Raw genomic sequence first — 144,179 nt, 5'->3', positions numbered from 1 at the left:
CCGTTTACCTTCCCGCTAGAAAGCGGTTCCTATTTATCTACTTGCACTCGGGGGTGCTTTCGAACTGCTAGGTTGGCAGGCGGAATCAGATTTAGTTTCCTGTAAATTTTAAGCACTGAAGTACTGGGTGTGTACATGAGAGAGAGAGATACCTCACTATGCCTAGCTCTCTTGCTGTTTGCTCCACCCAGTCCTCGCTGTGTGAAATGTGAGTGCATGAGATAGTTTATATTGCAGGCCTGAAGACCACACACAAGGGAGCTCAAAGCAACCTCCTAATCTTGCTGTACCTCTGTAACCTCTAACAGTGCCTCTCTGAGCCTGTTGGGAGCTGCCCAGTGTCACAAACAGCTGGGCAGACAAAGGGGAGAAGCCTCAAGAGGAGATGCTGCTGCTGCAGCAGAGCTGCAGTGCATGGCTGCGGTGATGAACTGATTACACTCCTCGCAAAGCAGGCCAACTCTGAAATGGAAATAAGCGAGAGGCGTCTTCCCTCATCCAGCAGCTAGGGTCAGCATCACTTCTAGACAAGGGAATGTGAGAGATGCATACTGACTGTTTTCTGCAAGTATTATACTGCTCTACTCTGAAGCCCATTTCATTGCTTCTGCGAAAAGGTGGTGGCTGTTAAGAGAACATTCAAGTATTTTGTCTATAAACTTTACATATCAGCATCCTTTCCCTTCCCCATCTCAGGTGCCCATCTGCAAAGGTGCTTTCATGCCTATGTTTTCAAATGTCAGTAGCTTATGCCCAAGTTCAGCAGTGAAATGCTTCACATCTCCACTTTCCTCACTGCCACTTCTACAGTAAACAAATCTGGTCTTCCTTGATTTGTCTCCCGGCAAAGAATGAAAGTGCTTGTTCACTGTTCCATATTCACTTGCTTAGATTAAAGCAGTGTGGCTGACACCATTTTCGATAAGGACACACTACCCAGCTACTTCTGACAAGGGGGCAGAAGTAGTGACATTCTACTTCCAAGCCATTCACAATGATTTTCCAGCCAGCCTAAGGGACATAGCAGTAAACAAGCTGCTGGATCTTACAGCAGAAAGTGAACTCTCAATTACCCCTGGTCAAGGGTAAACCTATAGCATTGAGAGCGCATTTAGTATTAGTTCAAACAATAATTCAGTACACACATCACACTTTTAAAGCACATTCAAAGCACGCATGCACATGACAGTTTCCTAGAAACTTGTTAAAGATGCTGGGAATTGTAGCTCTGTTAGAAGTAAACTACAGTTCCCAGGCTTCTTGGGGGAGAGGAGAAATGTGCTATGAATGTGCTTTAAAGGTATAGCATGTATGTAGGCAAAGGATCAGTGGCAAAGGGTCAGTATGAATGTACCCTTTATTTTCTGAATACAAACCCATCTTATGGATATTTCAGATGAAATGGGCCAGTGATGTTGTGTATTGTTTACAGAATTATTATTTAGACAAAATGAGATACACATTTCTATCCTTTTAGTTGGGTACCTTGTAATGCCATCAGCACTATTAAGTCACATATTACAGCATGCTTCATTTATCATCAGTCACTGAAAGCATAATTTATTATTAATGGTGCTTCACATTGGTTGATCATCCACAGAAATATAGACCTGCAAAACTATTGTAACTTAAAAAAACCAACCTTTAAGTAAACCCATATAAAAAGTAATCCCATATAAAAGGGAGTTCTCCAAACCAATGAATCAGCTCCTTACATGACTCAGGATCTCAATATATTAAGGACCGCTTCTCCCCATACAAACTGGCCCAGACCCTGCGCTTGCCCTCCTCCTCTATGTCCCCACTCCCCAAGAGGTTGGGAGGGTGACAACACAAGAACAGGCCTTTTCCGTGGTGGTTTCCTGCCTGTGGAATGCTCTTTCCAGAGAAGCTTGCCTGGCACTCTCGTTACATGTCTTTAGACACCAGGCAAAAACATTCATCTTTATCCAAGCCTTCAGCCATGTGGGTGGGACTGTTGTTATGATTATTTAATGTTCTTAATTATGTTCTTAATGTTGTACACAGCCCTGATAACTCTGGATGAAGGTTGGTATATAAATTGAATAAATAATAATACCAACATTTATTAATATAGTTATTATTATTATATTTAGAGCTGAACTTCCTCCCACTCAGACCATGACAGAGACATTTACTTGAGAGTAAGGAAGAATTTTTTGTTGACAGAATAATTACAGGCTCAGCAACAGCTAATGACTCACAAAAGCATCTCTATTGGGGCTAGGTGACAGGAAAGGCAAGGCTAGTCAGTTTGGGAGCTGCAGCCCAAGTTTAAAAAGTCCAAGATCAGTGCAAGAACTCCATGGAAGCAATGGAGATGTCCCAATAGGTTGTCATGCCCACTTACCAAGCTTTTTAAGTTAGAGGAAGGTGCGCTTATTCACAAGAGTCTTGTGCCTGGAGAGATTTCCAAACCTGCAGACGTGCACTGCATCAGGGAAGACTGTGTCTATTCCCACTGCCAGGAATTCTGCCAGGTCCTCGGTGAGCAGGCTGTCTCCTCCTCTTCTGACTGCAGTTCCTCCAACCCTAGTGGTGGGCTGAGGCCCTCCCTCAATTCCATGGCTGCACTCCTCTTCCCAAGAGGGAAGAAAGAAAAGAGGAGACATGCATCCTCAGCTGGGGCAGCCATCTCCTGGAAGGGGAAAGCCTCTGTTCTCCAGCCTCAGCCCCCTGCCATGTCATCCTCCTCCTGCTCCTCTTCCTCCATCTCAACCAGCCACTCTGCTGCTGAGCCCAGTGATGCTTGGGACTCATAACAATAGTCCCTTCATGATCACTAGTCAAAAATAAAGAATTATCAGTATATACTTGTAGACTGCCATGTTGAGTGGTATAAACATATGCAAAACAAAACAGCATCAAAAGTCAGAGAAACCTCCAAGGGAGGTGAACTTCAATGCCAGACATAGAGTAAACAAATGGAATTATTTACAGTATAACATTATCATGTGAAATGATATTTTATTCATTATTTAATCACACACTGAGCCTGCCCCATTGATTGTACTAGGAGGTGTAGCCATTTTGTTTTGCCTTTAATCTGCAGTGTACATATGCAAATACTTTGGGTTTATTTAAAATTATTTGTATAGAGCCAGAATGTTAGCTGTCTCCACAGGACATTTTACCCAACACACCTTTACACTTTACAGAAGGGCAAGGATTTATAGGTTGCAAATATCATTTTGTAATGAAATGATCTAGCAGGCATGGGTGCGTTCCATCTGAATGTCCTCTTAATAGCAGGCAGGACTCCCTCCCACTTCCTTAGCTATACTGTACACAAATAAATCCATTTAAATAAGCTCAGTCCGTTCAGTGGCACGGCATACATTAATTCCTGCACAAACATTTACTGACCAGATCCGAGCTCAATGAGAAATGGAACAAAAAGCAAATAGCAAATTCACCAGCAAGGGTACTATAAAAACTTGCCACAAAAATAACCACAAAGAACCATTTAAATATCCAACCACTTGTACAACCATTCTGCTTATGTTGCAAGTTTTGTAAACAATAGCAAGATAGGCCGCGAGAAGGAAGACTTTGGCCAGCAGGAAACATTTTTGCATGTGGAAGAACTCATATTGCCATGCCAAAAAAATGCATGGATAGAGCATGCATGTCAGAAAGGCGTTGCAGATAAATGTTCTGATCCTGACAACTTCACACATCAGCTTGCCAGCAAGTGTGTCTTCCTTTCTGTATCCTTATTTTTGTACAGGAGGTGTTGACAGAAAACAATAATAAAGTAAGAACTTCCATCAGTGCCAGACCTATTGTTGTTGCATTAAGGGAGGCATCCAAAGCCCTGACTAGGAACAGTGGGATGGAGTGGAGTCACAACACTGCACCTGAAGCCCTACTGCATGTGCCAGCCAGGAAGGAAGAGTTGGTGGTCATTTGATTCCCTTTCTGGCTGCATCAGCTGCATGCTGATATAGTAGACGGCCTCAAATTAGGTCCAGCACCAGTAAATAGACCAATCTTGGATCCGTATGGTCCAATGGCAGCCTTCCTCCACCCTCATCCTTCCCCTGTAATGCCCCGTTTACAGTCCTGATGATGGCTATTGCCTGTGGGAGCACCATCAGTGGTAGTGTACACTTTCAGCAACTACAGCAAGGGCCGTCACCAGGGTTTAGTCCCACTGCAGAGGAGCCCAGAGGGACTCAGAGGAGGAACATCTCTGCTTCATCCTATCCTCCCCACAACAGTACAGATAAGGGTTTAGGATTGCTCTGCACCAGTGAATGGTAAGTGGGTATGGGTAGTCCATACTGAAGTCTTTGCTCAGTCATGATGCCAATTTAGGCTAATTGGATTGCTTTGGAATATGCTGTTTGTTTATAGGCTAATCGTGCAGGCATAATTCAGGAAAAGCTACTCATGGCTGTGTCCCATTGAAATCAACGGAATGCTAAATCAAACATGACTGCAAGCTCATCAGGACTCCAGTATTTTATGTGTGATGGACTAGTCTGACTGAGCTGCACCTCTTGACTTGGGAGTTTTGACAGGACTTGCTTTCATGTGGTTTCTTGTCACTCAAACTGAATGGCACTGATAAGACTCAAACCCTAAGACAAATATGGTCTGTGAAATGTCATTGGAGGTCTATCACAAATCTGGAATGCTAAGTCAGGCTTTGCCACCTGGTAATTCCAAACCTACTGTTACTCTGTTCCCATGTTAAGAGAGTAGGATTGTCACAAACATTTACCTTTCTTGGAAGTGGCAAAGATGAAGGGTGTTTCAGCCTAATTAATTAAGGTGGGGGGGTGGGGGGGAGAGTCCTAAAGAAACTGTAATGCATTGAAATCCTGGGAAGTTAAGGACTAGTGAGACCTTGCAGAACTTCATAACAGGTGCTCAGAAAACATGCAGGATTTCTCTCTAAGTCCTAGGCTAGTTGACCACACAGTCATTTTCTCCAACTGGTGGTGAGGCCTTTGGGGTAAAGGAACACTTCTAAGGAAATATATGGGGTGTGGTGTTTCCTGTGCTATTCTTCGGCACATTTCCATCTGTAGAAAGGCATGCAGAAAGGTGAAGCAGTTTTGTTGCTGATTCCTATCTCTATTTCTGCTGATGGCATATTTTGCTGTAACATCCCCACTGGAACAATTACATGCATGATCTCCTTCCCACTCTACTCTATTGCCCTCCTCTAATAAAAATGTTTGTAAATATTCATTGTCTCAGAATGAACAAAGATTTTCAGTTGGCACTTGTGAGGAGTAAGCTTTGTCCGTCCCCCCCCCCCCCGTTTTTGTTTTCCATTGGATGAGCAGATCATCTTTAATACCTCTAAGTAACAGTCTACAAGTTATATTCAAAAAGCCATATTTTTGCACATTATGGGAAAGTAAATCCTCAGCAGATAATATTCTAACCCTCTTTGATCCCATGTCACCATCTTTGCCTGTAGGAAAATGAAAACAATATTAGCTTCATTTACTGTAGATGCTTCTTCCCGTGACCATTTAGATTTGCCTAATTACTTGCTCCTCCCTTCCTTCTTCCTGGGCAGGTGGAGCAACATCTGTGAACATAAGATGGATGCTGTCAGTAACAAATGACTCCTTGTGATCAGTTCACATTTTCCTTAGTGCTCCTTGCACAGATCAGAACTGAATACAAAGTAAGAGAAACATTAATTAGTGCCCATCCAACAGCAACTTGACAGGGCTATGATTTAGCTATAAATACGTCTGTTGAATTGCAATTCAATATTTGAGTTCCTTACTTTTCTTTCATTGTACCAAATTGATTGGGGAGAATAATAAAGTCTCGTCGAAGGATGCGGAGAGCAGGGGGAATAATGAAGCCTCTTTTCCTGTCACTCCTACATTTTAAAAAAAGAAAAGAAATCTCTTGACTGTGACTGTCATGACATCATCTACTGACATACAAATTGCTTAGTGATTTGAAAAGAAAGACATATTTGTAAACAAGCCACCTACTTGATACTTCGATTCATAAAGATAAGACATAGGCTATTCATTTTCCTTGAAAAAAATCTAAATAAACCTTTTCCCTATGTCAGCTCTCCTGTAATGTTAGAATATTAGAACAATCCTTATACAGTATATATGCATGAATGTGGGTAGATACTACCATGAAGACACATGGCACTTTGCACAGGTTTAAAAGCAAAAAAAAAAAAAAAAAAAAACCCAAAACCCAACAACAATAAAAATGAACAATTTCCTACTCAAGGAACTGGGGGAACTTGTCTGCTGTTGAAAACCCTATAGCTTGGCTAAGCCTTTAGCAACAGATTCACCCTAGTTTCTAGTAAACAACAAATAAGTGTTGTGCAAAGAAGAGAGGGAGAGTGGTTTCTGTCTTCCATACCAGGGCTGACCAGTTGATGAGATGAGGTAAGGCAGTTGCCATAGGTGGCAGACCCAGCCTCCTCCATGCCTGCCCATGGCCTCCTCATCTATGCTTGCCTGACACCTTACCCTCCTCCAAACTGCCCATTACCACCATGTCTCTAGTGTTGGGGGAGGCTGTGGGGGCAGAGGCAGGGTTGGGCTGTGGAACAACAGGAGTTGACAGCCAGTGGTGGAGGAAGCTGCTTGAGTACCTGGGGTGGCACGCCCAGACACAGGGCGAGCTGCCCAGAGGGGTGGGGTGCACTGCAGGGCTTCCAGAGTCTGCCTGCCTGCCTGCCTCCCACTCAGTCACCCTACGGCTAGGGGAGAGGCAGTGGGCGGAACGTTTGGGCAGCGCAGAGCCTGCGTGCACCCAAGCCACCATGTCTCTCCCAGGAGAGATGCGTGGCTCGGGTGCGCTGCAGGCCCTGCCGTGAGTGCCACCCGGCATTTTGTCACCCCCCTCAATGGTGACACCCAGGGCGGACCACACCCACCACACACCCCTTCCTTCGCCCCTGTCAACACCATAGGGGGCAACATTTTCTGTTTTGCGTGAAGTGGCTAAACATCCTGGGCTGGCCCTATTCTGCACTATTGAAAGCAAGGAGACAAACAAACGTAACATTTAAGTGTAGTAGAAGTGCTTTCGAACATACATCCACAAGATGCTAATGCATTCATTTTCAGAGCAGAGAATGTCACTTCGTGTTTTAAAATGTATAGACCGTTTTTCAAACAAAATGCTTTCCAAAGCATTTTACAGAAATAGACACCAAGGAATAAAGCATAATAAACTTTTAAAACCAATAGAAGCCTCCTGATGCTGCTGGCATGGAGCAGACACTGTCACCATCTTTAAGTCTCTTTTACTTAAGGGCCAGAATGAGGGACAACCTTGATTCAAAACATTCCTTAGCATGGCTACATCTTTATGAAATATACATTAAATTAAGCTCCTACTGTTCATTCAAGCACATAAGTTCATCTCTGACTTCACTGCTGATTATGCCCGCTGCTTAAGTGTCATGCTGAATGTTTTCTGCCCGCTTTGAAGCCACATAGAACCCCATTTTGCACCACTTTGGGCTTCCAGGCTGCAAGTAGGCAACTAGAGTGAGAACACTTGTGCAGCAGCAAAGCTCATTAAGGTTTTGTCAGTTTTGTCACTTGAGAAAAAGTGTTTTAGACCTTTGGTTTGCTTGAAACCTCATAGATCTCAGATTACTTTCTTCTGCTTAGAAGAGATTATGGGGCTGCACAAGATAGCTTCCTATTCTAACTGCAGTAAAGGAATTTCCCTCTGTTTGACAGGCAAGATGTTGTTTTACACTTGGAAAGAAACACAACACAGTAACATGAGAAGCTCTGTATTTCCCCTGTTTCTTGTGCACATGCAACCTTATCTGTAAGTTAAAACTTTGTTAACTCTCTTGGCTAACAACACATGATGCTAATTGTGTCACTTGCTATGTTTTGTTTTCTATTCAGTTACAGCCATGACCACAACAATGTTCACTGGAAACACAGTGTATCAGAAGGGGAGGTTACACACAAACACACACAGAAGTTGAGATCAAAACTCTTATTTGACACACTGTATTTAGGCCTAGGGGAGAAAACAGTCCTATAAGGGGCAATATACATTGTGATCATAATGAAAGGAAAGGTTAAACCTTATTTTCCTAATGAACATTGCCCCTTATGCCTGTAATTAAGGTGGAGGAGCACAATACCACATTTGCAAGTGATACCATTAATATAATGTGTAGCTAGACCTATGGAATAAAACATGTTGAAATGGCATTTGTAAATGCATTCAATTAGAATGAATTATGGATAATGGGCTTGATGTGAAGAATAATGGGCACATCTCATCCTGAGTGGAACAGGACATTTTAGATGTTGCTGCATGCAGATTTTACACTGTTGCACCTTAAAATGATTTTCCAGTACCTCACACTCTGTATGGTGAATACTGTCAAGCTGAAAGAAAGTTCACCAGGATAAACATGTGTTCACAACAGATAATGTTTTATTAGAAACAACCAAAAAGCAACTCAGGGAGTTGTCCTTGTGTCTAGCTGTTTCCAGGCATACGATGTAAATTCTTAAACTGCCTTTTGGAATCTGCCACCTTTAAACTTCAAACACGTTTATTAATATTTTAAAGTCCAATGAAGCTTAACTTTGAAATTCTGTGAGATCAAAATGGCTGGTGATGAAGGAGTACTTTGCCCTATATTTATATATCTTTTCTTTTATCTTTTGGAGTTTATGGTAGCTACTGATTTTCCCTGCATCTTTTATATAAATTAAAAATGGTTTGACAAAGATAATCATTCACTTTTTCAGTCAAAGCTTGCCTGAATATATGCAAAATACCTGGGATTGGATAATAAATGTTTGTCCAATTCTAACAATGGCCCATTGCATAATCAAAAGACACTACTAGAATCTCTATGTTGGATATTCTTATCTAGCGTCCATGCTTTCAATGCAACAATCTTTGTCTATAGAGATGGTAACAGATATCTCCATCTGGGGGTCCCAATACATTTTCAGGAGAGTTACACTTTAGAAGGCAAAATGAACCTGGTGTCTCATTTTTAGGGTCGCTAGCTTTGTTTTTCAGTTATATGACAATGAGAAAAGATAACAATAGCAGAATATCTTCATTGTGATGCTCTTCACAGTGCCATTTAGAATTCTTAGAGTGGATGGGAGTGATCCAACAGACATTGTGTGATTGGACTGGATAAAGCACAAAAAGCAGAAAGTAGAAATAAATCAACAGTTCTCAAGGTTGAGGCATGTAAGAAGTGGGATCTATACAAGGACTGGGGCTTTTAAACTTGTTCATAAATAATCTAGAGTTAGAGATAAACAGTGAGATGATCAAGTTTGCTGAAGACCCCTCAAATTGTTCAGCATGGTAAAAACCAAGAAGAATCACAAGGAGCTCCAAAAGGTTATTTCCAAAGTGAGGGAATGGCAATTATTCTTTGAAAATTATTTAGTGACTGCAGTTAGTGCAGAACACAGTTTCAAGAATAATGTAAACCAGATAATGGGACCATAGACCACCTATTCTGGCCCAGGGGCACTGGCTGCTCATATAGTTACAGGCCCAATTCAAAAATTTGGTCTTAACTTATAAAGCCTTACACTGAGCCTCTTGGGCTTGCTGATCAGGAGGTCGGCAGTTCGAATCTGCATGATGGGGTGAGCTCCCGTTGCTCTGTCCCAGCTTCTGCCAACCTAGCAGTTCAAAAACACACCAGTGCAAGTAAATAAACAGGTACCATTGTGGTGGGAAGGTAAACGGCATTTCCGTGTGCTCTGGTTCCGTCACTGTGTTCTGCTGAAATAGAAGAAGTTTAGTCACATAACCGAGAAAGCTGACTGTGAATGAATGGCAGCTCCCTCAGCCTGAAGTGAGATGAGCGCCTCACCCCATAGCCACCTGTGACTGGACTTAACCATCCAGGCATCATTTACCTTTTACCTTTACCTACCTGACAGAACGTCTCTCCCACCTTCAACCTCCTCAATGGTGTTTCAATTTTTTGTGTACTTTATATTTTCTGTAAGTCGCCCCGGGCCTTTATTGAAAAAGGCGACTAAGAAATTTAATAAGGAATGATAAATGTTCACACACAAAACCTGCTGACTCCTACTGGAAGCATTAAAAGGAAACACACACAGTGTCTGAAACTTTCAGTGAAAATTCATTTCTTCGTGCCAAGCAAGCAGCAACGAGAATTCTCTTGGGGGAGCTAAACCAATCCGACTGCAAGCACTTTGTTTCTGGCTCCATCATGCCTAATGTCCATAAAAGATCAAGGTTTGCCTTCAGAAGAAAAGCACGTTCAGATTCTGTCCTTGTTACTATGGCAGCTTCACAAAACCAGTTGCACATGGAACATTGTGCTGAATTGTTCTCTTTACTCAAATCGTATTTGGAATAAGGTTAAGAATCAACAGTTATAGGGGCAATTAAGCTGTCAATTAGTGGAGTTTCTTTTCTTTTGCAGAGCATTAAAAGGGGGGGAGAGAGAAGAGAACTGTTTAAGTTTCCTCCGAGTCTCAACTGTGTGAACACTAAATTATGTGCAGTCTATAAAGACCTTTTAGAACAAAGACTCGAAGCGGCCCTTATAAATAATTTAAATGATTTAGATAATTAGATTAGAATGCAATATACTTGTTATCTTTTTTCAATAATTTCAGACATGACTGCATGCTGTAATGCTGCAGTTAATGTCATTTCTTTTTTAAAGCTGGAATGGAGCTGTAGTCTAAGCATTGCTAGCAGTGAGGTGATGAAACGCCTGTAGTAACAAAGTTATCTGAATTTCTCAGTTGTCCAAATATAGCATTCAGATCTCCTTGCCCAGCCTTCCCACTGTGAGCCACCATGGCAACAGAATGGGGTAGGGGTTTCGAACACCACCACCCAGACACAAACATTGAAGGAATGTGTGAGGGATGTCTTAGGGGTATTCAGGCTAACCTTATTTCCTCCATATCCAGCAGCCATACCCCACTTCACTGCATCAACACATTCAGCATACAAAGTAAGAGGCTCTATTGTACTCCCAAAGTATGCATGCAGCGTTCATAAGAAGACCCCTGCCAGATAACACCAAATGCCTATTTTTTTCAGCATCCCATTTCCCCCAGTTACCAACCAGGTGGCTATGAGAATCCCACAACCAGAAAATGTGAGGGCAATCCCTCTCTTCTGTTTTTCCCCAGCAGCAAGTATTATTCAGGGGCATACTGAGGACTAGATGAGGTATATTGGGAAGGTTCTGCTTTGGGGTGATTAAGTTGTTTTCCCGTACCTGTTGCTATGCAATTCTCCTAGCTTCACATAGGGTCAACTGCCTTCCATCTCCTAGTCTATCATCAATTCCTTTCAACACCAAGACTTCCAACCATGACAGCGTGCTAAGATGTGTGGCTCTTTTGTACTGCTAGCATCCATCCACGAATTACCCAGATCATTTTATTTGTGACCCTAAGCCAGAGTGAAGCTTACATTTCCAGAGATGAAGGATGATAGAGGCAATCTGCTGCACCACATAGTCACTCTCTGAGGGAGAAAAATGCACAAAAACCATTTGGAAAGTCACCACATGCAAAGTGATTTAGACACATTCCTGAGTCAGAACAGGAATCCTTTGTGCGCAATAGCTGGCTGGGTGCTCCCTTCTGGAAAACCTCCAGAGAAGCTTGCAGTAATGCAGCTGGGATGTTGCAAATACATGGATAAGCCATCCAACATCCATTTGCGAGAGGTGCTAATGCAGCGTTACACTGTTCTGAGGTAATCAAATGTCAGCCTGGCAAAAGCTCTGATGTGATCATTAAAAGATGGGCAATGTTCCACAAGTACTCCCAGGATCTCTATCCCTTGGAACTGGGAATAAGTGCATATCGGTTGGAAAGAAAAGAGCAAATAAACTTGCATTTTTAAATCTCTCTGGTCCCCATGGTCTTGAGGAAGGAAGAGTTGGATTCAGCCTTGTTTACACACACCTCATAACGGTTTTGATCAGAAGGTTTGTACATTCAAGGTCACTTCGCAAATGAGTTCCTAGGCATTGTTTTAAATTGCTTATGCTGTTTCAGTGGTTTACTTAGATGGTTGGGCTGGTGTAGGAAGCATTAAGAAGCATTTCAGCTCTAAAAACATTAGATATTGGCTTTATTTTGGTGTGTCTGTGATAATGATTGTAAGCGGCCTCGAGAAAACTTATGTTTTGAAAGGTGACATTTAGAAATAAATAAAATGCTGTTACAAGAAACACAAAAGATAATGTCAACCATAAATGGCCTGCTTCTGATCCCTACAAATTCTGTATTGATACTTTTTTGTAATTGATTCATGAGCTGGATAATGTCATGATTTTAATTGGTGGGTTTACGCTGTATTTTAATGTGTTTTTATATACCACCCTGAGAACTTTTGTTGAAGGACAGTCTGAAAATATTAATGATGAAGATAATAACAATAATTAAACAAGTTATCATAAATTGTTGCACACATAGGCAAAATAAGCACTTGCCCAGACATAACCTTGAATATATTAGTCTAGGGAAAATATACATGTGAATCATTTCTGATAATATTGGTTGCATAGAGGCAAAACAGATAAATGAAGAAACATTAGTGTAGTAACTTAAGTAATAACTACCTAAAATGGAACCATCAGTTTCAATGGAACCATCCATGGGCTCATTCATTTCAGCAGAGGGATAACCAGGAGCTGCCCTCTACTTATGTGGTATAGATTTACTGGTAACATTTTCAGTTGCTTATGTTTTTTTCTTGGTTTAAAAAGTACAGGCATTGTCTCTTTTCTCAGGTTGAAAAGTCTTTTCTATATATCAGTTACATAAGATGTAAGACATTAGTGTTGTATACAGAAGGAGGTCGGGGAAGGAGAAGAGGGAAGGCAAGAAGGGGGAGAAGTGGTAAACATATTCTTAGTGTGTATGTGGGGGTTTTATATCAGCATCATTTGGGTAGGTTCTCTTTCTGTTTGTCTATTATATTCCCGTGGTAGTGAGAGAGGTTGAGTGGGGGACCCCCAGAGTGGGTTGGTTGTTTTTATTTGGTTGCCGTGAGATTGAGTGGGGGGGTTTTTTTTTGGGGGGGGGGGGAGTTCCAGTTCCTTATGTGACAAGGAAACAGTTGATTATTTGTCCAAAGATGGAAATGACTAATGGAGCTCTTTATTCCATCAGCATCTTCCACGAGGCAAAATGACTTTTACTCTGATATATCCAGAATAAGAGACACACACTATCATGAGCTATTTCTCATAGCTTACGTTAATGCTTTCATATAGCTCAGCATTTGCACTTAATCAGATGTGTAGCAGGACTAGATACTAAGAGCTCCCTTATACTAAGCACATAGGTGCAAATTGATTTCCCCTTAGTCACTGCCACCCGTGGAAAATTGTTACCATTTTTTGTTCATAATCAACACATACCACATAGGAGAAATCCCTTCTCCTTTTGAAAAATTTGAAGAACAATGACAATTCCCTGCCAATTAGCTCAAGGTAAGAAGAAAGACCTCAGGAAAGCAAGAGACAGGTGCTATTATGGTAGATACACTTCCAGTTAATATTTGTCAGGTATTGGACAATCTGTTCTGCAACTCCACTTTACCAGCGAGCATCGCTCAGCTACAGTAGCTCAAATGGGAATGGTAATAAGTGCTAAATGAAACCTGACACCACATCATCAGACAATAGCACTTCCCTTAGCATGTTTCCATTACGTTTCAAACCCTGATGACCTATTCTGCAAGAAGGTCAGAGCCTAGACAAAAGATGGCAAGGCAGAGCCTCAGGAACTATTATTTTCCAGTAAGGCTTCTTTGAAAATTATTGAGAGTTGCTGATGGAGTGACAGAAGGTGCTGGCTGGACCAAAGGTGGCCACATAGCCAGCAAATCTCACTTGAGCAATAGCATCAACAAGGGCACAGGAGCACGAAAAGTGAAAATTAGAGAGAAAGCAAGAAAGAGAGCATCTAAATCAACAATGCCTTGCAAAAGAGAGTTCAACAATAAATAGATTGAGGCGAAGAGAAGACACCTAACACAGCAACAGACATTTCCCCCTTCCCTCATAAATCCAGGTGCTAAAATCTAAAAGAGCCCATGGTATGAGCCACTTCTTGGTGACTCAGGAAGGAAAAGCTGATATATAGAAGCTTTGCAGCTCCCAAGAAGATGGTAGAAGATACAGGTAGACCTTTTGAAAAATGGTGAAATGGATGGTTTTATGGCTGATGTAAGTTCCAAATTGCAAGTGTCAAGGAACAGTGACACCCAGTACAGTGACACCCAGTAACCTGTCATCAATTTTCAGGAGTCGTATTTCTAAATTTCTGCAAGGTGCTCTTCTCTTGCTCAGACTGACTTAAGCAAGGCCTGCAGCTGCTGGGATCTGTTATGCCCTGCTGTAAACAAAGAGAAAAGGAATTAGCAGTTCGCTGCAGCATCCAACAATCTGTTCCAAGGAAAGATCTGTTGAAACTCAACTAATGCCTCCCACTGCTCCACTGAGATGACCCACCATAGCAGTTAAAGGCTTAAATCCACATCTAAAAACTGTGTGAATAAGGGAAGACTGCATACTGCAGAGTTTTCCACAGCTTCCAGCCTATAATCTTGCCTTCAGAAATATTATCCATAGAGCAACAGAAGACTCAGAAATACAACACATTGAAGCAGGTCTATAAACCCCCCAGATGGCAAGCAATAGTTAACAGCCACAAGAAAGAAAAAACTTACCTTAGGGAAAAGGTAAAGCTTACGTAGCCATAGTTAAACCCACAAAATGAAATAGAAGTGACTAGCTAGCCATACATATGAAACTGGAACAATATGGAGCAAATCCCAGGTTGGTATTTTGGCATGTACCGTATTTTTCCGTGTATAAGACTAGGTGTTTTTTTACCAAAAAATTAGGTTTGAAATTGGGGCTCGCCTTATACACGGGTAGTGCTAAGGGATGTTTTCTTAATTTGGAGTCCCCAAAAATAGGGGGCGTCTTATACATGGGGGTGTCTTATAGATGGAAAAATATGGTGCATTAACAGAAATAAGGTGTGTGTTTTTCTACAATGAAAGCAACAACATTATCTACACCCAAGTAGTCACAACCATCCTTGAGCATGCAGTCATATAGACTTAATAGTTTATACTTGTATGTTTAGCATTCACGAATAAACATCTCTGTGCCAGATTTTCAGCAATAAGCATCTTTATGTCTCATTTACAGGATCTTTTCCCAATCACAGACCAGGGATCCTGTAATGTACCAGAAAAAGACACAAACACACAAACTGCACACTTAAGAACTTGGTTAATTATATATTTAAATTGTTCCGTTTCATCATTATCACCAATGGCCAGGTTTGCTCATTTGTAGAGCAAGGCATCTTTTCAGACTTTTTAGAGAATTGATTCAATTCAAAATTGGTCATTTATTCTCTGTCTTCTGGGTTGATACTTTTATGATGTTTCAGTGATTCCATTGTACACCACCATTATGTATATATTTGATGATCTGGAGGACCATAAATAATAAACATCTTGTGTGGTATATCCAAAGTACAAACAAGTAGCATGGCTTCCTTTCAAAAGGAAAAACTAGATTCAGAATTATTAGATGCTTTGGGAGACAGGCTTTCAGGCGTTAATGTGTGTGTGCCTATGTGCTAATTCATGCTGCGTAGTCCAGCTACAAACAAGACACACACACACAAACAAATTGTTCAATTAAGGTCAAAAAGGAAAGAGCCTGAAATGGCTCCATGGCAAAGCGCCCAAAAAATCTGGCACACACATCATTTTGTAGGATGCCTTTTTTATTATCACACATTTTGGTGCCTGAAGTAGAAAATCCAAATCGCAGTCCCATGGTGCTAAATGTGATAGATAGCTGCATTCCTTAACACTCTGGCACAAGTAGGAATGCCTCATAACTGAAAACAGTTGCTTATTTTATTGGTTTCAAGTTGTAATGCAAATAAAACAACACTTACAGCCACAGACCCGCTTCTGTCATGTGCCAGAAGGCACATGTGGCCCTCAGGCCATGCACCCATAGTTTGTACCCTCCCTCTAGCTGCTCATAAGAATATTCCCTCTCCCTTCCCATAATCTTCCACACACCCCACTCTGTTTTAGAGGATGGGGAGCAGGGATTGTGGGAAATTGTCCCCTTTCATTCCACCTTCAGATCTTTTCCATCAGCAGAGCAACACCAACTGGATTCCACCCTATACTATGTATTCTTTTTCACCTTCCTCACGACTGAGGAATTACCTCTTCTCTTTCTACTGTATTTCCTTCATCTGGTTTTGTAAACAGCTGAATTCCTTAACACTCTGTAATGAGTAGGAATATCTCATAGCTGAACACAGTAATTTATTTTATTGATTTCATGTGGTAATGCAGTGTTTGTAAAATTGTTCTTTGCTTATACACAGCACTACAGGCTATTTTTGAGGGAACAAAGGCAGAGCCCTTCCAGTGAGTCAGAGTGTCTTGATTAAATTATAAGGAGTTTCCTCTCAGGTTCCAGTAATAGAAGAACTAACTTCTCACAAGAGGGCACTCCTGCTAAAAAGAATTGTTCTTCTTCTGCTTCACTGGGCAAATTGAAGTGGCTACCTGAGGCAGCAATAAGATGTTGGAGGACAGAGCCACGGGGCTTGGCCTGCATCTCATAAGGTCACATCTACACAATACATTTAAAACAGTTTTATGCCACTTTAACAATAATGGCTCCCCCCCAAAATAATAATAATAATAATAATCGTGGATCTGTAATTTGTTAAGGGTGGTAGGAGAGCTACAAAGTGGTATAAGCCTGCTTTAACTGTATAGTGTGGATGTGAGCTGCTCATAGGTTTGGTATAAGGCACTAGGTTGTATCCCAAGTAGTACTAAGTGACTCATTCCACCAACAAAAGGATTTCTGCTTGTGCAATGGAACTTTCCTCCCTCTCCACCTCTGTGTCTCCTCTAAATCTATTCTTAGGGGTTCCCCCAACTCTCTGTAGCAGACTTCATGAGGATGCAGGGTAAACAGGGGAGGAGAAAGGATGGGAAGTACCATTGTGCAAGTGTAAATTCATGAATTAATGGAATAAATGCATGGGGTACATTCCATTGTCCCCTCACCACCACTGAAGCAGCATTCCAGTCTGGCCAGCACCTTTACATGGAATGGGAGAGGCTGTCATTTTTTCTAACACTTCAGGCAGCAATCTGTCTTGAGCTGGCTTTATATAGCAGAGCCACTCTGTGCTCCTTCCCCCATACAGCAAGATAACAAGCTATTATTTGAAGGTGGAGAAATATGCAGTCATGGGAGTGATGCAAAAGCTATTCTATAAATATTTGAAATTTTTTATTCTCCACAACTGTTACTTTTTGCCATCCCTGAATTTTTTTTAAAGTAAGAAATGAACCTGCGTTGGCATTGTTCCAGTATAGTACATGTAGGAGGGAGTAAATAAATACAAGAAAAACATAAAACGGAGTGAGGCCTGAAACACACACTACTATTCTGAGTATTATAAACAGGGACATGTTTCTATGAATGTGGAGAACAGGAAGAAATCATATTTAATATCTATGTGGACTGCCTGCCATCCATCTGCTTTGGCAGGTGCATTATTTCTAGTTCCAGGGCTCATCGTGATGAATTCTGGTTCTTGTTTTCCTTTTGTTGTTGCTCCTGGGACACACACACACCCTGCAAAAGAAATTTGCTGTACCCAACCAACTAGCATTCCTAATGCAAAAAAGGCTCGAGTTGGAACACTCCATCCTGAATTCAAACCTTTTACTTTCCATTCAACTCAGTTGGAAAACACAACAACAAACAAAGTCTTCAAGGTATTTTAGAACAGATTTCTTAAACAATGTTGACTTCTCCAATCTGGTAAAGGAAATCCAATTTGTATTTGGATTGCTAAAAGCATGGCTCATATCTGAAAAAGTATTTAATGTCTGTAGCAGCCATATACCTGGGGTCCTCAACACCCATGGGCACCATAGCACCTCCAGAAAACCCTCTTGGCATCTGCAAAAACCTCCTGCCACTCCTAATTTCTTCTGGGAGACTGCCTTCTTTTGTTATTTCACCAGTTTCTTTTCTGAAGCAGGTCTATTGTGGTGCCCATGACAGCTTCTTGGATTTCCAGATCTACCCCAGCACCAAAACCATTGGGAACCCTACTGTAAACAATACCTTTCAGTGCAAATCTGTGGGGCTGCACATGTTTCTAATCACCACCAGCACTCCCAAAAAATGGGCTGTGTGTGCATTTATAGGGCTGTAAACTGGCTGAATAATTTCTAGATCTATAGCCCTGTTAGCTGCCTACCAAGTAGGTTCCCCCCCACACACAAAAACTAACTTTAGTGATTGGCCATGGAATAAATCATCACTTGAGCAGCAGCAACATAATTGGATTGGAATAAAAAGGATGTGCAAAAGGAACATATGGGTTGTAAACATCAATTTACTATTGATGTTGTAATCTTGAATAAAGCACAAGTGACAGAAGTCCCACTGAGTTCAATGGGACTTAGTCCCAGGTAAGTGTGCATAGGAGGATTGCAGTATAACTTCCTGCTGTGAAAGATATATTGTGCCTAATATGTGTTCCAAATGTTAATTCCTTGCCATGTTTTCGAGAGCTTGGTATATTAAAAGGATAGAATCTTGCTACATCCTATTCCTCAAAACAGATTACACTTCCATACACCCTTCCTGTTAAAATCATTGCAAATCAGTTTTTCAGCAAGTGATACAGTGCATCATTTTAGTGCCGGTGGGCTGACCCACATGTCCTATAACAGATCTGAAGTGGTTTTCAGGCACGGAATGATCTTTGATCATTCTTCCGCTTATCTTAAATTGGCTGCAAGACACCAATTTAACAAAGGAGAAATAATATAGCAGAAAACCGAGAGCAGCATGAAACGTCAACCGCAACCATCTGCTTTTCAACTTTCTTCAGAATGCTTTTAATTCTATTTGCTATTAGACGAGTATATGTGGCAGGGGGACAGGGAACCTGCAGCTCAATGGATGCTGCTGGGCTACATCTTCCATCATTCCTGACCACTAGCCATGCTGGCTGCAGCTGATGGAAATATTAGTCAGGTCATTGAATGCCACCCTTTCCCCATCATTCTAAAAATACAGCTCATTGCACACATATAAAATGCTAGAAATTAATTTTCAAAAGGTTATTCTGATGTACACTTTGGATACTTTCTTTGTTTAACTTAATTTTGAATCCTTACAAACCAATCAACAGAACAGTAAGCAGAATACAGTACACAACCAATCTGAGGTCCTAAGCAACTTCCTTGTGTTTATAGACATTGAATAATAAACAGCAAATACATAAACAAATTTTCCAATGTCTATTATACAGCGTTTTCTGGTGGTTTTCCTGAATGGGCAGCCCTTACAGTTTGGGAGGGGTTAAAACAAGATTCACTTCTTCTCCCCAACTGTTTTGTGGACAATTGCATGAAGACACAATACATGAGAAAGGTGTTTCTAGCCAAATTACAGATAAATAGCTCTGAAATCACTTCAAAGGTCCCTGTTTCAGTTTGGAGTGCTTCGCAGAGTCTGCTTGGCTTGGATATGCCTGGAGTCTGTCTGGAGCAGCCTGGAACAGGCTTCCATAAAATTTGCAGGACCGTTGCTTTCCAGAGAAAATGTATTCTGTTATGCATGCTGGGAGCTGGGGAAGTGCAGACAGAGACCTCTGTCATGACCTCAGAAGCTGGACATTCATACTCCCCAAAGCAACAAAATGAGGAGGAAACTTAGGTTGGTCCACTCATGGGGAGACTATACTCTGGACACCTCCTGCTAGGTTCTCCCAGCCTGAGAACAAAGCTGTCCGACCTTCCTCAGTGTGATGGCCTGGGATTCGGATTAGGATTCGGATTCAGATGCTGAACCTGAGGAATCCCAGCCTGCACAAGATCCCCCGCCTCCAGAACCAGCTGAGCCGGGGCTGGGGCATGAGCCTGAAGGGCCCTCATCTGTGCTGGATCCTCAGGTGCAGGCACCAGCTGAGTCTGCTCTGACTCCTGAGGCGATGGAGGATCCATTGCCTGCAGGTGCTCCACTCTCAGCCCCGTCTGAGGAAGCTGGGGTTGCCTCTGGGTCTGGTAACCCTCCAGCCTCTCCTGAGCTACAGAGGCTCAGGGCAGAGAGGCGGAGGGAACTAAGTTCCCGCAGGAGGAGTGCTCGCCTCCAGGCCAGGAGAAGTGAGTCACCTGAGGATTGGGGCCACCCTATGCCTTGGGGCAGATAAAAGCCAGCCAGCCCCAGTCCCAAGTGGCGGGGGCAACGTTGGTGGTTGTCATTTCCCGCCTGAACCCTGCCCTGCACCCAGCTTTGACTTTTACAGACTGCCTTCATATTGCTTTATCGACCATGGACTGGACTTGGACCTTGCCCCTTGTTTAACCCCCGGGACCAGCACACTCAGGCTCAGAGGACAAGTCCTGAAATAACTTCCCCATCCTTTTCCCAGCATAGAAGTTTACACTGGCAGAATCAAAGGGCCCTTTAAATAAACATGGCCATTTCTGCAAACAGGTGGGGCCAATTGCGGGATAGACCATGCAAACCCTACATAAGGCCTCAGGTGTTCCTAGCTCTCGGCAGTGACATTAAGAAGAATTTAATGTAGCTTTGTCAGCACACACTTGCCTGATAGAATAATATCTCCTAAAGCTCAGCCAGCAGGGACAGCTAGGAGCTGCCCAAGGTCTTGACCTGCTTAGAGAGACTGTACTTTGATTGGACTTGACCTGTTCCTTGATTCCACATTCCCTGCAAGTCCTGAGCCCCAGCAGAACAGCATAGCCTCTTTGAGCTCACCACAGAAAGATGGTGACCTCAAACATCCCATATCCTACAGCCATAACAACACCTTCGTTTCCCCATTCTGATTAAAATGTATGCTTAGACCAAGTTGTGGATTTCAACAGGCTCTCACATATATTAAGACTGCTAGTGAGCAAACAAGGTAGGACTTAACATGGTGAAGAAAATCCGAAGCTTAATCTGCTCTGTGTGGGTGTGTATAGTGTAATGGTGCCCACTAATGCTGCTGTCAGTTTATTTCTCTGCTCTAACTGCCCACACTTCTAAAGAAGCTAGATTTATTTATATTTTGGGATGCATCTTGGCCTGCCTCCAAAAGCACATTTTGCAGATGAAATCCCATCAAATCTGTTCACACTCCTGTTAGTCAGTGACAAAGATGAATGCTTATTTTGGGGCTGTGTTGGATGCTCTTTTCTTCACTTTTACACAGGAAATTTGTTTAGTCATCCACCATCGTGTCAGGGCTCCAGTCACTGTATATTAAAAATATACACAGATCAATTCAGCTTCCTTAAAAAAAGAAGAAGCATGTTTATTTTCTTTAGTACTAAAACCTTCTCATCACAGCTAAAAAAATATGGCCAACTTCCAATGGTGTCTGCTTGCTTGTGCAACAGGGCTTTCAATTTCTCTTCTTCCCCATCCAAGTCCCTCACCCCAAAATCCAAAGGGCCCCTCAACCCCCTGGATCAGATTTTGGGGGGTTAGCAGGGGGCTGTAAGAAGGGGGAGAAATAGATATCTTGTTACATAATCAGCTGCTTGTTCATGCTACATTGGATCTTATTCTATAAACTGTATAAAATGGGCAAAAAAGGAGAGGCTTAGTTCTCTGGAGGGGCTGCTATAGGTTTGTCTACAAGAGCCCATCTCCTCCTTCTGTAGGTTGGCGTTAGAATATGAGAAAGTTAACACTTGTGTATCTCAGCCTCATTTCATTCATTCATAGCCTGCTTTTCGACCACCAGGGTAAACCACCAGGTAATCAAAAACAAAAACCACCACCCACTCGTAAGGTGAAAATTGGCCTCCTAAAATTGGCCCTCTAGTATAAATCACCACTTGGAATCTGTAAAATGGAGTATGCAAACATTTCATGCATCAGATTGGTGGTCACATGAGGACAAAACCCTCCCAAGAGTAGACAAAGGCAATTTGGGGGCAATTTGGACACAGTTTCTATTACATGTTCTATTAATGTTACAAACATTAGTAAATTCGATTAGAAAGCATCAGTAAATCCCTCTGCAGCAGCATTCCACTGATGCAAAAATAAAAATAAAAATTACTCCTGAAAGAAGCAAAATGCTCATCAGAGCATGAGATAGCTATCTCTTCCAGCAGCTTCCTCCATTTCTATGTTTTCTATCAGAGGACAGACATCCTTCATGTGAAGTGACAGTATGGTCATCATAACTCAGCAACTGGAATTGCTCCAGCTTCTAGTCACTCTCCCACTTCCCACCCAATTGTCAATCAACAATGCAAACCACAGCGTGGGTAATCTGTGCTGTCAATCATGGCCAAGAGAATCCGGAAGCAAGAGGCAGTCCCTTCTGAGTTGAGACTGCTGCACAGTATATATCTTTAGCTGACACAGGGAGAACTAGATTTCTGCGATAGAAATATGCAGATTCCTGGGCAATCAAAAAAAATTTCAGGGCTGAATTTAAGTATTAGGAAAGTAAAGACTTTGACACATTAGATGTTTCATGGATAAAGTGTTGCAGAATATGTACTCTGTCCTTTTCAAAGACAGGGTGTTGATGGCAGTGGGTGGGGTGCGAAGATAGATTTCCCACAATAGTGGAGGCTGTTCATAAATGATCAAATGCATAATGCTTTAGTTACCTTATATTGGGTTTGTCGGGGGGAAACTGAGCTGTCATCTATGCCATTGCGAAATTAGTTTATTGGTATTATTAGAACTTATAACATGTTTATTTTTTACTTTTTTGCAGCACGCAAGCATTTAAATTATTTAGAAAAAAATAATCTTTTTTTGTCCTCTCCTTTCCTTAAAATTCACTTTTGATATACAGTTAGTATTTTGAATACATTTTGTATTGTGTGCTTTAAACAAGAAACAAATTCACAGTAACTCTTGCTCTGCAGAAATGCAAACAATCCTTTGACTGCAGTGATTTGAACTCAAAATGTTTTGGCAGAAATTCAGCTTTTCCATGAACTTGTAAAATAACCCACACTTGCTTTCACAAAAGAGTAGAAAAATTAAGCCAGCTTTAATGATGCTACTTATAAACCGTAACAGGGATATTGTGAGGCTTAACGTCTGTAAAGTACTTTGCCATCTTCATCCAGAAGGTACTATAAAGTCTGAAACTCTATGAATAATAATAGAACAATGGCATTTGAAACATGAAGCAACCAACCAAATATCATGAACGTCCTACAGAGAATGTAAAATTCATTGTGGCATCTATACTGAAACTGGGTGTGAAAAAGACAGCCATCGATCACAGTGACACCTGAAGGAGCTAAAGAAACTTTTTACTATGTCTCTATAATGAAATACCTTGATGGTTCAAGATCCTGTCTGAAGAAGTATAAAAACAGTCTTGGAAGAGGTACAGGCAGTGTCAAATAGCATTGAAAAGAAGCGGAATAAGTGACTAACAACCCTCTTGCTAAGATTTCTACATCCTCAACTCTCCTCTGTTATGGGGTAGGTATCCTAGATCCAAGAGCAGAGAACAGGAGTGGCTGCAAGCCCTGTCCTCTGGCAGAAGAGCAGGCAGGAGACACTGAATTTGGGGGGTGCAAAAAGTCAAAAGTGTAAAATCATGCACTTGGAAACCGAAGAAGTTTTTAAATGCTTGGTGTTCTGTTAAGTTTTTTGTATATTCTATTGAAAGCTGCCCAGAGTGGCTAGTCAGATGGGTGTGGTACAAAGAAAAGATCATGATGGTAATGGTGATGGTGATAGTGATGGTGATGAAGAAGAAGAAGAAGAAGAAGAAGAAGAAGAAGAAGAAGAAGAAGAAGAAGTCAACAAAGAAGAGCAGGAGATCTTGTGATCTTGGTCAATCACTTGGTGTCTATAACTTGGTGTCTATAACGTACACATTATCAAGTGCTCACCCCAGACTCCATTCCAATTTTTGGAACACCTGGTCACACCAGAGTCCCAGTCATGCATACGTCTATGTGTAAGTAGCTACGTACTAACATGTTGGCTTCTTCACTGTAGTGGCGTGGATGCCCAGAGGTGGTCTAGCAGCATGCCCGAAGTATGTCCCTACTTCTGAGCAATTGTGTAATGGGGGTAATTATAATTACACAATGATGAGGGCTAAGGCTGGGTCATTTTGCAGAATCAGGCTTTTTCTGCAAGTGTTAATATGCAACTGATTTAAAACGCTTTGTTATGCTAATTCATTCATGCAGACATGTTACATTGTTTCAGTATTCTATTTTATTGAGTTCCCTTAAAAAGAGAGAACATATCCTCAATTAACAGCATTTTTTTAAAATAAAAAGGTTTGTCTGATTCTGATTTTTCTTTTGTCCTTTGTTTCCTTAAACTTGCATTCCAGGCAGCAAATCTTATCAAGGCTCACATAGTGCTCAGATTAAAGAATCATTTATGACATAGATCATGTAGTGACCTAGATTTCAAGTCTGCACACCTGCAATGTGCTCGGGGAAATGTTACAGCTACTACACAGATTTCACATTGGGTGGGTGGAGATTATGTGATACTGCTGGACGTAGCATGAACATTGTAAGGGTGTTGTAAAATACTGCATGCAAAACAGCTTTCCAGGATTTAGTCTCTAGAAATAAGGTGCAAATGACTTCAGTTTATATCGCAGTAGGGAAGACAGAGAGCTGCCTTAAACTAACTCAGACAATGTTGCCCAGTGGTGTTTGCTCTTGGGGGCAGGGGGTGTTTCCTGAATCCCAGGAAGAGGGTGTTCCTTGTTCTCCTACCTGAGAAAGGGGCAATCAAAATGATCAATGGGTGGAAGAAGCATCTTTATGAAGGAAAGTTACAATATCAGTATGGGGGGGGGGGTTGGTTTTTCAAAAAGGCAAGAGATGGGAAACATGATAGAGGTGTATTAAATGATGGGTGGTTTAGAGACCTCTTGTATTCTGAGAGAGGGAGAAAAACTCCACCTAGCTCACCTTTGGTTGACACTGGATTAGTGCATCACTCTGTTGGTGCCAATTTTCCCCTTGCAGCCACTAAATTTGTGGGTGGGCAAAAATGCAGCACCCCAAAAATGTTGTGTTCCAAGGGTCAGAGGAGGCTGAACTGGCCAGGTGACAGCACTGGGCTTGATCCAGGCCCAGTTACTACACCACATAGCTGTCAAGTGTCCCTTATTTGAAGGGACAGTCCCTTATTCCAGCGCCATGTCCTGCTGCTGTCCCTTATTGATGGATGTCCCTTAAATGTCCCTTAAATTATGTCCCTTAAATTTCAAAGGAAGCAGCTCCTCTCCCTCCCTCCCTGCCAGCCACTGTGTTGCTTGGCTGTGTTGCTCACGCAATAAGAAGTCTAAGAACGACTGGGGGGTGGAGCTTGCATGCCTTGTGTGTGGCTAGTTAATGCAAGCTGAGGAGGTTTTTGAATGCTGGACGCCATTTTGTTGCACGTGCTGCTGCAAACTTTGCAGTGCAAAGCCAGGCCGGGGAGCCATCTTAAGTTGAGGCTGCATAGGCCTTGTGGTGCATGTGATTCAGATTCTATTCAGTTGAACCTCTGGTTACAAAGTTGGCTGGACAGTGTTCTCGAAGCTACCCAGCATGAGTTTGACCAGACTGCAGGAGGACAGAAAGACTGGAGTGCCTGGAACAGGTGAGGCTGCTGGTCCCTTATTTTCAAGGCTGCTGGTCCCTTATTTTCAAATCTGTAAGTTGACAGCTATGCTACACCAGCTCCAGGTTGCCCTTTTCTACATGCATATTCCATTCAGCCCTGCCAGACAGTGGCCAGAGGATTGCATTTTGTAGACAAGCAGCAATGCAGGTGTTTCCCCAGTTTCTCTTGGATTTTTAAAATGGTTGGATTTGGACCTTAGAAATACAGCTAAATGTGTTCCACACCAGAGGGAATTGTAAGCAAGCAAACACATTTTTATATATTGTACAAAATAAAAATGCACAGAAACAATATAGTAGCCTGGGAACTAATGGAAAAACAAAAAATTCCAATACCATAGTAAGAAGTTGTTTGGGGAGAAATCAGAATGACTTTATTGAAAAGGAGTAGTGTTTTCCCAAGATGTTTCTGATAAACCCAAATCTGAGCAATGTGTGTTGCCTATTATTATATGGGATTTGCAAGAACAAAAGATCTAGTCACTAAAAAAGGTTAGTTTCAGTGCAGATTGTCAGAGACAGAGATTTATGAGGGCAAGATGGGGAAAAGACTGAAAGGTTTAGTAGAAATATTTCATAAGAAAGAGGAGTTTTTGTTCTTATTCATTGACTCAATTATAGAAATGAATTCTCAGTGGAAACTTTGTCAAGCCTCAACCAGTGTGGCAGCACTATATTAAAATGTATTATTGACATTCCAGTTGAGAGGCAAGTGAAGCATACACACACACACACACACACACACACACACACACACACACGTATATACACACACAGAGAGAGAGAGAGAGAGAGAGAGAGAGAGAGAGAGAGAGTCATACCTTGGGTTACAGATGCTTCAGGTTGCGTTTTTTCAGGTTATGGACCGCAGAAACCTGGAAGTACCTAGATGGGTTACTTCCGGGTTTCGGCGGTCGTGCAATGCGCAGAAGCACTAAATCGCGCTTTGTGTATGCACAGAAGCACCGAATCACAACCCACGCATGCACGCTGTGGGTTGCAGACACTGCGGGTTGCGAACGTGCATCCCACACGGATACAGCGTCCACTGTATAGGCAAAAGAAGGGTTTAAAACTCACACATGACACACATACTCTACAGCTACTCTCAAAGCTACAGATAAGTTTGTAAACTCTTATTTTGAGTTGATACTTTGCTTTTTACCTTTAATTGCTTTTTTTAAAATCCAGATGATGTAAGGCCCTATTATATTCGTTTTCTTTTGGTCAATTATTATTATTTTACCCCCTTTAAATGGTTAGTTAATGCGGTAATGATATAATAAAAACAAGAAAATTTGATTTGACAAGAACATGATTTAAAACAGCAAGAAAATATATGCATCTTCTATAAAAGCAGCATCAAATACATAAATAACAACAGCTCAAAACAGGGGTGGCAAATTTCTTGCCCAAAATTCTTGTGGCACCTAAGACATTTTTAAGCCTGCTTTTAAGTATGGCTGAGATCCATTAGATCTGCCCCAGCCACTCTGTGTGGCTTCCAACAATATAACATGATAAAACATCAAACATAAAAAAAAAAGCTTGCCAATACAGGACTGCCTTCAGATGTCTTCTAAAAGTTTTGTAGTTCTTTATCCCCTTGACATCTGATGGGAGGCCATTCCATGAGGAGGGTTGCCCCTGCCAAAAAGTCTAGAGAACTTGTGTAGGTAGTTATACGAATTCATGCAAAGGAATCATTGTATTAGCTGATGTGAAAGAGAAATGCAAAAGGGCACCGTTTCTTCTTCAGCCCAGATTGTACCGTACATATGTAGCAAATGGCTCCTCAGAAGCATTGTGAGAACAATGACATGAAGACTGGAGAAGAACGCCCACCATGGCGAGGTGCCCACTTCATTCCTGAGGTGCACACAAGTACTGCACAACTGCATCACTTTGGCTCTCAAGGTAAATATGCACTGCGCATAGGCAAGGGCCTGCATCAGGATGAGTTCCATACTTGAGGTGCATAGGCTAGAGGGCTCTGAATTGTGCTCATAGATTACCTATTCACTACATGCGCAGTCAAATGCAGCCCAAGAGAGAAAGTGGAGTGCTTGGCTATGTCCTTCATCCAGAGAGAACACCATCTGTGCATGTACACAAACTCATTATATCAAGAAACCAGGTGATTTGTGATGAACTGTGCACATAATCTCCACCTTCTCCCTTGCCCATAAGTTTTTGAGCTATTTCATTTCAAGGTCATCTGATCTTATGCCTCAATTTGTAAAATAACTAAATAGGAGTGAATTCAAATGCTTTGAAAAAGCACTTGTTCTTTTCCATGTACTGAATAAAGTCCCAATTTAGCTCTTACCTGCAGGTGGTGTTTTTCTCCTCCAAAAGCATATCCCACCCCACCCTGAACCACTAGCCAGAGGAAGGAGGAGGACATAGGGGAAGGGACTTTGCCTCATCACTTTCCCTTCTCAGGTGGTGACAACGTCTAATATGAACAAGCCCTTGGAGAAATTCACAAATGTATTCTTTAGTGTTCAAGGTAATTGCTTGGTTTTGTTGCTGGAGAGCTGTTATACGTTAACGTGCTCTGCTGGCTGGGGTTCTCATCCCACAAATTAAAACACTCATTTACAACCAAGCAGCATTTGTAACGGAATAAGATTGGAATGTTCCTCAAGTGCAATGGAGTTAAGCAGTCTAAGGGATTCCTGAGACAGGATTTTGATTATGCAAGGAAGAAAGAAATTCGATGCTTTCTTGATTTCTTATTGCCCTTTCTAATTTCTCCCCGTAAAATGCATTGTCTGTTAAATGCTGTGGTAATGTCTGTATCTCTGGCATAAGAAAAGAGGGTTCCAAGGGAGCTGGTTTTACTGTGAGTAGTTTTGAATTGGGAGACTCCTTGCTATTTAATGATAATGAAAGGTAATTATTTCACACATGGCAGTGAAAGAAATTCTTCAGTTGCTTTATAAGACAGCGATGATGTATGGCCGTATTCACACTAACGCAACTAGGACACAACTTCATGTACACTTAGGCTGCATATACACCACACTTCCAATGCACACCGAAAGCACATTGTTTCCCCTCAAATAATCCTGAGAACTGTTGTTTACAAAGCTACAATTCCCAGCATCCTTATCAAACTACAGCTCCCAGAATGCTTTGGAGGAAAATAATGTGCTTTAAATGTATGGTGTGTACATCAGCTCTGTTGTCCTCAACCTTTTCTCGGACATACTTGTACAGCAAGATGGTATGGCACCCTGCCCATCTGCATCCAAAATTTGTGTTGCTGTACTACCTGCTCTGCATTAACCTATCCATATTTTGGTGCTCGCAAAAGGATGTAATATATTGATCCTCATTACTTGTACATATCATGGTCTTATTTCTGAGAACAGATGTATGGCATGTGTCAGTCAGTGGTGCTCAGGCAGTTTCTCCTTCCTGCCCTTGTGGAAACAGCTTAGAACTCCACACGTTGCACCAGCTAGCAAGTACAGAGGTGTTCCTTTGTAGATGCAGCTGCTGCTGTCACTACTTAGAGTATATCTCAGCTGCCTGGGTGCCCATGGCCTGCCAACCTCACCGACACCAGAAAAAGGCACTGATATCATAATGAGAGGGTACAGTAATTGGCACATCTACAGGAGGAAGAAGAGGAAGCAGGACAGGATTATACAACATCAGCTGCACCGTCCTCAGATCCAAGATGGCAGATGAAGAGGGGGAAAGAGCAGACAGTGTTGAACTTACCCTTATTTTGTACTACAGGCTGATCCAGCAATCATTATTGACATAGTGGAGAAATTCCCCGGAGCTTTCCAAGCTCAGTTCCTTCTACCAGGAACTGCACATGCTGAGATCAAAACAATGATGTACCAGTAACTGCATCACAGTGGTGAAGGCAACTTCAGAGATAGATGAGCTCTAATCAAGGGACAAATGGTACTAAAGACAAACCCCATAGGTCTACCCAAGAGAAACATATTGAGAGCTATTGTTCTAGCAGTTTTTAGGCAAGTACACCCAGCTCCACCTTTTCCTATTTTAGGCAACTACAGACAGATCCTCAATTTCCTGTTCATTAGGTAAGCTACCAGATACACTTAGTGCCACCTTTACATCCTGGCAAAGCCTCTACTTCCTAGTATAGTTATGATCCTGGAGCCTTTTTACGGTCAAGTAAGCACTCCACCACTCATTCTGTATCTCCCACCAGATCCAGCTTTGTCTTAGCTCCTGGGGCCAGAGGTGAAATTGACACGCCTATATTTATGGTACAATATATGAGCTTGTGCTGGGTGACTGGGTAAGTCAGCCTGCTTAATGAGTTCTTCAGGTGTGCTGGGGCTTTTTTTCAGGTTCCCAAGCCCTGTCCTCAAGTGAGATTCCTGCGGAGTCTAAATCAGACTTGTTCCTAACAAGAACATTCTGGAAATGTGTTGCATCCATAAGTCACTGTCATGGCTGTCAGGTAACTCGACCCATAACTGCAAAGATCTCCCTCCATAGGCAGAAGCTGCCCAGCTGTAGGCAGCCTCCTTGCCTGAGAAGGGACAGCAGAGAGCCACTGGATGTGGGGGCTGCCAGCAGACCCAGTCAGTGCCTTCAAAGTCCTGCATTCTCAAAGGTATCTGAGATCCACTGAAAGTGCAGATCATGTCAGCCAGCCAGATGCACACTTTTAAAGCCCCTCCTCCTCAGGTAGAAGACTGCCCAGAACAGAAAAACATTCCATTATCTATGATTTAACTTCCTTATTTTCCTCATTCAAATGAGCTTGCAGGCCAAGAGGTTGCTAGCTGAGAACTCTAGGGTCAGTTCCTTCTCATTGCATGCTTGGGCCCTAAACTTTTCACTCATTACTTTCCCCCCTACTCAGCATGGAATAGGTTGGTAGAAGGATAAACTTTCACAACAGAGTGAGGGGCTTGGGAATCAATATGTAACCTTCATGGTCACATTCTCTCCTCCATCCAATTGGCACATAGTCCTGCCTTGATTCCATATATTACATTCTCTCCTAGGATGGCCATGTGTCCTACTGCACATGAAAAAGTCCTCTATTGGAAGTTCTCTCTGGTCCAAGTCTGGTTCAAAGAAACACAAGAAGGGCGGGGAGGGGCCTTGAAGTTGACAGTCAATAGTTAGCACCTGGCAATCAAGCATACACAGGTCACCTGTTAAGATGTATTGTATTTCCATTTAAGTTAAGGCAATCTTTTCTACATTTATATCTATACTTATAAATCAACACAAGCAGATGGGATACAAATCTGTGCTCTCCTTTTTACTCTCTTTCGGCAACATCGCCCTGATCTTTCCCCTTCCCTAACACGATCCTTAACAGAGCACAGGAAACACAAGAAAGAAATGCTATCTTCTCTAGATCCAGAGCCATTTTGTCTGCACCAGGCATCAAAAATTATAACTCCCTGAGATGCATTTGTTAGGGCAGACATTGGAAGTGTCTTCGGCATACAAACACGGACAAGACTGGAATGTGGCTGGTGTGCAAAAATAGCAAAGGGTATAATTAGCAAGACTTGAGCTGAATTAGATTTTCGCTACACTTCTGCTTTCAGCTGATTGAATTAATGGAGATGATGTTTCGCAAAGTTTGCATAGAAAGAAGTGGCACTGTGGAGAAAATCAAGTGGGGGCTCTGGGGATGGGAAAAAGCACAGGAAATATCTAATAACCCCCCAGCCCACTCCCACTGCCAAGCAATATAAGGCCTTGCTAACATTTGGAAGCATGGATTTTAGAACATTAACTTTGAACATGACTTGTTGGTCGAAAGTCAGTTTTCCAGAATTTCTAGTTATCACATGTACACATACATCCCACACACCGTATGAAGTTTATGTAATTCTATGTTAGTAGTATCCAGCCATCTACCCTTTGCCAAGATGGCTTTAAATATCCATCCATGGCTAGACACTGCTATGGTCTAAGGACTAATGTAATAAAAGTTGTTCACACAGCTAGGCTGAAGTCAGTCATTCAGTGCAAGAGCATCGAAAAATACAATGTTAAGACTTCAGTAATCTAGTCAATGCTTTTTGAATTATGGTGCTGCAGGAGACTCATGGACTGCAAGAAGATCAAACCTATCCATTCTTAAGGAAATCAGCCCTGAGTGCTCACTGGAAGGACAGATGCTGAAGCTGAGGCTCCAATACTTTGGCCACCTCATGAGAAGAGAAGACTCCCTGGAAAAGAACCTGATGTTGGGAAAGATGGAGGGCACAAGGAGAAGGGGACGACAGAGGACGAGATGGTTGGATAGTGTTCTCGAAGCTACCAGCATGAGTTTGACCAAACTGTGGGAGGCAGTGGAAGACAGGAGTGCCTGACGTGCTCTGGTCCATGGGGTCACGAAGAGTTGGATACGACTAAACGACTAAACAACAACAACAACAAATCTAGTCAAGTCCTTAACCCACAGTATCAAACAGACACTTGATCCAAAGGGTATATATGTACTTGATCAATAGGTACCATATTAAGTTTTCTATTTGTCTCTCATTGTTTCACCAACTCCTACAATCGTTCTTCCTGCGTTGTATTTACAGAAGATTTTCTTGGCCCTGAGATTTTAGGGTAACAAATGTTGTGATGGTCCAGGAGAAACAGCTGGACAAATGCCAGGGTGAAAGGCAGGCCAGGATGTTTGTTTTGATGAACACCAAAATTAAAACAAGAGAGAGTCTTGTGGCATTTAGAAACTAAAACATTTCTCGTGGCATAAGCTTTTGGCTTCTTTTTCTTGCAATACACTAACATGGAAACCTCTCTGGAAATCAGGGCAGTTCAGTACTACGCAGTGCTCAACGGGGCTTGCTCCCATAGTTTCAGACTATGTTCAGTTATGCTCCCGAGGCATCTATAGGTCTCGTTACTGTGAGATATCTAAACACATACATACAAATGATCCAACAATATGCAACTCTTTCTTTTCTATTTACAGCTTGTGACTCATCAGGAGTAAGTCCAATTGTGTTCAACGAAGCTGATACTACTGGAGTATATCCAAGGGTGGCTTTTTAATATCCTGACTTTGCCATACCAAAAATCTCCTTTCTTTCCCTTAATGAACCCTGAAATGGCATTTCTGCATAGAACACAAAACAAGCCCCAGGGCAGACTATCACTCATGTTTTAAAGGCATCATTCAACCACGCATGACTACATAGGTATTTTGCTCAATATTAATTACCTGGAAGGGACTGGGGGGGGGGGGGGAGACCAAAACTGTACACAACCCCAAAGCTTTATGCAAGTCTATCAGATTTTGTCCAGTGCAGGCTCCTTAGAATGTAAAGAGCAGAATCCTTACAATTACAATTTCTCTCACAGCATCTTCCTCACCTCAGTTTATGTGACCAGCATCAAATGAAACCTTTGTGTTAAGTATTTAATTGAAGCAGAACTAGGACCAGTAAATCCAGCAGCTCACCTACCCATTAGACTTATACCCTTGCTTTCTTTTTTAAAAAAAAATGAAACAAAAAAGAAATTGAGATGCTGCAAACATCCTGCACTAGAAGAATCTCCTTTTGTGAGATGTCAGCAGGAGACAATATATTCCGCTTGATAATTATGTACTTCTGCACAATCACGTAGCATTATATACAAAATCATCACACTGCAGAGATGAAAACAGCCTGAAATGCTAATTAGTTCCAAAATTAACAGTGATTTGATTTAATGTTGAATAAAGGTTTGCAGCGTTAATTTAGCTCAAAATGGTCACATGCTGGCGTTTTAAATAACTCAGCATGTCTTGTTCTGGATGCACAGAACTGCCATCTATTTTAAAAAAGTAACAGAACATGCTCTGTTTGACTGAGCACCCAAACTCAATGGCTAAATCATCCAGCAACACACACCCAGTGCCCCTTTAGAAGTATGGCTGGGAAACGCTGCAACGCCCCAGTCACCCTTAGGAAATATAGGCCATACTGGCATTATGCAAAGTGGCAGAGGGAATAAACAATGAGGCAAGTCTGGTTATTAATTCAAGGCAGAGAAACTGCCAGTTTGCAGATGTGGCACTATGAAGAGCACATTTCCAAGCTTTAGCCATAGTGGGCCCAGCAGATACACAGCCCCAACTGGAACACTGGTTCAGTCCTACTTAAGTGCATTTGTGTGTTTATTTATACACACATCGTGGGACACGGGTGGCGCTGTGGGTAAAAGCCTCAGCGCCTAGGGCTTGCCGATCGAAAGGTCGGCAGTTCGAATCCCCGCGGCGGGGTGCGCTCCCGCTGCTCGGTCCCAGCGCCTGCCAACCTAGCAGTTCGAAAGCACCCCCAGGTGCAAGTAGATAAATAGGGACCGCTTACTAGCGGGAAGGTAAACGGCGTTCCGTGTGCTGCGCTGGCTCGCCAGATGCAGCTTGTCACACTGGCCACGTGACCCGGAAGTGTCTTCGGACAGCGCTGGCCCCCAGCCTATAGAGTGAGATGGGCGCACAACCCTAGAGTCTGTCAAGACTGGCCCATACGGGCAGGGGTACCTTTACCTTTACCTTTATATACACACATATACATATAAATACACACACACCTTTTAATATGCAATGTGATTCCACTAAAGAATAAAACGTTGGTTCCAGAATACAAGTTTCAATGAATCAGCTTCTGATTCTAAAAATAACAATTCATTTCAATTTATACATTTCTGATGCTAACAGTTCATAGACACTAATATATACATAAGCACTTAGGTGGCGATAGGCATATAGAATTTCCTGTTAGCCTTCAGGAAATTACTCGTTTCCTGTTCGTCTGAAACCTCAGCTAGAAACATGGCAGTCTCCCCCTAGGGATGCAGGGAAAAAAATGTTAAGTGAATCAAACCAATTCACATCTCCTGGATTAATACATGTATCAAAATGCAATTATCGTTAGGATTTTGCACTTCCTTGAATTTTACAACACAGTTCTCAGCTCAAAAAAGTGCCAAAATGTATAAAATGCATATATTAGGGGGGAAATGCATTTATAAATATGTATAATTTTTATATAATATGCAATTTCTATGCAGATTTCTGTAATGCAGCAACAGGATGAAAGGACTTATTAATGAACAGATGCAGAATTGTCATGGACCGGGCATTGACTGAACTGTACATCCCTTGTCTTACCCGGTGGAGAAGATGGGCTTGGGGAAGGCAACTATACTAGGGGGAAAGATATACTGATTTAAAAAACCATATTCAGCCCTATATAAACTACAGAGTCGGAGAAATATTTTTTCTCTGTGTCATTCTGGGATTTGGGCAGTAGAACTATATGAGTATCTCCCATGTATGGTGTTATACACAAAATATAATCTGTTCATACTCATGAATATGGCCTAATGAACAATTCCTGGAAATTCCAGCCAGATATTCCAGTTAAACAAATCCAATAACCATATTTTTATTGCTTTTAAACAGAATACTAAAAATGTGTTGCACTTGTTTTTACTCTTCTGTAGGACAGAGCTCTATTCTTAGTGCAGATTCTAACAGCACAATCCTATACATACCTACTCAAAAGTAAGTCCCATTGAGTTCAACGGGGCTTCCTCCCAGTCAAGCGAGTACAGTATATGATTGCAACCTTAGGTAAGTTCATTCAGACAGCTAACCAGTCCCTTGTTAAAAATATCATCTTGAACATTGGATTAATGGCACAGCTGCAGAAATTCAAAAACTGAAATATTGTAAATAATATTTCCAGACATTGGTATAAAAACAAAAACACCATGTCAAGATATAATGGTTAGTGTTTTAATGGCAATGTATCTTATTTATTTATTTATTTATTTATTTATTTATTTATTTATTTATTTAAAAACTAGCTACAAAAAATATGTCTTTTCCCCTCTATTTATGTTAATTTGACATTTATTAATGTGCACAGAAATAAACCTATATTTGGCTCAATGCAGCAAATGTTGAAATTATGACAACAGAATTTAATGATAAATTGATATTTGCTGAGGTGAAAAACGAAATGCAAAACCGGTCTGTCATTTCCACTAGTCATCGTTGAGATTAAACAATCCTGCAGTTTTCTGGTTCAGTGAGTGTGGAGAAGGTGATACACACACACACACACACACACACACACACACACACACGACAAGAAGCAGCCTGTGTCTGGCAAGCTCACACCACTCCATTTCCTGCAGCTTCAGCATTCCAAGAGCACTTGGACTGTGCTACACTTATTTTATTGTATAGTTCAGATGCACTTGGTCCAACCTCATCTGCATTTGCTTGGCTCGGTGAACCATTCAGTTCAATTATAGCATATTATGCATGAGGTAATTGTTTAACTTTATGAATTAACTTCCAGGAGGATATTAGGGGGAATGAGACACAGAGCAGAAAATTATCACTGGGGAAACTTCAGGTGACACTTTTGGGACCAGCCAGCAGCCAATTCAGGTCATCAAGTGCAGGAGTATTTGTAACCTGGCAGAAGAAAAAAGTTCTGAAACAGCTGGAACATGTCCACTTAACATCGCCTAACATCTCTAGAAAAACAGGAGGTGTGTGAGTGGGTAACATCTTCTTGTACCCTCAACCCCAGCAAGAGAGGCAACGTATTGGAACACAAGACCAAATTGCAGTCATCTCCTCTATTTCTCTTATGGACAAATGGGACAGACAAATAGCAAGCAAGTTCCCTACATTCACTGCATATGCGGGTAGGACTTGAAGCACCTGAATTACATCTAACACAATAAGAGTTTACTTAATTTTCTTAGACACCTGATCTCCTCAGGCCTATGCCTGTCTTTGGGACAGGCTTCTACTGCAGCAAGATATCTGTAGTATATAGTATATATCATTTCTGTCTCTTTAAGGCCAGCTGTACTGGATCAACAGGTGAGGGTTGGGTTGTCAGGGTTGGGCCAGATGGCAAGCAGATGCTTCCGCCAGCAGGATTAGACAAGCTATCTCATTTAGAAATATTGGTTGGCGCCCAAACAACAAGTTAGACTTGGCCACGGTTGGCAGCTGTAAGATCTTATTGGTTCTTTGTGTCACATGATCCCTGCTGGCCTTTGATTTGATTTCTGTCGTCTAAAAAAAACCAGGGTCTCAGGTAGCACCTGAGGTGAAAGTCCTCTACCTGAGACACTGGAAAGCTGTTAGAAGAGACAAGAAAAGACAACATGAAGCCCTCCAGATATCAATGGACTGTAACCTTCATAATCCTTGACCACTGCTCAAGCTGTCTGGGGGTGATGAGAATTTGGAGTCCAATAACATCTGGAGTATGCTGGATCGACTACCCCTGAGGCAGACAGTCTGATAAGGCAGCCTCCTGTGGTCCTATTCACCTCAAACAATTGATTAGAACTTTTGGTCCTCCAGATGTTGCTGAACTACAGCTCCCATCATCCCTGGTCACTGACCATGCTTGCTGGGTCTGATGGGACTTGTCGTTCAGCAACCACTGGCCAAAGGTTCTCCACACCTGATTAGATTATCACCTTGGTTCTACTCTGTAACCACCATGGCTTGCTTGCTTGTTTGCTTTATTTATTTATTTATTTATAATTTGTTTATTGAATTTATATACTGCCCTATACCTGAAGGTCTCAGGGTGGTTCACAAAACAAAAGCCATGGTTCCACCATGGTAGGATAGCTAAATAATAACTAATCTGTATCCAATGGTCTTGTACATGTGTCATCTCTTTGTTCCCTCTTGACAAACCCTGTTGTTTCCCTTTGCCTTTATCCTGTCTGTGTAATATGAATTTCAAGTCTCTTCTGAGACTGTAGCGCTTTGGGGTCCTGCACAGCAGCTGGCACACATCTGACACCCAACCTGCACAGGTAAGAAGCATAGATGACCCGTTATCACAAACAGGGATGCATTGTTGCAACCTACAATTTTCCGTAGGTTGGATGTGATTGTGTGCTGTACAGAATTATAGATGCCTCCCAACTAATAAGAATAAATCACTGCGTCTCTTCTCAGTAAATGCTCGGAAGAAATCACTCTTCCTCAGACATATGCCATGAGGTGCCAGTTATCATAGGCAGGCAAGTGAGGAGGAGAAGATCTGACATCTTAATGGGTTTGCCCTTCAGACCCTTGTAGGGAAGAAGGAGAGAGAAAAGTGGAAGGAAAGCCGTTTATCCTCCAGAGAAAGACCCCTGATTTGGATTTAGCTTGTGAGCCCGGGGTAAGTGGAATACATTAAGCAATTTTATTTGAATTATGGGTGGGTGGCAATCTGTGTTAGTGCACTCTGCTTAAGAGAAGCAACACTGAACAAGGAAGGAGCTTTCAATTCCCATGGAAGAGACCATACTCAGGTCCGATGAGGGGTTCAATTATGGGACGACGAACAAGAAAGAGATTGTCTTGACTGAGGCTGCCACCTTCCGAGAATACTAGAACTTTAAGTTTTGCTGGTTCCAGAAGTTAAAAAATGCTGGGTGACTAAACACACACACTCAGTTATGTCTACAGCAGGGGTGGCTAAGATGGTGCTCTTCAGATGTTGTAGGATGCCAGCTTCCATCAGCCCCAGAAAGGATGACTAATGGTCTGAGATTATGGGAGCTGTATCTGATAACATCTGGATGGCACATTGGCTACCCCTAGAAATGGGCCCTGACCAAAGCTCTGCTTGTACATAACAACTAGAAGACCCAAAAAGGGGTGCACACCCTTATTCACATCAAAATATGCATTCAGCAAGTATAGTGATGCCAACTTATGGTGGCAATGCATAGGTTTCAGCTGCAGCTGCTACATGAAGATATTCCTTGCCAGAGATTCTAACCACCTCATTCCAGATGGGATTTATTATATGCAACATAGTCTTTAGGGCGAAAGAGAAAGAATAAAATTCTTTTATTCAACTGTGAAATTAAATGTGGATTAGATCTGAACTGATCTGTCAGCGGATTCAAGGCGTCATGTGAATTGCTCTTATTGCTTAAGCTATCTGACGCTTGCATATACGAAATCTGTCCTAAGAGTAAAGAGAAGGGCACTTTTTAAAGCGGGTTAAAAAATCATAATGCCAGATTATTTCTGTGTCTCCCAGGTAGCTGTGGAATTCAGGGGGAAAACAACAAAACACGTATTGGCAGAGACAGTTATTTCCCTCCCCGCCCCCCGCCCCCCATGACTCACCGAGTATAATCCATTGCAGAGTTTAGGAGTACATTGGGGCCCCTTTAGAAAGGATGATTATGACAATGATTACCAAGAGGTCCCTGAGAAGTGTAAAAAAAATCATGCTGATTAGCTTCCAGCAGTGCCATCCAGCCTTTGCAAAAGAGCCTGAAGTGAAATGAGAGGGTTTGTCCATTGCTGTGTGTTAAGGGGAAGAATTCAAATTGAGCATCACGCTGGGCAAGCACATCGAAAACAAATACCTGTGACAAAGGCTCCCTGCAGAGTGGCTGCATACATCAGATGCAGTGCTTCCCTGTACACAAACTCTGTGATGGAGTTAAGGTCCATTTTGAAACTGGTTTTAATTGTGAGTATCAATGTGTTTGTTTTGCAACAATGGCAGCAGACTCCGCTGGTGGAGCAGCTGCAGAGAGCAAAATGCCAAAGGAAATAACAATTTAGCCTGTGATCCTTTAGGTTGGAGCTCTTGTGCCGAGACAGATGCAGGATTTTTTCTGTTTGAAGAGCAAGCAAAAACATACTGCTGTGGTCTTATTAATTAAACTCAGAAATATCAGCAAAGCCAGTTTGGTCACGTGACCTTCAGCTGTTCCCATAAGTTTCTGCTATTGAGGCAACTGAGAGAGACAACCCTCTTCTCAGTCAGTTGGAGGAGTTGATTTCTTCCCTCTGAATCCTGGCATTGCACCGAGGAGCTCAGGAAGGTGCTTTGTGCAAGACACAGAATTATTGCTCCTGTGCTCATTTGGACAGGAACAGGAAGTCATCCAGTCACCCCGGTTTCTTGTCTTCACATGGAGCATCACCATTTGTAATGGTGGAGCCTTCAAGCACACAGCTGTACGCATGAAGCCTCTATAGCGACAGTCATGCTGTTCACATGAAGACAAGAAGGTGGCACTGTTTGGTACATCCACACTCCCATGTTGATGAGCATAGGAGCACAAATGTATGGTTTGGGCTAGTGGCAGACCTGACTTTGCTACCAAGTGTACACTCAACATGGAGCTTCAGCCAGTTATAATCCCCTGAAAAGTGTTTACTTTACAAATGTGCCTTTGTGGCGTCTGTACTTTACAGCTTTAGTGTACTCTTCAAACATCCTTTGTAAGCAAGAATTGTCCTGAAAGGCAGTTAAAACTGAACAGATTGGTATGAAAAGAAGTAGTGGCATGTGAACTGCACCCATTCAGAATACAGAGAAGTGATATTTGAAATCACTGCAACTGAAATAGCAGAATATCAGGGACAGGGATGAAATACATGTGTTAATTGTCTACCGGCAGGGAACACAAGTTGTAGTAGTTTATACAATTGATTACAGCCCCGCTCCCAATTTGCCTTGAAATGACTGGGGTAGAATAGCATAATGACCATGTGATTTGCATAATTAATTACATAAATGAAACAAGTTTCATAATTTTACCACAGCAGACAGTGAGACAAATAATGTAGGTTTTGGTGGAAGACAAACTGCAGCAGAAGGTAAACAGTGCTGCGCGTGACCAATACAGGGCAGGGCAGAAAACAATGCCTTCGTACATCCCTAGTCCGAGCATACACTCAAAAATCTATACACCATTTCTGATCTTGACACTCTTTTCCAAAGGAATACCAGAAATGTACCAATACACCTAGTATTAAAACAAAAAAATTTCCTTCCAGTAGCACCTTAAAGACCAACTAAGTTAGTTCTTGGTATGAGCTTTCGTGTGCATGCACACTTCTTCAGATACACCCAACTAACTTAGTTGGTCTTTAAGGTGCTACTGGAAGGAATTTTTTTTGTTTTGACTATGGCAGACCAACACGGCTACCTATCTGTAACTGGAACCTAGTATTAAGTTTTCATAAACAGAAAAGTGTGTAAACAGGTAATCAGAAAAAGGAAAGACGAAAGACAAATGTACTATATGAAATTCTAAGAACAGTGATGACTGATAGCAGGCTCTACTCTGGGTACCACATTGCACTACATTTTGTTTCATTATACATTGGATAGCTCAATGAAAACATCAGTGTGGTGTGCAGGCAGCAGTAAGTCTATGTTAGGGATTATAAAGTAGAAGGCTAAAAATAAAAGTAGCCTGAAGGGTAAAATGCCTTTCTATAAATCTATGGTGCAGTTATATTTGGAATGCTATGTACAGTTCTGGTCACCCCATCTATAAAAGGGCATCTTAAGAGGCGGAAAAGACAGAAAAAGGCAACCAGATCATCAAGGGCTTGTGGCACATTCCTTAAGAGACAGGAATGGCTTACCCCCAGGATGTGGACCTTATTCCACACACACACACACACACACACACATTTCTGGTTTCCATAACCTACCAGTTTTGCTAGCAGCATCAGCAAAACTAAAAATATAGTATAACAGGCATGCATACCTCTCCACTCACCCCTGCCCCATGATACAGATGGGTTGTTCATTTGCTTAAGGGGGAGTGATAATCCTCTTCCTCATCTGATCATTCTGATCTGTAGGATGAGACTGTGTGCTTGTTTGGGGGGGGTATGTAAGAGTGTGCAATAGTTTCAGGTGGCCACACACGGAACTGGCATTGGTTGGCCAAGGGTGACTACAACTTTCGGGCAAAATAAGAAAAAAAAGATTAGCCACCCCTAGTGGGGTGTCTGTGTTTTAAACATGCTTTAAATGCATCGTTTGTACATAGTCTATGAGAGAAGCCAACCACATATTCTCAAATATGACAAAACGGGAGTGACTTAGCCTTGAAAACAAATGGGTACCACTCAGCCTTGAAAACAAATGCTGCCAAATCCAGAAAAATGTGCCTTGACACCCATTCAACCACACCTTAAAACAGCCTTCCACTTTCCGCCAGTGCCCTCCTGATGAGTTTTCCCTACAATTTCTATCAACCAACACATCCAGCAGCTAGAAAATTTGGGAGTTATAGTCCAAAATGTTGGGAAAGCACAAGGTTGGGGAAAGCTGCCTTAAAGGTCCTCACTCTAATTGCCTAAGGTTCTTCCAATAAAAGTAAACTATCAGAGGGAAATGGCATCCACGTCTACGGGTGATAGGCTGAGTTGAAAAACTGTGATGCTGTTGGTTTGTCAAGCTTCCTAGAACAGCTCTGAGGTGCTTTACAAAATTGCATGGCTGAAGTTACTCTGAATGTTCTGTGAAGGAATACCCTATAAATACAAATGAATGTACCTTCCTTTTTCAAGCAGTCTGATAACCTCCATGTGGTTCGGATATTAACTGGTCCTCTTACACACCCTTGCAAGGACAGAAAGCTATGCCATATAGGCTATGCATGTATGTGAGCTTGTTGCCCCCTAGTGGCTCTGCTACAGAAGTTGCAAACAGAACTACTCTCGGTGGTTCCTGAAGTCTGGGGCCAAAAAGAGTCTCTTTCATTTTGAGGGCTTTTCCACACCAAGGAGGCTAATTGTAACCATCTTGGTCATCAATCCCACCTTGAAGCCATTTTCCATTGTGAAAACAACCATCATTGTGCAGCTTTCCAGTATTTCTTATGGTTATTTTTCTTTTTTAAAAAGGTGAATATTTGACACAATATGGCTTCCTCAAGACTGTTCAGCTATCCATAGCCTTTCATTCCTTAACTGGAAGAATACCATTGGTGTACAGTGGCAAGGAGAAAATAATGCTTCTCATCGTTAATTAGATAATTATAACCTACCTTTCTTCTACTTTGGAACTCAAGATGGCCTACATGGGATTCCAAGGTAGACTTCCATCAAGTCAGTTCCCAGGTCTGTTTAGTTTTAGCAAAGTAGCTGTGTGTCCTTAGACCATGGTCTGGGGCTGAGCACCCTCAAGACTCTCTGTGCCATAATGATGAAAGGCACAGGTCATTCTTACAGTATAACAATGTGGAGGTTAGCAGTTTAGATCTTGAGTGTGTTAGATCAGTGGTTCCCAATTACTGAGGACCCCCTATTTTTCAAAAGCCAAGCCATGGACCCCCTACTTTTGAAAAATTTGATAACTCTATGGTAGTTACCTCTGCAAACCAATTTTTTGAATTGGCTTGAATTGGCTTTGAATAAGCAATTGATTTTAGGTATACTAAAAAAAACAGGCCATAAAATTTGTGATTTTACCATGCAAAAATTACAAAAAATTAGTTGGGGGGAGGCAAGGGATAGGGCCACGGACCCCCTGGGTGCATTCTGTGGCCCCCCGGGGGTCCCTGGACCCCTAATTGGGAACCACTGTGTTAGGTGTTTTCATTGTTCTCAGACACATACAAATGTTTTAATGCTCTGAGTAGCTGTGCAGGGCAGTAGAGAATACTTGTACTATGAGCTCTAAAGAGTGTAGTGCAAGCATGATGCAGTATTAACAGTGCCAGCAGGTAAATCGAGATTAAAATCCTTGCTGACCTGGGCTCAGTAACACTCTCTCATTCATAGGCTTGCTGTGAGTATAAATTTAGAGCAACCCCTGTAAATGCTGCCCTGAGAGCCTTGCAGCATACAAAGGGGAAAAAATATTTCTCTTGCTTAAAATATTTTTCCATTGTAAAGTGGAAAATGAAAATTTGTTCCATTAGAAATGTATATTTCTCCCTCCAAACCATGTCAAGTTTACATGGTCACCTACTGATTATTTACAGGACTGTCTTTTTATGCACGCACCTCCTGCTATATCTTTTTTTCATTACTCTGGTCCACACTGATAACTAATTTCATTCATTTGTACATTTCTGATGCCTGTTTGTTATATACTTTCCTTGCCTACAGCAAAGCTTGCTCGTGAATTCATCTGTAACTTCATACACTTCCGTGCTAATCAGAGAAAGTGTTCGTTTCCTAGGCTAGGAAAAGGGATCTCAAATTACATATTTAAAGATGCGTCTCAGCTCAGGGAGAATTAAAATCCCTCATTACTTTTAAAGGAGGCCAACACAACAACTAATAGCTACAACTAAATTCATTCACATCGTTAGTATTCAAGACTGTCCTTTGAACTCCGTCCTTTTGCTTACCAGGCTCACAGCTTGACCTTCCCAAGTCATTGGAATGGATGGATTTTATGGCTTTAGAAACAGCTTTTCATTCTTCTGTGTTCCTGTTGATAACAACCAAGTACAAGATTGGATTTCTCAACCCACAGGTGAAATATTGAAAAGAAATAATCATTTTAACCACCACTGTTTACTGGTGTTAAATAGACAATATTGTTTCTCCATAAGTCAGGGCCCAATGCAGACCTTTAGATGTATTGGCTTAAACAGAAAACACTTTTATCAGATTTAACTATAAGAATGATAATTGCATACATCTACTTCTAATTATTTTTTAGGGAAATCAATGATCAAGCTATTGCAATCTGGTAAAAATCTACATCTTTGCTCACAAAATCTTTCAGAAGAAAATAAATATTTACAGCATCCTCTAATATTCAAATCTCAGCATTTCAGATCTGTTGTTTTCATTAAGTGCTTCATCGTTTCACGGTTCAATAACATCTTTTGCCGCTTTATCCAGGCAATCAATGCTAACTGACTGTTTTTGCAGTATTCAAGTCCAAAAAATCAGTTACAATCCTCAGGCTACAATGCAAACTTTCTTTGCACCAGACTGGGCAGTTGGAGAGAGCTGGGTTGGGTGGATGTATCCCTTCACTGGCTGCCACTGGTGATGAGCTCCCCTGACACCCACCAAGAGGTCCAGAAGAAGTACTGCTTGACAGGATACCTGCCAACAGTAGCCCACAGAAGAATCTAAAACAGGAAATTCTGGGGGCTTAAGGGAGAGGGAGTAAGCCAGAAAGCAAGGGGCCTTCTCGGGAGTTGCACTCACCCTATGGAACGCCCTCCCATCAGATGTCAAGGAAATAAACAACTATCTGACTTTTAGAAGACATCTGAAGGCAACCCTGTATTGGGAAGTTTTTAGTGTTTGCTATTTTGCTATGTTTGAATGCAATGCAGCTGCTGGTGAGGCTGTGGCTTAGCTGCTCTGTTACCCTCTGCCAGCAGCTGGCCAGAGTTTGGACATTAGAAAACAGCAGGACTCTTGCATTTACCAATAAAATGTTGCACACAACAAGCTATTTTTTGAATATCCAGGCTTGCCTTCTCTTCCTTGAAGGATCTCTCTTTGACTGCAGTTTTAACATCCTGGTACAACCACCTGCAATGCAGGAATCTCAGCTAGCTAAAGCATCCATGGCAGATGACCACCTCCAAGGAAGGAGAGTCCACAACCTCCCGAGGGGAACTGTTCCACTGTTGAACAGTTCTTACTGTCAGAAAGTTCTTCCTGATATTTAGTTGGACTCTCCTGTCTTGTAACTGAATTCCATTGGTTTGGATCCTACCCTGAAGAGCAGGAGAAAACAAGCTTGCTCCATGTGCCATGTGCCAGCCCTTTCAGTATTTGTAGATGGCTATCATATCTCCTCTCGGTCTCCTCTTTTCCAGGCTAAACATACTAAACATCGTTTAATAGCTCTGCAATACAGCAGCACACAACCAAAAGGTATCACACTGGGTGTTCATGCCATGTCAGACTGCTAAATCAAATATCCAAATTCATGGATATTTGGATTCATGAGTGAGCTCACAGATGCCAACATTGAGTTTTGAGAGAAGAACATTAGAAGGCAGGAAGGTTTGGTCACTGGGGTAAGAGTTAGAATCAGCTGATAACTCCCAAGCAACAACAGCATTTTATTAGTGGCTTCTGCACAGTTAAATGTGCAAAAAGCACTGGTCTATGGCATATGAAAGAATAACACGTTTAATGAGTTCTCACTATGCCAAATTACTTTAGACTTGTCCTGCCCAGTTCATCCGGTTGCACCTAAGTGGATCTGATTTCCAATCAGAAAGCAAATGAGCACTTGACCTATATATTTCCTTTCATATTTATCCACACCCCAACTTCTGTTTGCAATGACTGCACAAGAACAATTCCTGGGGGGGTCTCCATTCATTTCAAAGAAACATAACTAGCAACAAACTCAGTGTAACATGGAATGGAGAGTTCTGCTCTTCTGTTGTAAAGGATGGAGAAATAATACACACCTGAGCTTCAGGGTTCAGAATATTGGTTTGGAAAAGTATTTTAAATAATAGGTTTACCTGGAGAAAGTAAATTGATGTAATTGCCATGTTAGCTTCCCCTCATGCAATATTCTGAGAATCTATAAATAAAGCAGCATAAATTCTGATCTGACACAGACCAGAGTAACACTACTCATATCAGTGGAGGTCTCCTGGATTTACACCACTTTCAGAAAGTAGCTTTTCTGTATTTAGCTTTAATTTAAAAATAAATGAATTTTCCACAACACTGACAGTATTGACCTTGCATATTATCCAAATAGAAATTTTTAATGAAACAAGAATAACACAAGAGTACATTTATAATAGATATGCAAATATTGGTCTTTTCTTAAAGGTCTCCCCATCTACACTCATGGGGCTTGCTTGCCTTACGTGGGAGGTGAACCCAGTGTGCATTTATTAAAGTGACAGCAAAAAAAAGGAGTTCATAGCTACAGTCAGAACATCAATTAGATTTTTTTTACAAAAAAAATTCTGCTTCTGGAGCTCTCTGTCTAAGAGAGATCATATATTAATTTGTCTCCTTCCTCCTCAGCCCAGTTTTAACTGCTGTCATTCCAAAGCAAATCCCTACCTTGGGTGGACAGATTAAAAACAACAACATATAGCCCTTCTACATTCTATAAGAATCATTCTACAGTGGTACCTCGGGTTACAAACTTAATTCATTCCAGAGGTCCGTTCTTAACCTGAAACTGTTCTAAACCTGAGGTACCACTTTAGCTAATGGGGCCTCCTGCTGCTGCCGTGCTGCCACCGCACGATTTCCGTTCTCACCCTGTGGCAAAGTTCATAACCTGAGGTACTACTTCCGGGTTAGCGGAGTTTGTAACCTGTAGCGCCCGTAACCTGAGGTGTTTGTAACCCAAGGTACCACTGTATGTGTCTTTATCTTCTGTTGTCAAGCATAATTAACATTCTATGTGCATGAGTAGGCTGGTTTACCAGGGATTGGTGGGGGGAGGGGCAGTGCAAGCACAAATAAATAAATAATCTAACTTCCCGTTAAGCTTTGTGGTAGCAAATTAGGATGAGTGTTCAATAAACAGATCCTCTGGAGGAGCCTTTTCTATTTAAAAGTGCTAGGGCAGCAGAGCCCTTTAAGCTACTTTCCTTGCACAGATCTAAATTATCAACATGCTTTTGACTCCCTCCTGCAAAATACTTTGAGTCTGGAGGCACCCTTGGGAGAAATGCTAGTGTACAATTAGCAACAGTTCTCTCCAAATGTTCAAATGGCAAGGGATGTATTTGCTTCTGCCTTGTTTTCCAACACCTACATTCCAGCCCCACCCCCCAAGAAGTAACCATCAGGGTCATCAGGGGTTAGCATTGTGAGGTATCTCCAGAGGCCCACACCCTAGCCCTACCCACTGGTGATCACTACTAACTCAACCTTGATGGCAACCATCAGGCCCAGACAAACAAGGTAAAGGACATGGTGCTTTAAATTGCAGGCATGTGCCTAGAAACACGACACAAAAGGTAATCCGGATGTGCCCTAAATTACTCTTGATGACCACAGATTTTCTTAGGGGAGGGGAGCAGCTCAATGTCAGAGCACCTGCCTTGAATGCAGAAAGTGCCAGGTTCAATCTCTAACACCTCCACATGAGACTGGGAGCATCTCCAGTCTGTGACCTCAGAGAGCTTCTGCCAATCAGTGTAAACAATACTGAGCTCCATGGACCAATGGTATAAAGGCAGCTCCCCATGTTCCTTAGCCCCACCAGCTTTCCTGACTGGTTGCCTTTGGTGACTAATTCCATTCTTTCTTTTCTCTTATACCTCTGCTTTGCTGTGTCTGTGTGCGTACACACTTAGATGTGCTCAAGCGATTAGCCTTGGGAATATTATGGTTTATATATTGAGTGGACATAATTGATTTGTTCTCAGATTATTTAATGGCAGCAGGTGGCAGCTCCCTAGCAAAGAACGGTACGCCAGCGACAAATTACTTTCTCATATGTTATGCTTGTTTCCTTCATTATGGAATGTACTTAAATGCAGCAAGGCAAAGTCAGATGAGGAAGCCGCAATTGATTTCATATACATTTGCCATGACCCTGTGACAGATTTTGTGAGCTGGTCTAGAGAATGGCCCATGACCAGGAAGAATGATTGTTGTAGTCTAAGAATACCAGGAGAACCTCAGTTCCCCAACCTGAATTTAGGATGTTGATTCTACACCCTCACCACACAGACACATCTTCTTACCTGCCTGACATTAGTAAGGCTCTGTGCTGGCTGAAGCTGACGGGAATTGGAGTCTAACAATATTTGGAGGTCTACAAGTTCCCCACCCGTGCTGTAGATTATGTGTATTAGCATACCCCTTAACTGTCCTGGGGAAAGGGGGCATCCTGTTTTTCCCTGCAAGAGCATGATGGCCATTTTGGACACCATGCTCCCAGACAGTTTGGAGACATGATATTGCACTGAAAAATAGCTTTTTGGGGAGCCACCATCTTGTGTGCCACCTCCAAATGCACATTTTGGGGCTGCCATGCTTGGGGGAAAAACATTTTTCTCCAGGGCCACAATCTTGCACAGGTCAAGTGACTCACATGGAAGTGCAGCCCCAGAAGATGGTTTTTCCATTCATCGCATTGGAGGGTATGTATCAGGTATTATCTGCAAATATTAGAAGAAGTTGGTCTCACTGTGTACCATGCCAATGGGTTAGGTATGGGGAAAGCACAAGTAGATTCAGAGAGAGGGGTCAGTATCCTGTACCCACTAATCACCAATCCAAACAGTAGCTAGAAAAGAGTTAAATTCATTCTCAGTCTTCCTTCCTCTGAGCTCTCTCTGGCATTTCCAAATCTGCTTCAGGCAGTTGGGGAGGTAGGGATTGCTGTAAAACAATTGCAGCAAACAGCATTGAAAAAAGGAGAGCATTTGCACATTTAAGGAGCTTGGGGAAATACCGTTCCTTGCTCCTGTGAAAATACTACATTTGATCTGAACATTGAAATGAGTGAATGTTCTGTACATCTCTTAACGTTGCCGCTTGTATTTCATAATCATTCTTCTGTGGTTCTCCTGGTTTAAGTCGTGAAACCAATATGAAGACATTTTCACACAGACAGGTGCAGTCTCAGCCTCAATCAATCATTCTGTAATTAGGAGCCTGTCAAGAAGGGCTAAATATATGTTCTGGGATTTCAGCACTGCTGCAAGCTTTGTGGATGCAAAAGTTTGCCAGGGAGGAAACTATGGAACAGCAGCATCTATAGACATCAGAGACAGAAATGCTAATTTGGCTTCTGCCTATTGTTGCATAGTAATTAAGTGCCAATCCTCACAACTTTCTGGGATGGCAGAAAATGGGCTGAAAATGATACTGACCGTTGTTTGGCTAATGTCCTCACTCAATACACTTTTGGGAAATAGGCATAGATGTACCAACTGATGACCTGCACTTGTGGTTAGGTGCACAAACTATTGCTTCACCACAAGGCAACCAATATGCTGGTTTGTTTCAAAACAACTTTCTGAGAAGATTCATCAGGCTACCACACACTCCTTTCAGCAGATTCCATATCTCCACCCCTTCCTTCTGAGTGGTCAAACAACAGTTTGGGGGAATAACAGCTGAGGGTGGGAGAGAGCAGCGACTGTAAAGCAAGAAGTTGTGAGCTTGGCCCATCATGCAGAGATCCAGAACTGGTGGTGCTGATGCTCAGAAGACAGTGAGGCCAACAGTAGATGGGAGCCGGAGCCAATGACAAGCAGAGTGAATGGCAGTTTTGCCTCGTCCTCCATCCTACTGAGTTCTATGATGGCAACATTCAGGAAGAGGAAGCTGACAGCCAATGTCAACCCCCTGGGCTGGATGTTAAGTAAGATGGTAGGCAGGTGGGAGTTGTCCGAGGCAGAGCGAGGCTGGTGGGACATTGCACAATGTGCCCTAATGCCTGAGATCCACAAGTGAAACAGTTCACTGGAGAAATCAGATGAGATGACACCCAGACCCCTAATACAGAATAGGAAGTGCCACATAAGAAAGTACAGGGCTCAGGGGAAAGAAACAGATACCTTGAGAGAATCCAAGCCAGGAATAGCAAACATTTGGCCATCCAGACATTCTTGTGCCCAGTAATCCCCAGCCAGAATGGACAGTGGCCAAGGATGATGGAAGTTTTAGTCCAGCAACATCTGCACTACATTGGGAGGGCCACAGCTTTTAACTCAGGTTTCCCACACAACCCTCCAGATTTTCAAGGGGCAGATGGAACCGTGTAGGACAAATTGGTTAAAATCACTCCCCTCTCCACTTCCAACAGTGGAGAAATCCCATGAGCAGAGTTCCCCTTGTGGAATCTCTGGATCCAAACCACTGGCTTTGAATGGATTTGTGAATGTTAACCATCCATTGTACATGGCTTTCCTTTGTTGTGTCTAAGTGAGCAGCAAAATAAACTTCTCTTTCTGTAAGAAAACTTACAATAGATCTGTGGCTGTGATTGGATTCTAGCAAAAGGGTCTCCCTTCAGTAATCAGCACCTCTTTTGTTGAATGCACAGGATGAAAGTTGGTTAAGTCTACAGCCAGAAAAGGAAATGTAAAGAATACAATTGAATTAAGAGTGTTATTAAATACAGGGGGAAGTTATCTAGCATCTGCTTAATTGTAACTCCTCTTAGCAGGTAATATCAATGATCCATCAATCAGAGAAAGGGGGGCTTGGAGGAAAGCATGGAAGAGGGGATAAGAAAATCAATATGCAGTAGACGCGGTGGACTAATAGAAAATCAGTATCTGTGGTGCTGCTGCTCACTCACTTGAGATGCCAACACTTTCTAACAAGAGTTTCTGCAAGTGAGTGCCAGGCTGCTGCTGTGCTGGGGCAGACAGCAATAAGTGGCCACCGTTCCTGACCAGTAATGGAGGAGAAATTCAGGTAAGGAACAGTCCAGCTCTATGATTCTATTGGTCATGGTGCTCAACACACTTCCCCAAGAGGCATTATATTTCACCATGCAATATTTTGGAAATATGAAAACAGGAGAAGTGTGGCATGATAAGGAAAAGAACAGGAGACTGTGCTTTCTTAATGCAAGAAAGCTGTTATACTTGCACACAAACAACAGGTGCAATGGTTACAGGGCCTGATGAAATGTAGCTTATGTCTTCAGCAGCCCTAGGGTAAATGGCTGTTTTTCAGAAAGACATGGTTCAGTGGCAGAGCACATGCTGTGCCTGCCAAACATGGTGGCTTCATTCCCTGGTATCTTCAGACAGACTGGGAAAGAAGGCTGCTCTCTGAACCTGGAGAGCCATTTCCAGTCAGTATGAAGCTAGATGGACTAATGGCATGACTTGAAGGCAACTTCCTGCATTTCCAGTTATATACACTCTTAAGACAAAGTCACGTGTCACCTATAGTTGAGCACAATTAGGCTCAAGCGACGCTACAGTAATAAACCGCTTGTGTGGGAAATGGCTTTGCCAACGATAGAAGACGTGATAGGTTATTATAAGGTGGCCTTCCCCAGTAAGGTGCACTCCAGTCCCTGACTGCATGGTCAATGGTCAGGGCTTGTGGGAGCAGTGCTGCTCAACATCTAGAGCAGTGTTTCCCAACCTTGGGCCTCCAGCTGTTTTTGGACTACAACTCCCATCATCCCTAGCTAGCAAGACCAGTGGTCAGGGATGATGGGAATTGTAGTTCAAAAACAGCTGGAGGCCCAAGGTTGGGAAACACTGATCTAGAGGGTACAAGTTCAGGAAGGCTGTTCTACAGCAGGCTGTTGGCCTTTTAGCACCCGTGATTCTCTATAGTTGTTGAAATCCTTCCAACAATCTACCGGCTCCTAATAATGGTTTATAAATAACACCTTTATAGGAAATATGTCCTTCATACACTGAAAATAATGAATATGCATTTTCCTTTCTTTTCCCAGCTCCCATCTGCAGGGAACATATGCCACGCACAGCCATTCCAAAAGATCAGAAGAAGGTCTAAAGTACACAAGCTATAAAATATGCAGACTACGTCCTCACACAGAAAAATCACATTCCTAAACGGGAGGGGAGAGGGGGTGAGGAGCCACTTTGCTGTTAATGAGGGTTTAATTAATTGTCAGCTTGGCTCAGTCATTGAGGGCTTTCACCTCTGTCCCAGAATGTCATGGTTGCCAGGCCTACATTGGGGTCTGAATTCATTGCCAGTGCTGACACTGCAGTCTTACATTAGAGGTCCCAACCTTCCTATAAAGTGCTTCAGCTGTAAGGGTCTTCTGGTCTCCAATGGCAACTCCAGCTGGTAGATGAAATGATGCTGGCTGGCACTTTTCAGACAGAGTACAGATGGAGCCACTTTCTCTCCCTCTCCCTCTCTACATAAACCCTGTCCAATGAGAATAAACTAGGTTCTAAAAGGAACCACAGCTGTGTGCTAGCACATCATAACAGGGTGCATGAGTGAAGTGGGGCAATGGACAGAGAATTGTGTTTGATCAAAGAAGGTTCAACTCCCACTGCTCAGCCATGGGTGGCCCTGAAGCAAGTCAATGTCTGTCCAACGGTGCTTCATATGTTAGCGATCATCTCCAAAATGCATGAAGGCATCGGCTTGTGAGAGTCATCACAAGAATGAAAATCAGACACCAGTATTTAGAATATATATACAACCTTTGCACATAAAGCCTGAACACAGAATAGAAGGGCTTGCAGCATTAACACTTCAATATATCTTGCCTATCCAAGCCACAGCCCAGAGCAAGACAAGCCTTTGTGTTTCCAGCTTCCAGTAGTAACCAAAACTCTCTCTCTTACACAAACACACAGACCACCTCCTACCTGTTCTCCATCCTAGGATGATATGTCAAGCCAGGTGAGGGGGCAATGCATACCACATTAAGACGTGTCCTTACAAACAGACTGCTTTGACTTTTTAAACAGATTCTTCTACTAGATTCTGTAACTTCACTAGATACAGAATCACAGGCCAGGAAATCATGCAGAATAACACACACACCCAATAACATATACAGTGGTACCTCGGGTTACGGACTTAATTTGTTCCGGAGGTCCGTTCTTAACCTGAAACTGTTCTTAACCTGAGGTACCACTTTAGCTAATAGAGCCTCCCACTGCCGCCACCACACAATTTTTGTTCTCATCCTGAGGTAAAGTTTTTAACCCAAGGCACTACTTCCAGGTGAGCGGAGTCTGTAACCTGAATTGTTTGTAACCCTAGGAACCACTGTAGCAGTATTATTTCCATAGTTCCATCATGCCCCATTGCTGCATTTTCCATGTGTATGCTTCTCTGCTATGATGAGGCACCAACAACAAAAGAGGCCTCCTATTCAATATCCCCTAATTTAGTATCCTAGTTCAGTATCTCCTAGTTAAGATTCTCCCTGCCCCCACGGCAGTGTAGAGGGTAACCTTTGATAAGAGGAAGTATGACTGACACACTTGCACAAGACTGACATCATGTCTTATTTTACTTGTGAGAGCAACTTTTAACTTCAGCCTCTAAAAATGACTTACAATCTTATTCCAAGATCATTTTCGACAATATTGGTTGCTAGCAAGCTCTTGCTGCTGCTTTTGCATTGGCTTCCCTTTCACCAGCCTGGTTTAGGGCCAGCTGATACATCTATTTAAAACTGTTGTATCCAGCAAACACAAGCATGATGGGTGAGCTACCAAAGAGTAATAGCAGCCGCCATTCCATCAGCCCATAGTAGGCAGGGTGCACAAGGACTACTGGGCCACTTCACCTGCTCAGCTAAGAGGCCAGCAACTTTTAGCTCCTCCTCTCATTGAACTCTTTACATTAATAAAGAAACAACGATTTGAAAGCACTAGAAACATACAACAGCAGATGGTGCCAGAAAGCAGGAAATTTTTATACGCAGTTTTCCATAGGGTTCCCCCCCCCCTTTTTGTTATAACAATCTAATTTCTGACTTATTTATACCATTTTTCCCTATGTGTAGATCCACCTTGGGTGAGGTCTCGGAGCTTACAGATCAGTAATAACTTCTCCAGACAAGTCGCACCACCGAGGTGACCTCCTGGGTTATAGCTGTTTCTCTTAAAGGATAGTTAGTTGATAATGTATACATTGCATTGAGCATCATCCCTGGAGAAGTGAGCATCATGCTGATGGGGGGGGGGGGATGACACAGTTCACTCTCTTTCATACGGACTTTTAGGGGCCCAGGACAGGCTAAGGTCAATCCGAAAACCACCTGATCCACAAAGGGAAGTAGTGGACATATTTATCTGCTGGTAGATTTATGCCCAAAATGTCATGGTTTGTTATTTTTAAGTTCACTCTGATACAAATGAATGATGGTCTATCATGCTGATTTGTAGAGCAAGGTAGTCCTAACATCACTACATTCGACATCAGCTTCCTACACTTAGTGAGGCTTAGCAAGGGAAAAAGCTGTATAAAATGGATGGCTACATAACATTTAGTACAGAAGATGCTTCTGGATGACAGCTTTAAGAGTATAGTGCCACAGGAGGGAGGAAAAAGCTCTTTGTTTGGTCTCCTGTTAATATTGGTGTAAATAAAATGCCTTGCATTCCTCTATATAAATTTAATTAGATTTATTTCTGAGATATTGTGTTCCCTTTTTATTTGGTGTGCTGGACTTAGTGCTCTGCTACCATAAAGATATTGAAAAGATGCCATCCAGATTATGAAATAACACGTAAGAAATTTAAGAAAGCTAGCTTCACTGAGGTAGATTTTTATTTTTCAATAAATCACCACAAATCTTTAGATAACAATTTTTACAGGCTAAAAGGGCTGGAGAGATAAATTTAAGTCACTGTGAAATGTCTCCCCATTTCCCTGACAGCACAACTTTTTAACAGGAAAAAGTAGGCATACCTCCACCAAAGGTACACTGTGCTCAGCTCTTGACTGCACTGTAATAAGATATGGAGGTTTTACAGTGCACCTAAGGTACGAGCTATTATTTCCTGAATCTGCAGTCCAAAAGAACTTTTTCAGTGACTTTCTCTCACCTCCTGCTCTGTAAGGGATACTTAACTTCACCCATTATGTTTTTTCAGGGGGGATGCCTAACATTTTAAAGGTACAAAATGTAACTAAGACAAATGTGTGTCAAAACATGTGGTACCTGCAAGTCTACCAAATCACAGAATGAGGGAGGCCACACTTACCTTTCCTCTGTGCTTTCAGTCGGAGCAAATGGTAATCCACACAAAACCCGAAGTGCCATTTGCTTCGATTTGCAGGGGAAACTACAGAGCGGGAAAAGTGGGGTGAACTCAGACACAGAGCTTTAAAGTGTGGACCTGTGGGCCTTGAAAGAGTGGAGCAAAAGGTGAGGATAAGCCCTGAGCACCCGTGAAGCTGAATTAGAGCACTGGTCTATTAGAGCATCTAGGTCACCATTGTCTTCCACCAGGGATGGGGAAACCTGTGATCCTCCAGTTGTTGTTGGACTACAGCTCTCATCGGCCTCCACCTGCAAGGCCAGTTGCTAGGGATCATGCAAGTTGCAGTCCAACAACATCTTGGAGGCCACATGTTTCCCATCCCTGGCCTACACTGACTGGCAGTGGCTCCTGGAGGCATCACTCTGGAGGCTTTCTCAACTCTGCCTAGCAATCATTGGGTTCTAAACCAACAGCTTGACATGACTTGCTCTGTGGAGAGATGGAGGCAAGGAGTGTTACCATTGCATACAAGGAGGGGAAGGGACTTTAGGGTTCCGGCAGGCTGCAGTGGGAGCCCAAGTGCAATGAAGTACTCACCTGTTTCAAAGTGGGCAAGATCTCAGATATTTGCAGTGACTTGAGAGCCTAAGGTTCAGGGTGGGCTGCAGACCAAGGTTCTTCAAAGGTTCTTCAAATTTTCTGCACTGTCAGATGCCCTCAGATTTCTAGAGGATAAGAATGCCTCTTGTCAACAACCAGGAGAAATGTGATGGCGGGATCATAAAATGCTGCCTCATACTGAGTCAGATCATTGGTCCATCTAGCTGCATATTGTGTATACTGACTGGCTGCAGCTCTCAGGACTTCAGACAGGAGATGTTTCCAGTTCTTTTGAAATGCGGAGGATGGAACTTGAGTCCTTCTGTATGCAGCTCAGATGCTCTACCACTGAACTACAGCCCTCCCCCTATACGTTCAGAGAATAAGCAGATCTGTCTGGGTAGTTAGTATGCAAGGTAGTTCTACAAAATGAATGTAGCTATGAAGGATGTGTTCCCTTGCAATGAGGGAGAAGTTTGTATGTTTGTCAGGACAGCCTTTTAGACAGGAGGTTAACTTTCATGGAATGTTCAGATTCCACTGAGGACAAGGAAACCTAGAAATGCCCTTAAATCATGTCTTGAATTAAGATGCTTTCTTGACCCAGAGGCTGGTTTTTAGTGTTTGTAACATGGCATCTGCTTAGTATGAAACATGCAACACCTGTTTAATGAGACGAGTATGGAGTTGCATTGCCTCATGAATTCTAACTGTTTTCAACTTGCAATTATGCAAGGGAAATTTCCATAGCAACTTAGTTTCTTGACCTCCTGGACTGAATTCATAGGAGTGCGATCAACAGTAGCTTTGTCAGAAAATAGATTGGGAGACCATCTGTTGAAGCAACTGACTACCCCATCTGGCCAGCGGCTGCCTTACTACCCTTTCCATTCCCTCGGGCTGGAGACCTGGAAAAGGAGGGATGTATACATTTGGCTCCTTTGAACCACCTGATGACAGCAAAAACTAGAGTGGACATTTAACGGCTCTGGAGGATGAAGTGAGCATGTTCTCCCTCAGGCTTGCATTAATGAGATAAGGCAGGGAGTGAAATTAGAAAATATAATCATGCATTGCCTCATAGTTTGCAATTACAGCTACAAGATTTGGCAACGTAACATATTCAAATGATAAATAGGGTGTAAAGATCCTGTGTGTACACTGAACCATATATTCCTTAGTGGGTCAGTTATCAGGACTGGGGTGATGGTCATTACCTTGCTTCTGTTATTATGATGAAGAAGCTGTCCAGCAATGCTATATCTTGTTATGAGGTGCACAAGCCAGAACTCCTTGGATTTCCAAAAGCTTTTATACCGTTTACTGTAACCATCAATCCTCTCTATTCTCAGAATTAGATGGCTTTGTTGGATATATCCAAGTTATAAGCTCAACCACGGCCATACAATAGCCCCTTTACAGGCAACCACTTCAAAAGATGAAGAAGGATTGTCAGATCGACATCCCCAGATATAAGGGCCACTGCAAAGTATAACCCTGGAGCTTCAGCCTCTGCTTGATGTAGTGCTGAGGAGTTGGTTTGTTCAATAATAAAGGCTATCCATTACTTCTATGGAGCCGTAATGTTTAGGAAAGGGGGGCATTCCTTTAAAACAAAGGGTTGTCTGGTAATAGGCAGTAGAAGTAATGTCCAGGCTTATACTGCAGAAAATAAAAAGGTATACGAAAGAAAAGAATGGCATTTAAATGCATCCAAGAGCTATTGTGTTTTTGCTTGTGTGTTGCTGTGCTCCCCACCCCATAGCCATCTGTCTTAACTTTCTGTATATTTTCATCTGCTCATCATTAAGCTTGAGACCTTAAAGTGTTTTCTGTAGTGAAAGGCAACACCCACACCACACCACCTTGTTTCCCAGTCGCTATCAGAAATAATTAAGGGAATTAATATCAAATCAGGGAAGCCATCTTATGTAGCTGAAGAAATAATCCAGCCCCTAAATTAGGTCTGGTGTGGATCAGCCTCTGGACTTGCTTCTTTCCATTCCCAAAGTTACCTGAATAAAACATGAGTGAGGGAAAGCTGGTAGGAGGTTCCACAGTGAAACCTTTGTTAGGTTTTAAATGTCGATATGATGCCATGTACCATATCTATTTTCTGTGGTTGGTTGACTGCTTTTGGGACTGAAGTGGTTTGCTCTGAAGTACCCAGCACATTGGTGGACTGAATAGAAGTTTGAACTGGCTGACTACAAAGTTTGCAAACAGCAATTGTCTAATTTTTTCTTTGGATTCAGAAATCTGCATTGTTCATATGTTAAAACCAAGTACTTATGCATTTAGTTCTTTGTGGGCAATTGCTGTGTTGCTTTACAGAAGTATGGTTCAAGAAAATTTGTTCATTTTAACTATTTGCAGGTTGTTACTATTATTTATTTAACTTATTAGTCGCTTTGCATTAGCATCTCAAAGCAACTTATAAACTATAACGTGCAAAAACCAAAATAATTCAAAGCAAAGCACAATATGAGACAATTAAACTACAAAATGTCTTCACCTAGCACTGAAAAAATATCCCTGGAGAGAGCCTTCCGTAGAGGAAATGGTTTAGAACTCAAACATACCAATAAAAACATGAGATGGAGATGAGTGCTGCAGAAAAGCATCTGATAGAATCATAGAATTGTAGAGCTGGAAGGAAGCCCAACCTACAATGCAGGATTCTCAACTAAGGTATCCAAGACAGATAGCCATCCAACCTGTGAACAACACTGTTGAACAGCTCTTATTGTCAGAAAGTTCTTCCTGATGTTTAGTTTTATTATGTTTTTATATTCTGCTAGAAGCTGCCCACAGCGGCTGGGGAAACCCATCCAGATAGGCAGAGTATAAATAAAACAACAACAACAATAATTATGAATATCCTTTCTTGTAACATAATTCCCTTGGTTTGGGACCTACCATGTGGAGCAGGAGAAAACAAGCTTGCTCCATCTGCCATGTGGCAGCTTTTTAGATATTTGGAGGTGGCTATCATATCTCCTCTCTGTCTCCTCTTTTCCTGGCTACACTTAGCCAACATCCTTAACCGTTCCTCATCAGACTTGTTTTCCAAATCATGTTGGTTGCCTTTCTCTGCACACATTCTAGCTTGTCAATATCATTCTTAAATAGTAGTGCCCAGAGCTAGACATAGTACTCCAGGTGTGGTCTGACCAAGGCAGAATAGAGTGAGACTATTACTTCCCTTGATCAGGACGCTATACTTCTGTTGATGCAACCTAGCATTAGGGGTTTTTTTCCTGCTGCATCACAATGGTAAGCTTGTGGTCTATGAAGACCCTTAGATCTTTTTCTGGCAAGACCAACTTAAATTTGGGCAGCTGGTTCTTCCTGCCTAAGTATAGAACCTTACATATGTAACAGCTATAGTTTAAGATCATTTAATGAGAGGAAGCCAAGTGAAATGCTCAGCACTCTGTTAAGGAGGAGGAGCAGCAGTGTTCTCATGACAACATTCTCAAAATGAGCAGATTGCTGCTCCCATGCACTCCAGTCTGACTTCCAGATTGCAGTGTTCCCATCCTCAACAGGGTGCAAAGAAGGTCCTTTTCTCAGATGGCTCCCCCAGTGCATACCAACAAGGCACAGAAATTGCCAAAGCTATCGAGATTTCTTTACGGTAGCCAGTTATTGCACAGAAAGTTTGCTAAGATGCATTTCCACTAGAACAGCAAAGAAAATGTTTTCCGCTCAGAATTGCTTTGCACATTTCTGTTCCTGACAAGTATTAATAGAACCACATGTAAATGTCTGTTTTGTTTTAGAATTAAATGTGCCAGAAAGCCAGTATTAGCTTCCCAGCAAGTCTCCACCCCCTCATCTGTATAATAAAGTTTATTATAAATTAAAATTTAACAAAGCTGATAAAATATATGTAAATTTATATAAAGCTATATCGTAATTCAATGATCCTAGATCTAAAACAAGTCAATAAAATAGTACAGTAAGTGAAGTGAGGTGTAAATATACAATCATACCACAGAAAACTCTTAGACATGAAAATATCCATACCTCACTTTCATAAAATAAATAAATGGTAAGCTTAAAAAAAATCTCACTTTTCATCTACCACCCCTCTATCACAGGTGTGGAAACTGTAGTTTGAAACAGATACTGTAGTTTGGAAAAGATACTAAGAGTTTTCTATTAGGAATTCTGTTCCAATTCTTTCCCCAGCGAAGACTTGCACACCATATATAAGTGAGATACCTTTAAGCCAGTTAAAGCTTAGAGCCAAAAACAAAGAAGTGTAGTGGCCATGGATGGGTGGGTGACACAGGGATAGGCTGTTGTCCTCCATGGCCAATGTTGTTCAGACAAACTAAAAAGAAAGCAGTAGGTCTGCTGAATTTATTGCAGACAGGAGTGGCTGCCTGGTATCACCTGACTGCCAGGTCCAGAACATACTGGGAACTGGCTATATCCTCTCCTGAACTGTCTGCTGCAGTTCTTTCCTCTGAGCAGCAGTCACATTGGTACAGGAAATCAGTCTCTAATGCCACCATGCTTGGCAATACTAGCACTACTCATTTGGCAGTCTACTGCACCTTGGCAGTACTATGGCTGCTGCTTATATTGTTAATTTTCTATGCATCAATAAATGCCAAGACGTCCAGGATACGACAACTGCAGTGCTGCAGTTGCTTTGTCCTAGATGTCTTGGCATAATTTCATTTATGGTAGTGTAGGAAATGAACAATATAAGCAGCAGACATAGTCAAATACATGTGCACAGCATGGTCAGTGCTTTTAATTTGAAATAATCAGCTGCCCGTTATAACCACACACAAGATGCTACTTAATGCTATACTATGTACTATTTAAAAAACAGCAGCTCAACATGACCTAGAGTCCCCTGGAACTCTTAAGTGCTTACCACCCCATCACAAACAAAGCCATACTGTCTGCCATTGCTTTTATTACTGCATAAACCCATTAGTTCCAAATATGTGGCTCCAGTAATGACAGTATACCGCCATGGATGCTGCAATACAATTGGGTTAAAATATTCATTACAATAAGTATTAAGCAACCTAAATTTAGTGCATCAAATAAGATTGGCAATTAGGGCTAATTTGAATGAAATACTTAATATACTGTGATTAATGTGTTCTCTGCATTTTTATTCAGTTAAAGTTAATGGAAATTACTTATGCTGATAAATAATTCCATCGAAGTGCTCTTAAACGTGGAGCATAACAGGTGTCGTCCATGTTCTTGCCACTGCTGTTGTCCTGGGGATGTGCTGTTAATTTGCCATTAGTAATTTATGCTGCATCTTCTTATCTTTGTATTATTCATTTTCTGCTTAAACATCAGGCAAGCAGTCCCTGCAGGGAAGAGATTAAAGACAGATACAAGTGAGGAAATATTTTTTTCTTGCCCCACCTTGCAGAACTCAACAAGAGAGCATGAAAGGGCACTTAACGCTGATTGACAGCAGCAAAGAGGGACTTCAGCCACTTCCTAAACATAGTGTGCATTCATTAGCAGAGCCTAATTCAGAGCTTATTCTCTGAATGGTTTTACCTCATATGATACAAACTTGTGCTCTTAAGTTCCTAGGTGGTCACAAAAGTCAGCAATTTTGAGCCACTCCAAAAGTTGCCATTTTTTTTGTGCCAGTGGGCACATCTGGGATTTTAAACAACTGCTCTGGCTGCCAGTCACAAAATGGCGGCCATGTGGGTGGGCAACATGCCATAATACAACATGGCTGTTGTGGGGCATGCCATGACACAAAATGGCTGCCACAAGCAAAAGAGCCCAAAAAAGAGACAAGGTTCCAAAATAGTCCAGACATGCCCCCCTCCCCTACCATCAGCTACCCCATCAAGGGTGGGGAGAGGTAACTACACCACCACACTCATCCACAGCTGAGAGGGTGGGGGTCCAATGCTTGCTTCCAACAATATGAGAAAATGTTTAAGGGGTGTGTTTAGGGTAAGGGTGGCTGAGCCAGTGCAAACAGGAACTGGGCAGGAAAAGATAAGAGTCTCTCTCATGAATTGTGGATTTTTGAGGGAATATTTACTGAGACCTATCATGGTCAATGCATGTTGTGGAGGGTGGGGTGATTTTTTTATATAAAAAAAATCAATCCTCCTGTCAGACTGGGAATATCCCCTCCCTCACCCAGGTTAGGATATTCCACCATTCTTCAGCAGAGTTTCTTTTCTTTCAGCAAAGTAAGCCCATGTCAAACAAAGCTTTAATTATACAAATTGTAGCACAGTATCATACTGTCTGAGAGAAACTAAAACAACATCATGAGGCAAGAATGACAGTTGGCCTCTCTAACTGAACACCCGAAGGGAGGGGCTGATTCCAGAGCACAACACAAAAGCCCCGCCCACCAGATGCCAGACGTTTTACTATTCAAATAAGGCCCCAGTGTTTTTCTTACAATGCAGGAGGTACTACTGGCAGAGGTGGATTTAGGGCAGCACAACTGTTTCTGCTGCACTCGGTGCCATGCTTAGGGGGGCTGCATGGTATCACAACTATGCCATCGTGAATTGAACAGAGTGGAGGGTGGGGGGTGCCAAACTTTGGGCTTACATAGGATGCTGCTGAAATTTGAAAGACCAAAATCTGCCCCTGCTGCTAGGCACACTGGCACCCACAGCAGCTATCGCCATGACCCCTGAATTACAATGAGTAACCAATGATCTCTGTAAAACAGTTTCATATGTTTACAGAGAAATTGAGTGATCATGATTAGATTTGAGGAAGAAATGGCTAAAGATTTTTAGACCATCAAGAAAAAACCAGTTTAGACATAAATGTAAGATGCTTGTCTTACCAAAGATTCTTCTGGTTTTGCATATTTCAGACATATTGTACTCAGGATGAGCCCTTCTAGCCACATATATTTGGCTGATTTCTTGCTTCCAAAATGAAATATGAACAGGGAACTCTGAGATAAGCACACAGACACAAAGTCAAGACAGCCAAGCGAGTGCATTTTTTTTAATGACTGCTTAAGGTAAAAGCAGAACTTCTAAGTTTAAAAATAGTTAACACATCACAGTTGCCATAAATAAGATGCTGGGTGGGAAGGGAGAAGCCATTAGCCTGATAGTGTCCTTCAAGGCTAGGCAGCAGATGGTTGGAAGAATCCTCTGGATTATCAAGTCTAGCTTTAGGGCTTCCTTTTCTCCTGAGATTCATTTAAGCCTTTTAAAAATATATTCACAGGATGTTTGACAGTCGATGACAGAATATGCTTTAATGTGGACAAATATCTAGGTTAAGAGACAGGTCTTCTTGTTACATAAAACAGCTGGGCAGAATATATATATACTGAGAACAATATTAACACCATGGCACTAATGTAAATCCCACAAATATGAAAAGAGGTTGTCTACCAAATTATTTTTGACTTATCAGTTTGTAGTCTGAAGGGAGACCTTTTTATAACTTTTGCTATGAGACAGTGATGCAACACCCAATAGTCTTTGCTTTACGCAGGGCAAAGACCAATTAACCATTACCAAGTATAAGGTAGCCTTTTTGCGAGCAACCAAGCTATAAAAAAGTGATTTTTTTTAAAGTCAATGTGCAAGAATTCTCAAGGAAAATGTACAAGAACAATCCAAACATTAAAAAAATGCATTTTCTTCTGAGAAGCAGGATGTAAATTAACTACCATTACCTGGTAGACAGTTAGGAGTCATTTTTTCTCCCAAAGTCAGCAGTTTCCAATGTCTTAGCCATGCAAGGTTTTCAGTGGAGCTAAGCATGCTGGGACCGCAGGGAACCTTTTAAAAATATAATCTGACTCCACATGACCATTTTGAAGAATAACCAGAAAATATGCCTTAGACGCTGACAGACCAAATGAACAGAGCAGCGCACACTCAAGGTGCACAGTAGGGGAAATGTTTCTCACGCACTCCTACATATATCACATAAAACAAATCCCATAATTTTGGGAAATGCCTCACAAAAATGATTAAAATAAAAATGATTTACAAATACAACAAATACAACTAAATTATGTCAATCTTAAATTTGTTCATTGATTTCCCTGGCCCCCCTCAGTAGAAGGTGAATATATCCAAGTTGTTTATTTATTGAAAGTTTGTTAAAACAAGCCAGCAAAAAGTCTACCTGCTACAGATCTTTACACTCCAAGTATGTACTGGCAAGTCAGTGCACTATGGTGAAACTTGCAGAACTACGGCCGCATCTCCACTACAAATTTAAACAGACCCAGCCCACCCATGAGGCAAGCTGAAGCAGCTGCCTCAGGCACTGAAAGCCTCTGAGGCGATGCCCCCATGGGCGTCCTGCCACCTCTGCCATTGGTGGAGGAGTGGCTCTGGCACAAGCACTGACTTCAAGTGAAATCTCACTGAAATCTCACAAGGTCTCATGGAGTGTGTGAGAGATCTCAAGAGAAATCAGTACCAATGACAGTGTCACTTCTCTGCTGGTAGCACAGGCAGCGGGGCAGGCAGCAAAGTGCAGGGTGGCAGTGGCAGGGCAGGGCAGGGCAGTACTTCCCGTTTTGCCTCAAGTAGCAAAATGGGATGAGCTGGCCCTACATTTAAAGCAGTATCATATCACGTTAAACAGACATAGGCTCACCCCAAGGAATTTGGCAACTGTGGTTTGTCAAGGGTGCTGAGAGTTTTTAAGAGACCTCCTATTCCCCTCAAAATGGCTTAACTATCAATCCCTTTTCTTCCCAGAGAACTCTGGGAGCTGTAGCTCTATGAGAGGAATAGCAGTATCCTAACAACTCACAGCATCCTTAACTTATTATAGTTCATGAGGTTCTTTGGGAGGAGCCACAACTGTTACATTACCTACCTATCTGTTTCCAGGCCCAATCTAAGGTGCTGATGTTATTAACCTTTAAAGCCATAAACCATAATTTAACATTACAAGGATGAGCTACCATAAGTCACAGGCTTCACTATTTCTCCCCGCCTCCTCTGGCACTACATGTTCGCTTATGTTTTAGATTAATCACAGCTTGTTGTAAAGTTTGCACCTTGATAAACTTAACTATAGTTTTTTGAAACCAACTAACTACAAACCATGGGTTATGAAGCTGACTTCCTTCAAGAAAACATAGGCAAGACTAACCACAGTTTAGGGTTTAGATATAACACTGAACTGAGGCTAATGTAAGGCAGAAGCAGATGCTTCCAATGCCTTGTGAAGGAAGGAGCATGGAAGCCCAAGCCTTGCTGCAGGTAAACCACAAAATGCTAAGCCATGGTTTAGCACTATGTTCAAATGTGTATATTTTTACAAACAACAGAAATGATTTATTGAGAGAGATGGACAGTGCCCTGTCATTTTGGCCCAGAATTCTGTTAAATAATATTCCATTTCATGCCACTGTGTGTGGAGGGGGTGGGGAGAAGACATATGGAAGGAATCTGGAAAATCCAGGTGTAAGGCCCCCCCCCCATTGTTGATGGGTCATGTCATTTCACAGACAATAGCAATAATAGTGATGATGTTCTAGCTTCCTATTTGGGACCTTTTGTATTTTCCCAGCATGTTCTACCAGGGGCATGAGCCTGCTGGGTGACCTTCCTCAGAAGAAATTGACAAGGACAGATCCCACAATTATTAACCTTTCCACTTGTTTCCATAGTTTATTGTGACAAGACAATGCAATAAGCTTGAAGGTAATCAAAAAGCAATTTTGTAGTAGTGAGCTCAAAATGACAAACCTTCCCTTTTCTAAATAAATCACCATTATTCCCACATGGCTCATGCTTGACAAGTTTGTTTCCTTAGTAACAGAGTACTTAAACAGGGGCTAGGTACATCTGCATTATCTCTTTAACCGTAGATGTGGAAAAGGAGGCAATTGGTCAATCTCTCTCCCTCCCTCCCTTTCTCTCTTTCTCTTTTCTTGGAACTGTAACGAATGAATCTGTCAGCCTTGCAAGACAATGGGATGGTTTTTAGCAAGACAAGTGCAACAGTCCCCAGATAGCCACTTGAGTGTTGAACAGTATTCATGTACTCCAAGGGCTTCTGCAAGAACACTGGCTAAACGGAGTTTAATACTCTCCAGTGTTTGCTCAATAGCTTGGCTGATGCTAAGGTCAGCTGCCTTATAAATTATGGAACAGATTAAGGCGGTTGGGGCTTACAGGAGGAAACTATGAGGCTATGCAGTAGGCAAAATGAAACACAGGGCAAGTCTTGTTCAGATTCAGTGGGGAAAGGTAGGTATGTGTCTGCGGTGCTGATTTTGAACCTTCAACTACATCACTGAAAGCGTGGATTTACTTTCACTGTCATAGCACAGAGCATCGCCTCTTGTCGATACTACATGATCATTTTGGATGGTACTTGAAACATGGTGCTTGACCATATCAATAGCTCGTATGCTATAGCATACCCTCAAAGTGGTCAAACAACATTATAAAACAAAAGCTTTTGCAGATGGTATTGTCTTAACCATGGAACAACCTTTAGAAGGTATACTAGAATTATTAAAGGAAATAAATGAATTTGGAAAATTGGCAGGTTTTAAAATAAATAAAGATAAAACCAAAATGTTAGTTACAAACATAGATAACCAAGTTAAAATGAAATTAGGGGACTTTACTGGCTGGAAAATAGAGAAAATGGTGATTTAGGAGTGTGGGTATCAACAAACAACCACAACATCTACAAAGATAACTATGTGAAAATGTGGGGGGGATAAAGAGATTTAGATATATAATAATAATAATAATAATATAATAATAATAATAATTTATTATTTATACCCCGCCCATCTAGCTGGAGTCCCCACTCTCCCATGGGGAGTTTTTTTGGGGGGTGTCTAGCCCTTGCACTCACCCCCAAAACCCTGGCAGCCTGGACCGTGTCGTCTTTTAATCAAATGACACGGAGTGCGCCGCCATTTCCTTCACAGCAGACTGGAACCGCCAGAAGGCCCTCAGCACTGGACCTCAGTGTCCGGGCAGAACGATGGGGGTGGAGACACTCCTTCAGGTATACTGGACCGAGGCGATTTAGGGCTTTAAAGGTCAGCACCAACACTTTGAATTGTGCTCAGAAACGTACTGGGAGCCAGTGTAGGTCTTTCAAGACCGGTGTTATGTAGTCTTGATGGCTGCTCCCAGTCACCAGTCTAGCTGCCGCATTCTGAATTAGTTGTAGTTTCCAGGTCACTTTCAAAGGTAGCCCCACATAGAGCACATTGCAGTAGTCCAAGCGAGAGATAACCAGAGTGTGCACCTCTCTGGCAAGACAGTCTGCAGGCAGGTAGGGTCTCAGCCTGCATACGAGATGGAGCTGATAAACAGCTGCCCTGGACACAGAATTGACCTGTGCCTCATGGACAGCTGTGAGTCTTGAATGACTCCCAGGCTGCACACCTGATCCTTCAGGGGCACAGTTACCCCCTTCAGGACCAGGGAGTCCTCCACACCTGCCAACATCCTGTCCCCCCGAAACAGTACTTCTGTCTTGTCAGGATGGGGCAGAATGCAATTATCATTAATGGGGAGAATCTCAGTGATAAAAGTGAATATTCTCCCAAAAATGCTATTTTTAGTCCAAACAATCCCAATCCTTAATGATACACAATGCCTAAAAGATTGGAGAAAAGACCTGTCTAAGTTTATCTGGAGGGGAAAGAAACCTAAGATAAAACATAGGATTCTTGTTGATATAAGACAGAGGAGGTTTTGCACTCCCAGATTTGGAATTGTACTGTAGTTTGAAGCTGCCTGCCTGTGTTGGATAAAAGACTGGATTTGCTAGAAAACACACAGTTGCTTGATTTGGAGGGTCATGATGCCAAACAAGGCTGGCATGCCTGTATTTGGTATGGCAAAGTGGGAATACGTAAAAGCTTCACCAACCATGTTATTAGAAAAAACTTAATTAGGGTGTGGGAAAATACAACATTTTATTAGAAAACAAAACACCATGGTGGTTATCCTCAACAGAAGCTGAGACAAGGAAAAATAGTAATATGAGTGATAACTGGGGTACCTATAATGATTTGTTAGACTTTTCAGAAGGAGAACCAGAAATGGGGGCGGGGGGGGGGGGAATGAAGAGATTAAAGAACATGGATAAACTGTCATCAAATCAAAATTTATTTATTTTTTTAAATAAATTTTTATTAGTTTTCCACAAGTAAAAAAGAAACAAAGCAAAAACATAAACATAAACAAACACAAAATCGACTTCCCCGTACCACCCCTTTTCTGCATTCTTGTTTCAAGATTTTTCAGCAACCCTTTCATAACAAACTTGTTTATATTCCATAAATTTAACTTCTATAAGTTATTAATACAACTGTAGTTCTTTATCTCTTATTACCCTGAGCCCCTAATTTTCCAAATTACAACAGTTTTTAAGATAAACTTTGAATTTGTTCCAATCTTCATCCACTGCCTCTTTCCCCTGGTCTCGAATTCTGCCAGTCATCTCTGCCAGTCCCATATAATCAATCACCTTCGTCTGCCATTCTTCCAACGTGGGTAAATCTTGCGTCTTCCAATACTTTGCTAGAAGGATTCTTGCTGCTGTTGTGGCGTACATAAAAAATGTCCTATCCTTCTTTGGCATCAAATCAAAATTTAAGATAGATAAGAAATTGGGATTTGCAGAAAAACCATCATAATTCAAAAAAGAAATATTAAGATGTGGAGTTAAAATTTATCTAAAATGTATAGGATTGGGAAACTAAAGAAGAACTCATGAAATCATCTATGATCAAATGGGCACAAGATGTGGGTCATAATATTGATCTGAACCTGTGGGAACATTTGTGGAAAATAAATTTAAAATTCACTGCTAGTTATGCGTTAAAAGAGAACCATTTAAAAATGATCCACAGGTGGTACTTGATGCCAAGTAAACTAGCTAAAATGTTTAGAACTAAAAGTGACCCAAGTTGGAAATGTAAAGAAACAATTGGTACATTTTATCACTCATGGTGGTCTTGTAGAATAATAAAAGAATTCTGGGAGATGGTCTATAACCAACTTAAGAAATGTTTAAAAGAACATATCCTAAAAATCAAGAAGCTTTCCTTCTGGGAATAATAAGAAATCAGTTCCGCTTCTGAGTGGAACTGGGTTGCGCTCGGACCACCAGGTCCCACCCCCACCTCAGCGTGATGTGGGATGGAATCACTGTAAAAACAGTATGCGGTATCAAACAGTATAAAGGTAAAGGTACCCCTGCCTGTACGGGCCAGTCTTGACAGACTCTAGGGTTGTGCGCCCATCTCACTCAAGAGGCCGGGGGCCAGCGCTGTCTGCAGACACTTCCGGGTCACGTGGCCAGCATGACAAAGCTGCATCTGGCGAGCCAGCGCAGCACACGGAAACGCCGTTTACCTTCCCGCCAGTAAGCGGTCCCTATTTATCTACTTGCACCCGGGGGTGCTTTCGAACTGCTAGGTTGGCAGGCGCTGGGACCGAGCAGCGGGAGCACACCCTGCCGCGGGGATTCGAACCGCCGACCTTTCGATCGGCAAGCCCTAGGCGCTGAGGCTTTTACCCACAGCGCCACCCGCGTCCCTGTATCAAACATTATAGCCCTTGCCTTTTCAGAAAGGAAGGGTGAGTTCTGTAAAGTGTGAAGTGCATACCAACAAAATAAATGCTGGACATGAATTTGCAGACTAAAATGCATAGGGCCCAGTTGGCCTTTGTTGTAACTTTGTGGGTTATATTTAAAAAGACAAGTTATGGTATGTTTGCTTAAGAAAATATCATGCTTCTTTCATACCTAGGAATGCTCTCAGTTATTCCATTTCAGGCATGTCCTGTCTTCTCCCACTGACTAGATCTTGTGCCTAGATATGAGAGTCAGTGCTTGCTGAATGGTCAGTTCCTAACAAGTGGCTTCCCCATGTCTCCCCATGTCTCCATTGTCCCCTGAAAAACCTGCTCTAGAGGATTGGGGTAACCTCCAGCAGAACATGGAATGCAGCACTGCTGCCTGTAGGAGGAGAGGAGGATCAGATCTCCTCTCCTCTCCTGCCGGTGGGAGTCCAGCTAAACTTTTACAATGTTACGGTGCTATTGCAAATAACTGGATGAAAAGATTAACAAAATGCTGCTTGCAGAACAAAAGATAGAGGTTTCTGGCAGGAAAAGTGCTGACTCAATAAACCATGCATGTCTGCCAGAGTCTGACTCAACTTGGTATTATTGTTTTTATGGGCTAAATTCCTGTTGGAGACCCGCAGAGGGTCTAAGCCAGAACTCATTGATCTGGGGAGCAATTTCTACACTTCCAACAACCCTGGACAGTTATTTGCAAGCCTGGATGAAAGTGTAAAGTGCTTGGTTCCAAACATCCCTTGAGATGTCTGCAAAACTAGTTTAGCAATGCAGGCTCTGATTTTTCAACAGTAGCTAAGGAGGAGTTGCAGAGATGAGAAGAAGGTGGCTTAAATTCAAAGAAGACACTTTGGCTACAGCTTGTGGTCATTGCTTTGCCATGAGGCTCTGGTTCGGACAATACACTAAGGGTTCGAATCATAGAACTGTAGAGCTGGAAGAGTCATCTAGTCCAATGCATGAATCACAGCTATGCAGCTAAGCTCTACTCAGACAAGGTGTATTGGAATTAATAATGCTAAATTAGTTATGCTTATTAACTCCAATGGAGCATTGGCTACAACCCATAGTCAGACCTTGGCTTAGGGCAATGTGACAGTAAAAAGGACCATCAAGGATCCAAGTAGCTATACAGCATACATATTTTGACTTACCATATCATGTGAACCAGCCCACTGACAGCACAGTGGCAACTGCGGTGTCGCCCCCATCCCCCTGCCACTGTGGATCATACCCCCTACATCCTAGGTGTGCCTTACACAGCCTGAAAGAAGTCAGGCATATTATACTGTCTCTTTGACCCAGTGGGAAGCTCCCCTCCTATTCAGACCAGGTATCGCCATGGTTTTAAGTTTGGTAACAAGTTGCAATTGCTCTGAATAGAGACATTGGATTCTTATCTCATTATACATGATAAAGCTATTTTTAGCCATCTCACCCCTTGCTTTTTCCTGTAAGACCAATTGCAGTCGTTAACAGTCGTCAACAGCTTTAGCACACCTATCAGCCAATCACCCATTCCCACCACCCTTCTGAGTAATACCCCTCCCCACCCTCTCACTATATATAAGGGTCTGGTGACTTCTGTTTCAGTGTATCTGAAGAAGTGTGCATGCACACGAAAGCTCATACCAATAACAAAATTAGTTGGTCTCTGAGGTGCTAGTGGAAGATTTTTTTTATTTTGTTTCGACTATGGCAGACCAACACGGCTACCTACCTGTAACTAGAGTCAGAGGGCTAGGGGATAAGAAAGTAGAACCCAGGTTGGGGTAGCTAGCTGTGCATACTTGCTTCAATACAGTGGTGCCTCGCAAGACGAAATTAATTCGTTCCGCGAGTTTTTTCATCTTGCGATTTTTTCGTCTTGCGAAGCACGGTTTCGGAAAAGTTTTGGAAAAGCTTCAAAAATCACCAAAGTCTTCAAAAACCTCAAAAAAGGCTACCACACCATGTGCTATGAGTTGGTCCTCGAAGTCAAGTTGCAACTGTATTAACGGTTTTAAGAAAAAGGAAACAAACTTGCAAGACGTTTCCGTCTTGCGAAGCAAGCCCATAGGGAAAATCGTCTTGCGAAGCAACTCAAAAAACCAAAAACCCTTTCGTCTTGCGAGTTTTCCATCTTGCAAGGCATTCGTCTTGCGAGGTACCACTGTATCCCTACTTGGGGATTTTAACTTTTTCTAATGCTCTACAAAATACCTTTGAGTGTTGTGGGACAGTTGGTCATCACCATTGACTGAACGCTGAGTATAAAGAGGTGAAATCAGCTTGAGGAATCTGAGTCTGAATTAGAAATAAAGCTTATACACATGTCCTAATCACATGCCCTCTTCGTTTATCCTCTATCAATGCCATCTGATTAACTTGCATTGTTCATATTCATCCATGGCCATAATATGACCCTAGTTAGTGTTCACATCTGACTGTTTTATTATTTTGATCCATAATTTCTTTTTCACATCATGCAATAATACTCTCCAGGCAGCTCATTTGAAAGTGATTACTGTACTCTGTGGGCTATAAAACCCACCTGGCCTTATTACACAACCGAAGGTATGCTGGGTTAGCAATTGCCCATAAATGCAATGCCTATTGTGTCTAAATGCTTAATTATATTTTCCGTTTTAATTCTGCAGCTCAGGTAGCATGGGCAAACCATTCTCCCCAGGAACATACTTTCGATTTTCTCTCTCCCCCTCCCACCTTTTTTATGGCAAGTGCTTCTTTCTAGTTTGTCAGCCAACTTGTTCATTGGCTTGTCTGAAGATAGGAAAGTGCTAGATGCTACATGATCCAGAGTAGAACTGGTTAGTATGGTCTTGTGTTGGTTGGAGGAATTTTTGTCAATGTGCTAGTTCTTTTTAAAATGTTTATACCCAGTGCTTTTTTTCTGTGGGGACGCATACCCCTAAACATTTTGTGAATCTAAGTTTGACCTCATTGAGGGGCAGTATTGAATTTTAGTGTATCTTTACTCCATAGCACATGAAAATTAGCAATGCAGGCAAGATGGCAGCCCTGGAACACATCTGGAAGGAAAGTTGCAAACTCTTATTTCCAAAGACCCTCTTTTATTTTCCCCTTCCACATCATGAAGCCCCTCCCTTTCACATACATTCCTGTGAAATTCAAAATCCTATTTAAGATCAATTTTTCCATGGGTTCAGAAGCATATTGGGTTCCAATGATTTCTCATAGTCCTTAACTCCACCACTCTCAAGGACACTGGGTACAGTGGTGCCTCGCAAGACGAAAAGAATCCATTCCACGATTCTTTTCTTCTAGCGGTTTTTTCGTCTTGCGAAGCAACCCCATTGGCGGCTAAGCGGATTAGCGCTATTAGCGATTTAGCGCTATTAGCGGCTTAGCGGGCTTAGCGGCTAAGCTGTTAAAAGGCTATTAACAGCTTAGCCGCTTTGAAAGGGGGGGGAAGCGGGGGGGAAATGGCGAGACTCGCAAGACGTTTTCGTCTTGCAAAGCAAGCCCATAGGGAACTTCGTCTTGCGAAGCGCCTCCGCGACGGAAAACCCTTTCGTCTAGCAGATTTTCCGTCTTGCGAGGCATTCGTCTTGTGGGGCACCACTGTATTGGGGTTTGTAACATCTGATTTAGAAGGAGAGAGCTTACTGTTTTCAGGCATAGAAACCTCAAGCCTGCTTTTGGCGTCCAGATCTAAATCCATCTGTCCAACCATAGACTGTTCTATAGGGAGCTGGGACTTTTTAATATTCTCTTAGAAGCTACCCAGAGTAGCTGGGGTACAAGTAAGAAATGATTATTCTATTACATTCTCTATTTTATAGAGATATCATATTGTAATGCTATGCTCACCCACTTTATTTCCTCTCTCAGACTAGATTCTTTCATGTCTTAAGGTATGAATGTATTAAGTTAAAAGTGCCCATGATTCCTACCTATGCTCACATGCTGTTCTGCATTAATTACTGGAATAATTAGTCAATATAAGCTTTAAGTCTCATAATAAACTTTTGGAGCAAGTCCGTATGAGAATTGTTCTTGTATAAGATAAGGGGCACATTGAGAACAGTATCTCCAAGGGAAATATCTCACCGCTCAGGGTAGTGTGTTCAAGGTATACATATGCAATAATTGATTGTGACCCATTGGTTACAATGTCCCCCTGATTTAATTGGAATTCAGCTTGGCATTCTCTGGAGTGCAATAATAGAGTTGGTTTATCAAACAACCGGCCAGAATGAAAGCACTATCCTCCTACCTGGCCCTTTCCAAGGTACTGCTAGTGGACAGAGGGGAGAATGAAGGGTTAACAAATCTATACTTTGTTTGCTTTGGTCCATTTGTGTCCATTTGTCATCCCAGTGTCAGCTTATACTCGGGTGTCTGTTTTCGAGCAAATGTAATTACAAAAGGAAAATAGGCTTGCCCATGTGAAGAATGACACAACAAAGAAACGAATTAAGTTCCAGTAATTGTACTACATGATGATTTCAATGTGTTCATTCAGAGGCTAAATACCATAACCATAAAGATTTTCCCCCCTCTTCCTATGGCCATCAAGGATGATTTCTTCTTTAATACCACTGTTGTCTCTCTACCAAACAGTTCCTTGGCACATGGACATTGCTTATTTATCTATACATCACCTTGCACCTCGTCAACACACCATCAATATTCATCAGACTGATCCCAGGCTGCTCTGCTTCTCTTTGTTTGCAGATCTTCCTTGGGACAGAGATCCTATAATCTATATCTCCTCCGGTAGCTTTCCCACCATTGCCTGCATAATTGAAAAGTCAATAACATACAATTTAGAAACCCATTTCGCTTAATCTACTAGAGGTTTGTGCTGGCAGATTGTGAATGTCACACTAATGGTGAGAAAAGGATTTTGCATAATTGTGAGCTCCAAAGCAAACAACATATTCCAAGCTTCCAAGACCTCATATGTGGCTTTTTATGGTGTTTAAAACATCTCTAGCATAACCCACTGTTGCTAATTTCTTTCAAGACTCCTTATACAACTGAGCATCACCTTAACTGTTAGTCGTAACTAAGCTATAGCTTTTCTGCTACATAGGAGAGTGGTACTATGATGAATGATACTAACATAACTTTGGTGTTAAGAAAAGAGTACCTCTTTATACTCAGCCCAAAAAGACTTAAATTTCCTCTGGTGATACATTGCCTCACCAGATCCATTCAGATGAATCTTAAGACTTTCTTGTTTGGACAGGCCTTTGCAACATTAATTTCCCTTCTTATCTGGTCAGAATTATTGTGTCTTTTATGGAAGCCTTTGTTGGTTTTGATTTTATATGCTGTATTCAGCCTTGTTATTTATTTATTTTATGACAGTGTGGCTTCTAAAACAATTTAAAAATAATAATAAAATGGAAGAATTGTTATTTCCATCTTTACCATTTTGTGAAAGCAAAAATTCAATACCTTGCAAGCATTTTCACAGCCAGCCATTTTCACTGTTCATGCCTCTTCCACACCAAAGATGGGTCTGTTGCACACAACATCTGGAGGACCTTCCTTAAGACAGTTCATGGCCTGACCCTGCTATAGTCAATGAAATGTCCTCCAGTGATTTTCTCCACTTCTCCAACTGCTAAAGCTACAAAGATTATCTTGTGTGAATGGAGTGGACTCTGTCGTTCATTTGTAACAGGGCTCCTGCAATCCTGGTGAATCACATCCTATGAATGAAATCCATTATGACTGTGTCAGTTCCAGAGTTGTCCCACAGAAATAGCATGCCCTTTCCCTTTATGTTCCTTCTTCTCCTTAACAAGAGAAAATAACTTCATTCCCCTCCCCACCCCCCCAGTGGAGTGCTTCTTTTCATATGCATTATTTAATGTGTATTTGACCAATTCATAATGCCCTGGTCATATCTCAGGTCAGCACTAAGAGAAGCATTAATGTTCATGCAGTAGCTGCTTCTCTATCCCCAAAAGCTCTGGGTACTTACATTTTATAGCCCAATTAATTATTTTAGTTTAGAACAACTCCAATATTGTCCACGATGCTCCCCCAGAAGAAAAAGACAAATAAAATTCCCAATTACCCAAGATAGTATAGCACCTCTGACTATATATCATTATGAAGCCTTTAATACAAATGCTAGATTTTCATTAGCTAAAAGCCTATTTGTCCTTAATGAGCTGTTAAAGACCAAGGGCAACATTCTCTTTTGACTTGCACCAGCATCCTCTCATTATCCAAGGGCCTGCAAGATTAGAGGAGAGCAAGAAATGAGAGCAGCCCCAGCCCTCAAAGTTAGCACTTGTGAAGAAGTAGGATTTCCAGGTCCAGACCTTATGGCCCTGTGCTCCTGGAAAACATAAATGCTCTTGAGGGATGCACACCTGAGCAGCATAGAAAATGCTGAACATGGCATTACAGTATAGCATCATTGTTAGTACATGTATTGGCTTACACACCTTGTGGGGATTAGTACCAGTGACATCATAGTACTGCCGCTCATCATTAAGTTAAACCATTTTCTTGTGAACACAAGGGACTGTCTTATACTTGGTCAGGCAGGTCATTTATCCGTCAAGATCCGTTTCGTTTAACCATTTTTCCTTTTCTTTAACCATTCCGCATCAATTAATGCAGAAATAAATTGCACTGAAAATTATCAAAGGGGACAGAAAAAAATAAGTAGGGCATGCTTTATTGTAAATTTACTTTTACAGTTGCCAAGGGATGTTTGAAAGTGCCCTTTCTATTATCCTAGTGCTGGATTGCTCAGTTGGTTAGAGTGTGGTGTTGGTAGCACCAAGGTCGCAGGTTCGATCCTCGCAAGGGACAGCTGCTTATTCCTGCATTGCAGGGGGTTGGACTAGATGACCCTCAGGGTCCCTTCCATCTCTATGATTCTATATCTCTAGCAGTCTGCACTCTGCAGCCTTTCCAGGTGCTCAGATCAATTTCTCTCTCTCTCTCTCTCTCTCTCTCTCTCTCTCGAATGGTAAAATGAAGTATTACCCTTAAAAGCAAAACCAGTGACTACACTGATCTTGGGTGCTGTGTAGCTACCCTCCTTGGCTTTCCACACTTCATTTAAAACCATCCTGAGGTAACTCGTTCCATGGGTTCCCTGCCCCCCACAACTCAGAAGTACAGCCAGCTAAGGAGGCTGTCAAGCATCAAGGAAATGTTAAATGGGAAGAAGAACACACACATACCATACTGAGTCACACTATGGGTTCATCTAGCTCAGTTTTATCTACACTGATGCAGGTGGCGCTGTGGTCTAAACCACTGAGCCTCTTGGGCTTGCCGTTGACAATTCAAATCCCTGCAATGGGGTGAGCTGCCTTTGCTCTGTCCCAGCTCCTGGCAACCTAGCAGTTCAAAAGCACGCAAGTGCAAGTAGATAAATAGGTACCGCTGCAGCAGGAAGGTAAATGGTGTTTCCGTGGGCTCTGGCTTCCGTCACGGTGTTCCATTTCACCAGAAGTGGTTTAGTCATGCTGGCCACATGACCCAGAAAGCTGTCTGTGGACAAACGCTGGCTCCCTCAGCCTGAAAGCGAGATGAGCGCCGTAACCCCGTAGTCACCTTTGACTGGACTTAACCATCCAGGGGTCCTTTACCTTTTTGCCTTTGCACTGACTGGCAGCACTTTTCTAGTTTTCAGACAGCCCTACCTAGAGATGGGACGCGGGTGGCGCTGTGGGTAAAAGCCTCAGCGCCTAGGGCTTGCTGATCGAAAGGTCGGCGGTTCGAATCCCCGCGGCGGGGTGCGCTCCCATTGCTCGGTCCCAGCGCCTGCCAACCTAGCAGTTCGAAAGCACCTCCGGGTGCAAGTAGATAAATAGGGACCGCTTTCTAGCGGGAAGGTAAATGGCGTTTCCGTGTGCGGCTCTGGCTCGCCAGAGCAGCGATGTCACGCTGGCCATGTGACCCGGAAGTGTCTCCGGACAGCGCTGGCCCCTGGCCTCTTGAGTGAGATGGGCGCACAACCCCAGAGTCTGTCAAGACTGGCCCGTACGGGCAGGGGTACCTTTACCTTTACCTTTACCTAGAGATGGCAGAGATTGTACCTGGGACCTGCTGCATAGAAGTAAGATGCTTTAACATTGAGCTGTAGCTATGTATGAGCAGCTGCTAAGGTGATGCCTGCCAGGTGTGGAATTTGTCTTCCATTGGCCCCAGCCAGCATAAGAAAGAACTGCGGGATTTGTAGTCTACAGCATGTGGAGTGTACCAGGTGTGCTACCTCTGGTTTGTAGATATATATTTTCCTGGTTTATCATTCCAAAAGCAATGCAGTAATATTAATCATACAGGAAGCCCTTTGTAGAAGAAAGATGCAGATGGGAAATTAAGAAAGAGTGCCTGTGCCCTATCTTTATTCACGTCTCCCACATCACTTACAACAGCCAATCTAGGTGGCATCTGCTTTTTCTATTATCATTCCTGTTTGCCATCCTGACATGAAAAATAACAGAGAACGATACAAGTACATGCAAGGTCAGACACACAAGTTATATTTTAGAAAATGTACCAGTAACCTTCTCTGCACAATAATTAGCTTTTTGTAACCTTTAATATTAGACAAAAATGCACATGGCTGAAAGAAAGGCTAATCAAAGGCACAGGATTGAAAGCAAAGAGAATGAAGGCAGGCAGGTGAGTTTGTCTTACCACTCTTCAATCCTGACTCACACAGCAACAATTAATAATGATAATAAAACGTACCCACGTAGGGCTTGTCAAATAATTCCACCAGGGACTTAAGCTATCAGATCTTGTTAAAAGCAGCATTAAACACTCACCTTTTCCAACACTGACTTAGCCATGGAAGCCACGCAGTATGTATGGAACATGCAAGGCAATACAAATAAACCAAGATACTTGCAAGCAGCCAAATATGAATAAATGGAGAGAGGAACAAGTTTAGCGGTGGATTAGAAAGCAGTTCAAGGGATATCTATCAATATATCTAGGATCAAAAGGTTTCACTTTAAGAAAAGAGTTAAGGCGCTTAAAAATTCACTCATGCTCCAAAAAGCACGTAAATTGATTTTGAAAAACTAAGCAAAAAGGCATGCGCTGGCTGAACACATGAAACACATTTACTTCTCACTAGGTATTAGGGAGCAATTCCACTCAGTTTGCATTTTAAGGCGAACCTATGTAATTCGTACTTTCTAAAACAATCCATAAACTAAAATACAGCCATTCTTCAAGATTCACACTTCTCCAAATCTTCCACTGCAGTTTATCAGGCAAATAATATGTAGAAAAATTCATATACTAAAGGCTGCAAAAATGCATATATTGATGAAAACAACGTACAAAAAAATAGCACCCTTGTCCTACTATGGGTCATGTGGCAACCAACATGTGGTTTCAGCACATCAGAAGACTTGTCACCCTTGGAAAATGAGAGAAGGCATAAAGATGGACCCATGTGTATAGTGTTACCATAATAGCACTAATTTATTTTATTTTTTTATTAAAATTGATATATAAACCTATACCCGCAGGTGTCAGGCCGGTTATAGCTGCCCAGAAGGTATTAACTATTGGGTATGCCTTCCAAAGGAGACAGCAGGTTCCTAGAGCCCCACAAAAAACCCCAATGCTTTTAATTCAAATAGTGCAGACTGCTTTAAGAACACAACGCTCCTAGGTTTACAGAGATGTGATTTGAAAGCCATGGAACTAGCCCAGCATTTGGGGGGGGGGGTGCACCAGTCTCACATCCATATTTTGATATAGCTCACTTTGAAAAAATGCAGACAGGATGGCAGGGAACTATAATTTCTTTGTGAAAGCTCCTAAATCTTCATGGCTTGCTGTTAGAGGGCTGACATTTACTGTTTTGGAAGTGCTTGCTGTTTCCATGGCATTATAGATGCTGTAGGGCACTGCAAGAGCTATGTATCCCACATACATATACAAGGGAGCTGGAGGCAATCCTTTGTTGAAGTCTGGGCATTTTCTGGGACCCAGCAGAGTAAAACTCAGGCTTTCTCTGTCGCCTGCATCCCAAGGTCTGTTTTACCTTGCTTGTTTCTCCTTTGATTCCGCTTGCCACACTGGACAATTTTAATCAATGCCAAACATTGCACAGAAGGCTGCTAAGTGAATATTGTCTCCCTGCTCCCTCTCCACAACCAGATGCATTGACTACAAGCAGTTTAGTGTGCCTTAGTAATCTACCGTGAACCCATAAATAAGTCTTTTAAGTATTCTGTAACCAAATAATCCAAATCGACTGTACCAGGCTTTGCTATCAATGTACACAAAAGGAAGGTTTACCTACTTCAGTTTGTTATAACACATTCTGTTCCCAAGTTTCAGGTTTTGAATTTATTGGTGTTATTCTTGCTGTCCGAGAAATGGAGTATCAGAGGAGAACATACAAACTGGTGGCAAGATCAAAAAGCACAAAACAAGAGCCACAAGAATGAGGGAGCTGTGTCTGACAAGCCTGGATTTACAGAAGCCATCCCGGTTTCTGATTTGAACCTGGAATGTCCCACTTTTCCTTAGGATGTCCCTATTTTCATCAGAGAAATGTTGGAGGGTGTGGAGTTATGCAACCCTTGGGCCAAAAAGGGTAAGTAACTATACAGCCTTTAGAAGACAGCTGGAGGCTGCCCTATATGGGGAAGTTTGTTTAATGTTTCATTATGTTTTTATATATGTTGGAAGCCATCCAGAGGGCTGGAACAACCCATTCAGATGGGTGGGGTATACTACTACTATTATTATTATTATTATTATTATTATTATTATTATTATTATTATTTAGGACATCCCTATTTTCATCAGAGAAATGTTGGAGGGCATGTTTTCAATAGGATCCCATGACACTCCATCACTGCGTTCCTCATGCCCATCACTATAGCAATGAAACTTGTAACCAGAAGACAGCTCCGTGTTGTTCCTCCAAGTACAAAAATACAGCACATTACTCTGGGGGAAAGCAATCTTTTTGAAAATGAAGTGCAACCTGGGTGGACTCAAAACAAAAACTGTGCATTTAATGCATTAGAAACTGATCATTCAGAAAGGCCCCCCCAATTTTCCGCAAAGCAGCACACAGCAGCATGCCCAGCCAACAAGCTCTCCCAAGAACGCAGCGTTTTCGATTTTCCATTATGACTTGTGACATCGCTAAATTTTCAGGACAGTCAGATGGTGCCTCTCCTGAGAAGATGTCACTGTATCAAAAGGAAATGAGACTATTTAAATGCAAGGCTGTACACACACTGGTAAAATGTGAAAATGAAACTAAGTCAATGCATCTTCACAGGGAACACGGCATGACGTGCAAGAGGAATAAAAACAGTGTGACTGCATGTTACGCTGGACTTAAACAGCCCACCGTGTCGGAAGCCAAATGTGTGAGAGGCATAACATACACCTTGAAGGTAATTCATTTCTTCCAGCTAGATAGCTATTAGCTAAAATTAGCACGCAAAGAAGTATGCCAATGGATCATTTAGGATTTGAGAAGCACAGAGATATTTGGCGTTAATGCAGATAGAATGCTACGGATATTAATTTATGGATTATATGGATTCCATTATTTGAGGTAGAGACCCTGTAACCCTCTCTCTTGGCCTCCTTGATGCTTGAAATTGGCACCATCCAATGTTCAGGACCATCCTATGCACATCTGAGAAACTGCATACATATAATTATAAGAAGGAGCAATAGGGTGGTGGAGGAGGAGGCTCCTTTGCCTCGGAAACACATTTCCGCTGTCACTGAAAGATGTGGAGGAGTGGACTGGGAATTCGGGCAAGAGCAAAAGTAGAGCTATTAATGAGCCAAAAGGGTTGACATGAGGGAAGATAACAAGTGGTATTGGAGTGCATGATAACCACCTCTCATGCGTTTGAGGGGCACCAGGGAAGAGCTGGTTTGTTTAAGAAGAATCTAATTAGGAGCAGTAAGATGGAAATGGAGGGGTATAATTAGCCATTTTGTTAAAGAGAGAGAGAGAACAAGAACAGCTTTGTATTTATCAAATCGTGATATGGTTGCCAAGCAGAGGGTATACGCTTTGTTGAGTTGCTTCAAGCTAAGTGAATAAAACCCTCCATAGGTGTCACATGTTAGGTTAATGGGATGTTTACAGTGGATCATGCTGCTTGGTCATTGACATAGGAGCTCAGAAAAATACAGAAGTGTTGGAAGTTTGGGTTCCTGCTTTTGGAAAAATACTGTTTGTTAAGGGAACTGTATCACTAATCATGCAAGTATTGTGCAAAGGTATCCTTAAAACCAGCACCTGTAAGCAGACCATCTTAGCATTTGCAAAACACAACCAACTGACCTGCACCAAGTTCCAAATGGTTGAGATAACATCCCTGGGTGTCTCATGTGACAGAAGACAATTAACTGAATCCTGGGGCCCAATGGAGACATTGCTATTCCAATATGTGCAGTGCAATAGATCATTGCACTGACGGGCTGCAGGGACTCCAAAAGGAGCATTCACAGCATTAGGGATGTCTTAAGGTGTATTGATAAAACTGAGCAACTATCAATATATGCTTAAAGAGCTTTCAGTCTGCAATAAGCAGCCTAAATGGAAAATCCCCAGTAATTTCTGTTTGGAAGTCCAGTGGCTTCTTGCTGAGCAAACACACTTCAGTAAGCAGAGCTGGTTAGTTCTCCCCATGCAGAAAGAGAAAGAGAAAGCAAAACTGGGAGAGGCAAGAGAAGTGGTTTAAGGTGCAACTCAGAGCATATTATGCTGTGATGTCAAAAACGAGCATTTCAGTCAAGGGGTGATGGTTCAAGTAGGGTAATAGTCAGAGACAGATCCTGAAGCTGAGGCTCCAATACTTTGGCCACCTCATGAGAAGAGAAGACTCCCTGGAAAAGACCCTGATGTTGGGAAAGATGGAGGGCACAAGGAGAAGGGGACGACAGAGGACGAGATGGTTGGATAGTGTTCGCGAAGCTACCAGCATGAGTTTGACCAAAGTGCGGGAGGCAGTGGAAGACAGGAGTGCCTGGCGTGCTCTGGTCCATGGGATCACGAAGAGTTGGGCACGACTAAACAACTAAACAACAACAAATAGTCAGAGACAATCTGCTGGTTATCAGTCGGCCACATGGCAGAATGGGAAAATAACAAGAAAAGTGCAGACTCCTGTATTTAAACAACTCATGTCAGGTTATACTGAACCACATTTACAGTGTTTACATATTTATTTGATGGGGGGAAATGCTTTCCTATTCCTATATTCTATTAAGCAGAGGCATATCAGATGAAAGAAAGACAAATTACTGAGGAATTTAAGACAACACTATTCCATCTTAGAAAAGCAATAATGAAACCATATTGTTAAAATATAATGTATTAGAAGCATTTGCCTCCAAAAATCACTGTTAAATTACTGAATATTGACTACTATAATACACTATATGTAGGGCTCACCCTTGAAGACAGTTTGGAAATTTCAGCTTGCCTAGAATGCGGCTTCTATTTCAAGCTAGTTGTTCACTATATATAGCAGCAATTCATTTACTATCGCACAGTCTATATCTGAGTTAAATTCAAGTTTCTGGTTTAGACCTTTTCTGCCAAGTCTTCTGTAACCTTTACAGGGGTGCCAACATGAATAAAATACTGGGGGGGCAGGTAAGCCCCACCCCACATAATTGATCACAAGATGCGGCACACAGGCACAATTTGAATGGCGCTGTCTGTCCATCAAATTTGGGAAAGTCTGGCCCCATCAAATATTTTATGGGGGGTGAAGGGACCTTGGCCTCTAGGAATTGGGTACTATGAACATTTAAGTTTGTCTGCTTTAATGCGCTGCTCGTATTAATGTTTAATAATGGTATTTGATTCCTTTCTTGTATGGCACAATGTTATTGTTTCATTCTGTAAATCACTTTGAGGGACTTATATGGAGACCTGCATGGTTAAATCTATATAAATAAGAATGAACATCTGCATAAATAAAATTCCAGCCAAAGTCGAAATCAACTTTTATCAATGGGCATCCAGTAATCATAGAATTGTAGAGAGTTGGAAGGGATACAAAGGATCATCTAGTTCAACGCCTTACAATGAAGGAGCAGTTCAGGTATGTGCATTTTCTTCCACATGATGTATCCCAACTACCTCCAGGGACACAGTCACAAGGTGAACCAGCATATTTCACGACCCCCACCATAGATGCAGCCACAGCTTCTCAGAAGCAAGTTACATTCCAGCTTCGGTGATTACAGGCCATTTCAATCATTCTGGAGGCCAAACCTGTTCCTATTGAAACGTTGGTATTGCATTAGGTTTTCCCGGAAACAGCCAAGATGCATTATGCAGAGCAAATTTTAAACGACAGAATAGGTTGCAAAACTGAAATTAAATCAAGCTTATCCAACCCTATTTTTGGCCCAACTCCTGCAGGATTTCAGGCTTCGCATTTCCTATTCTCATGCACAAGATTTTCCTAGTCATTCTATTTCCAAGCCATCAAAGGATAAGAAGCTCTGGGAAGATTCTGATCTCTGGATACCTGACAGTAATAAATGATATGCGTAGCTTCTATGACAGCCTGCTCACTTGGTAACTGATGAGCTGGGGTCGCGGAGAGCTGAGCCCATGTATTTAGCAAATGACAAACCAGCTATGGTGATCGAATCTGTACGGATAGAAAGAAAAGCAAATATAGGTTTTTACACTAAACATGTATGATGGATAGATTCATCTTACTGTGCGCTACTCAGAGTCAAACATGTATTCATCCAGAATACATATGTAATTTGAGGAGTTTTCCTCAGAGATTGTTCCTTAAAACACTCGCTCAGATCTCATCTTCAAGAATGCCAGCAAACAGTGAAGGATTATACCCAAAGCCAGGAAAATATTTTAGTTCACATCCCAAATTAAATCCATAGTACAAAGTTCGGTTACTGTCATAAATAAGAGGAAGACTTCTACTCAACCAAGCAGTGGTGTAAATCAAAATGGCAGGGGAGGCGGTAGAGACAACAGCCACAACCAGACTGCATTTATGAAAGGAACAGTAACTGCCACAATTGTTCTACAGAAGGTTTTGTTCTGTGGGTTTTTTTATTTTTAAAAAAATAAAGTATAAGGGAGTACTTTCTTAAGGGTTATTTAAAGGACCATCAGTCCTTTGGGGCCGCAAGTTATAAATTTCCACCTGTGTCTTGTCTTCCACATTTGTCACTGGAATTATCATCACATTGAAAATATAGGGGGAAAGCTACAGGCATGAAAGAAACCATCCCAGCAGTATTTCAGTGTATTTATTGAATTACTCCTTTTGTTTGCTTTTTTTCCTTCATCAAGAACCCATGTCAAAATTGTGTCTTCTATATTCTGGGCTTGGCAAGTTAGCTAAGGAAGCTAAGCTTTTTAAAGTGTACTGCTGCTTGTACAGTTTTCCGTGTCAGATGTTTTGTTTTTGTTGTTTTTTGTCATTGATTTAATATTGTATTGGAATTTGAATTTTTAAGAACAGGGCACTAGAATCCATTCTGAATGAAGGAGCAGTTTAGAAATTTTCAAAATACTTAAATAAATAGTCTAATAATCTCTCTTTAAAACACACACACATGTGGTGGACAAGAAAAACCTAATACCTGTCTGCTGAACTACTGTCATTTCCAAATGATGGGATTTGTGAACCTTTAAGTTTCAAGAGGCATTTGGTAGAGTAAATCACTCTGAGTGAATAAATAGCATAGGCAGGTTCCCTGTGCCTGGCTTTTATAACACTTTAGTTTCCCTTCAAGGTCTCTTCTTCTTTTGTTCTGAAGCAAGCAGCTAACACTAGAATGTGTCTTGAGTGCCATTTCTTTTTTAACCAAAGTAGTAACAGTTAAACAAACAAAAGGCACCCATGACATGTCCTAGTCTGAGCCACTTGTTTGGGAGCATTTTTGATCTCATGGTCAGGATAGGAATAATGCTAGCCCTAACCCAATGACAGCAGCTTGATACAGCATCCCCATGTATTGGATGACCTTGGAAGACTTGCTACAGAATGGTTGTACTCAACTTCCTCACTTCATTGGGTGGGAGAGGAGAACAGGGGAGTTGACAAAAAGAGCCTAGTTCCTATGCTGGAAAGGGGAGTATATCCCCTCCTTAGAGAAAATAAGACTAACATCCAACACAATCCTATGGAAACAAGACCCACTGAGTTTCACTCAGAGTAGACCCACTGAAAATGATGGGCATAAGTTTGCCATGCCCATTAATATGAATGGGCCTACTCTGAGTAAGTCCAACATGGGCTAAAATCATGTATACCATGGTGCTTACTCTCTTAATATATTATCTTTTAACTCCAATGCCCTGGAATACTTAAATATATATACTTATAATAACCCTACTGTTATTAGCACATCTCTTGAGATATGTGAATCGAAGGCAGTTATTCTATGTTCCCAATCTTCTATTAAATGGCAGGTGTAATTATGCACAAACAGATCACCTACAGACATTTCACAGTTGATGAAGCAAGAGCGGATCTGAAAAGTTCCCGGAAATATACAGGCCATCAGAAATATACTATGTCCCATACAATGCATTCCCCAAGAACATGGCAGACTTAATACTGAAAGCCAAGTCTCACTTTTAAAACCATTTAAAAGCCCCAAAGGAAGATGCTCAGGATCCTCTGCCAAAGCCAGACTAAAATCTGAGGCGGCTTCGATGCATCAATTACAAAAGTCTAGCCGAGGCAGTCAAACTGCCATCTTGTGGTTAACAAATCTTGCTGCTATGACTCCAGTACATTAGTCCTTCCTCATTTATTCCATGCACGTAGGGAATAAATCTGAGGGCAACATATTCCAGGCAGGAATAAAGAGCTTTGATTCTCTGGAGTCTAAATATCCAATAAAGATCAATGTTGCTAGAGGGAAAAAGAGAGAAATTTAATTACCTCAAGCTTTAAACCAAATGCAGAAGACAGTGGGGGAGGAAGTGTTTGAGGAGGGCAGAGGCCACCTAAGTGCTACATTGTTCGCAGCGACTACCCGATAATGGGGTAAACAGGCTACAACATGAGTAAGAAAGAGTGATTTGGAGGAATCGCAGGAGGATCACACTGGCAGACAGAGCTGAATGAGAGCTGAATGGAATCTGACAGAGATGTCCTAGAAATTTAGCCGTCAAAGGCACAGAAATATTCATTGTGACCAACTTTCGTTTGATATTTAGGATAGAAATCACGGCTTTCTGTGGGCTTTCTGGAGATGCCTCTTGCTGCTTCAGAAACAGAAGTCAAAAACGTACTGGACCTCTCAAAATGGATGCAAGGATGTTGGGATCTTGCTGGGTGTATTTCAGGCTTGTCAGGCACTCAGCACATTTAACAACTGTCAGTTGCTCTTGCTGCTACCATATGGCGCTCGAATCCTCCCTTCTCATTAACCGGATGGTGCTGTAACATCGCATTGCTTGTCCTTACCTTACAGAAAAGGGGTGTTTCTCGTGGGACTGTAGAGGAAAATGGAGATATACGGGTGGGGACAGAATATGGAAAAAAATCTTCACTCTGTATAAATCACTGTGCTATTTAGATTCCAGGCTTTATCTATACCCAAGCCTTTCCTCATCTTACCTGAGCTCCCACTCTCCTATTATTTTGTCCCCTACACATTCAACTGCCCCATGGGCAATGTCTCGCGGTAACTTGTGTTAAATTTGGTGATTTAATACGGGTTCACATTTCCAGACTAGCAACCCAGTGGTTCAGGGAGTAAAGCATAACCAGTGATTAAAGAGCACAGACCCAAGGCTGTAACCGAAACAAATCCATCGGTGTAATGCTGTACACATGTTATTACCCTCATGTGGAAGATATTATGACCTTTGAAGCAAAACAGGCACATAAAGTGGTATAAGATAGCTATATGGTGCATAGAAAATAATATAAGAATAGTGTTATACAGTAGTAAGAACAGCATTATAACTGCATTGACAAATCAATTGGAGTCATTTGAATAAATATCTTTGGCTTTCTGTTTGCCACACTGAGTGAAGAGTTGGTCTCTTCTTCTAGCCTACCTAGTTATGAAACAGAATTTCTAAGTTTCCTAGAATACCTGCATATTGAATTAAAATTCATAATCATCCAGCCAGATCTGGGGATGGAGGGAGCACATGAAGAAGAGATGAATAGGCAGTAACAAGGAAAGAAACAAGGGGGAATGATTTTCTGTAGACATTTTCTATTGATCAGGAACTAGCACAGAATTTTCCACCTTTTATGTATATTTCATAGAATTGTAAAGTTGGAAGGGACCATGAGAGTTATCTAGTCCAACCCTCTGCAATGCAGGAATCTTGAAATACATTAAAATTGAATAAAATAAACATTAAGAACAACAACCACACAGGAACTGTTTATCAGAATTGGTAGCAACCATCAGGAGACAACTGGCTGAGCAGAAAAGCTCTCATCATCAGAGCTCACCCACTAAATCTCAACATGGTGGGCACCACAATGGAAGATTTCATTTCATGCATAATTTCATTCAACTAATTTCATTTAATTAGGTAATTCATTCATTATATTTAATTCAGGTAACTTCGTTGCATGAATAGGCAAAACCCACACAAAATGCAAACTACAGGTGTGTCCAAAATTTAACTAGGCCCCCTGATTTTCTGACATGTTCAAAAGTCATGGTCATGTTGCCATATTCCAATATTTTTCTTCAAAACAAAACAGTATTGATAATTCCACATCCATTATAATGCCCTTGTTGTTATCTTTGGCATTTTTTTAGGTATAATGTTTTCTTTAACCTTGCCATCAAGTTCTTATCAACCAAGGTGCCAATGTCTCGCATGATTCTGTCATTCAGTCAAGGTTCCAAGAAGTTTGTCAAAAGGAGCACAGAGTTGCCATCTTCCATTCTTGTAATCCATTTCCCATCACGGCTGTTCTGTTGCTTGCTGAAATTCATGATCGCTCATATATACCAAGGTCAGAATACCTTGGTTCAGATCTCATTGTCTAATTCTGAGATGGAAAACATTTGGCCCTCCAGAAGATGTTGGACTCCAACTCCCATCAGGCCCAGCCAGCATGAGCCATGGTCAAGGATGATGGGAGTTGTAGCCCAGCTTGTCCCTCCACTTGTCCCTCCACTCTTCTTCTAAAGTTTTTAAGAACACCGGACAATGAGTGAACAATGCAAGTTTTATAGCCAGCTTCTCTAATGCAATGAGTTTTTATTTTGAAGAAAGCCAATAATAGGCTTTGGTAATCGCCTTATTGTGGGCCATTCATTAGCAAGTGGCAATGGTGCTGCTTTACTGCAGAGCTATATTTATATGGGGAGGCCACTATTGTGCTATTAGACCTCTTGTGGTATTTGCTAAATTTCCTGTAGCCCCTGGTAAAATGATTCTTACATTGCTATACCAAAAATAAAACAAATTTCTAAAACTCAGCACTGAACAGAGAAGCCAGTGAAGGAGGAAAACCTCACCAATGCACTCCGCCAGCACATCTAAGAAAATTGTTTAAAAGAGTAGGTATTGAAATTGAAGTGGGCTGACTGGCCACCAAGCAGTGATGGCCAAGGATTTAAAAGGAGTTCAAAATCATCATTATTTTTCACTGCACTTAAGCTGGGTTTTGTCAAGTTGTGTGTTATTTTACAAAGTATTCTGTTGTACAACAATTTCCTTCTTCCTTTTTGGGTGCACAGAAAATCCTTTATCCCTTCCACCTGCAACTGAATACAAAAAGGTCACATAACCAAGTACTACTAAGATCTTATACAGGAACAAAGAGAAAGTAATTCAGCAAGGCTTCAAATTTAATGGCTACTTGAAATTTTCTGGTTTGTTATTGTTGTTGTTGTTTAGTCATTTAGTCACGTCCAACTCTTCGTGACCCCATGGACCAGAGTGCACCAGGCACTCCTGTCTTCCACTGCCTCCCGCAGTTTGGTCAAATTCATGTTAGCAGCTTCAAGAACACTGTCCAAACATCTCGTCCTCTGTCGTCCCCTTCTCCTTGTCCCCTCAGTCTTTCCCAACATCAGGGTCTTTACCAGGGAGTCTTCTCTTCTCAAAACTTTCTGGTTATGTTGGTTAATCTTGCAAGCAACTGTGGGCATCCTGTGTAGACCAAATATTGTAAGAGACAGGATTCTTGGACACACACACACACACACGCGACTCCCCTAGTGTGCACTTGATCCCTATAACACCTTGGATACTCCTATTGAATTTGCAGTCTTCATGTTGGAAGTGAGCTTAAACATCCAGCCATTTTATTATTTGCTTGCTTTTTATTTTTCCTCATTCATTCCACATCCTAATATTTCACCTGATGAATTCCAGAGAACTAAAGAGCTTTGCTACTATTTTTGTGGCACTTTAGTGGAACCTAAGCAAAGTAACGGAGGGTTTGGTTTTGTTTTCTTATGGGCCAACATGGCAACTCTTGCTTTTTATTGTGCCTTGGAGATGCATTGCAATAAATCAAGGTGATTGTTCCTTAGTGGGGATTTTAGAAGTGATTCCATTAAGGGTCAAAATGATAGTTTCTAGTTTTGCTTAAGGCTTTTTCATGCTTTCGGAACATAACAAGGCTCTTAATTTATTTTGGCAAGAAGACAGAAGTAGCAAAGGTACTTAAGGAAAGTTGATTTTACAGGTCAAATGGCCTCGAACACATCGTCACCAAAGCCCGGTGGGGACAAGCCCTAGGAAAAGTGTAGGGGGAGGTCAAAGATTGAGATTGGGGACCAGGAAAGGGGTTAACTTTGTCATTTGTTTCATTTTCTCAACAAGCACTGCCTGACACAAATACCTTTAGGTCAAAAAGTGCAATTTCTGGTGGGAAAGCAGCATAGCCACTTCTGCTGCCTCCACATGTTCTTTGAACCATGAGTGGCGGGGGGGGGGGGGGACTCTTAAATGGGCAAGAGGGTCCTGCATTGCAGGGGCTGCACTAGATGATCCTACAATTCTATTATTCTAGTCTGCTCCCAGCAAACAAATACTCAAACAGAAGCTGCACAGGGTATGCAGGCAACTGTGAAATGCTAAACCTTGTAATAAGGCTATGGTCAACTTGCCTGTTGCTTCTTTCTTTGTAGGGGGGTGTCCTTCTTCTAAGCCAGGGGTCGGCAACCTAAGGCCCATGGGCCACAAGCGGCCCACGGGGGTTGTTTAACCGGCCCCCGAACTGAGCTGCCCACTCAATGAGTCCCCGCGCGCTGTGCTAAACTGGCTCGGTGCAACGCAGTGCGCGGTGCCAGAAATCGCATCTGTGCATGCTCAGACGCCGGAAATTGCGGCTGTGCATGCTCATGCATGCATGCGATCCAGCCCATTCACTGGAGTGAACCAGCCCAGGTGAGGTAAACCTTGCCAACCCCTGTTCGAAGCTGAAACAGTAATGGCTCATTCACACGAGTTACAATTGAATCCTACCACAGAGAGCAGTAAAGACTGGAATTACTCTGAGGACACAGAGTAACACATATTGCAGAAATGTAAAGTCCTTTTTTAAATAAAATATATACCTGGAAGCTTGCCTAGAGATACTAAAAGCCTCTGAAAATGGGAAGAGCACACATAAGAACACACATTATTTAGAAGTTTAATGTTATGTATAGGCACTTCTTCCTCCCTCATCCATTTAAGATGGTACCCTCACCCAGCTCTCACCACCAGCCATGTCTTTCCCTGGAAAGGCCAGACCTAGCCAGTTATTCATGCTTAACTAACTTCCTCACTAGACTCCTGTAGCAGAGTTTACCTGGAGAAGCTCACAAAAATGCCCAGAAACCTCAATTTGACCAAAATGCAGCTATCCGATTGTAGGAAAAGACTGAGCACATTATTTTGGCACTGTCCAGTCTGCATTATGTAAGGCGTTTTCCATGCTCCCTTTTAGGAGGTGCTGGGTGTCAGCTTTACAACTGTAAGCAGCTTGGGGCCTAGACACTTTAAACAATAGCCTCCTCAGTATGTAGCTGACAACACAATAAATTTCAAGAACTGACTTTCTCAGGTGCCATACTAGGAACAAGGCATTCTTGGTAGTGCCACCAGCTTTCTGGGATGCTGAGTGACTTTAAAAACCAAGTAAAAACTCTGCACATTCACAAAGGCCTTTGCAGTTAGTTGCCTTTTGTGCTCTACAGCAATTCACCTGCAACATGAATAAGAAGTTGTACAAATCTGGGGGCGAGGAGAACTATCATAGTGTGTGTTTTTCTGTTTACTTTATGTGACAGTGGCCAAATTTCCGAGCTTTTCTGTTTAAAAAAACAAACATCTCCTGTCACTACAAATAAAAAGAATGAAATGGCAGGAGATGGTCAAGGTGAGCTTTTACCTGTTGCCGGCATCTTGCATACTGATCTATACATGGCTTAGGAGCAGTATGCACTAAATCAAGACACAAAGAATCAGGTCTGGCAATCAGAGGCAGAGCCAACCTTGAAAATACCTCCTACAAATAAAGATAAATTAGGTAGGTGTTGGCACTGCTCAGAGAGCTGATGTTCTTCAGCTGAAGTCAGTAAACAAACTACAACTTACGAGCTTGTTAGTTCACACTTGTCCAGTCGATACTGGATGCTTTCTTTTAGTGAAATCAAAACAAAGAGGCAATTTAAAAGCAAAAATATGGTGTTGTGCTGTCTCACAAGACAAGGCAGCTCTGCCCTTAACAAGGTGACTGCTTCGGATTCCATCTCTATGTCTAATAAAACACTGCAGTCTTATTGGTTCTGCGACTGAAGGTTCATGCTGATCGTTTCAGTTTTTGTTTCTCTGAAGCAGTGTATGAAAGAGCCAAAGCTGCCAATTCTGAGTTTCATGGACTTCAGAAGACTGGAAGTCTTTGCAATAATCAAAAGCAGCTTTTCATCTCCTTCAGTTTGTTCCAGGAGTATGGGAGAAACCCAACCAAGTAAGACTCAGAGAAGACCCACTGAAATTAGTGGGCATGACTATGGCTGCAATCTAATGGTAGATGGCAGAGAGACTGGCCTCCTGAAGGCTTGTTGGGTAGCAGAAGGGGTGACAGGGGGCAACCTCTAGCTTTCTTAAGTAATGGAAGATAGTCTTCCTCCCTTAAAAGTTGAGATCGATCTGAAGCCTCATCTGGCCCTCTTCACTATCCTACTAGGATCTGAGCTGGCATCTATGGGACTGGCAGATTTTGTGAATATAAGAGTTGTGGCACTGCGGTGCTCTACAATGAGTGGGGACATGGAACCAGGGACCCCTATTTGAGGAAATATTGTGTATGTGGCATTGTTTCATGTTTTTACATTTTCATCGGGTGGGGGGGGGGATAGAGCTTCCATCACCCCACATTTCCCCAGGTTTTCATATAAAAACATACAAATAACTTTTAAATGTTAAAGGACCATGCTGTTGACCAAAGCTGGAAAGCCATGGGCCTTTCTCTGATGTACTGTGTCAAGTAATTCTTATTTAATATTTGTTCTACAGTATGAAGTGGAGGAATTTCAGTTTTCCAGAGTAAGCAAATGGGGGGGGGTGTATATTTCCCAATAGTCTGCAGTCCATAGAAAGGATAGAACTCAGAGAACTATTTCAGTGTTGGATAGCAGCAAAATGCAGTCTAGCAACCATGGCTGAGACTTTAATGCAGGCATATGCAGGAGAACAGGAACATGTGGTGAAAATGAGGAAATCTGCAAGGACAACAAGGAGCAAAGGAGTATTATGGTCCAGTAAGAGACATCAGTGAAGTTATGCCTCAAAACATTTACCCAAGGAAACAAGGGGGGGGGGGGAATCACTGAGTCTGGACTATGTGGCTTTAGTGGCATGCCTTGCTGCTTTATAAATCACTAGCAGGCACCTCACAGCACATCATTCAACTCCAGGGAGTTTCCTTGAGCATCAATCACTGGGTTTTCATGCACTGATCTGACCAGGACAAAGTCTACTGTAACTAATTTAACCTTTCCAAGTGGTATTCTGTTTACTTAAATGACACCGACAAATAATCTACCGTACTCCTTAGTGCTGTATGTCAGATTTTATCCAATAAAATTTTGTCTTGTGCCTTACAAACATGTTTACATTGTAAGGTTACTCCACAGTCCTTTGGGATTGCTTCAAAGTGAAATGTTGACTCAATCTGTCTTTTAGAGAGTACAAAGAGAGGGAATCCCAACAGCAGGTCAACCAATTGGGTGATAATTCGAACCAGACCACTGGTCAGTTTATTGCATCTTGATCCTTGCAAAAGGCAGCGAATTCTTACCAATATTTTATAAATATCATCGGACAAAACTAACTGAGCTTGCAACAAATTCTAGAGGATTTACACAGGTAAGGGATACTATTTCATTATTTGCAACAAAGGGACAGATTTGTATCCAACTTGAGCCTGGGGATACAGCTTAAAACTGCATTGCAAGAACTGCCCTTGGATAGACATTTAGACAGAAGCAATGCTTCCATTTTTCCAATATGCAGCCCTCCCCACCACACTCAGCTAGACATCCCTTTGAGACATCCATTGGGAAATGGGGGTGGTGGAGATTAAAACATGATTGGGGGAAAACATAGTTCTGACAGTCAGACTAACATTTTGGTGTACAAGAGGATTTGCTATCACAGCCTGGTTATACATGCAGTATGTATGTGAGTGCCATCTGGGGCACTGCTGAACACCGCCCCCCACACCCCATGCAGACAAAGGTTTCCTGTTCTCTTCCATCACAGAAACTGTTCCTCGTGTTCTTTGTGCATGTGAAGCATTCTTCTGCAAATCCATTCAAGAGCCGGGTTCCAGAGGCACATCACTGTCAAAAATTGTGGCCATAAATTAATAGCACTGTCTGTCCGTCTGGCCATTTCAAATTTCTGAAGCAGTTTCCTGAAGAGCACAGTACTTGCCTTGAGAATTTGGATAACGTTAATCCACGAAGCATTTCTGCTTTCACCTGCAGAGTTATTTCCCAGCTACTATGTCCACGTGTGTCTTCTCCTTTGTTCTGTAAAGAGCATCGTGAGTGAGGTTTGGGCCTCCCTCATTTTTAGACGATTGCAGAATTTGTTGCTTGGCCAGTTTGAAAGCAAAGCGTGGATCCTGTCCAGGCAAAGCTGGGCAATTGCAGTGCTCCCTGATTTTAATTACCTGCAGCGGCAACAACAAAAAGACGAAAGAAAGGAAGTTACCACGTGGGAGTACGAACTCCAGTTTTTAAAAATGGAAATGACCAGCTTCTTCCCAGGATTGCTACAATGCAAAGACCAATGAAATATAGAGCAATTTAACGAGTGGTCAGGGTTTGTGCACTTGGGAGTTCACTGGATCCTTTTGGCTGCATAAAGTTTAATACTGGATGCTTAAACATACTGCCTCAGTCTAATTTTGAAGACTGCCTCCCTTCCTGCCCAGGCTACCTTCCAATTCAGCAGGACTCCCAACCCTTAGGGGAGGCTTTGTGTGGAGCTAGGGATGGCAGGGTGGGGAGGAAGCAGGGGCAGGGAAGTCAGCTTTCTTTGGCTCCCTACTGCACCATTTTCTCTGGATCCAATCCACTGTGTCCACTGAAACAGAGGCCTCCGAGGGAAACAATGTCATTAATATGTAATCACATCATGGACCAAAAGATACTTCTCTGACCCAGAAGAATACTGGTTCGATGCCAGTGTTAAATTACAAAACTTTATTTGAATAGCTTTAATAATTTATAATCAGCTAATTAAAATATAAAAATATAGGCATACATATATAGGAGACGACTCTATAGCGGTGGTTTTAAACATTTTTTGGAGGCGGTCACAGACCCCCTTTGAGAATCTGATGAAAGCTGATGGAACCCCTTCCCAGGAAAATGCATCCACGCACGCATGCATTTATTTTATTGCATTGGGGAAATCATTGTTTGTGCCCAGTCCTCCCACCCCATCCATGGAACCCCTGAGGGGCATGGACCACAGCAGGTTTGTTGAGGTTTCCATGGGGTTGGAAGGATGGGAAAAGCCCACCCTCCACTCACAGCTCTTTCTTCACCCTCTGTCCTCTCCTTGTCCTCCAGCTGAGTTCAAGCAATTCCTTTTTTGGCTACGCATGAAAGCATGCTGAATGTTTTAAGAGTAAAAAAAGAGAGAAATGCTTCCAATAAGTTGGTTCCTTAAAAGTCAAACTGGTCATGAAATTCTTATCACGATATCCCATATTGTTCTAAATGGCACTCACATGATGGGCAAACTGGAATTGTCCAGACTGGCATGCTGTTGGCACAGTGTATCTGTGCAGAGTTAAAAATAAGATCACGGATCTGAATGTTTCATCATCTGCTCAAGCATCAAACCGTATTTGCATCACTGCAACATTACTCAAAGTTGATTCAGCTATGGTGCTGCAAAAGTGGCTTAAATACATGCTGTGCAATCAAGCTTTAAAAAAAATATAAACCCATTCAAAACATTTCCTACCCAACTTCACTGCACAGCGACTTCAGAAGGGTTACTTACTAAAAGTGTTTCAAATTCACAACACAGTTATTAAAAGCCAGGCAGGTAAGTCACAACCAGTCAACCAAAAATCATTCATATCGGCGCCAGATATTACTGAAAGCCAGGACAAATAACCAAGTCTTTAGGTGGTGGCTATTTTTATTTATTTTAAAAAATATTATTTGTTAAATTTCTTACTGCCCTTCATCTGAGGATCACAGGGCGGTTTACAATATAAAAACACAAAATACTTAACATAGCAACAAACCAAAACAATAAAAAAAAACCATACACACAGTTTAAAAGGCAATAGATTGGAATGTTTTTGCCTATCACCTCAATATATGTAATATACCGTATTTTTTGCTCTATAAGACGCACCAGACCACAAGACGCACCTAGTTTTTGGAGGAGGAAAACAAGAAAAAAAATATTCTGAATCTCAGAAGCCAGAACAGCAAGAGGGATCACTGCACAGTGAAAGCAGCAACCCCTCTTGCTGTTCTGGCTTCTGTGATAGCTGTGCAGCCTGCATTCGCTCCATAAGACGCACACACATTTCCCCTTACTTTTTAGGAGGGAAAAAGTGAGTCTTATAGAGCAAAAAATACGGTATGTAATGAAGGGGCCAGGTGAGCCTCCCTGGGGAGAGCATTCCACAAGCGGGGAGCCACTGCAGAAAAGGGTAGGTGCCAGCCATATTACAGAGCAGTGGGAGTTGCAAAAGTGGAGCGCCTTTATCAAGCAAATGCGATGAAGACCCACTCGCCCCACCTTCGTAACAGGTTCATGGTCAAGCTGGCCCTTAGGTAGCTTCTGCTGGCATTTTGCAGAAACCCTCAGTGTAGTTTAGACATCGCCTGTTTACACAAACCAATCATGCTCTCAATGCCACAGCCTACCCCTCGTGTAGTACACATCAGTGGAACACAAATAGACCACCTCCTGTTGCCATAGTTAAGTACAGTGGACGCTTGGGTTGCGAACGTGATCCATGCGGGATGCATGTTCACAACACGCGTCTGCACATACGTGGGTTGTAATTCGGCGCTTCTGCGCAGAGCGCAATTTAGCGCTTCTGCGCATGCACGACTGCCGAAACCCGGAAGTAACCTGTTCTGGTACTTCCGGGTTTCGGCGGTCCGTAACCTGAAAAAACACAACCTGAAGCGGCTGTATCCCGTGTTATTGACTGTACACAGACAATTCTGGCTGGCACGAGGAAGCAATTTTTATTTTTATTTTAAGTTTAAATTTTAGAATCATTTTGTGTCTGTGTGACTTCCACTAGACACAGAGAAATAAAAAGCTTCTCTCGCAGAGCTGGCTATTGAAGCCATGTTTCTCCTTACAAAAAAATGCTTCTTCAAAAAATGCTATTTTCTGAAACTAGCCTAGAAACAAATACCAGCTTTTGGAAACAAGTTCCAGCCAAACAACTTTTTTAATTTATTTATTTGCACAATCCAACAGTGGAAAAAGAATAGTTGACTCATCACCAAAGCCACTCTGAGTTGAGGGTCTCACATACCCCTCTGACATCGTTTATTTATTTTTATTATGCTCCCATCTCCTCCCTCCCCTGCTGCGAGTACGTTTTTCTTCTAAAAAATGTAACTTTGTTTTCCAGATGGCCCTCCGAATATCGCCCATAGAAATTCACAAGATGTATATCAAGCCGTTTCCACTTCAGCAACCAATCAATTCCTTAACAGATATTCGCAATGGCAGAGTTTCCTCTTGTTCTTCTTGCTGAACAGAAGCCACTGCAAGACTGCATTAATGTCAAACAGCATTATTCAAGCCAAGTAGAAATCTAAAGATTTAGGTTGTATCTTGAAAAGGGCAATGTAATCCGCTTTTAAACTAATTTAGCATTTTTAAATCTCTACACTTCCCCCCCTCCTCTCTCTTTTAACTATATAGTGTCTATCTCCCCTTTCTCTGCTTTAACTTATCTAAAACACTGGTGCATGTAGAAGGAAAACCATCAAGAGCCACAAGATGGTTCAGAGAAAACATTCGTACCCCGTGGAGGTGGATTCCCCCCCCCTTTTGCTTTCTTATTCCACATCAAGCAGTTAGAGGGGGCGAAAGGTGGCTGATTAAACACCCGCCACACTGATTCATACTCCATTAAATACAAGATGAAGACTACAGGCACGGCTGAGGGCGGGCTGAGCTCAGCACGGCCCCTCCTGCAGCCACACTCCAGACAGAGTGATATTTGCAGCAATTTCCAACCGCTATGGGAAAAGTTAAGTCTCATTAAGGGAGTGCCCTTCCTTGGCTACTGATGTTTTGTTTAAGGCCAGCAGTGCACTGGCATTACTGGCAACATATGCCGCTGCTTTGCAACTGGTGGGGTCAGGACCTGCTAATAGGTGGCAGCGTGACCTAAGGTGTGCCGCAACAGCAGAGATCCCCTCATATGAATATATGGCAGAAATAACAATAGCAATTCAATCCCATGCATGTTTACTTGGTTCTATTTAGTTCAATGGGGGGTTACTCACTAAGTGTAGCCTAAGGCCATACCCTGGGGGGAAATGTGCTTTAGATAACGCGAAAACACATTAATTTATTGTATGTTTAAGTATACTAAAGAATAAGTAGTGACCTATAAGTCAATATTTTTCAGTTTAATTCTTTAGCCACGGGAGCTCATGGCAGAAGTTTCTTTATGTAGCTTGTTCCTATTATGTGGTGGTGAACTTCTCTTTCTCACTCATGTAAAATATCCGCATCTTTCCCCCTGAGGCAAAGGCTAGATATTATTTAGAAAACACAGCCAAATGACTTGTGCACGGCAATATACTTAGAATGCACCACGGAAGATCATCTGGGCGTTTGCTCTATCATGTCTCATTCATAGCAAGAAAGCACTTGAGGGAAGGAAACCCCCACAGAACTCATGGGGAAAGTGTGAACTCTGTCCTCAGAGTAATCTACTTTATCAGATTTTTTAAAACGAAAGCAAGAAAATACTATGGAAAGGCAAGCTGCTTTAAAATTCTGAAGCTTTGAGAGGGTTTGCCAGGTAATTTAGAACAAGAATGCTTTAGAAGTAGAAATAAAAGTGGCCACTTTCTCTTCTAACAGGTTTCCTGATAAAATACATATTCTCACAAATGCAATCTTTAGTTGACAGCCTGTTCGTTACTGTACAGCAGGTACACATCGTATAATCCAAGAAAGGGGTGTTTTTTCTTCCAGTTCTGAAAATGTTAGGTTTTCTAGCCCCGTGCAGTTTCAAGGCCAATTCAATTATACCAGCTAGTAAAATATTTACCTTTGAGTTTGTCTGTGTCACAAGCAACGTGAAATCTGGACTGAGAATGAGTGATGTTTGTACAGAGCAAGCGGCTTCTCCATAAATTATCTAAAACCTGGAGCATACTTTATAGCCAATACTTATGCTTCAGAACATTGGACAATTATACTGTGTTGTTTTGTTTTAAGATTACCTTTATGTCCTACTCCTGTCAAACAGGAACAGTCTATTTACACCACTGGCCCCTAAATAAAGAAGTGCCTTTGAGTTTAACATGCAGGTTTTTAAATAGGCAGATAGCATTTGGGGGGGGGGGTTATTTTAGGGATCACACCAATACAGAGGGGGTATTTAACACTTCCCTCCCCTTTTGTGGTCTTGAGGAAAATCTCTCCTCTAATCTGCATTTCTTTTATTCTTCCATGTTGTCCAAAATTATTCACACGTTTCCTACCAAGAAATCAGACACTGACTTGCAGCGTATTCAGGCCTGTTTCTAAACAAGTCATCTTCAAACCAGGGGGTGTGAAGCTGCCTTAACTGATAGCTATTTAAATCTAAAATCCCTAGTTTGCACATAATGCTAAACTGAGAGTCGTTTTAGGGCACGTATCAATTCAGCCAAGGAGGAGCTATGAACCTTTCATCCCAACCAAGTGCTCCTGGAACCAGACCCCAATGTCCTACTCAAGGATAACACCAGTTTCCACAGAGATCAAAACATAGTCCTGCCCAACGTCTGTGTGGTCAGGGCCTCAGAGCCAAAGCTAAGACCTCACACTTGCAGATCCCTGCCCACTCAGTTGGGGGGGGGGGAGTGGCAACCACAGCTGCAATCCACAAGAACACCCCCCTGGAAAAAATCTACAGGGCAGCCACCTGAGCTCATATCTCCATATCCAAGGGGGATACGTAGGCCTCAGCAGCGATGGCCTTTAGCAAGTGGGTGGGCGCTCCAGAAAGTTATCCTTGCTACCCTAAGATGGAATGACCACTGCTTTGGAACAATCCCTGCCTGTATGCTCTAACCATTACGCAAAATGCCAGCAGATAAGATGCTGAGGAGGATTTTGTCATGTTTGGGGCATACCTATGGGAGAGGTTTGGAATACCGGATTGCCCACCTGGGCCTGCTGTTGCTGGGAGCCCTTGCATGAAAGCAGCCAGACAAAAGGCCTGCTAGGAAAAGCTGCTCTGGTTGAATTTCTGCCTGTACTGGCATGTTCAAAGAGGCATGCCAGAAAAAAGAGAGTCACAATTCAAAGCAGAGCAAGTGGTCCCTGGTCACAAGATAGAGAGGCCTCAGCTGTGTTTCCAGTGGCAAAATGATTTTATGTCAAAGAGATGTCAAAGAGAACAACAACTACCAGACTTTTAGAAGACATCTGAAGGCAGCCCTGTTTAGGGAAGCTTTTAATGTTTGATGTATTTTAATATTTTTTGGAAGCCACCCAGAGTGGCTGGGAAAGCCCAGCCAGATGGGTGGGGTATAAATAATAAAAATAATATAATATAATATAATATAATATAATATAATATAATATAATATAATATAATATAATATAATATAATATAATAATAATAATCAACATGTAACTTGGAAACATGATCAGGCCATACTGCTTGACCAAGCACACAGTATTGCTTGTGTTGCAGAAGATTTAAGAGGAAAGATATGTCTGGGCTGAGGCTGTGTGTGTCTTTATCCCTGCCTCTGTAACAAAACCCTAATATGCTTCAGCACAGCGCCTTCATGACCTTTAATCTGGATGGGCATGCAAAGGGACACAGCAATGCAATTTGCCTGAAATGCCTAGAACTATCCTGAGACAAGAGTTAGCAAATACCAGGTAGAACAGCATTTTTGTTAAGGACCAGGCAACGATTTCTTTCCCACTGGTAAGTCCCCAATCACATGCATACACAATCTGAGCTTCTTAGCAGAAAGAGCTGTGGCATTTGAGAGAACTTCTAAAATGACAGATGCAAGTCCTACCATGTAAATCATGCCTATGGAAAGTTCAACTGTCTAGTATCTTGTGGCAGCAGCCCCACAGAATCAGTATATTGTGTTCTGTGACATATTCTTATGACCCCCCAATGCAGATGCCACTATTGCATTAATTATGGATGTGGGGGGGGGGGGAGTCACCGCAACTACTTAGGGATTTGGTAGCCAGGAAGTACAATTACCTTTTAAAAGGCCGGCATGTGAATGAAACCCAAGGGACAGCTTTTCCCAGGCAACGACAAAGCGCGACATAGCAATATTCAATGAGATGTAAATGCCACTTTTTGCTTTTGAAAATCTTTCCCCAAACACTGAACACTTAGTTTAGAATGGAATTCACAAAGTGGCATCAAATGAAAGAGAACAGTAAATAAAAATATGCTTTGTTTGTGTTTTTAAGCTCACAACAGAGTATTTCCTAGACTTCAGTATCAACTATAGCTGCTTTCAACATTCCACTCATCATAATTTAAGTAGCTATAATCCACAGTTTGGAAAATCTTCATCTTACCACTGAGAGATACAAAACTGAAATATATCTCTGCTATTCCCTCTGTCTATCTCTCTCGTGCACACACGTGTAGCACACAGACAGTTATGCATGCATTCCTCTGGATTTTCAATTAATTTCTTTTCAAATGGCACATTTTGCATTATCAACTCTAAAGAGGAAATGGTCATGCACCCCAACACACAGATGTTTCCTTGAAAGTTGCAGTGAAACTATGTGATATATACTATTTGGACAAATTTGAAATTAACACAATGAGCATTCAATGAATGTCTTCATAGGAACCCCTCCCTAACGCCATTAATGTCAGCTGCTTAACCGGGGGACTTTTTACTCACGGGTCTGACAGCAACCTAAAGTCATCCCAAAAAGAGCATTTAAAATTATTGGTTCTCTGCATTTTCTACCTTTTGACTATCCATGTGTTAAATTTCCCATCTCACTTCCTTCTCATCCTAAATCTCTGAAACCTAACCTTACATTTTAAAATATCTCCCCAACCACCCTGAAAGCCAATGTTCCTCCCTTCCCATGCCCAATTTAAAACCCCTTTCCACTTCCTGCTGCACAGCTCAAGGTAAGCCAGGAATGGCTTTTCTCTACATAAATGTGTCAGTGCTTTGAAAACAGTCAGCCTTGCAGGAAGAATGGATCACACAGCTTTTCAATAAGAGTCAGCACTTGCTTTTAATCCTGGAAGGCTCCGATACCACAGGCTTGAAAACAGCTGGGATTTCCCCCTCTCATATATGGTGTGGGGGGGGGAGAGAAATACTTTAGGTCATCTCTAGGAAATTCTGTATTTCTTCTTCTCATGCTATATAGTTCAATCAGTAGATTTGCAGAAAGAAGGCACGGTATTTAAGATGATGAAGGTATGACATGCATTGTAGTCACAAACCAGGGGGTGCTTAAGTTAAGTTGCAGCATGGCTGCATTTGCAAACAAGGGACCACTGTTGGTCATCAAAGTGAGGAGCACAACAACAAACCATGACCCTTGGTTCAAGTATAATAGTAAGCAGAGGGCTATGGTCTGCTGCTCCCACTTGCTAGAGAGAAAGAATGAAGCAAAAGCAATAGGCACACTCACAGCAAGCCATTAACCATGGTTTACTGGGATGTGCATATGCAGCAACTGTGGCCCTATTAAATATCTCTCTCTCTCTCTCTCTCTCTCTCTCTCTCTCTCTGCTTTTCCCCAAGACTCACTCCACCCCCCAGCAGTCCATAAGGCCACATGCCGTACCCTATAATAAAGTGAGAGCAATAAAAAATATTAAAAACAAATCAATAAAAAAACCAGCATCAAGAGAGAAAAATTAACAACCAATTAAGAACCATGAAAAGCTGGGCAGAATAAAAAGGTCCTGATTGCCTGCTTAAAAGCCATTAAAGGCAAGACCAGATGAACTACAAAGAGAGAGTCCCACAACCAGGGTACTGTCACGGAAATAGCCCTGGTTTCGTGTCATTGACAAGTGTTCTCCCTTGGCAACAGAACACGGGGCAGGACTTTTGGTGACAATCACAATGCTTCTTCTTCTTATGCGACAAAAGTTGCATACCACGTGATTGTAGCAAAACCCCTAAGCAGTTTACAGTTAAAAACAAATAATTAAAAACTAGGGTTGTTGTTGTTTAGTCGTTTAGTCGTGTCCGACTCTTCGTGACCCCATGGACCAGAGCACGCCAGGCACTCCTGTCTTCCACCGCCTCCCACAGTTTGGTCAGGCTCATGTTTGTAGTTTCGAGAACACTATCCAACCATCTCATCCTCTGTCGTCCCCTTCTCCTTGTGCCCTCCATCTTTCCTAACATCAGGGTCTTTCCAGGGAGTCTTCTCTTCTCATGAGGTGGCCAAAGTATTGGAGCCTCAACTTCACGATCTGTCCTTCCAGTGAGCACTCAGGGCTGATTTCCTTAGGGTAGACTTGCCTAAAAAAAAATGTTTTAAGCTCATGCTAAAAAACAAGGCACCTGCCTAATATCAATGGCAACTGTTGGGCCAGTTCTTGTGGGAGGTGTTGGTACTTCAGGAAGAGGTGCAACTTGTGCACCAGCTGAAGCTGGGCAAAGGCATTTCCAGTCGCAACAGCCACTTGGATATCGAGGAGCTATGTCAGCTCCTGAACCCGCTGGGACTTCAGATGGAGTACAAAACAATCCATAGCAGGCTGCATTTCTATTCCAGAGTCAGCTTCTCTACTGATCATCTGGACTTCTTCATCGACAGCCTCCTTAGCATCAAATGCCTGACTCAACCCTTAGCATACTATACCAGACCTGTTATGAACCACCTGAGAACCAGCCTTGGATGAAAGCTAGTATACACACCATCATCATCATCATCATCAAAAATTGCCTAATCATAATTTCTGACATCCTAAAGAGTTTGTAAGAATTCTAAGCTATACTGAGCAGTTTTGCGCAAACACTAAGCCATAGTTTGTTTGGCCTACCTATGGTTTGAACATTCAATCCAGCCCAAAGGCTAATGGGAGTTGCCAACAAAACATGACGTGAAGCTGTGGTTTGTTGTTGGCAGAGAACCATGGTTTGTTTTAACTATGGTTTGGCATTATGTCCAAATCCATAAACTTTGCTTAACCACGGTTTGTTCAGCCACCCCACCCCAGACATTCATTAAGAAAGAGAGGCACAAGGCAAGCACAGCTGGAAAACAAAGCAAGCTTAGGCAAGGGATGGAGAGTCATGGTGTGTTTCCTCATCTGTGAGACAACTTATGATTTGTGGAACAAAGCCTGGTTAAAGCAAATCTATATGTAAACATGCAACATTACGGAATAAAACGAAAACGAAGTATGTCTCCAAATAAAGCAGAGCAACCTTTGGTTTAACTAACTGTTAGCGAACAGAACACACAATATACATGCCATTTCTAAAGGAGAACAACATGCAAACCACAACTCTCTTCCTGAATCCAAGGACAGCAAAAACGGTTAATGAACTTTCCAGATACAGCTGGCTAGGAGAGTGAGCAGAGCGAGAAGATCCTTCATGTCACACTTCTAGTGATCCACTTACTATTCCTGTCACAGAAATATTTGACTGAAGAGGAGACTGGAAGATAACCAATATAAATTATCTTCTTGCCCTCTAAGATTATGTCTGTACTGGCCAATTTGTGTATAAATTTGTTTCATTATATATCACCATTATTTTGCAGACTCTGCATCTAATATGTGTATTTGCAATTTGCACTCTATTTTCAGATTTGGTAGTTGTTCTCATTAAAAAAAATAAGAAAACACTAAGCATGTCAACTGATGCCTTTCAAAACAACATATTTAGAAATATATAAAAAGGAGTACATAACTTGCTCTGTATAAATTGGTTTTTATCTCATCCCTAAACAGTAAACCAATTTATGATGAGAAAAGTTGCTATTACAGAACAAACAGGACATAGCATACAAGGTTCAGGAAATGTTTGCTGCAAAAGACTGGGGACCGACGCACTAATAAGTATTATTACTGCACCAGAGATTCACTGGTATGGACTCAAGCCAAGAGTACCACGAAATCAGAACCAGAATGTGAAGAGAAAACTCCTAAAATATTAAGGCCCCTCTAATGTGTTTTTTTTTAAAAAAACAACCTATAGTTTAATGCAAACAGGTGTTTGCTTTGCTCTTTCCCAACTCCTTTAGTACAGCATTTCATTCAAGCGTCGCATTCAGATGAAGATATGACATTTTTCGTAATTTGGGTATATCTAGGTCCTGTAGAACGAGCAAAGAAAATTCTTACGCAAAAAGAAACGAGATTTATTTTCCTACCTGATTCTTCGCATCCCTCAGGTTTGTATACTGAAATTGATTATAGTTGCTTTCTATGAGTCATTACTAATGCTTGTATGTATAACACCTGTGTATGTATAAAGTTTGTTTTACATTTGTTGTTTTAAAGGGGTCACTTAAGGAAGAAAACCTTACAGCTGCAGATTGCTGTCACCTGTAACCAAAATCAATGCTGCGCCTGTCTATATAATCTTACATTGTAACAGTTGTTGTTCACTGCAGAAACCACTATGTTATAAGTTCTATTATCTTGATACTTCATATATGGTATGTACTTCTATAGCACAATTGTTTATATAATTTAAATTTGTTAAAATAGGTTGAATGACGACATTATATTCATTTATATTACTTAGAATATGTACAACTGATGAAGCCCATGAGAGCGAAACAAGGCAGTATTCCGGAAATACTTGTCAACACTGTGGAACTGTAGTAGGCTCCAGTTTGGACTTTATGAACATATGTGGAACAGAAACCAGCAGATATTTGGTCTTTGTAAATGAACTGATTTATTGGGACTTCTGTCTATGTTATTGCACTTTATGTGTTGTTTATGTGCAAGATAAACATTTGATGTTGTGATAAGAATATATAGAAGAGTATTGTTTAAGTGAATGCACAGCCGGTTACGTCTTGCGTGTTTGTCAAATGTATTTCACGTAACGCAAGGTTTGATGTTGTTTTGCAAGTTGTTACATGGCGGTGCAACAACAGCAGGAATAGAGGAGGGGTGAAGTTTGCACTTTATTAGCTGCATGTGTCATGATGCTCTGCATTAACCAATAAAGGTAAAGGGACCCCTGACCATTAGGTCCAGTCGTGGCCGACTCTTGGGTCGTGGCACTCATCTCGCTTTATTGGCTGAGGGAGCCGGCGTACAGCTTCCGGGTCATGTAGCCAGCATGACTAAGCTGTTTCTGGTGAACCGGAGTAACACACGGAAACACCGTTTAACTTCCCGCTGGAGCGGTACCTATTTATCTACTTGCACTTAAAAAAAACCCCAAGAAGCTTATTTAAACAACAAGACACTTTACTTGAAGGGAAAACTATCCAAGATCAAATTTTTGTTTAGAGTAATTTACCCCTACTTAAAGACAGATTGCTCTACATGTAACAGCTATGTACAAAAAAGTTATAAAATCGTCCTTGGTTGTACAACGATAAAAGAAAAACATTGAAATTATCCAATGAAATAAGGTATGCAAGGTTTTTGTTTTTCAACAATGAGAGCAAAATAACTTACTGGAATATAAAGATAAAAGTTAGAGGAGCATGCCATGGAGGAATGGGGCATTTTCACAGACCAGTTTGTTTTTACCACCCCATCTCCATATGATGCTGATCAAAACATACCATTGGCCATTTAGTTTAACAAAAAAATGCATGTCTGTGCACATACACCAGTTATGTTATGTACAATGACGTGCTTTCAAACTGCTAGGTTGGCAGGAGCAGGGACCAAGCAACGGGAGCTCACCCAGTTGTGGGGATTTGAACCACCAACCTTCTAATCTGCAAGTCCTAGACTCTGTGGTTTAACCCACAGCACCACCCGCGTCCCTTCTACATTAGTTTCTGTTTAAATACGGTTTAACATTGCAGGCAAAACAGTTCTTACTTAGTGCCTGTGAGTTAGGGCCCAAGAGACAAGCAGTTGTACTTGAACTCAAATCCTATGAAATGGCAGATTTGACAGAAGCTTAGAGGAACAGCTTGTTCATAATTGTCTGGACTAGCGTCCACTGCTAAAAATCCAAAAGCATTGAGATTGAGGCCACATTAAAGCACTCCATTAAGATTAGGTAAAGGTACCCCTGCCCGTACGGGCCAGTCTTGACAGACACTAGGGTTGTGCGCTCATCTCACTCTAGAGGCCGGGAGCCAGCGCTGTCCACAGACACTTCCGGGTCACGTGGCCAGCGTGACAAAGCTGCATCTGGCGAGCCAGCGCAGCACACGGAACGCCGTTTACCTTCCCGCTGGTAAGCGGTCCCTATTTATCTACTTGCACCCGAAGGTGCTTTCAAACTGCTAGGTTGGCAGGCGCTGGGACCGAACGACGGGAGCGCACCCCGCCGCGGGGATTCGAACCACCGACCTTTCGATCGGCAAGCCCTAGGCGCTGAGGCTTTTACCCACAGCGCCACCCGTGTCCCCATTAAGATTAAAAGGTAAAGGTAAAGGTACCCCTGCCCGTACGGGCCAGTCTTGACAGACTCTAGGGTTGTGCGCCCATCTCACTTAAGAGGCCGGGGGCCAGCGCTGTCTGCAGACACTTCCGGGTCACGTGGCCAGCGTGACAAGCTGCATCTGGCGAGCCAGCACAGCACACGGAATGCCGCTTACCTTCCCGCTAGTAAGCGGTCCCTATTTATCTACTTGCACCCGGGGGTGCTTTCGAACTGCTAGGTTGGCAGGCGCTGGGACCGAGCGACAGGAGCGCACCCCGCCGCGGGGATTCGAACCGCCGACCTTTCGATCGGCAAGCCCTAGGCACTGAGGCTTTAACCCACAGCGCCACCCGCGTCCCTCCATTAAGATTACTTACAGACAAACTTGTGCTCTAATACTAGGTAACATTTAGCCTGGACTAAGAGGTCTGGTTTCAAATCTCACCTTTGCCATAGGATTATTGTATGGCCCTAGACTGAAATATGAACAATGACAGGATCATTTGAGGGCAAAGATTACAAAGCAGCTTGCAAATGTATAAATGATAAACAGGAAACGGGAACAGGTTAGGAGTTGCTGAAGAGAGAGGCACATTTGTTCCTGCGAGAAAGCTGAAGGTCTGCAGCTTGGGGGGACCAAGATAGATTTCAGTAAATCTAAGCAATATACAGCAAGTACTTCGACGGTATCTTTGTCTTAGAAAATTGGCAGCTAAGAAAGCAACTCATAATGACTATTAGATTTGGAGTGTGTGAGTGTGCGAAATCAATCCTATATATACACGCTGCCCTTGGCAACTCAAAGAAGGATGGGACAGACATGTGAAAAATGATACTCAGTTTAAAGACACCAAAACTCCCAAACCACCTCACCTCTGGAATAAGTCTGTCCAAATGCTCAGCTCGATTCTCATGGGAGGGGTGTGTAGAAAACCATTCTGGCACTCTTGGTTGCCCTGTAAGAGTCTCAGCGAGCTCCATTTTCTGCCAGAATACAGAACTTGCTCTTACATCCATACAAGCCTAGAAAGAAAGAGAAGGTGATATCTCAGAAAGATACTGAACTGCAATCTTAAGATGCTTGTAAACATCACTGGCCGTTTCCTTCACATCAAAAGCAGAGAAAAGGCATAGATAAGTAGGTTTCTCTACGTCTTCAATGCTCTGAAACTCTTGGGAGCAACAGCCTTAACGAAATAAAATCAAGTTGTTAATTTCTGGGCTGAGCAAAAAGTGCTTCGCAGGTGAGCTGGTTCAGATGCAACTCTAAACAATGACTCAACATGGGTGAGACCTGAGACAATAACAGTCAGAGCTGGCAGCAGAAAAATACATTTTCTAGAAGGGAAATGTAAGTGGCAAAGTATCATAAATGTTATGATATCAATGATCAAGGGAAAACTGTTTTAACTTCCAAGGTTAAAGAAGAAAACCATGGGAAAGAGAAAAAAGGAAAATAAATGAGCATTTACATCAAATGAAAGGCTGGAGCTTGCTAATGGCATGTACTGGGTTATAAATTAAAATTAAAATTATGGAACTACTGGGTTCCGTAGCATATGCTAAATGCTAAAAGAAGAGTAAAAGGAAGAACTGCTTAACATTAGCAAACTAACACTGGGAAATTGTTTTTTAAAACAACAACAACCTATATTGATTTTTAAATATATTTTTTAAATAAAAGTATTGAAGACTGGAACTCGAGTCATGGGGAAACTGCACAGTGCCTGCAAATGCAAACAACTCTGGAAACGGAACAGGTGGCATTTCTGCACATATGCCAATGCAAGAGGAGGAGATACCAATTATGCTAATAGAAGCAAAACCATCTGGGTTAAGTTCTTGACCTTTACAGGCAAAGAAGGAGCTGCTGTAGCAAAATGGATGAAATGGAAACAGACTTATAAAGTGCTTGAGACAAATAAACACGCCACGGAAGGAAAGAAGGGAAGAGCTTATTTTTAAATAAATCAATCAATATGTATTTGGCTTAAAACCCAATACTTCTCTGAATTAATGCAGAGAGAGAGAGAAAGAGAGAGAAAGAGAGAGAGAGAGAGAGAGAGAGAGAGAGAGAGAGAGAGAGAGAGAGGAGTTGTTGTTGTTGTTGTTGTTTTAAAGAGTTTTGGTTAACAATCAAAGCATTTGTAGCAGCACTGATTCCACAGATCTGGGTCTCTCCAGCAACCAGCACATTTACATGGTCCCAGTATGGCTCACTGTGACATGTGAACCAAGCTGTCCTCTGTTTCAATTGGTGTTACAAGTTCAAGTTGATAACTGCAACACAGGTCTCCACCGCTTTCACTCTTTCTCCCTTTTCAAACAAGTAGTTCTGTATTACAACTACAAAGCGTCTCTTTCTCATAGACTGAAATTTCTCATCTCAAGTTACATTTCTTTTCAAATATTTTTCTCAGTGACTACACTTTTCCAATAAAGATCTGATTAACCCTTTCCCTTGGTTTTGGCTTAGTACTCAAATAGCTTCCTAGGCTGGGATGGCCTGAAGCCCAGGGCAAATTAGAGGTCTCCATAGCTTTGGACGCAGAACTGAGAGATACACACGCACCAGGTTAAAGATGCTCCAGGCATTTGGATAATAAATATTACTGTGTGCTGGGTAGATGTGAGCCCTTATCAGAGGCACCAGCTTCTCCAGGCGATTGAGGAGATGTCGTGCGACATCCTAACATCGTGCATGCAGCCCTCTGAACATTGAGGGCTCCTGGTCCGCTCCAAAAACACAAAACACATTGGGGGGGGGGAGGAAGTGTCTCAGCCCTCAGAATCCAGCGCCTATGGCTAATAAAGCAGCTGCACTGTGGTATCTATTATAAGGGAGTAATTTGTTATTTATGTTTTATATTTCATTGAAGAGGGGTTTTTTAACAATTTGTTATATGAAGCTGCCCTTGGTTCCAGAATGGAGGAAAGTGAGGTGAAAAAGCAAACAAGCAAACAAATTTGAACAAGGCCGTTTTCCCTCATCCAGACACCCTTTAAGTACATGCTGAAGCATCATTCTCTCCTTTGGGCGTAAATGCTTCCTACTTTTCTGTATCCTCAAAGGCCAAATATAAATAATTGTAACAAACCAATAAGCATTGGCAATATCGTCAACCCTAGAAAGAAGCTTGATGGATTTTCACCCAGAGGAATAAAAGTTCTTGTGAACAGCACTGTTTGCAAAAATGCCTGTGAAAATAAGTTGTCCACTAACTTTGATCCTCTCCCAGCAGTCAAGCTAACTAGTTTGTGTGTTCTAATAATAAATTCTAATACTAATACTAACACTAGGTGGCGGTGGTGGTACAGTTATCCCATTCCTGTACATATGAAATGGTAAGGATATTTTTGTATTTTGATGAGCCTCATACTGAAATCCCAAATTATTATTCATAATATCATTTTTATTAATCACATTCGAAGCAACCATTTCATGGCGGTTTACACACAAGACAATCAAAAACATTTTAAAACACAAAAACAGCAAATATAGTGGCACCTCGGGTTACATACGCTTCAGGTTACAGACTCCGCTAACCCAAAAACAGGACCTTGGGTTAAGAACTTTGCTTCAGGATGAGAACAGAAATCGTGCTCCGGTGGCACGGTGGCAGCAGGAGGCCCCATTAGCTAAAGTGGTACCTCAGGTTAAGAACAGTTTCAGGTGAAGAACGGACCTCCGGAACGAATTACCGGTAAGTACGTAACCAGAGGTACCACTGTACATTTAAAAGGTGTTACAACTATACACAGAAAACCATTTGTGAAAAACACTGTCTACTTAAAATGAAGCAAAGGAACTTTTTCTATCCTGTTGACAAAAACTATTATTACCTTAGCAGCAAACCAAAGCCCGATTTTGTCAGCCTCCGCTTCCAATGTCCTGCTATATGGCCTATTGAACAGCAACTAGAAGGGAAAGGAAAGAGACATCGGAACTTTGTTCTTGCCAGTTTCTGAAACCAAAGTAAGCATTTTCCTAACTTACATGCAACAGACAGACAAGTTTCAGCAGAAGCGTTCCCCCTCCTACTCTTTCTGCAAAGAGCTTAGAGAAGAGGCTGTAGATGTACATTTTTCCTTGGGAATTTAGGAAGCAGCTAAATCAGCAGTTGCATTAGCAGCCTGGATGAGGACCTGCTGCGTTCTAGAGTTTGGTTCCAATAAAAGCCATGCATGCCAGCGGTGCTTCTTCACTTTTCTCTCTCTCTCTCATCTACAGTAGACAGAATGATAGGATATGCTCCAGCATTTTATAGATTGAAGTAGTGGGTGCAGCTAAGCGGGGAGTATTTGCATGGCCTGGCAAATAATGACAAGAGGCCAGAGCTTAGCCACAGGCGAAAAAAGGAAACTAAAATGCATGCAGCCAGATGGGTTTTGATAATAAAAGCAGTGAGGTATTCTGCAGACACATCAGATAAAGAGACATCTATGTGCTTTATTACATTTAGACCATTTAGCTGTCATTGGTCCCATTTTACAGATGATTACAAAAAACATTGAGGCACAGCAATATGCGTGTTTGTGGGAGGACCATAACCTATGCCGGCTAAGAGGCCAAAAGTGACGAGATAGGTCGTTCAACATGGCGTCCGGCACGCTTCCATTGCGCAGCTCTGCTATCTCTCTGTGCCGCTCTCCCTTCTCTGCCTCTTCAGCCGGTAGCAGAGAAAAACGCAGCAGTTGAAGCTAAAATGCAGCGTGTTCACCTCTAAATCCATGGCAGAGGTCTTAAGGAAAAAAGCACTTTGGAGCATATGCAGAGTGCTTTCCCCCTCATATTAAAGCTTTTCAATGCAAAATGTAATGCAAATATCCATGAATTATAATACAGTGTAAACCAACGACTGGCGGTGACAGCAGAGCACAGAGATCGAAGTCAGAGAGAGCGGTGATGAGGGTGGATGGTAACAACTTAGGATGACTGTAGAAGAGGCACTGTCTCGCCCCAAGGAAAGCCCTGCCCAGCTCCAATCTACCTGCCGCCCAGTTCCCAAAATGTCATGGGAAATTACCCACACATTGTAAGGCTTCACACTGCAATTATGACAGCAAAAAAACTTGGATAGCAGGTTTTCTGTGCAGTAGCCCAACTGAAAGTAAATTGTGGATATGAAAGATGGACATGCCTTATTACAGCCTCAAGACTCTCCTCAGCTGTAATAGAGTTTATTCAGTTTCCATGTTTGTTCCTTTTAAAAACAAACAAAAAACCTGATTTTTCAGCCTGATATTTGACAATACTGCCAAATTTCATTTCGTTTTAACCCTACAGGCATGGGGAGCACATGGGGCCTACAGATGTGGATAGACTTCAACTCCCATCAGCCCCAGTCTGCATACCCAGTAGTCAGGAACCACCTGCAGGGCCACAGGGGCCCTTGCCCTAGTTCTGTAATGGACCAAAGTCCATTTGAATTGATACCATATTTCCAACTGTATTTGAAATACCTCATATTTTGCATGGACCACAGGTTTCATAAACTTACTCCCCTTCCAGAGTGTCACTGAAAATAGTGGAATTGGGATCTTTTTAATCCAGTACTCTGAGGGAGGAGGCAGTTTTTCAAATCTTGTGTTAATCATGTATTAATCTTGCAATAACACATTTTCACCAGTTGGTAAAAAAACTACCTGGCCACATGGTTATTCCAAGGCACTAACTACCGTATTTTTCGCCCTATAGGACACACTTTTTCCCCTCCAAAAATGAAGGGGAAATGTGTGTGCGTCCTATGAGGCAAATGCAGGCTTTCGCTGAAGCCTGGAGAGTGAGAGGAGTCGGTGCGCACCGACCCCTCTCACTCTCCAGGCTTCAGGAAGCTATCCCCCCAGCCCGGCAAGCTCCAGGAGCGATGGCGAAGCTGCGCGCACCTTCGCCATCGCTCTCGGACCTGTTCTGGGGGCTGGGGTCGGGGGAAGCTCGGGCTTCCCCCGCCCCCAGCCCCACAAGCTCCGGGAGCGATGGCGAGGTTGCGCAACCACGCCTTCGCTCCCGGACCCCCAGCCCCGAGGCTAAAAAGGAAGCCAGGACAGCGAGCGGGATCCATTCCACTCGCTGTCATGGCTTCTTTGCTCTTTGGGGCTGGGGGGGGGAATAAATTTTTCCCCCTTTATTTCCCCCCCCCCCCAAAAAAAAATAAGTGCGTCCTATGGGCCGGTGCACCCTATAGGGCGAAAAATACGGTATGTTATATTGTTACTTTACTGTAGCAGTTTTATTTTGTAAACCACCTTCTTTTTCACAAGGAAAGGTGGTTTATGAACACTACCAAATGAAATAAAAAAAATTTAATTTGAGAAGCCAATGGTCTTGCTCAGTGCCTTGTGGGTCACCAGAGATCGCATTTAATTATGCAACTTACTGACTTCCGGTTGTCAGAGTGATAATACAAAGTTACAACATTGACTTGAGAGGATAATATGGAATATTGCTAGAGGGAGCAGCACCGTACCCAGCCCAGACAGCTGTGGAAACCAAGAAACAGCAATAATAAAATCACCACGTTTCTGCAACCTCAGAAGTTTTCCTGGCACCTCCCTTTTTAAAAAGAAAAGAGCTACCACAGGCATTTTACACTTCTGGAAAGTGAAGAGAAAGAAACTGCCAAATGTGACAGAGAGCGAAGAACTGGGTTTGGCAACTTGTGTACTATAAAGCAAGCCTGGTGCTGAAGTATCATTGATCATCCTGACAGTTCTCTCAGCCATTTTAGGTTAGGTTACTGAACTGCCTTTTCCTACATCTCTGATTTTATTCCTGACTGGCAGGAAGTTCAAGTGTAATAAGAAACTTTGCAGGGAGAGCAGGACCATTTATTCTCTTCTCAGTTCCTGGTTAATGAGCCTTGTAGCACGGAGCAAAAGAAGAAGAAAGAAAGAAAGAAAGAAAGAAAGAAAGAAAGAAAGAAAGAAAGAAGCCCAAGTGGAAGGATCTCAGGGCATCTGAGGTTCTCGGATCACTTGGGGAGATCTGTGGGTTTTACCCAAGAATGTTAAAATAGCACAATATTGGCTCAACAGATGTACGAAGAACAATATTGCATTTTAAATCGTTTTCTGGGTGATCAAGCTAACCTTTAAAAATGCAAAGGCATAAAAGGAGAAGGAAGTTCTATTGCAAAATGCATGCCATCCTCCAGAGATTGAACATTGTGGGTGATGAATGCTACAGTAGAATTTAAATTATTGATTCTAGGTAAGTATGCTCCACTCAGTAGTATGTCTAGGGCCAGCAGAACGAATTTATAAGAAAAATGTTTACTGGCTCAGAGCAGCGGCCAGGGAAATAACAAAGTACTTCCATTTCCTAGCGTTGACTCCCAGCTCACAACAGTCTGAAGTTTACAAACTAGAAGGCAATATATGTGTCTTTCGTGAATCAATCCAATGGTGTTTTTTAAAAACAAACAAACAAACCACACCTATGACAGTATGCATAATACACCCATGAAATGACCTACCTTTGTTGCAACCGTCTTATTTTTAAAACAGTGAGATCAAGACCTGCTTCCCATGGGGAAAAGGCAAGCCCGGGCTTGTAATTAGCTACTCACCCAGGCTGAACTGCAGTTTCTTTCCCCTTCTTAGATCCAACACACAAGCTGACTTAAGACCGCAAGTTTACTGCTAGATCAGGTCCATAGTCTATTAAATGAAGCACTGTGTCCTGTAATACAGAGACCTCCCCCCACAAAGAACACCCCCGATGCAGGAGCTAGACGAATGCTCTGTAGAACGGTGATCATCTTACCTCTTGAAACCAGGCTTGGAGCCAGTGGCCTACGATCGCTAAGCTGTCTACAGGGCAAACAGCCCAAATCATTATGAGAAGAATGAGGAGCACGAAATCCACAAAATGCATCAGGCTCGCCTTCTCTGCCTTGAAACAAGGAAAACAGTATTTAAAAACCACCTATTTATGTCCTAATATTGCGCATGGATATTTAAGGTTTTCTGTATTCAAAACGATGCGCTGTCTACCGACCCTTTTTACAAAACGTGAAGACGCAGAAGTTGCTGTTACTTCTCCAACTTGGTTCGCCAGCTGTTGCTGGACTACAACTCCCATCACATCCTGCTAGCTAAGGATTATGGGAGTTGTAGTCCAACTGGAGATCCAACTTGGAGAAACACTGTATGAAGCCACAATGCTGGCAGAAGAAGCACTGGATGCTGGAAAGTACCAACCCTGGGTAAGGAAGGCCTATAAAGAGCTATTCAGTTGTACGACACACCCCTAACTTCTGACTATGTCAGTTCAATTAACATCACAGATGCAGAGTTTGGAGCAAAGCTTATTAGCCCTAAGAGGCAGGCTGTGAGCATCGCTGGGTAATTCCAGTCAAATATGGTGGTCTCCACATTGGTCACCTATGACCATGTGTTTAGTTTCAGAGGGCTTTGGCAACGTCACTTTTTAAAACAGGATACATACCCCGTGTCCCAGAACAGCATGAGCAAGTTCATGTCCCAGAATGAAAGACAGCTCATTGATATCTGACACAGCAGATAGCATACCAGTGAAAACAAACAGTTGTCCATTCTGCAGGCAAAGAGAGGAAAAATAATACTGCAAACAAATTGTTTCACAGAGCTATCCAAAGTGGGGGGTGGGGGTGAACCCACATCTTGGCCAGGCCAGCACCAGCAGAGCAGAAAAATTGGGAGAGGGGGTGAGAGACAGAATGGAGGGAAAAAGAGAAGTTGTGTTTCTTCTTTATTCCTCCTTTTCTTCAGCACACTTCTTTTGGGGGGGCGAGGTGAGGAAGGGAGACTTTCCTGCACGTTGGTCAGAAAAGGAGAGAAAATCAGCACACAAACTTCAGGACATGTTTTCTCTCAATCCGTGTATGTGGACTGGGGGAGGCTGGATCCTAGAAGCTCCTCTTCTCCCCAACACCTTTTTGCCCTCTCTACTGTGAAAGCAATAATGGCAGAGGAAGGACAGCGGTACCAAGTCAAGCCCAGCACTGTCTGCACTGACTGGAAGAGGCTCCCCAGTGATTCAGATTTGGTGACATTCCCAGCCTCGCCTGCAGAAGCCAGGGACTGAATCTGGAAGAGCAAGGAGATGCTCTGCCTCTGAGCTACGACCCCCCCACCCTCACCCCTTCGGCCTCTGGGACGTCCTCCCACGGACAACAGGAATTCGCTGTCAGTAACTTATTTCTGAATTATTACATCTCTTGGTGTTTGATTTTTACTTACTGGAAGCACAACAGCATTAATGTCTGGTCCCTCCACCACATGGATAGTCCACTTGAACTCAGAGAGTCCTGGAAAATCCTTGTTGCTGTCAATCAGATGCAAAAAGACTTTTTTGACCTCCTGGTAACGGGGGTCCGTTTCAGGCAACATTCTGCTTTTAAATTCTTTGACCCACTGGAAGAAAAAGAAGACGCAGCATACTGACCGATTCAAGGCAAGTAAAATTGCAATAGATACATTAATATGCATGAATATCCATGAAAGAGAGGTCAGTACAAATTAAAAAATATATGATGCAATCTAATTCAGAGTGGGGAGGAGACATCCACCATATGAGTGGGGAGGAGACATCCACCAAATTCATCAGGGCATGATGAATTTTTCAGCTCCCAAATTCCCAAAATGAAGGGTGCTAAAAAGTTGTAGAATGACTTGGGAATTCAAAAGATATTTTGGTTACATTAATCTAATTTTGTTTGCTAAATAAAATGTGTGTAAAATTGCATAGAAATAATTTAAAAATGACTGCCAAGTACTTATATTTTAATATTATTCTTGTTTACTTATATTATGTATATTTATGATTTTACCTGACACTTTCAGAAAGCAAAATTAAAATTCTTTGGCTTTCCAAAAGCAGTTTATTTGCTTCTTAAGCAAACATAGTCTTAGCAAGCTAAATGTTGTCCAATTGCAAATATAACAGCAGATTTGAATCCCTCGCACCCAAAAACGTTTTTTTAAGACCCCCTCAATGAAGAAATTTGCAAAAAATAAATTTCACCCCCTCAAATGACATGCCCTGCTGTACGATATCCATTTAGGGAATAAAATTTAAAGATTTGCTCGAGCAAAATATTTAACTCAGGAAAGGTGACCTAATGACATGGGATACACCAGCAATTATATATACATATATTATTTACTAACAAGCAATATTCATCTTCCTCATGTAACAAGCAGTAAAAACAGATATTCTCAATCATTGCACTGCCAACACTCCTTAAATGGAAGAAAAATTCCCTCAGCTATGTGGGAAGGCCAGAAAACAGGATATATGCTTCATATAAGTTCCCATCTTCAATCACCAGCATTGGGCATTAATAAGGGTCTCAAGTAGTAGAGCAGGAGACTCTGAACTGTTATTGTGAGTCATCTCAGTTACTGCTAAGTGGGGCAGGGGAATTATTATTATGTTTGCTTTTTTTAAACAGCTACCCACCATGGCATACTCCATCTGGGACAATTCAGCAAAATGGTCTTTCCGAAACACCAGAAGCCGAGAACGTCCAGTGATTGGTGTCTCTTCCAAGTGAGTAAAATAAAACAGGATAAATACAAGTCCTAAAGTACACAGGCCCAGGGCTATCTTCCATTTATTTCTTCTTGCAGCTTCTTTAAACAGCTCCTTCTTGTTTGGAGGAAGTGCCCTCCACCATTTTCTTATGCTCCTGTAAGGCACAAATATAGCAAAGTTCGAGGAAGCCAGAGCGAATCGCAAGTGTCCCCGACTGCTGCACCCTCATCAGTGCTACCAGCATGTGTTATAAATGTCAAAACGTAACAGACAAGCTTCTCTGCTTAATGCAAACAAATAGCGTGCTAGTGCATGATGCCCCAAAGTTCTTTCGCCTGCTGTGCCACCAGGAAACAAACCATGGTCTGGCTTGTTTTGAGTGCCCAACCTGAGGCTCATGGCGTGTCAACCACAAGTGGTATGCCAAGAGCAAACCTTGATTGCCAGATGGTTTATTTGGAAAGAAAGAAACCATAGGGTTTGGACGTAACAACAAGCCAGGCTCTTTCCTGTAAGTTTAGCAGCAGCAGAAACAGAAAAAGAGCAGAGCAAAACCTTTTCAGTGGCATATACTAACATGTGGAGTGCTCACATTAAACCATAGTTAACATCGTTAGTTGTCTTTAGTTATGGTTTAATGTGACACTGATACAACAAGCTATGAGGCTGCAGCAGCGTTCACTTTGATACCTCACTCTACAAAAGTAAAACGGATATGCTGCACATTCTTGTACACATGAGAGAAATGGAGAATTAGGGAGGTTTTCTGGTTAACCCGGTGTCAGGCTCCGGGGACTTGGCTTCTTCCTCCCCTTTGGCCATAGATAAGCAGGACAAAGCAAAGAGCCCCTTACCATTTAAAGAGTCTTGAATCATCACAGCAAAAGAACAAAGCATTCATTATTAGAATTGAAGGTGTTCCCAATTGAGGCTTCCCCCCACTTCCCCCCAGTCACTTCCATCTCGCAACCACCATGCTTTTTGTGTAGCCATCTTATCTGCTCTGTGTGACCTTGGACTGATATGCTGAATACTTTCCAGCGAGAGAGAGTCTGTTAGCTCTCTCTCTCTTCCTGTTCTTCTTCACTTTGCTGTTCAACCCCCAGTTCTTCTCAACGTTCGTTGTCAGAACTATGCCCCTCTGCAAACCACTGTTCCAAATCTTTACTGCTCCAGGGCAGCTTCAGGATCCTGATCAGGAGCAGGGGGAGGGTCCCACCACTCCTCACCAGAGCAGTACTCCTCAGCTTGGTCTCTGACACCTGGAGAGTGTGGGGCCTCCCAAACTAAGGAGATTGGTTAGCTGCGTGTTATGAGGAGTCTGAGAGATGAGGAAAGGCAGCTGAACAAGAAGGGGTGGGGGAGAGAGCTGGTGTAGGGAAGGAGGAAAGCTGAATGGGAAGTAAACAGGAGAAAGATATGGGAAATAGTGAGTGTGGAACCACCATCACTCTCATCAAACAAATGGGCAGCATCATATTTGGGATTTAAAAGGCTATGTGCACATATCCACAGCTGGACAGGAACCCAGGACCCATTTATGCATACAGCTGCCCACAAAGCTAGGGATCTACATAAAGTCTTGCTTCTGTACATATTAAACCCATAGGTGGATCAGGCAGCTTTTAAGGCATCCAGGTTAAGGCAAGTCATAGGCTGAGAAGGTGAGTTTAAAAAGAAGATGGATTTCAAGGACAAATAAATAAATAGGGAGAGATGGGGCAGTACCTACCTAGTATGCACATGTTTGTACAGAAAGAACTTCCATTTCAAATGAAGAGGAAGCAAAAGTGAGGTAATATAATGCCAGGCACGTGGCAAGATATTACAGTCGTACCTCCGGTTACTAACTTAATTTGTTCCAGAGGTCCGTTCTTAACCAGAAACCATTCTTAACCTGAGGCGTGCTTTCGCTAATGGGGCCTCCTGCTGCCGCCACACCGCCGGCACACGGCTTCCATTCGTATCCCGGGGCAAGGTTTGCTGCTAGGAGCACCTACTTCCGACTTAGCGGAACTCATTACCCGAAGCGTTCGTAAGCAGGATGGTACATAACCCGAGGTTGCACAGTATACCAAAAAAAAAAAAAAAAAAGTGGGAGATTGCTCAATTGAAATTTGAGGAACCAAACAGCAGTTTCAATAATCTAACGTATTCTCCTTCTAAACTTTTTTTTTTTTAAAGTAATTTCTACAGATCTAAAATCTGGCTTCAATGAAGCCTTTGAGAATGGAAAAGGAAAGCCAAAACAAAAATCTAATGCATATTTAAAGGCTGAGAAACCATTAACTATTATATTCTATTTTAAAAAACAACATTCTGCTCTGTGGAATAATAAGAAAAAGAACCAAGTTTCAAAACACTGAGACACCTTATTTACAGTAAGAAAAATGTGTTCATTTAATAACAAAGAAAAGGTTTAATAAGGGATGGGATTTACCACATATACCACGATGGTTTTCCATGGGGTCCAACTTGTATATACAATTTAAATTTAATAGATGGTTCCTTGAGCAGCAACAGAACATCCATATTGCAAAAGCACAAGTGGAGCATCATTTGCTGTTTTGGCCTGCGCAGTGAATATGTAAAGTTTATGGCCAGAATCCAGAGCACTGTAAAAGCAGCTCCAAGGGGGATTTTATACTTGTTTTCCTCAAACAGAAGTCCTCCCTCTATGCCACAAGGCAAACCTGAGGACTTCCAAAACTGAGGATAATTTTCAAAAGCGATTTGTTACGTGGCATAGGGAAGTAAAGGAGTCAGCTCTTCAGAGTCAAAAATTCTACTGCACTACAGCAAGCCTCAACTTTCTGGATCACGAACTATATATATACAGTGGTACCTCGGGTTACAAACACCTTGGGTTACAAACACTTCAGGTTACAGACTCGGCTAACACGGAAGTAGTACCTCGGGTTAAGTACTTTGCCCCAGGATGAGAATAGAAATCGTGCACTGGCAGCGCGGCGGCAGCGGGAGGCCCCATTAGCTAAAGTGGTACCTCAGGTTAAGAACCAATTAAGTTCATAACCAGAGGTACCACTGTACTAGAAAACTAGATGCATGCTTTGTGATTGACCTATTCTTAAGCCCAAATTACTCAACCTCCAATCCAGAAAAACAGCTTACAAGGTGAAGCATCAGACACATGCCCTTACCACCGCTCATAAATCCAAGTGCGACGCAGGCCTATATATGCAGTGCCCCAGATTCTGAGAACCTTCCACTCCTTTCCCAGGAAGTTTGCAAAGGTGTGGCTTCCTCAGCAGGATAGTACATGCATGGGGACAGTGCTGCAGCAGCCCTCTGATGTGCACATGATATCTAGATTGGAGATTAGTAGCCAAATTACCTTTTAAAAGGTGACTAGAGATGAGGATGTTAGAAGTGCATTACCAAGATCCAAATTTCGTTAACCGATTGGTCTGCAAGCTAGGAACGAAACTCCCTGCGCTGAGTCACTGTTAAAAACTTGAGAGACGCAACTACTTCCTTGGTGGAAATTACCCAACAAGGTGTGTCTTGGCAACACAGTTAAAAGCATTCTAAATTTTATTTTATTATAAAGAGGAAATGTTTTTAAAGGATAATAAAGTGCCTAACTGCTGGTGGCATTTAGGAGAAAAAGGCACTGCTCAGACAGTATAGAACTAAAAGCACAGGAAGAACACTCTGCACCTAAGCCACCAAGTTGATGCCATTTCAAACTAAGCATATTTAAAGCATGTTTATTTCTTCTGCTTCATTCCCACCTTCCCACCAAAGTGATGAACAGAGTTGCATACTCCACTGCAGAGGTGTTTGAGAGCTTCACAGATTTCAAATCAAGGAAGCAGTTGGCCTTTCAAGTAATTAAAACTTGGCTAAGGTAAATGAAAATCAATAAAAACCAAACATATCCCCAAAGCAGGGGCTGCTTTCATGGGAAAGCGCAGAAACAGAGGTGCGATTTATCATGGTTCCAGGCCGAGAATGGACAATATTCACTCTCTCCTTCCTGCAGCCCCTGCCCCATCCTCTTTACAAGAATCAAAAGTGGTACTGTACTATCAACCTAGTGCCTAGAGCCAGGAGACATTATCCCTCAGTACTGGGAGGGCGGGCAGGGGACCAGAAAGTACCACAATGCTATTCTAGCATCCTTTGCTGGAGGATAGAGGTAGAATATTCACGTATTTGGGGGAACAGTTTGGGAAATAGCATAGAAATGTACTTTACCCATTTTTATCCAAGTTACACATGTTCTTCCAAGCTACCTCACCAGGCTTTAAAACAGGTGAGAGGAGGGGAGCAGAGACACAAAATCAGCAGTCATTCTCACAAAAAGTGAGCTTTCACCATCTACAGTGGTACCTCAGGTTACATACGCTTCAGGTTACATACGCTTCAGGTTAAAGACTCCACTTAACCTCGGGTTAAGAACTTTGCTTCAGGATGAGAACAGAAATTGTGCTCCGGCGGCACGGCAGCAGCAGGAGGTCCCATTAGCTAAAGTGCTGCTTCAGGTTAAGAACAGTTTCAGGTTAAGTACAGACCTCCGAAACAAATTAAGTACTTAACCTGAGGTACCACTGTATTTGCAAGGCTCCTTTGCAACATTATGAGCACGCCAGACAGTCTCATGTGAAGTTTGCAAAGTATCCTATTAAGCTTGCATCTAAATTTACATTGCAACAATGTAGTATACTCTATGATACTGCTATAGTGTGTAGCAGAACAATATTAATGTTTACCTCCCAAGGATGACAGCAAATAGTTTCTGAACAGGCTTCAATAGAATCCACAAGATTGGAACGGGAGCCGCCTTCAGTGCTGAAGATCTGTGAAAAGGCCTGTGAATCTGGACATTGTGAGAAGCAGTAAAGTGTCGAGATTTTTGAAAAAAAAGTCCTCTTGCCCTTTGCTCAGAGAGAATACAAGGCCTCCTAGAACAGCTGTGTGCAACGTTGAAAATTCCTGCATTCTTAGGGTTCAAAAGCCGTACTTGACTTTTATTAATGAGGTTACTGTAGGTGTTGGAACTTTCCGTCATTAAGTAGCACCTTCTGTTTTTACTTTTGTTCCATGATTGGCACTTAGTCACTTGATGCTGGTGTCTGTTCAATGCTTCACTGGAAAACTTGTAAGGATTAATGCACTTTCCCCAACAGGCCAAAGATGTAAATCTAGTTAAAAGACAGTTCCTTGAGCCACTAAGAGCAGCCATCTCTCTCTCTCATGTGTTACACCTAGAAATGTAAATCAAGAGTATATATTTTTAAATGATGCAATAGCAAATGATAATGCTATAAGACACTATGCTCTTTAAGGGTTTGTATTCACTAGAACTCAGTACTGGGTATTGGGAAAACCTCAACATGGTTCTACCAAAGTGCTGGGAGCTGTTGCTGGGGGCAATGGCCTAGTTCAGATAATTGTTCCAGGTTTCAAAAACTATGGTTTATTAAATTAGGAGCATGAGCCAGGGCCAAATACCTACACCCTTTCCACTGTTCTGCTTCATTTCTGATTTACAAAAAGCCAGAGTTGTGGGTCCAAAACTGTGTAAATCTGTCAGTTAGTTAGCAACCAGGATAATATCTGACAATAATCCAAAATTCTCCAGATATAATAGGGAACTCAGGCTTAGTAAAAGCCAGAAATGAAGTGATGAACAGACACACTATTAAACATGAAAAAAATCCACACTGAAGAGGAAAAGAGGGTCAAAACAAGTACAGTTCCCCATATCCCATTGCTAGTTCCCACTATTAAGATAGACTTCCCACACTTTGGGCCGAACCACAGTTTCAGAAGCCCAGAAAAATAGTCCAAACCAAGCCAATGGGTCACACAGAATCTTTACATCACACATAGTTCAGGTAAGCAGTTAGTACACGGCAATGTGTGGGAGTGAGCCTTGCACTCTTTTCTCCCAACAGGACACACCTGTATGAGTAGGACTTATATAATACATCCACCCCATTTTTTAAACTTGCATGAATTGTATGCAAACCCCATTTACACATAGAGTGGGAGAGAATATGTGGTCCCTATAAGAACATCAAGGGTTGGAACCAATGTAAGAATCCTGACCACAGCCACTGGCACTTATTTTCCATATGTGACACCTTGGTTTCCAACCAAAATTTGGGATACAGTGAAGTGATTGCAGAGTTGCAAAAGTTGATTTGGGTGTAATATCCCACTGCAGTAAATGCAGGTCCCTCTTCTGATCTTTAGCTGACCATTTCTCTGGTTGATTAGTTCAAATCACTGGGTTGCCGTCAACTACCGTTTACTCAGAGTAATTATCTTGTACTCACTTAAATTACTGGACCTAAGTTAATTGCAGCCATTAATTTAAAGACGCCTACTCTGAATAAAAGATAGTTGAATACAACCCACCACATGAAATTCAGCACACACAAAACTTCCTTGGCATCCGTAGCTCATGGCCCTCTGTCCACCCTTTTTACCTTGTTCTCTGTTCAGTGTCAGCAGCAAACTCCTTCCCTCAGGCCAACAGTCAACCCCTTCCCTTAACTCTCTGATTTGGCTTCCCTTTCAAAGTTTCCAAATACCACCTCCATCACTAAATCACTAGGTGTCTTTATGCAAGCCACAATCTCTCATCTTCACCCCCTATTCTCCACCTGCAAGATGGAGATAGTAATATTGATCTACCTGGCAGAGTTGTTGTAAGGATTATTGAGAGATTCCAAGTAAAATGCTCTGAGCTCTCTGAATTGTTGTATAAGCACGAAGTAGTATACTAGCAGCTAACCCCCTGCTTTGTTTGCCATCTAGCCCAACCTCCCCCAACCTGGTGCCCTCCATAAGTTCTGGACTACAATTCCCATCCGCAACACTGCCAGCACAGCTGTGTGGTAGCTGGGACTGATGGGAGTTACAGTTCAAATCTACAGGGCACAAGGTTAATCTAGCCTGAGAAGTCAAAAGCTTGGGCACTATCCTGTCCAGGACAGATCCATTAACAATGCACTTGTGTCCCATGGAAAACACCCTCATGAAAGTTCATGTACTGACTGTACTACCTTCCATATCAGGAGCCAACTCCCTGTGAGGGAAGATCTGGCCGTCATATTCAAACCCAGAGACAATTGCATGGAGAGAATGACACAACGAAATAGGTGAGGCTTTAACTAAGGCTGACTATCCAAATGTCAAAAAAGGGGCACCAGGGCAAGCAAAATGAGGAGCAGGCAGATGTTTCCCCCTGGAAGTAGAGCCATTCTTCTTTCCCTCATAGAACAGATATTTCTCACTTAAATTTCAAGTCAAATTTCCATTGCTAATTAAAACCAGCAATGAACGGCTGGATTAGGTGGGAATCCTAAACCATATTATCTGCTATATGAGTATCAGGGGAAATGCGAGCTCGCCTTGTGACTTGGGTGGCTTTGTCCCACAGAAGCAGTCACAAAGTGGAGGCCTGAGGAACCAGAGAGACGATGCAACGTATTGCTTGGCTAAATAAATTTCGCACGCTTTTAACTTCCAAGATCTTTCCAGCTACGGGCCCCTGTGGCTCCAGAAGCACCCATTGCAAGTGGTGCCCCGGGGTCTCCTTCAGCTCCTAGGCTCGAAGGCGAGGAAGGACACGCACACCCTCTCTCCTGCGCCATGCGAGCAGAACTCATGTTTCCCTTGGCGCAGAAGAGCCGCGGGGGAACCGACCCGCCGCCTCCCTGCGCCACCTGAGCCTCTTTGGCCAACGTCAACAGGAGACGCTGCGAGGGCAGGAAGGGGAAACGCCTTCCGAAGAAGACGCAGCAGCAGGGAAACCGGAGCCAATGGAGAGCAAGCGGGACGCCTCCTTGTAACTGCCTTTCCCCCGCCATCGCCACTCCCGTCACCTACCAGCCGCGACAGAACAAACTGGTTCCAGGAGGAGGAGGCGAGGTTGCCAAAAGCTTAAGTCAGAGACGAGGCGCGGAGGGGGGGGGGGAGGAGCAAGATCCTCTGCTCCGTTGGCTGGCGACCCCCCCAGCAAGTAAAGACGTAATGGGGGTGGCTTGAGATACCAGCGCTTTCCCCTTACTTGCCGCCCACCCGACCCTGGAAAGAAGAAGGGGCGCTGCGCGTAAAGACGCAGTGGCGACCTCTGGGACCCTTTGGCCGCGGAGAGGCGCGCCCTTCGCCCTCCCCGTGCGCCAGGCCTCGCCAAGCGGCCTCTTCCCCCGGCGCTCTACGGCTGGGGCGGCCGCTTGCCTTTCCTTCCGGGCTGGGGAGGGAGCCAATCGGTGGCGGAGTTTCCCTGTTTCGCGACCGAGAGAAGGCCGCCTCCAGCCGCTGTGTTTACTGTCAGCGAGTTGAGCGTGGAGTAGATTCGGAGCTGTGATTCTGCACCTACCTACCGGCAGTCCGGAGTGATGGAATGCAGTCATAGAACTGTAACGAAGGGACCCCGAGGGTCATCCAGTTCAACTCCCTGCAATGTCATATTCGGTGGCATGTGTAGAACCAGGTTTTTAAATGTGCTTGTCAGCATGGGCGTGGCCAAGGGGGTGCTGCTGTGCCCCCCAGATCAAATAAAACAATAGAAATACTTAACTAACTGACCAATCACGTCGGTTTTGCGTCCCCTCCCCCAGCAAAAGTCCTGGCTACGCCCATGCTTGCCAGATGCGGATCTGCTGCTATTTCCATTAGTACACCAGCGATGGATGGTTCAGAAGTGTGTTGGGGCACTTACACTACCCTCAAATGGGCACACCCATAATGCAAGTGCATTTACATGCAACTAGGTAACACTGGGAAATAAATGTCCCCGTGTGGTGGCTTTCCCATAGCCCAGGAGCACTGGAGAAATCAAATGGAAGAAACCTTTAAACGGTGGCTCATAAACAGCCTTTCCTGTTGCAAGGGAGGACAGAGATTTTTCTCCTTCTGGACATCTGGATTTCAAAATTAGGGGAAGACAAACAAGTAGTTGGCCAAGTTATGCCATAATGGACCATTGTGTGAAGAGGGTACTTTTCAGTGGCTGCAGGGTCCAGAGCATACTCTAATTAGAGCCTAGGAGGAGCACATCAGTTATACTTTCTTGCCCTTGGCCTGTCATCCAATACAGAACCAGAGTTTACTTGTGAGCTAAGGAGGCATTAAAGGAACCAAGCAGTGAGCTGCGAAAAGTTTTGAGGGGTTGAAAGCAGAGATGCAGTAGGCTCACTCAGCTCAGGGGTGGGAAACCTCTGACCTGCAGGACTAATTTGGCTCAGCATGGGTTCCAGTTTGGGGCACAAAACCATTTCCCCAAAACCATGCCCACCTGCCCCACACCTGCAACATGAAGAGGGGGGCTGGTAGAAACACAGCTGCCTTTGCACCATCAGGAGCCTTAAAGTGCCCCGACAACAGAGGCTTCTTGTCACTGGCAATGAGAGTGATCCTGTCGGGTTCAGCTGTGCTACTAAGTTCCCCATGGAGAACTTGGCAGCGCAGCCAACCCCTGCCCAAAGCGGCTCATGGAAGCAGATCACTCTGCTTTCCACAGTCCCCCACCAACCTGGGAGCAAACTCAAAACGCCACCTTGTGATCTTTCATAGGAAAGTATGGTTTATAAATATGTAAACAAAATAAATGATGCAAGCACTAAATTCCCTTTTGCAGCTGTGTTACACCTTCTTCTGTATCTTCACAACAGCCATTATGACGTAGGTTAGGCTGAGAGTTGGTGAATAGCCTAAGGTAGGAAGTGAGCAAAAACAAGGACAAGTTAAGTGAGTTTAAAATGTGAAACTACACATGCTCATGGTGTTTTCTTTTTGTTTATCAGGGTTGGGGAAATGCTTTTCATTTGTGGTTTGCTGATGATTGTGCAGCTGAACAGACTCACAAGTACTTTTTGTAGCCCATGAAAGCTTTTGTGATAATAAACCACAAGACTTATTTTGTGAGACTTTATTCCATTTGTTCCTTTTGGGAGGAAGGGGCGGCTATTTTGGGAACTGAACTAGGGCCCTCATATCACCTTAAAAGGAAGGTGGTGGGTTTAGTTCTCCTGTGCCTTATTCATAAATATGAAGCCGTGATAGTTATTCTAGGGAATCTTGGAAACAGCAAACAACACTATCTCCATTGTCAAGTCATGTTTGCATCCTGTCAGCCCTTCAGCCAGACGGATGGCATAACCTTACAAGTCATTAGCTCCTCTATTTTCAAAAAAATGCTTATCTTTCATTAAGTATTCATAAAATAATAAGAATGTTAAACCACTGTGAAATATTTATAGAGCAGTAAGGAACAGGTTTACTCTACAGATTTGGAACTGAGATTTTGAATATTTAGAGATATATTTATGCATTGCTTTTGAAGATGACATTTGCAAACAAGAAAGGAGATATTGCCCATGAACCTGAAATAAGTAGCTCTGGGAGCTGAGTTTCTTAAAAAATAATTGTGGCATAAAATTATGAGGCTTGCAATAAAATATTAGCTGCAGCTGTCAAGCTGCCAGTCCTGACACTAAAACTCCCTGGTTCTTTTAGCACCCGCTACTCAGGCTGAATCTTATACACTCCTTTCTGGGGAAAAGTTCCACTGAACTCAATGGGGCATACTCCAGGGCAAACAAGTATAGGCTCGCATCCACACCATATATTAAAGCCTATTACTGTACTTCTCCCAAAGAATCCTGGGAACTCTCGTTTGTTCAGGGTGCAGGGAAATTGCAGCTGCAGGGGTTAAATGATAGTTCCCAGGTTTCTTTAGGGGAAGACATGTTTTATAAATGTGCTTTCAAATGCTCCTAGGATTGCAGTCCACACCTTCACATTTGCAGACTGTGGCCTGGTTCAGATACTGGAGTTCTCACCAGAGACAGCTAAAAATTACTGAGACCCACTGTTTTGGCTCCCACTCATAGACACAGTACTTGAACTTTCAACTTTATTGCCAAAGGCTTTATTGCAAAATTCTCTGCAGGGTCTAAAAATAGGTCAGGTTACAGGTACACAGGTCAGGAGTTCAAAAGCGCTCTAAGATGAATGGCTAAGATGTCTCAACACTCGACACACATGCTTGACCCACCTTTTGAAGAGCAGGGCAGGTGCGGTCATTTGTGTTGTTCTCTTACCAAAGACTGGGCAGGCAAGCAGGCGCTCCTGCAAGTAGGCTGGCTCTGCTGGTGCTGACACGGCCAATGGAATGTCCTTAGAGATGGAGCGGTGCATGCATTTCATTGTCCGACCTAGGCTCAGAAACCTTCCTCGAGGTGGGAAAAGCTTCAAGGCAGGGTGGAGACTGGATCAGATGGCTCTCCCTCCACAGCTGGAACATCCAATGCCACTGGGGTGTTGCTTTCTCCCAACAGACCACTTGGCCCCTCCCCAACGCCAGGCACTCTTCCCATTCGTCATCCCCCTTGGACCAGCCCTGCCAAGATGTCTTCACAGGGGGTATGACACCCACCCTGAGAGACTTCCTGTTCACATGTCCTCCTTTAAGGCTTTCCCATAGTTGGCCACTGTGAGAACAGGAAGCTGGACTAGAGGAGCCATTGGCCTGATCAAGCAGGCTCTTCCTATGTTCTTAAAATGGGGCAGATCCAGATTCAAAATGGCAGCAAAGACAGTTTGGCATAATCACCTGGCAATTGCAGATATTGATACCTAATCCTTCTTTGGAAATTGCTAAACCAGAACGAGCCACAGTGAGCCTCAGGCTTGCCCCTCTTCCAGCCTGGCTATGAGGAATTCACATCCATTTGGGCTTAGCTCCAGCTTCTCATATTGTGAGAAACAACAAACAATTGTGTTTGCTGTTAATAATGGTTTGAAACAAGGAACCTTAAAACCATGGGCTATGAAGTTTGCTTGTTTAAACAACCACAGTTAAAATGAACAACAATTTGGTTTAGGGAAACACACTAAACTGTGGTTAATGGAAGAGTGAAAGGTTCTGACATGCCATTTCAAACATGCCAGAGGCTCAGCTTGCTGTGACTCATTCTTGTCACACTAAACTATGGTTTAGCTTGCCATCCGAATGTGGCTGCTGCACAGACACTCTGTCAATTGTGGGTGTATGAAGCTTATGTTATGGTACTGAATTCACATTATGCACCCTGCTTTTCTAAAACACCCCGACTGGCAATCCTACATATTAATATTCTGAAGTCGTCACCAAATGTAGCATGAGTAATTACAGGATAGCTTCATTGAAATCCAATAGTGAATACCTCTTAATATAGAAATGTGGCATGTATAGTCATACAATTAGAAATGTGTAAGTGCTGGTTTTCTTTAAATAGGCAGCTAGATCTAAAGACATAAGTAGTTATTAAAGGCTGTGGCTGTTCGTGAATTTTAATGAAGACATAGCACCTTTTATTTTGAGGAGAGGATCAAAAAGAGCTTTTTAAAATAAAGTCCCCAAGAGACTCTGGCCTTAGGTCAACCTTTGGACAATTGAATTAAATTATTTTCTATACAAAACACCCGACACCTTATATTGTACATAGACCTTGGCTGCTACAGGTTTTACCAAGGGCAAGCTCTGAGGTATATCCAGGAATATAGCAGCCCTTTAAAATATGCTTCGAGCATTTTGCTCCTGAGATAAAGAGAAAAGAAAATAGAAAAACACCATCTGCATTTCATTAACAGGAGGTCTGCTTTGCCTACCAAACACCGTGTCTAGAAAAGGCAGAAAAAAGCAGGAGGAGCTGAAATTGTATTTTGCTGAAATGCGTAGCAATTCCAGAATTAAAATTTCATAGGATTATGGATGTCAAAATGCGGATTTGGAGAGTATGTGTGAAAAACCCTGAAATGGCTGAATAAAATGTTGCTAAAACAATTGCAGTCCCTTTGTATGATAGATGCAAGCCCAAATGAAATTTACCTTACCTCCAAGGAGTGCTGTTTATACAATACACTAAAATATAAACTTTTCCTGGCTGCCAGGTCCCCCAGTGTGATAGCTTACTAAAAGATGACAGGTGAAAACGTGTTGTTTTTTCTCTACCTTTTTATGCTTGCAGATATTGTTCAATAGTCCCCAGAAAGAATTAACAGATTTTAACATTCTTGTACAAAGAAACTGTACTGTATCTGTGTAAATATTCAGGGAATGACAGAGGTTAGAGAGAGAATTGGAACTAGGATTCCCCTCCCCCCACCCTTTGTGCACTGGAGACCCCATTCAAACAGGCCATTTACTAGAAAGATCCAATTATTATACTGTTGTTCAGCATATTTCTTCCGGTGAGAAAAAATACTTTTTTTTTACACACACACACACACACACACACACACACACAAGTGTCTAGTGGGGACAGACGTTTATTCCAAATAAAAATTGCCTGAGAAATAATGGGAGCAAATGTCACCAGTTCTTTTGGGGTCCATCTCTAAAACCTCAGAGGAGGATTACAAATCCATTCTCATTCTGCCTCTCATTTAGATAACAACCATGTGTCTCCCCATAATTGTTTCCTAGGTAGTGAAGTGTACTGGAGTACGATTCTAAGTGTATTGTCCCTCAGGGAGCAAAGACCTTCATGAAAATAAAATGAGGATCTTGTCAGCTTATTCAGCGTGTGCAAAATGTTAACGAGGCAAAACTGTGGCATAAGGAATAGTGCTCCGGCTGCCAAACAATATTTTCTAAAATATATATATATATAGAAAACCTGGGAAAGTCAAGTCTTCCTGCTCTGATAGGCAATTGTAACATCTCAAGATTAATTTTAGCATTAAAATGAAGTAATTGCGGCACTTAGAAATTTATCAAAACCCTGAAACAGATCAATGGGAAGGCTTTGAAAAGGGTAATTGTACCTGCATGGGAAAGATTATTGCTGTAATAGTATTAACCATCCCAATTAAGGAATAGGGAATTGAGGGGGCAATTTGTTAATATTACAACCCATTCTCTGAAGAAGTGGTTAAAACTCTAAGATATAAATTATGTAGTGTTTATCAGTATTTTATCACGATTATTTAATTACTTAAACTGTTCCAACTGTCATGTACCTAGCTTTTTTGTAAAGCACTTGTGATTAGATATATCTATATATTTCCTAAGCATGTCAAAGGACAAGAAAACCATTTCCTATGTGGTGAGATCACTTTATATACAGTATGATTGCGCTGCTAAAACAACAAAGAGTTTTCTTACACCTCAACAACTATTAAATTTATTGCCGCCCAAACTTCTGTGGGCCAGATTCCAATTCATCAGAAAGCATGAATATGTTTATTAAATTTCTACAAATTTCACATGTAATTCCAATACATAATAACTTTTGTCTTTTGTTTTATCAACTTCCCCTTTTTTTATTTCGGCCCCTTGCTGCACCCTATCTTCTGTCTCTTATATTATAATCACAATGCAATAATTTCTAATTCTTTCTTTTGCTCATAGTTCAAATCCTGCTCATGGGTTCTTCATACTATAATATTTCTTTAAATAATCCCCAAAAAGAGGCTTTCATTCTTCAATAAAACAATCATCACTATTTTTTCTTATTACTGAAACTGGGTGCAAAACCTATTACTATGCGCTGATTAAAGTGAAATATTTTTTGTTGGATGGTTTCAGCTCTAGCAACAACTGGATCATGTTTAATGAGGCAACCGTTCTGACCCTCCACATTCGTAGAACAAGTGAATGTTGCCCACTGGGTAAGCATGGAGAAAGCAGCTTTTGGGTGACATAGATCAGAGAAGTAGAACATGACCCACTGGATGTATAGTAGCCACAGGAAAAGCATTTGAGAACCCTCTGCACTGCATCCTGGCCAGTGATCAGCCAATTGTGTGAACCCATGGCCTAGCACCAAGTTCAGTTTTTGACACCCACAGCCAATGTTCAAAAGGCAGGTGGTACACCAAAACCTGAATCGTGTGTGTGTTGTGGTAAATCTCCCCAATTGAATGACAGGCTAGAAACTGTCATGCACAGGAGTTCTGTTGATGATGTCTAGTGCTTATTGGAACTGGTGGGATGTAAAATTGGGAAGCCAACAGAAGGCTCAGTCATAGTCAACTAATTCTACTTTTGTCCCCCTTCTCCTCCTTGTCCTTCCTGCTGAGTTCTATAGGGGCAAAGCTGAGGCTAAAGTAGAGGCAGCTAACAGCTCCGGTCACCCCCTGGACTGTAGGGATGCAGGTGAAGAGGGCTGGCTGAGGGCAGTGCCCCATGCCCCCTAGTCAACCAACCTCCAATGATGTCCTGGTAAGAGCAGTTTCCACTCTCACAAACGACTACACAAGACTACAGTAGAAGCAGAACAGAGGGGCTTTAACCAACAATTCAGTGAAAAAGAAGAAACAATTTCAAGGAGTGTGGACTGTGGCAGGTTATTAAAGCAAGAGTTGCTAGTACACAAAAGTTGTTAAGGCTAAAGATCGAGGAGAGAGCTTCTAGGATTCTCCTGTAGTGTTATTTTCAGGTTTTTTTGTCTAATAACATACAATAAAAGTGGTTTTCCCCAAACCCACCTCTAGCCAGCCCTTTCAGCTATCCATCAGCATTCCTGCCTCAGTAAATGGTTTGGCTTTTCCAATGCCTATTATGGATTAATTTATCAGAGAGCAAGTTGCGGGTTGATTTCATCACACACTGGAATGGGTCTGTAATAAGACCTCTAATGAACTTGATCTGGGTGTGTGGATGATGTAATTGGATAGCTTCTTTGTCCTATGAGTACTCACTAAAGTATGGATTGAAGTCGGTCTACAACTCAGCATATTGAAAGGGTAAGTTGAATTTGCTCACAGTCTATGATTCCCTTTCATGCACTTCCCAAGAAATTAAAAGACCTCTTTGAACATTATTGGTAAAACACTGGTAGTCATCACAAGGTCCCAGTTAAAAATGAATGTGATTATAACAGCCACAGGTAGGTAAAGGAGGAAAAGTAGGAGTGGTGAGAAGGTTGAAATTGCAAGAAAGGAATGCAACCTGACTCAGAAAGGACGTGGAGTTTGTCAAAGTCAGTTTCTTCCTGCGTCTTTATGCCAGCTAGAATGGCATATGGCCAGAGATGTTCTCTGCATGTCTTGCTGCAATTAATCTTTCTGTTCTTTTGATTAATTGCTGGCATATACTGTATCCCTCCCCATTTATGACCTCTGAGCTTTCTCTATCCCCTAGCAGCGTATACAACTGAGTCTTGACGGCATACACAGAAATACCAAAGCCCATCCACTTTTAGATGGGGTTAATTAATTATAGAAACTTTGATACATCTGTAGCTATGTATGGCCTAGTCTACTCTCTCACACAGAAACAAAAGTCTTCTCCTAACCCATCAAATCTCAATTATTTTTTTCTGCTTTTTTGAAACAATTATGATTACTTGCACTTGTTTTCTTACTCATTAGCCATTGGATACATTGGATACATTGGCTACATTTACAATTCATAGTAAGTCACATGGCCAATAGTTTACCATGAACATTCAGATTACTTTAGTGCTCCCTGCTAGCAAGCAGGAGCACAATCCTTGGTTTAATGTTATGTCCAATCCAGGGATTGTGGTTTGTTTCGTGTATCAGGGGTGCTATTTGATCTTATCCAGAGATGCATACAAAGAATATATTTTAAAACAAAAATAAAATTCTGAACAAAATTCTGAACAAAATAAAATTCTGAACAAAATGTATAAACTGCAATTGGTGAGTAAATAGCAAACCTTGGCTTCAAATCATGGTCATGGTTTGTTTGGAACAAAACAAACCACAATCCCTGGTTTGGACATAACACTAAACCAAGGTTCGTTGCTCCCACTTGCTTGTTGGGGGAGTGAAATAGGAGTATTCTGTATGTTCGCAACATTGCCACCCACATTATGAAAAGCATGGGCCCTAGGCATTTTTGGCTTATTTGATAACTCTGTCCCTGCTCAAAATAGACTTGATATCTGTTGTCAGGAAAAAGAAAAAATTAAGAGCAGGACCAAGTACAGATGTTCTCAACTATTCTGCAACCTTTCTGCAGAACATCTTAAAGAAGCTCTAAGATCACTTGGGTACCTCTGACTTGACAGCCTCTACAACGAAGGAACATTGTGCTTACAGCTATATGTGACTCACAGCTATATGGAGGAATGCTTGTTCATTCAGCAGCAGTGGTTACAGATTATGGTGCAAAGATTGTAGTGGCCTGTAACGACTACCATAGTTTGTAATGACAATTTTAATAGCTTGTAGTGTCTTACTGCTTTGGGGGAGAGGCTTTGTGGCTAAGATGACCTATCTATAGTGTCACAATAGCATGAAAGATCCTATTTTGCCTGGACAAGTTAGTTAACAAGAGGAGTACACTCTATAGCATATGCAACTATGTTGTACTGAGTCATTTTAGGTCTATTAAAACAGTAAAGAGGTTTTCGGGGGTTTCTTGCCAGCTAGACTGTGATGGCAAAGATTAGATAGCAAGCAGTGCACTTACTACCAGCAGCTGCTGTCACCAGATGAAAACGGGTGATACTTTCCAAGAAATGGCAATGGCTGGCAATGGTTTGATTATATCACACCACCCAGTTACATGACTGGCAAGTAGTTTTCCCAGAGCTGGAATTCAGCAAGTACAGAAAAAGCTTACCCCTACATTAAAACACCAGGAGATAGTTAAGGACCACAGGCAGCCTGATCTATGCTGGGAGGAAAAATCCTTTAGAATCACAGCATGAAACTTAGCAACAGATTAAAGTTAAGAAAATTTATTTCAATGAAGATTACATTATAAACACACACACAAACACACAGACACACACCAGTTCCATGGTAAACGCTGACATTTGTTCACAGAAGGTATTACTATTTTACAAAAGAAATATTTTAGATCAGAGACAAAAAACAATCAGGTTTAAATGGAAGAAGGGAACCTTTCCAACACTTTTAATGATAGAAAGTCTGTCTCAAATGCACAGACAGAACACACACACCTTAGCAGCATGGGCCAAAGAGAACAGGGCGGGGGATTGGGGGATAGCTACACATAAACACACCCCAAAAAGATGTAGAAATGCAGTTAAAATAAATTAAACTAACCGTGTAGCTACAGAACATTGTTTTCTTAAAAAACTACAGATCTGGAAAAGTTCAGGAGTGGGTACAGTACAGGGATTTTGTCCCTAACACATTGATATTCATCTCAAATTATTATTATTTTTATCACATAGTTCACATAAAGGGAAATGCTAACTATATCCCAATAATTTCCAATCTGGAATTGTGGACGTTTTACAAAGCTGTTTCTTTTATCTTTGATTAAACATTAATTTAAAAAAGAAAACCAAGTGCCCTCCCCACCTTCAAAAGACATGGTAGCAATGTTGTCGTCTTCTTTCCATTCTGCCCATGTCAAAATCTTAGTTCTACAGTCAAATAAAGGCACTTATGCATGTTGTCCTTTTCGCATTTCTCCCATCTCTTTAATCTCAACCTTCTCATACTTGCCCGTCTTCCGCCTCCTGGTTACCACGAGCACAGTTATCCCAATAACAATGGCCAGGACTACCACCACCACCACTGCAATGATGCCCGCTGTCAGGCGCTGCATAGAGAACTCTGGTGGTTTGTCATCAACGTAGTATACTAGGATTTCTTCAATATCTAGAGGTTCGTCATTGACATAGAGACCAAACATATTATCGGGTGGGAAAATGGGTTTACCCTGGATGTCTTTTTCAAAGTAGTAAGCTACATCTGCAATGTCAACATCTCTGTAAGACTTCTCCGAAATGTTCTGCTTTAGGTCGATATGGATTAATGGCTCCTTGTACTCAACAGCTGTGATGAACTTCGGATGGAGCATATAGCGGTTTTCGATGAGCTGTCGGAAGCTGTTTGCCACTTCTGATTCAGACAAGGGAGTTTTTCGCTCTTTGTGCTTCATCTCAATGTAGATCCAGCTTGTTCTGACCAACTCGTTGCACCTCATGTTGAGATCCCCCTTGTCGGTCCTCCTTACTCCAGCGCTGTTCACACACCAACAAGTATCTGTCTGATTGCACTGCCTGGCTTTGAAGAAGCCCATGGCATCACATTCTGGGTTATAAAGTCCATCGTTGTCCACAAACCCATGCTCGGGCCTGGGAAAACTTCTGCCTCTTTTGGTTTTTATTTCCGCCTTAATCAGCAGACATTTTGGAGTCAGCGTTGAACAGTCCAGCCTCTGGTTCGAACCGCGTGCCGTACAGATGCAGCTGCCGGATTCCGAACTGCAAGACGCCAGGTTATTCGTTGGGCAAAAGCAGTCGTTCTGGGCGGCCGACGTGGCCACAAGCATCAACACCAGGGCAGCCCCAAAAGCAGACTCCATGGAGGATGAGGAAAAGAGGTCTTTAGGGAGAGACAGGGCAACACAGCAGCCTGAAGACAAGACACATCCACAACAAGAGCCTCCCGGTTTCTGAGTGATAGGGCGGGACAGCTGCCTCTCTTTCTACCATCGGACCTGCCCAACCAGTCTGGCTGGTGACGCTCAAACAAAGCAGGTGTGTGGTGACACAGAAAACCCACAGACCAAGAGAGCTGCGCCTTCTTCAGTAGGGAGTGGCAGCAACTCTCTGCCTTCTCATACTTCCCTACCCTCGGCCTCGCCTCCTGGTAATCACAAGTGAGGTAATTCCAGCAATAATGGCCAAGACTTCCACCACCACTCTTTCCTCCCACTGAAGGAGGAAGCACATCATGCCAGAAACACAGAAACCAATACTACATTAAGCTCTTGCACGTAGAAACGTGCCTACCCCATGGGCCAAACTATGCATAAGTGCTGGGTTAGAGGCTACTGTGAGGCCAAGCCCAGTCAGCCTCCGTTCTGTTCAGCCCAGGAGGCCTACTAAACAGGGAAGACAAACAGTAGCTCCAGTGGTCAGTACTCATAGTAGACAGGAGGTAAAGTGGAAGAGATCATAGCCTCTAGAACACCCCCTTTTCTTTTCTCTCTCTTTTTTCATTTTTTGAGAATCCTCATTATATGTCAAGTGATTCAAGATGTAATGCTGAGCTATTTCCATGGATAATCCACCAGACTATGGTAAGAAAGTCAGAGGGGGTGAGCGGACAATAGGACTGTTCTGGAAGCAGTGTTATACCTAAAATTTTTGGAATGCCAAAAGCAGCCAATCCCAACCTGGTCCTCTGTAGATTTTGTTGGGATGACAACTCCCATCACCAGCCACGGTAACTGCCTTCCTCTAATGTGGGTTTCACTGCCTTCTATCACTTTTTAAAAGTGTATACCTAATAAAATTCAACCATACAGTACACCAAAAGTGTGGATTGGAGTAGTTGTGACTGGCCATAGCTCCCTATTTAGGTGTGCCCTGTGAGTGTCATATTGGGCTTTCCCTGTGTGTAATGTGTGAAGTGGCCCTCATTTCACAATCAACTCTTAGGAAATGCTGTTCTCCATACCACTGATGTCTGTTGCTTTGACCCTCATGGAGAGGCCCTGTCCAGTCCTGAGATTACATCAGGGGAGCGGGATTAAGATTGAAAACAACAGCACAAATAACTCTATATCAGCGAGGGGCATTCAGCCTTTGTTGACCAGGGTGCTCTCCAAGTGTTTTGGCCTACAACTCCCATCATCTCTGAGCAGCATGGCTGTACTCACTGGGGCTAATGGGAGTTGTAGTTTCAACGCTTGGAGGGCACCATATTGGTACAGGCTGTTTTAACACAACAACATCCATTACAGTTTCTTCTTCTATTAGGTTTCAGGATTCTTTACCATTGTCCTCTGCTATGACCATCCAAACCTGCCCTCTGTACACATAAAACACATTACTCCAGGGACCCACAGGTCCATTTTTGTGTCAAACCACGAGGGCATACGGCTTAAGCTAGTCTTTCCTGTAGGGTTCTTGTTATCCAATACGATCTTCAAAATTGGTGTTATTGCACATCCTTGATGGGTTGGCTTTTCATCTCATTTTAAAACAAAACATGTTTCTGCTCCTTGTGGATGGTCACTGCATAACCTGCTCCTTTTGAAATGTTCCAAGCTTAGCCAATAAAAGACACAGTAACTTTCACTTGAGCTTTGCAAAGTTAAAAATACAATGATTAATATCATCAGGGAAGTTTCAGGAGGCATTTTGCAATCAAAACTCTGAGTAATTATTTCATAGGTGGCATTCTAGCAGACAGAGAGGCTAAGATCCAAACAGCAGGCATGTCTGGTTAAATAGTCATCCTCCCCCCAAAGGAACCATGGAGACAGCAGCTTGGGTGGGGGCTACAGATCTCAAAGTGGTCAAAAAACACAATGAAAACTGCCACCCTTTGACTGCTGGGATCTCAGATGTGGGGCATGATTCAAAGAGCTGCATATGGACCTCCAGACACGCACTTTGGTTTTAAGCAGTTCCCTCCCATTCAGTTCTTCAGGGTCCTCCCAAACTGCTCCACACAAAGTTGGAGAAGCTCCTGCCTTTGGATTGGTCCCTACTGAACTTCCAACAGGGCTGGCTAGTCAAGGTTCCCACTTGCTCAGAGAAGCCCTGTCTGCATGTATTTGTATACACATATGCCCCCTTTTAAGCCTAATGCAAAATTCACAGCCCATATGTTAGGGGTGGGGAACTAGATCAGCTGACAGGCAATTATGTTCCTTGCTCCCCTGCAGGCCAAATTTGACATGGCGAGATGAGAAGGTGATAACTATAGGCTGTATACACACTAACCCATTTATGGCAGAAAAATGTAGGTTTTTCTCAATTGAGAATTACTCATGCTTATCCTCAACATGCTGTTTTCCACTTAGATTAAGTCCAAATTATTCTAGATCTTACCTCCCACAAGGATGGGCATGCTTACTTGATAAGCATCTCAAACCCTCCCCTTGGTTGGGTTATTCATGCCTTTTCCTCCATGCACATGTCCCAGATGACTGAAGAAGGAAGTGGCGATTGGCATCCTGGCATACACCCACCCACAATGCCATTGGGCAGGTGTAGGCGTGGGCACCCCCCCCCCCATTGCCAGGACTGCTGATGTCTGTTTTCACCTCTTTTCAAATGGACAAACTGCAGAACCAACCTGGAATGAGCTTTTATTTTTATTTTTTTGAAAGAAACCAGTTTCTCAGGAAGCTCCTTTCTAGGGGGCAGAAATATGCAGTAGATCTAGACTGTATGTGGACTGCATAGGGGAAAAAGTACCCAGGCTCCATTGATTCTAGAATAAAATAGTGCATGTACACCAAATTAAACACACACATGCACTCTTTAAGGCTGCAATGCCACTTATTTGGGAATGAACACCCACTGAACTCAATGGGATTCTGATTTCTAAGGGGTTTTTGCACTGTAAGAAAACCTGTCTTCCGCTTACCACTATCACAACAACTCACCCAAGACCAAGTTTACACAACCACTGAAGAGGTGGTGGATGTGTGCTAAAGGTTGCTCTAACATGCTTTCTGTTGTGCACTGAGAAATCGCTAACAAAAGACTCTGCTCTTTCTTTTTTAAAGGCTCGGGGTAAAGTACATATCCAGTTAATTCATAGAACTGACTCTGGCATATATTGGTTTGGGACGAAATATATCCCAAACCAGCTCTTGAATATCCTTCCATTTATCTTCCCCAACTGTGTGCTCTCCAGAAATTTGGTCCACAATTCTCATCAACCCCAGTGAATATGCCCTCCAAAATGTATGGAGGGCACCACCTGCCCTACTCATGGTTGCTGGAGCCAGGGAAATCTTTCCGCAGGAGACGACTCTTTCTATGATCCGTCTGGGTGTGTTTTTACATCACAGATACCAACATTCTCTGGAGAGTAGGTAGAAAATAGGGGTGGGGCCAGGTAATGCTAGGGGAATACCAGGCAAAGTCATTAGGGTTCTTCTGCTGATGAAAGGTGTCTAGGGAGTGACAGTAAAAAAAGAGGAGTAACCGGAAACAGCAGCCAGAGAGCTGAGAAGCAGGACAACAGGATCATTTCATACTTCATCAGAGATTTATTGCCATCAAAATGAGCCCCTGGACACAGGCCTAGTGTACTCACATAGCAGGATAAAGTGACAAACTGCTACGGTGACAGAACTGACTGCACCACTGCAAGCAAAAGGTCCTCTGTCTTCTTTAAAATAAAATAAAAAAAGCCCTCCCTGCAAACAGAAACCTAGCACGTCATGGAGGAAAATTCGACCACAGTGCTGGTTTTCTATTTTGCACGGCACCCCCATCCACCAAGCATATATCCCACCGGATATATAGGAGGAATATGAGGAGGTACTTGTCTATTCTGCCACTTTGGCACTATAGCATGGTAATTAAATGACTGACTGCCATCAGGAAGTCCCTGGTTTGAGGAAGTCAATAGGTGGCCTTTAGAAGGCCACTCACTCAGTCATCAGCAGTTCCCTCACCTGTAGTATATGGGGAAATAATTATAATGACTTACTTTTCAAGTTTGTTTCACCGATTGCAGGTTCATAATGCTTATGAAGTACCTTGAAAGCATTATGCAAATGTTGAGTATTATTATTTCTGAAGTACATGTGGAGGCAAACAAGACAAAGTCTAGAATATACCAACAGTACATCGCCAGCAGAAGAAAATAGATGGAAAGGGGTGGAGAGATCAGTCTTATTTCTTCCACAAATTTACCATGCAAAACACCAAGTGCTCTCAATGTCCAGGGCCTGTTAACATCTACTCCGGGGAGTTTTAGACCCTTCAGAAGCCCGCTGTGATCTGTTTATAAGGCACTCAGGGTAATGTTACTAGCCTTCATAGCAATCCTGATGCCACATTTACATCTTCAGTGAGATGTCCAGTGCAAGGTCTGCAGAACCATCGTGGGACCAGTTTCAGCTGCTGGGGTCAGATGACATGATGACGGAGCAAACAACATGTTTCCTTGATTCTTGCCCCTCTTAGTTTATCAAATCTTCCCAAGGGGGGTGGCCAGGGGGATCTAGGGGGTGGTCAATGCAACTTTGCAGGAGATAGTAGCCTTGGTCATCTTGAAACCCAGGTACTCCTGAAAAAGCACCGCCTGGACCTCTCGGTTTCTGAGAAGAACTGCCTGATCATAAATACCGACACTGGAGGAAAGCTGATTGAGAGGGCTATGGTGCAACAATGGCAAATGATGTTTCATTTAAGAGTAGCTTGGCCCGCTCCAATTTGGGTTCAGGCCTGACTGGAACTGAATCAGCCCTGGCCGGATGGTTGGCCTTTATTGGAACAAAGTGAGGGTGAGTGTCGCACTGTTATTCTTACTCAGTATCTTAGTGATATTTGATGCCATTGCTCCTGGTATCCTTATGAGCCAGCTAAGGGCTAGTCCACACTTCTACTTGTCCTGTTCCTAGAAAGCACAGGTCCAAGCGGTTTTCTGCTTGACCTGTACTTTCTAGGCACAAATCCGAGTGGTTTTGTCTTTGCCCCACCACTTCCCCCTGGGAAACTCACTCTTTAGTGCTAAATTGGAACAAACAGCAATCCACAGAAAACCTGATTGCTGTTTATTCCGATTCTGCACTAAAGATCGGGTTCCCCCAGGCAAAAGCAATGGGGCAAACAGAAGTGTGGATAAGCCCTAGTGAGATCGGTATAGGAGGCAGTTTTACAGTGGTTCTGATCCTATCACCAGGATCAGAGAATAGCATTGGCTGTCTGTCTTTTGGCACCATCTTTACAGCGCCTGCTGGAGATCTTCTTTCAACAAGCCTTTAAGTGGAAATATGTATGCCAGCTTGCATCTGCATTCAAACTATTTTAAAGCACTTTATATATAAAATTAAATGTTTGGGTTGCTAGTCCATTCAGAGTAGGCCTATTGAAATTCATGGATCTAAGGCAGCCACGTTCATTAACTTCAATGAGTCTCCAAAGACCAGCATTGGAAACAAACCTCCCTTCCTTTATATGTGGAACTGTTTTTAATAGCTTTTACACTTTTCTTGTGGTTTGTCACTGTTTTGTTTTATAATGGTGTATTTTATTGTTGTAACCCTTCCTGGGCCTTTGTGGTACAGAGTGGATAAGAATTCATATAAATAAGTAAAGTATTTGCAACAATATCATGCTGTTCTTTCTATGGGGTTTCCCCAGGGTGTGCTCTTAACTGAATCCACACATGGCAAGGCTCACTGTAAACGCTTTCCAAATTGTTTTAACCATGCAGCTTGTCAGTATGTGTGCAATTTATCTTATTCTGGCTTAACAAGTCCAGATCCATATATCTACTTTTACAAGAGTGGCTGAAGTCGAGAAGTGAATGAGATGGCTTGGTCTCCATTCTGCTTCCTTTTTACAAGTCACTCAGCAACTAGTGAGAACCATAATTAATTGGAAGATGCCATTGGCTTGGTAAATACATCTCATTCTACATGAATCCTGGATAATACTATACTTTGGACTCAATCCAATCCTGAACTATGATTAGGCAAGCCTAATTCGTTTTTACAAACTCCCCTTCTGTTCCCATGAAAGAATAATCCATGAAAGACACTACCATTTAAGAGCCCATTATAATACAGGGGGCTTGCAGATGGGTGTTTACTGCAGGCTTGGCACATCCATACATCATCTGAATCAAAATGCCAACTCATATAAAATAAATTTCTGCTAAAAAACATAGAGACTTTTCTCAATTACATTATCTGATGGAGAACACAAAGCCAAGGGACAAAACATCAGGAATATTTCTAATAGCTGAATCCCATCCATCAGAAGGCTTTGCCACTGAGTTCTGTGGGATTTCCTCCCAGGTAACTGTGCACTGGCTTGCAGCCTAAATAACTCTGAAGCATTGGTCCAGTACAGGCATCCCCAACCTGCAGCCCTCCAGATGTTTTGGCCTACAACTCCCATGATCCCTAGCTAACAGGACCAGTGGTCAGGGATGATGGGAATTGTAGTCCAAAACATCTGGAGGGCCAAAGGTTGGGAATATCTGGTCCAGTAGCTGGGTACGAACTGCTAATCACCCTTAAACTCTGTATCCTTGACTTTTCCACCTTTCTTTAATGCTATTTTGAAACCCAAGACAGTTCCTGTCCCAGACTATTGGCGTAACAAGCTCTGGGTGCATGCGTGAGTGGCATACCATGCCACACGCTAGCATCAAGCCGCTGGAAAACGTAAGGG

General features: G+C 42.3%; 2 protein-coding genes and 3 long non-coding RNA genes across 10 annotated transcripts; 1 reads left to right on the top strand and 4 right to left on the bottom strand.

The window, feature by feature from the left end:
• Positions 1–1,536: 1,536 nt before the first annotated feature.
• LOC144327787 (uncharacterized) lies at positions 1,537–13,287 on the bottom strand. 3 transcript variants are annotated; one of them, XR_013392919.1, is made up of 4 exons: positions 9,579–13,287; positions 5,777–5,875; positions 5,489–5,660; positions 1,537–2,803 (listed from the first exon to the last, which is right to left on the bottom strand). It is a non-coding gene; the product is annotated as an uncharacterized LOC144327787 (long non-coding RNA). The 3 variants fall into 3 exon arrangements; XR_013392917.1 differs by having other exon boundaries at positions 1,537–5,660; XR_013392918.1 differs by having other exon boundaries at positions 1,537–5,572.
• A 13,651-nt stretch (positions 13,288–26,938) lies between these two features.
• On the bottom strand, positions 26,939–62,085 carry LOC114598935 (uncharacterized). 3 transcript variants are annotated; one of them, XR_013392915.1, is made up of 6 exons: positions 61,888–62,085; positions 60,903–61,082; positions 55,729–55,856; positions 55,132–55,212; positions 43,882–43,964; positions 26,939–27,384 (listed from the first exon to the last, which is right to left on the bottom strand). It is a non-coding gene; the product is annotated as an uncharacterized LOC114598935 (long non-coding RNA). The 3 variants fall into 3 exon arrangements; XR_003707205.2 differs by lacking the exon at positions 26,939–27,384 and adding an exon at positions 42,560–42,715; XR_013392916.1 differs by lacking the exons at positions 26,939–27,384; positions 55,132–55,212 and adding an exon at positions 42,561–42,715 and having other exon boundaries at positions 61,888–62,084.
• An 18,294-nt stretch (positions 62,086–80,379) lies between these two features.
• On the top strand, positions 80,380–97,654 carry LOC144327786 (uncharacterized). The gene is made up of 2 exons (XR_013392914.1): positions 80,380–80,719; positions 97,415–97,654. It is a non-coding gene; the product is annotated as an uncharacterized LOC144327786 (long non-coding RNA).
• Positions 94,001–126,392, bottom strand: OMA1 (OMA1 zinc metallopeptidase). 2 transcript variants are annotated; one of them, XM_028733323.2, is made up of 9 exons: positions 125,965–126,387; positions 122,835–123,329; positions 118,024–118,252; positions 116,802–116,975; positions 116,029–116,136; positions 115,345–115,473; positions 111,423–111,497; positions 108,453–108,602; positions 94,001–94,456 (listed from the first exon to the last, which is right to left on the bottom strand). In XM_028733323.2, the coding sequence occupies exons 2-9, from the start codon at positions 123,305–123,307 to the stop codon at positions 94,271–94,273; spliced, it is 1,524 nt and encodes a 507-aa protein (XP_028589156.2). In that variant the 5' UTR covers positions 123,308–123,329; positions 125,965–126,387; the 3' UTR covers positions 94,001–94,270. The 2 variants fall into 2 exon arrangements, with proteins under 2 accessions (XP_028589156.2, XP_028589159.2); XM_028733326.2 differs by lacking the exon at positions 116,029–116,136 and having other exon boundaries at positions 125,965–126,392.
• A 9,371-nt stretch (positions 126,393–135,763) lies between these two features.
• On the bottom strand, positions 135,764–137,558 carry TACSTD2 (tumor associated calcium signal transducer 2). The gene has a single exon (XM_028733322.2). It carries the CDS (start codon positions 137,381–137,383, stop codon positions 136,457–136,459), a length of 927 nt encoding a protein of 308 aa, XP_028589155.2. The 5' UTR covers positions 137,384–137,558; the 3' UTR covers positions 135,764–136,456.
• Between the last annotated feature and the right edge of the window lie 6,621 nt (positions 137,559–144,179).

This window comes from Podarcis muralis, chromosome 5 (genome assembly GCF_964188315.1).
Source record: "Podarcis muralis chromosome 5, rPodMur119.hap1.1, whole genome shotgun sequence".
NCBI classification, from domain to species: domain Eukaryota; kingdom Metazoa; phylum Chordata; class Lepidosauria; order Squamata; family Lacertidae; genus Podarcis; species Podarcis muralis.
The sequence above is the reverse complement of the archived record's forward strand: the minus strand, read 5'-3'. Positions and strand labels throughout refer to the sequence as shown.

What these genes read in the sequence shown, in the direction of transcription:
- TACSTD2 (XM_028733322.2), bottom strand. Translation starts at nt 137,383, where the DNA reads ATGGAGTCTGCTTTTGGGGCTGCCCTGGTGTTGATGCTTGTGGCCACG.
- OMA1 (XM_028733323.2), bottom strand. Translation starts at nt 123,307, where the DNA reads ATGGCTGCTCTTAGTGGCTCAAGGAACTGTCTTTTAACTAGATTTACA. An exon ending in TTTGCTGTCATCCTTGGGAG is followed by an intron (nt 118,253 to 122,834) that starts GTAAACATTAAT and finishes TGTGCCTTACAG; the next exon opens with GAGCATAAGAAAATGGTGGA. An exon ending in CCCAGATGGAGTATGCCATG is followed by an intron (nt 116,976 to 118,023) that starts GTGGGTAGCTGT and finishes TTTTTCTTCCAG; the next exon opens with TGGGTCAAAGAATTTAAAAG.